The sequence below is a fragment of the Cydia pomonella genome, chromosome 6, assembly GCF_033807575.1.
Source record: "Cydia pomonella isolate Wapato2018A chromosome 6, ilCydPomo1, whole genome shotgun sequence".
NCBI classification, from domain to species: domain Eukaryota; kingdom Metazoa; phylum Arthropoda; class Insecta; order Lepidoptera; family Tortricidae; genus Cydia; species Cydia pomonella.
Genome location: NC_084708.1, coordinates 7267344 through 7368397, shown reverse-complemented (window position 1 = coordinate 7368397; position 101054 = coordinate 7267344). Strand labels below are relative to the sequence as shown.

Here is a 101054-nt window from a genome sequence, read left to right as displayed (position 1 = left end):
AGGGTACGGGTACGGCTGTGCCTGCTTTATTTTGCTTAATAGCTTGACGATATACTGTCTTCGCAATATAGCTTAACTACGTACATATATAATCATATTTTTATGAAGTTATGGAATGGTTGAGAACTAAAGTATTTACGTGAAAGATTTACATAATTTGACTAAGCTCACTTTTTATGGATTATAAAACAATTTTAAATGAGTTCATAAGAGATAAATATATTACCCAATTCAATAAGAGAATCTGAAATGCCTGTATTTAGGAAACATTTATTGGATTTTTTAGTACAAAATGCTTTTTACCCTTTAAATGAATATTTTGACCATGTGCCGCATAGTTATTAAATTTAGTATAATGTTTTAGATTAATTTTATTTATGACTAAGATTTCTATGCCCGTTAGCTGGCTAAATACACTGTTCTTTTACGCCAAGTTTAGAAGAAATAATTGTTGCATATTTTATGTCCCTACGCGCTTACATCGCTAAAAATATAAAATAATACGTAAACATGGTTTTTCTAAATATAATTCAGTATATACAAAAAAATAACTTAGTTGTCAAGCGGACCCCAGGCTCCCATGAGCCGTGGCAAAATGCCGGGACAACGCGAGGTAGAAGATATACTTACAATAAATAACTTACATACTCAAAACTTTCGGGGATAGTGAATAACACGAACACTAAGAACTGAACACTGAAATTAACTGAACTGAATGAACTGTGTAAGGTGTAAGTAAGATTTAATTTGCCCTTAGATTTTGACTTTACCGCCATATTTATGTGGTGACAGCATATCGAACAATATCGAAGGCGCCAGTGTAGTGACGAAGTCCAAACCAAACTGTACCAACTCAATATCTATGTATAAAAGTTAACACAATAATCAAATGAAGAGGTTTGTTGAGCAGTTATAAATCTATTATGTGTAACTGTGATAAAAGGATATATGGACTGTCGGGCACACAAAATAAAATAAATTATAATTCTTAAGCATCGATTGGACCATACTTTTTTCTTTACAGTTATGGCCTGGATGAGAGTTCTTTAAGCCAATTGGACCATACATTTAGAGGCGTTTTTCCATTATACTCAACTCTTCACCATCGAGTGAAGTCCTTGGCTCATGCGACGGAATTCCGTACTGAATTTTACTTTTATAATAATTTACATGTAATTGAAATAAAATTTGCACACTGTCAGGCATTCAGGCCATAATTGTTAAAAAAAATGGCACTGTCAGTGTCACAAGCAAGTTAAGCAACCTCGCAATACTCGCAACAAAATAGCCAGCACTTTTTTATTTGGCTCGTATTGTTTTGTTTATTAAAAAAAGTCATTTTTTAAAATTTTACTGTATATATTTAAGTGTAAAATCACGGTTTCGTGTATCTAGCTGAAATGGCTGGTCAGGGGCATCAGTTTCCCGGTAACTTCCAGGGAAACGCCGGCGCAATGCGGTCTGGTTTTGGCGGCGCTCCGATGGGGGGCCAAATGCAACCTATGCCCAACCAGTTAGCAGGTAACTATTAAAGTGTATGCATTAAGAAAACAAGGCCCCGAACAAAGTAGCCACGTTACAGCTGCCAAATGATTGATGCCTGTACTTGTGTTGTTGACTACTATGTCATCCATTGTTATTTTGTTTTTTTAGGGGTGATGGGCGGTGGTATGGCCAACCCTGGCGGCATGGTGGGCATGGGCAACCAGATGGTGCCTCCATATGGGGCAGCCATGCAGAACCAAATGGGAGCTATGGGTATGGGACCTCAGGTAACCAAATCTATATCACACAATATTTACAGCATTATACACATCTACCACTTAAGCCATTCAACAATTCTTGAGGTTACTTTGGTTGCAACTACATATTTATCCCTTTATTAATCTACTGGTCTTCAACACTTTGTGATAATGTAAGAAAATGTCTGGATGCTTTCAGAAACTGCAGTTAAATTTTTAAGGCAGTTAGAAAATTTACAGAAAACATTATATATGTATATTAAATTAATTTGGTATGCATCTATGTTTCCAGGGCATGGGTGTAGGTGTTGGAGGCAATCCAAACCCAGGATTAGCCCAAGCTGTCCAACAACAAGGTAACAAAATGCTTTAGCATTGTTCTTTTCTTCTTTTGGATCTCTGTCACCTGTAGTTTTATCCCTCCCTTTATCTCATATCAGCTCTCTTCCTTTTTTTCTCTTACAATCTTCCAGTTTTTACAAGCTTTTATTTAACTTGCAATGTTTGTATGGGGGGTGGAACATTAGGGTTGCCATCTGTACTATAATATTATAGTACCTGGGCGACCGAGCAAAGCTCGGTTATAACTATTTATTGTAATATGGTGGTGTATAGGTGATAATCTTAACTACATTTTTTTACTAAATTAAACTTGTCTAAAACAATAAAAATTAAAAAATTATATATAAACTTGAACATATAAAAAAAAAAACAAAAGTTAGTCACCGGGCGTGATTCGAACCCGTAACACTCGTTTAGCAGTCCGCGTCTTAACCCGCTGGACCAGACGGACAGTGGCCCGGCAACACGAAATGAGCGACCATATTCTGCGTCGAAAGAAAAACGCATGAAAACTCGAAAACACGCGTTTTCCCAAACATAAGACTAATCTAGATAGATTGTATACCCCCAAAAACCCCCATATACCAAATTTCAGCGAAATCGTTAGAGCCGTTTCCGAGATCACAGAAATATATATATATATATATATATATATATATATATATACAAGAATTGCTCGTTTAAAGGTATAAGATAGTATTGTACTGTATTGTATAGTATTGTATTGAATGCAGAGAGGAAGAGCAGACCATCGAACATATTTTCCAACGCTGCCCACTCCACTCATATCCTGGGCCTGCTGAGGACCTGATCACTGTGACACCTGATTTGGTTACCTGGCTTAGCAACCTCAAAGCTACACTCTGATTGCCCTCAATGTCTATATAATGCCATACGATTAAATAAATAAGTATTGTACTATATATTAGTTGATTGTACTCTATACACGGTGCCCATGAGTATTGCGAGAGATTTCAACAGTATATTCCTGATCATATTTAAAGACTAAAATGTCCTATAAACTTTTATGGAATTTGCCTAATTTCAGAGTTAAAAAATATTTTTATTGTTACTTAGTTCAAAACGCCTTTTTGATGGTGATGTTGCCACTATGGGATCTAGTCCAAATATCCTTATTGATAGATGTCAAAAAGTGACAAGTAACACTTTGCAAAAAAAGTTCAAATTCTTTTTGAGTTACAGTTTTACAAATAGCGTTCACATTTTATGTACAAATACAAACAACAATCGATATATATTTATTTGTTCCTCTCTCTGCGGCCCTGACCACCGGCAGCTTGGGCCCTGCCCCGCTGCTGGCGGCACCCTAGGTTAGGTTTTTTATAATGTGTTTATATCTTTTGTATAGTTTTGTAAGTGTTTTTATATTTTACTCTTATATACATATTGTAAAAAGCCTAGCCTAAGAAAAGAGATAAATAAAGATGATATAAATACTTAATAAATAAATATTATAGGACATTATTACACAAATTGACTAAGTCCCACAGTAAGCTCAATAAGGCTTGTGTTGAGGGTACTTAAACGACGATATATATAATATATAAATATTTATAAATACTTAAATATATAGAAAACACTCATGACTAATAATATATATGAAATATCCATGCTCATCGCACGAATAAATGCCTTTACCAGGATTTGAACCTGGGACCATCGGCTTCATAGACAGGGCACTACCCACGAGGCCAGACTGGTCATCTTTATACTATATTTTCATCACTAAATACAGGGGTATACAAATGTCACAGATACCTATTGTATTGTAATTATGCGATTTTATTATTAAACACCATAATTCGCCTCAATTTTATTCAATATTTTGTCAAAAATACTATTTTTCTGTAGAGAAAAGGTGCAAAACCTAAGGAACATCCACAAAGTAGACCCCAGATGTATTGGGACGATGACATCAAAAGGACTGTGGGGAATGGGGAAGAAGGTTGCACAGAACCATGATGAGTGGCATAAAATGAAGGAGGTCTACACCAGAAGGGTAGAGACGGGCTATAGAGAGAGAGAGAGAGACAGAGAGAGTTTGTATGTATGAATGAATGGGTCAAAACTTGGAAGTATATTAGACCCACTTCCCATTATTTCTTGAGCTTAACCTTCACATACATATGTAAAGTTGGGTGATAATGCTATATTATGGTAACTCTGTGATAAAACAATGTAGCCCAATTGTGTTTGGGGTTAGAATTATCTCGACGAGTATAAGTTGCCTGTTGCCAAGTAAAGATAGCCAGCAATAAAAGTCTGTATCAAAAATCAATTTTTTGTCAAAAAACTTATTTCTTTTACAATCTTCCAATCTTTAGGAATTAATGATTGCTAAAACTGACTATAAATGCTATGCATTTGAATAAAAGTCCTTGTTTGAATTTGTTTTGTTTATTTTAAAAGGTAAGTAAATATAATACATACAACACTTTTTGATAATGTAAGAAAAATTAAAAGGAAAGAGAAACTTAATTTCGTCGCTATACTTACTCGTATCTTTAGATACATATATCAGATAGGCGTTTGAGTATGTATAGCGACAATTTAAATATATATTACATACATGGTAAATCTTTTCATTTCTTGAACTAATTTTACAGTTTAATTCACATGTTGAGTCCAGGGCAGGCTTAGAGTTTAATTCTTCATCCAGTACTATAATAGATTTTTTCTTGTGTTTTCAGCAAGCATGCAGCAAGCAGTGGCGGTACCTACATCTGCTCCAGCGACTGCCTCAGCACCCGCACAGCCTCAGCAGAACAAGGACTTCAACACTGCTTCACTTTGCAAGTATGCCATAACCTTTAATAAGCGGGTCCATCCACACAGAGTAAGAATACGTGCTAGGCAATTCTTCTATTGATAAAATACTGTTAACTTTATGCATTTGGATTAATGTAAGGATACATTGTTTATTGCATGTTCATACATTTGCCACTTAAAGTATGTTACACTTACCCATATGCCACACATATCTTTATGTTGGCCATGTTTAAAAATGGTAATTTGACTTTTGGTAATGTGTGCAGTTCTTAAACTGCAAGTTGGCACTTAAGTACGTAAATATCACTTACTAAATAGTAAGTAGTAAGTAAATACTTGAAAACATTCCAATAATTCCTAGTTTCAAACCAGCGTCTAGACTAATTCTTGAAATCTGGTTATTGCCACATAGACTCTGAGTTTCTTTAGAATGCAACCAGGAAGATACTAAGATGAACAAAATCTTGATACAATTGTTACAATCTTGTTACAAATTCAAATTTCATATGATTTAGATTATGAGCTAATTTAGAAAAAAGTAGATTGGATATTTCATAACTGCTGTAATTTAAAATGGGGTCGCTCACGTGACATATTAAGCTGAAGAATTGTACATGTTGAGATTGTTGAGCAATTTTCGGCTGTGACCCATTTTAATACATTTAATATGTCTGTGTCTCAAAAGTTTTTTTATTAAAATATAATAGTGTAATTCCGTTGTAATATTTTTCCAGATTTGGCCAAGAAACAGTACAAGATATAGTCAGCAGGACACAGGATGTTTTTCAAACACTGAAAGCAATTCAAGTAAGTTTAGATATGTTTGCTACGTTCTTGTATGTCAGATATGTAAATTCGGGGATTTAATTTTAAAATGAATTAATTTATAGGCAGCAACAACAAGGCTAATGTCAAACTTTTAAAGTAAAAATAAATAAAGATATTTTGGTAAAGTCCGTGGATCGTAAGCTCGCGGCGTGTTTAAACGTGAACAATTTTTTGTTACATTGGGAAAGTGAGTTTACTTCTCTTTTCTTTAAACCAGATTTGTAGTTACTGGTCACTCAATTGATTATTTATTTTCTGATTTTATTATAAATATTTATTCTATTGAATATTTATGTGTGTTGTTTTTCGTTTAGCCTCCAAACGGTACTCAGATCGGCGAGAACGCGAGTAATGATAAGAAGACGAAGATGCAAGAGCAGTTACGAACGATACGGCTTTTGTTTAAACGCCTGCGCCTGGTGTATGACAAATGCAACGAGACGTGTCAGGTAAAAAATAATTATTATTAAATTTAGCATCAGGCAACAAGGACCCTAACCTAATGCATATACCAAAGAGAATTGAGTATTGAGGAGTATTGTCAAAGTAAATGTTGTAGGCAACTAAATGTACTGTCATCTTTCGACACAGGACTAAAACTCTTAGAATGACACATGGCTATTTGACCCATGTTCTTTTACTGATGATGGGGCGTACATAGGCTATGGAGACTGCTTACCATCAGGCAAGCCGTATTCTTGTTTACGTACGTGGTGGCACGTAGTATAAAAAAAACACCATTTATTCTAGCCTACATTTTTCTTGATTTTTCGAGGCACGTTTTTTTCTTTGTCTTACTTGTTTATCTTATACGGAGTTATATAATATATCTTTGCATATACCTTACAGACATAGTGTTCCCAAAACCGATTGGCGAGTCGGGCAATAAAAGTTGGCCGGAAACCCTTTTATTATAATGCCACTTGCCCTTTAAGCCTATAAGGCCACCCAAGTACAAAACAGATCCATGAATCTAATGGTTTTCTGACTGGACCCTCTCGGATAACACATGTAACAAACATAAAAATCAAAATTACCATTTTCTCGGAGCTGTCAAAACACTTCATTCGTCGGCCAGGAATCCACGCTCGTTATAGTGTCCCGCACGTTAATAAGTAGTTACGTTACCGCAGCTGGCACGCTTTCTGCGTGTGAAGGTAATAGATACCATTCACATAATTTGATATCTATCTAAAAAAATAAGTCATTGTTTCCTCTAAAGTTACTTATAGGTACATATTTATGGTTTTTTTTTTACACATTTAAAACCATCATTTGTTTCAGGGTATGGAGTACACGCACATGGAGAGCCTCATCCCGTTGAAGGACGAGGCCGACAATAAAACTCTGGACGAGCGGCGAAACACTGAGTCTTACCGACGAGACTTGGAAGAGAACAGGGAGCTAACAGAACAGGTGAGAATTTAACTGTTTTACTCGTTACATACATGAGGAAGGAAAACATCCCTGCAGAGTAAATAAGATTAAATCTACTGTTGTTCTCATGTAGGTGGATATAAAGTCCACGATAAACTTATTTTGAAAGCATATTGAGCACATAATAAATATAATAATGCATCCCGAATTTAGTTAGGAAGTAATATTTTGACAATCTCATTCATCCGTTGATTGTTGTAATCGACCGATTAATTATGAAATATTAGGGTTAACGAGAAATTCACTTTCCATGTTTGTAACTTCAATGATTGTTAGACATTATAGTTCTTGAGTACTTATTCTTGGCAGGAACGTTGTTTACGTAAGTACATGTTTTTAAGTTCATATAAAGGAGGATCGGCCGGGAAGTTCGCGATGTGATGGGTCTCGAGGTGTCTGTTCAAGGCGAACGACTAGTTTATAACAACCATAAAATCGGAACGTTCGTGACGTATTCCATTAATTGAGATACATTATTAGATGGGTGAGATAATTTTCGCTATTATCATTAATTAACGTTAATATTGTTACAGGTGGTCCTCAAGAACAAACAGCTCAAAGAAGTCATAACGAATTTAAGGACTATCATATGGGAAATTAATGTTATGCTTACTATGAGACGATCTTAAACTATTTTAAACCATTGAATTTTTTGATATTCTAGAGGTATGACGGACGATATTATTATATATATAGAAAGTAAGGATCATAAGCTAAGTAGGTTTTTTATTCTGTGATAGTATATATAGTATAGGTAAGTAAATATACAAGTATACATCTTGTTTGAAGATGTCCTTCCCTCTTATCCTTTAAGATAGGCTACTTCGATCAATTATTTGATTTCTCAGTATCAAGTTAGTTTCCATGGCCACTTTGGCTATAATAATTTATGTGCCTAATTTTGTTTTCGATTTTGTAATGTAAATTAAAATGTTTTTGTAAATACGGGAAATGTACAAATTTGTTTTTTTTCAAAAACTGAGGTCATCTATTGGCGTACCTATATTAAACAACTATATAATTGTCACTTCAGATATAGGTTCCTGTCTCAAGCAATGTTAATGACTAAGAAAATTTCCTTGTAAATATATTTTTGGACCTATTTTAATGTTTTTATTTCAACAAATAATAAACAATTGAAATAAATAACTTTATTTCCTCAAAATTAAAAATAACATAAAATAACTTACATAAAATATCGGCAAGCCGTCGGTTATTTTTGATCGAAAAATTCCTCGCTTAAGTACGTCTTAGGAAATAAATAAAGGAAAAACTTACGTATCTAACTTCACTCTGGGGTTTAACAGATCTCCTGTTTTAAGCCAAAAAGTCGTATCTCTACAAAGTAAATATTAATGATATACGGCTTTTTCTATTAACACTGCAAAGATCTCGAGTATTTATGTTTTGCGGTCCCAGCACCGCTGTATCGAACCGGGGTCCAAGTGTGTGCGCTCACGAGTCATATGTATTTGTTTTATAAAAGAGTCATTTCAATCTGGCCAAAATTAGGTAAGTAAATTGATAATCCAATCAACAATATTTTTGTCGTTTCCTTCGTAGCTCAATTAGGTACATTTCGCTCGAACTTGGGCTTTCATAAAAAAACTCAATGCTACACCTAAATGCACGTATTATTAAATTTCTTACTTTTATAAAACAAATACTCATATCAGTCACGGTTATTACAAACTACTTAACTCTAAAACAGCTTATCTACGCTCAATCGGTTTCGCGATCTCAGAGCTGGCTTTTTTCGACTTCTTCTTCTCGTAAGGGCGATGGTCGATGGGGGAGTCGTTTTCAATTTTACTAGGTTTCTCGGGCTGCTCCGGAATTTCTGGCTGGTCGGCAAGTTCCGGCATTTCCGGGGAAGCCTCGAGTTCCTTGCCGGCGCTCCGGCCGGCGGGCAGCGCGTGGAAGGCCTCGGCGAGCTCGGGGTTGATTTCTTCGAGAGGAGTGTCGCCGGTGCGGATGTACACGGGCACGTAGCCGGGCACTGGAGGGAGGAACTGCCATTTTGGACGGGCCTCTGGAAAGAAGAGAAATTTTATGAAAGCTTATTTTTGACGGAAATTAGAGGATTAGAGGGTTTAGGTACTTAAATATGAAATTGTTGTTATGTCCAGTAACGCCGGACACCGAAAGTAACAGTGACACGGCTGTCTGAAGAAATAATTATACCTAGTTAGAATATTTAAGGTGGCCGAACGTTAGAGCACTCCCAACATTAATATCGAACATAACATTCGGATGCCTATCTTAAAAAACCTGATGATAGGTATATTGTAGATACCATACCATGCATATGGTGCTACTTTACCACACTAGTGCGATTACGTAACGATGTCCAAAATTTCAAGGGCCATACGTCAGGTGACAAGCAAAACTAATAATTGAAAAATAATTAAACAAAATTCAACGTTATTTTAGTAGTAATATGGTTGATTATGGCTATGAACTTGTGGTGGTAATTAGTGAGTTTTGCTTGTCACCTGACGAATTATGTACTGAAAAACGTACGATACATGTGCGAATAGGTAATTCGCAATTCGTGTATTGAAATTTTATTTATTATTCTATAGGGACCGTGCGCGTTGGAGGGTCTGCCATCTTGCGGTCGGAATCGGAATTATATACATATACATTTACACGTTACGTGTTTTCTTGTGTATAGTAGGTTCTGCCATCTTGTGGGCTACATCGGAACAATAAGCATCACATTTACGCCTCGCGCCAAAAATCGGATGGCTCCTGTGCTGCCTCCTACCTACAGTTCATGGACGCTTCCATTATTACAATTTTTGTAATTCTATTACAATTACAAGTCTAGTAATACATTTACTGTACGAAATCTCTAGTCAGCTTATAAATCGACGTTACGTTAGGCTTAAGTACAAGTTAAAATAAATCATTTTTTTCTACTCGTCAACTGTAATGGTTGAATTAAGATTTCGTATACCAAACTATAATTGCGTGCTTTTCATATATACCTATAGGCTACCACTCTACTATAAGATTCATTTCGATACGCTGTAGGTGGCTGTAGTCAAATATAAAAAAAATACCAATCACGTGCCGCCGCGCTTCCATAGAAAAGACTAAACGGGCGCGAGGCAGGAGTCGCGCGTTTATGTCTACATTTTTTTCTACTGAGATACTTACCAATTTTCACTAATTATTTAGGTTTTACAGTTAAAAAAGTATTATTTTAGATGACTCGTAGAAAAAGTATTATTATAGCACGATTGTTTCAATCACAAATTAAAATTCTAAAAGCTCCTATCACGTACCTAAATCAAGGTTTCAGAATTATATTGTGCGATGTTATTGTAATGTGCAATGTACGCAATATAGTATTACTGAAGTATTTGCGAGACTTTAGACTCACTTTGAACTTAACACACTCGTATCATAATTCATGCGCCTACGTCACCCGTCTCCGAGGAAGTAAAGTCCAGTGGTTATCGCAGTAATAGCAGCTTTGCCGCCCAAGGCAGACACAACATGCATTTCGCTCATAGATAATAGCCTGCTCGAACCGCTCGCCTCGTTACTGCGGTCGTTCAACTCTGACTTATTGGATGGACTATCGGCAAAGACTTCCGTGCGTAGATTCCGCGTGAAGCTAATACTCGTAAGTATAGGTGTGCTCGCTAAATGAGAGCTTTCACAAAACCTCGCAAATATACCTACTCCAAAATCTTTTAAGACTCAAGAGGATAGGGGCGCTGAGCCCCTTCTCAGATTTTAGGTGGATAGGTATATCCTTCGCGCTAACAGAGGCGACTCCTAAAATTTGTGCGATAAAGACAACTGCAGGTTAGGCGAAAATCCTGGCATAAATCTCAAAAATTGAGGTTTCGTACACGACACACGACTGTTTCCTCTTCCAAAACTTAACCAATCGTAACGAAATTTTTAAATCTAAATAGTAAATGAAATTATCTGTGTCGGACTGTTTTGCTTTTTGGGCTAACTAGAATAGCTAATTATAGTTATAACTAGTTTTGAATAGCATGCTTTTCTTTGCAGCCTAGTCAATTAGGCCGTTTTTGCGATGTTTGACATGCTCTAAAAAATTCTATAAAGGAAAACAGTCTCAGAGCTGTGTGGTCGCGCTTTGATACCTTATTAGTATGGGAGTTGGGAGCGCTTATGCATAGTGAGCACGAGTTGTATTATTATGCTGCATCTATTAGTGAGTGATCTGCGACTATCGGTCTATGGGGAGCTACTCGTTAAATAAGCAACAAGCTAAGTAAGAGTGATGCTAACATTTCGCAGGCGGACGCGTCCGGGTGCGTCGAAGACTGGAAGTGATGCTCCGAACTTAATTGTCCGTATTTAAATGTTTTTGTACTTTACGTAGTTGTTTGAATAGGCAAATTGTCTACTGCCTACATTTTACTCGAGGTTTATGCAGTTACAAATGCTGTGCATTTTACATTGTATGTAAAGTGTACGGCCTTTAAACTTGTCAGAGATTGCTTTCTGTTGCGATTTTCGTCTTTTCCGGCGACAATGCTTCTGACGAGCATGCGCGTCACTCAAGTTCTAGTGAGCGTGACACACTGATATTAATATAGGGTGTTTATTTAGTCACCTGCAATAATTTACGGAGTGACTATATAGGTCATACTGAGCAACTTTTATTATGTGACCACCCTCGAAATCGAGAAAAAATAATTGTCTGTTTCATACATTTTGGCTGTCTGACCTTGACATTTTCTATGGGAAAGTATTAGAGAGTATTGATATTAATGAAATTGGTATAATATTTTACAAATTTTAAATATTTACGCATAACTGTACTTCAATTACTTTAAATGTAGGTACATAATGCCGAAAGATGAGTGGGATCCTTTGGATTTTCCTATCTTATCCTGACAGTACCAATGTAGGTAAAGTTTAAATTGTGCATCTTAAGATTATGAACTCAAGGTAGAAAATTAAACGTGCAAAAACCATCTGCCCCATGGACAATTTCAAACTACAAGCGCACGGTGCAAGTAGCGAAATACGACACTACAGCAGTTCCACGACTGCACTTTCATATTATATGGACGTCGTAATGATTAAGAGTTTACGAACCGAAGTTAACAGATAACTTAGAGATAATATATCTACTCGTATGTTAGCAACTTAGAAAGCCTCTTAATTACAGTTAGATAAACTTGCAAGTCGAAAGTTAAGGTGAGGAAAGCCGTGGTTGTTATATCACAATATTTGTTAAAGTTTCATTTCTACGCCTGTACGATTACATGAAGTTAAGTGGACGACCGCCCCGAAACCGCCTTTCCATACAAACATTGTCCCCATTTTCCTATCTGGATATTAACATTTTTGAAAATATTTTGATACGATTTGATGTATATCAACTATATATTTGCCGGCTAGTTTCATTTTTTAATTTTATTTTCTAATTATTATAAAAGTTAGGGGCTTTTAAATTTTGTATGGAATTCGTTTTTCCTCCTACTCGTAACTCTTATAATAATTTTTAAAAAAATCTTTCAAGCGGGCATAGATGTTTAAAAAATACATTAAATTGTGCAAATGTACGTTCCATACTGTCAATATCCAGGGAGGAAAATGAGGACTCCGTTTGGATGAAGAAGTGATACTGTATAGGTACTAGGTAGTTATAATATAATTATGTTTTGGGCAATCTGTAAGAAATTACTGGTACTTACTGTATTCTGTCTTGACATTTTCCAATACTAATTTTGACTGATGTCAGTGACTTACTTAAAATCGTTACCTAATGGAATCATAAAAGGATTTTGCAAATAAATGAAAACGCCCCTTTGCACTATTAAAATTATGTGTAACTGTCGCGCAATTTTTTACATTTACTTCAACTTCAAGCGTTGACAGATTTATAGCCTGAGATATTAAATTCACATCAAAAATTGTGCACCGGAATAATACCGCAAGTACTCATCTGATACAGTTACTTTTCTCTGATGGATACAGAGCAGTGGGTCAAATTCTCGTGAGCTCGTTTGGACTTCGTCATTATTAATTTTTTTTTGAAAACCGAACAAGTACGATGCAGACTCGCACACCGAGGGTACCAGTATTTGTTGTTAAGTATAGCGGCAATATAAATACATCATCTGTGAAAATTTTAACTGTCTAACTATCACGGTTCATGATGAGATACAGCCTGGTGACAGACGGACGGATAGCGGAGTCTTAGTAACAGGGTCCCGTTTTACCCTTTGGGTACGGAACCCTATCAAGCGAGTGCAATTTATGTTTAGTTAATAATAGGTACTATCAGCTGCAAAAGCATATGGCCACTTCATAAATTAATTCAATTAATAAGTGTCCATGCAATTTCTAGCTCGCTGCGCTGTCTAGGTATTCGTTGAACTTAGAACCTTGGCATTATACAAAGGAAAAAACATTTAACGTGAAATGTTATTAATATTACGCTTCCTATTCCTTTGTTCTTTGGCATAATTTAATGAGTGGTCAAAATTATATGTGGCTATTTGGCTAATCGACCAAAAACTAGTCAATATTAAACCTTTTAACCGCTTAGATTTTTTTAACGAGCGTGCTCGTGTCGCCGCTGGTACGAAGATACACGATGTTGTCTTATTTATCTATAGGGACCGTGCGCGTTGGAGGGTCTGCCATCTTCTGGCCTGAATCGGAAGGGTCCATATTGGCTCATATACAATTTATTATTCGAATATTTTTAATGATACCGCTTTGATTATGACTACATAATCATCGTTTCTCCGAAAATTGTTTCTCATATATTTTTTTAATGGTTTTTTATACTACTACCTACATTATTCATAACGATACATATTCCGTTTTTTTTACTCATAATGTTATTACTGAGAATGTATCGGTGCCCATAATGTTATTACTGAGAATGTATCGGTGCTCATAATGTTATATGTATGAATTTCTTTATTTATAAACTTATTTCATACAATTGTTTGATCAGAAGTTATATTACTTATTTTAAGTGAACGTATATCGGAACGTACACGGAGATTATGATTTATATTGGAGGGTATGCACTACATAATTCCAACATAGTCTAGTTTGACAGCGAGTCAGGTGTGTTGTGAACGCAAGATACCTAACACTCCTCGCTTCGCTCGTCGTCGTACCTAACGGTGACTCTGGCACTGTATTTCGTTTTTGTCAGCGAGTCAGGTGTGTTGTGAACGCAAGATACCTAACACTCCTCCTCGCTTCGCTCGTCGTCGTACCTAATGGTGACTCTGGCACTGTATGTCATTTTTAAATAGCAATATCCTATATCTGTTAGCATAAACTTGATAATGTTTAATGAATATACTATTGTGAAATGTAAAAAAAAACCTTATTGTTATTTACCCAAATATTCATAAATGCATCAAATTAGGATCCAAAATGTTTTTGCTTGAAATCGATAGTTCGAGTAATAATATATGCATAAATTTTTATGTATGCATAAATTAGGATCCAAAATGTTCTTGCTTGAAATCGATATTTCGAGTAATAATATATGCATAAATTTTAGTATTAGAGATATTTATGTAGAATGACATTATGGATATAATAAATTCGAAGTTCCAATGAGTATTGTCTAAAATTAAAAAGTATAATGATCATTAGGATGTAAAATTGTATGAGATACATTTTCGGAGTTTCAATAATCGAGTTTGCAATTTTATATGAACTTTGGCGCACCCGAATCGGAACCATAAACATGTACATTTACACGTCACCTGTTTTCTTGTGCATAGTAGGTTCTGCCATCTTGTGGGCTACATCGGAACAATAAACATCACATGTACGCCTCGCGCCAAAAATCTGACAGCTCCTGTGCTGCCTCCTACAGTTCATGCACGCTCCCTAATATTAGACTGCGGCGAAATGAGCTGGATATTGTATGTCTTACCAGACTACAGCGGTTAAAAGGTTAACTATCCGGGGAGATATTATATATTTTATTTATTAAATAGGTACCTACTAACAAGAATTGGTGCAAATGATTATAAAAATATCGATAAAAAATCGTGTCAATTTTTATAATTTCATTGTACCGAGTTATATTTTCTACGAGTACCCGTAACCCGATACCTGTATATGGTTGGTATTTATCTATTTTATTTCATAATTTCTTTTGTCTATCTCGGATGGGTGCATCCGAGTTAGCCATATAAACAGAAAGGTGTTAAATTGCAGGCATAACAGTAAAGTTAGTTAGCGCCGAGTGCAAGGCAATGACCGCGGCTTTCTGATTTTTCGATTGTCCATCGTGTGTGGTTGACAGTTGTACAATATAAACATTACATGTAAACGGCTTCGTGAAAGCAAAATTATGACGGATTGATATATCTCTGAATCATCATTCATTAAAATCTAAGTGCTAATATGGATAGTTCACAGATTTAGGTGCGAACAAACTACTCGTATTGAAGCGTGACAAAAGTGACAGAACGCAATGCATCCTCATCACATAATACAGGGCAAAGACTGCTGCTTTATAAATCGCAAGTCAGACCCCATATGGAGTATTGCTGTCACCTTTGGGCAGGAGCACCTGGATGCCATCTTGGGCCTTCGACTCAGTCCAAAGGGTGCTGTACGAATCGTCGACGATCCCAAAGTCACAAGCGGTATTTGAACCTTTGAGTCTAAGGAGAGACTTCCCTCACTATGTGTGTTCTACGGCTTGAACAATGGGTTGTGCTCTGAAGAATTGTTTGACATGATGGCTACGGCTACTTTCTATCACCGCACCGCTGGCCGTCGGCAGGTGCTGCGCGGTTTAAGAGAAACTTCCTTCCGCGGATGCTCCGGCTGTGGAATGAGCTACCTGCCGAGGTTTTTCCGAGGGTCTACAGTATGAGGTTCTTCAAAAAAGGATTGTACAGATTTTTAAAGGGTCGGCAACACGTAACACCTCTGGAGTTGCAAGCGTCCATAGGCTACAGTGACTGTCTGCCATCAGGCAGGCTGTATGCTTATTTGCCATCGTCGTGGTATAAAAAAATACACCGTGTCCAGTGTACACTGTTCCCTGTCCACCAACATGCAAAGTAAATAAACGTGTGTGCCAATAAAAGACAACTGGGGCGTATTTCTCGAACGGTATTAGTCTAATATTATTAGTGTGTTGCCATGGTAACCCATACGACTTAACAGGTCGTGGACTAATAATATTAGTCTAATACCGTACCATATTAGGCTAATATTATTAGTGTGTTCATGTGTTGGCATGGAAACCCATACGATTTGACAGTTCGTGGACCAATAATATTAATCCAATACCGTTCGGGAAATGGGCACCTGATAGGTACAGCTCCTGAGTGTAAATACACAAATATATGTATTGACAAGTAATCGCTACATCAATAAGTAAAAAAAACTTATTAGGTCACCATTTATTAGTTATACAAGGTGCCCGCGAGGAAACCAAAAAAATTAACCACGTATTCCTGAGGTCATAAGAAGGAAAAAATTGTATACTTTTTGTATGTTTTTATACATAATAAGTGTATGTTCTTGGAAAATTTATGGATTAATATGAATAGGTACATTTTTTTTCGTGAAAACAAATCTATTCAAAGTGTTTGTTGTCACTTTGATATCTGACATTGTAGACAAACTAAACTAGACGTCCCATAGTGGCGACATCGCCATCAAAAAGGCGTTATGCACTGAAACACAATAAAATAACGTTTTATTTTTTAAATTGGTATTAACTCTGAAACTAGGCGAATTAAAAAAAAGTTTATGTGACATTTTGGTCTCTAAATACGATCCGGAATATACCTACTGTCAAAATGTTTCCGTTTTTTCCCGGGCACAAATAGAGAACTGCTATCCACCAGTCAACCATCTCACTTATTATAAGCTTAAGTATTAATGCTTTGGGACTCCAGTCAGTGTAGTGGTAGTGCTAGTTATATTGTGGTCTCTCTAATAGTGCGGTGAGTACGAGTGTATGTGTGCTTAAAGTTCAAGTGCGTCGTCTTTTCATGTTTTCTATGTATTATAACGGTCAAACGTCAAACTGAAGGTGCTAAGATCAAAGCCTCAATGATCTTGGGAAGATAACTTAATTGGTCATTTATTTCGAATCTACCTAAGCGGATTAAATATCAAAGCACAATAAGTATTATGAACATACACATTCGATGAAAAATAAAAATAAATTGATTATAGCTGAATCTTCAAAACCTCTACATTCCACCGGGCATGAAATTAATAGCAGTGAAAACAAAGTGACTAAGCTTGAACTAAAGTTTTCTGTCATAGTAATAATGCAACTTTAATGAATATTTTGTTTGTGCTTTACGCTTTTAGGGATTCCGGATATCACGGTTAATCAAACTTTATTCGAGATAAGTCGTATGTTTCAACCAAGGTATTTCTACGTGGGTAATACTGAAAGTTTCTGGAATGATCCATTTAGAGGTCATGCAATGAAAATGTTTATTTGTTGAAAATATAACTTATTGTCTATTTTTAGATACAATTTGTTCGGTGATGATTTGTATTTTCGGAATGCCGTTTGAAAACTATATGTCAGGGATTTTTTAAGATTCTGTTTTTAAGATTCCTGGATCTTTCAGTATGACCTAAGTAATATGAATAATGCGCAGTAAATTGCAGATCAGTTAATTTCAGTCGAGATAAATATGTATAGGTATTGATGTGACCAATTTGCCACAAATATGTATGACACAACCTTAATATTATGGCATTTACCTATGGCAATTAAGGCAATATGGAGCATTCCACGTAATTGTCCGTTGTCCCATATTTCTGAAGATTTATATAGGTTTTTTTTTTCTGTCGCACTGGATGTGAAAATGCTCAGGAAAATAAGTCCTATATATGCTAAATTGGACGCGATTTGTAACCAGGGTGAGCCAGGGTGCCTAGCCAAGATAGCAATTGTTCTCAGAGAAACGAAATGGCATCTGTCTAATATATGTAGAAGAGTAATACAGAGACAATAGCGTTTTGTTTCGTTTTCTGCAAACGATAATCGTGGCTAGGCCCCCAGGTATCCCTGCAGACTGTACTTTTGCTTAGAGTCGTAACGGCCTTATATAAGGTTTATTATGTTCATGTAATTGCATTATATCTAGTACATGGCCTCGGAATGATTCCTCGTTATCAGTGTTATCAGATGACTATTGTGTGTGAATACATTGCCGGCTCGCGTGTAGGTACTATAAATAAATATCAACTCTAACCTTTACAATGCGGTCAATTAATTATCACTTTTTGCGTACTATTTTAATATATCACGCGTAAGATAAAGTTTTTTAGGAAAAACGCTTAGCGCGGTAGGTATTTGTAAAGAAATGTATTTATTAAACATGAATGCGGACCTCGGATTTTGCAAAAAAACTAAAAAGTGGACTACTTATATGTACTCTTATATGGGTAATAAAATATTGCCATCAGAGTCTAATCGTAAATAGCAAACTCGTAATATCATTAATAAAAAATGTCGAATTTTATTTATTTTCAGTTGTATATCGTTACCCTACATACTATAGCAGTATTATAATACATTTAGCCGCGAGATATCTGACGAGCTTCACTTTATTATCAAAATAATTGAGATTAAAGGTAAAAACCCGCGCGACGGCCATATCTTCCGTCGCAATTTGAATCACGCGCATTGCGCCATTTATATGCTTTTGCTGCTTTCTAATTTCCTGGCTTTATGCCCCTTAAATCATAAGAAGATCTTTATCTTGTTGTACAAATGTATTCTAACCAAACGGATTTTGAGTTGGCGGGCGAAATTGCAGTTACTTGTAAATGTATACATAAATTGGAGAAACGCAGCTGACTAGTAGAGCAGTACTTGACTGAGAAACTGGGTAAGTGAGCTTGGCCAAATAAGTCTCTCTGTCGGGCTCATGTCTTGTTCACTTTTCACTTTAAGTGCGAGTTAAGTACAAAAGTACATCGTTATTTACGGCTAGACGCTGACAGCTGTCATCATATAGTTGGAAAATCGTTAAACTTCGCTTACTTCATTTAAATATACGATAACTATAAAAATTTATAAGCGTTTACATGCATATGATTGTATATTGGTAAGTTATATGTTTATATGTATTCAATTAATGTAAATTTGAGTGTAATTTGATTTAACATGGACTAATGGAGCTGATCCAATGTAATTGTATTTTTTCGGTTTGGAATAGGGCCGACATGGATATATGACCGGTAGAGAATGCCATGAGGCATTAAGCCCGCCATTTGTACCTTTTTTGATGTGCAATAAAGTTTTAAATAATTAAATAATAAAGTTTTAAATAATTAAATAATTTGTAACGAAAAATGGCAACTGCACCGAGTTTAAAAGTCTCTATACATGGAAAGGTTTAGTGCACAATCGGCAATATACATTTTCGTGTCAAATATTAAATAAATAATACTTGTGACTGCCACAACATGTTTGCATTACCTAAATACACATATTTTTATTTGAAGTTCTTTTTGCAACGGTAATTATATTTTCCCTGTCTTTCCCAAGCAAAACATGTTAGTTATTCATTTATTAATTAAAACGGTTAAACAAAGGTAAAGCTAATTTCATAACCAACAGTTTAAAAGTAAGTCGGCGAAGGAAGTCATCGTCCGCTGTCCAGCGGCGTGCATCCCACCGGGAACGGGTTGATCGCGGTTTTTATATTATTATAAAATTCCATTCCCCACAAATAACTTCGCTTCACTCAACACCGACTTGCTACCTTCAGGTTACGGCACGTCAAAGCTTTAAAGCAATGAATATGGTAGAGATGGATACGATTGGTTGAAAAAAAAACGTAACAGGTTGAAGTCATGCCAATTAACTTTTTTGGTTTTAATTCAATGACGTCATACTTTTTGGTATCGATGAGTTCATAGCGCCCTCTTACTCGGAAACAATGAGTCTGTTTTAGATTTCGCAGGGCGATATGATATACATTTCAAGGGCTTTTAATTTTTTTGATAATTCTAAAATTATTTTGATAGGTCTAATTTTGTATAAACTTAGGCCAAAACCATATTCTTGGTAACAAAAATAAATACGTCTTACTGGCTTGATAGCGTCTCAAGGCATTTATTTTTAAGTGCTTTTTGATGGCCGCGGTTTTTATTTATTTTTGGTTGTTTAAAGATAACGGACTTCAGAATTGGTTGTGATGTTCCGGCATCGCGATATAACTTAAGAGCACATTGACCTACGAGTAAGTGAGACTAGGTTACTGCCAATTACTTTCATGCATGTCGATTAGGTCCGGTTCCTCGATCTGACATTTAGAGGTTAATCATAACTTGCTCAGCTATGACTCAAGTCCATCCAAGTCAGAATCATCGCTTGAAAGGGAACGGTTTTTTCAATATATTTTAAATATAATTAATCACAATGTTCAGATTGATGATGTTATTGTATCAGCTATCGTTGGTTACTTACTCATATTTTTTGTGAAAAAAATCATGTTTATTCAATAAAATGAAACAAATAATTAGGTAGGTAGCTAACCGGTATATTCAATAAACAATTATTTTTTTGCTCAAACTCCAATGGGCTTGGATTGAATTGTTGGGCAGTGTTTTAAGTTTTTTTTAAGCAGGTTGATCTAGGGGCACGATCGCGGAAAAGATGCGCGAGAGATCCACGCTCGTGATTCATTGCCGAATAAATTATAGGTATTGGCCATTAATAACCATGTCAACTAGTTTTTGTTTCAGCACTTTGCTTAATTGTGCTGGTTCGGGAAGGTACAAAGCATTTTAATCGATCTTTTAATTTTAGGAGTATCCTTACAATGTAACTAATGGCATTGATCTATTGATCATGTTCGTTGAAAACAAAAAAGATAAGGTTAAGCCATGTTTTAACAGTCACTCGATGTTATTTTTAAACCGTCTTACAATTACTTAAGTATACCTACTATAATTAATGATAGAATAATGAAGCTTGTAAATTCGATTAAGTAGTTCTTTATACTTGGGATTAAATAAGACTTTCTTAATTTCTTTTATACTGACCAAATAATTATAAACCTGAATAAAAATAATTACAAACATAAAACATTTAACAAATTAGATCAAGGACTCACCTATGACAACACAGTAAACAACACACAGTAGAATGAAGGACTTGTACATCGTGATCTATTTACTCTGTTAATTATAATTAGTAGCAAGTGGCCGGCGCGGGCGGCAGCGAGCGGCGGAATGGAGCGCCCGCGCCGCCGGCCGGGTTAAAAGCGGTAAAACCTGCGCGCCGCCCTCGCCGGAGCCCCCTGCCCGCTCAGGCAAACCTCCACTGGGAACATTACTTTTAAAGGGATACACTTTAATTTTTATTGAAAGTTTAACTTGTATGGAACGTATATCCAGTTTCAATCTCAAATAAATTTCAACTGATCAGTATCATCTAGATACTTGTTTTTAATTAATACCTAGCCTAACTTAACCGATGCAGTACTGCTACTTAAAGTGTTGGTAGCGGTAAGATGTGCAACTTCCAAAATAGAAGCTTCGATTTCGAACGCCGGCACGTATTAGGTACATAAATACATATAGAATATCTGGGAGACCGAGCTGTATTCAGAAAACTTATAAAATCAAAATTGCGCGTTTTCCCAAAGAAAATACCTAGCTAGGTCGATTTTCGCCCCCGAATAGCAAACTTCATCGAAATCGTTAGAGCCGTTTCTGAGATCCCCGAAATATATAAATATACAAGAATTGCTCGTTTAAAGGTATAAAATAAAATAATAAGATAAGCTCTCGGAACTTAGTATGAAAATGTCACTTGATAGTTTATACTCTTCAAGAGACTCAAATCTGCGTAAACTGCCAAATCCGCATTGGGCTAGAGTGGTGATTACAGCTCATTATTTGAAGACGTAGAAAGAAATGATGATTTTATTTTATAGTTTTCCTTATACGATTCGCCGTTTACCAGCTCACTCGACCAATTGGTAAGCCAGATGGATCCTTGCAGTGACAGCTTCCTGGACACAATTGCAAAGTAACGTGATCATGTGAGCTGCGAGGCGTAGGAGATCGTCTAGATTATGTCATATGACTAACGTAACAGGCTTTAAAGACCAGAATATACTATATACTAGCCTGGGATCGTTCTAGTTCAACAGCTCTCAATAGATCTGAGATCTGAGACCCAACATTGTCATCGATTTAGCGACACAAAAGTTCAGGGTTGGCTAAGACTTTGCAAACTATGCAATATTAAAAAACATTTGACTTTTAAAAATCAGTTAAAATTCATATTATGTTATTGCATATTTAAATTTTAGCATGCCAGTTTAGTTTAGTATTAGACTTGTTTTACCTTGAAATGCGGATTACAATTTGCACGGCTGCTTTAAAGTTTCCATTCGCGATTTTTTTATTTATTTGCCCGTAATGGTGTCCAACTGCGGGGCAAAAGCCTCTCCTTGAGCTCCATAGCTCCCGTTGTCGCGCTATTTCTGGCCAGTTACTGATGAAGGTGTCTAAGTCGATGCGCCGTCTCCGTCTGGGTCTGGGTTGTTATTTTAGACTAGAAAAATCTAACACAGTCGTTTTGTTGTTGGTAATATTGCGCTACAATAGAATAAGTGTTCGGGTGATCCTTGTGAACATTGAACCCAAATTATGATTGTGAAGTCTATCTGTAGTTTGAACTTATTGACGTCGTTAGCTCCAGACACTGCAATAACGATGCGACTTGATACTGGTTTCATCAGGATCACGTATCAAATATGTAGCCTACGTCATTTTTTGCAAAAGACGCAGTTCAATTAGGTTCTCGACGCAGCCTGTTTATTAGCAACTAGGTAATTCAATTGATAAGGGATGTCAACATCAACAACTTTATTAGTTCCTTCCTCTATTATTACACTGTTTGTAATTAATTACCTACCTATTTTAATCATAACAGTGTTACTGACCCTAATCCTATAAACATTCTACTCTTTAGAGGATTATATCCAACTGTGTTAAACCGCTTCAAGTATAAACCACCTATAGGCCTAAATGTAAATTACATACATTTTTTAGTGTCTGATATTCTGTATTACGCAAGCTATATTTTAAAAGTACCGAACGCTATTGGTTATAATAGGTATATCTGCCCGACCGAGCATAATTGCCGTAACAGCCATTGTAAAACGCACTCAATTGTTTATTTTATTCTTGTGCAGTTAATTCGAGCGCGAGCCAGGCACAAATAACTCGTATGGTAGTTAACGGCTATGTATGACGAATCCTCGTGGACGTCAGCTGCCGCTCCTTTGGTGGGTTGAGTAATGGCAGCTACCGAAACACGTAACAAAAAATTTGTCATCGCCTCCCGTTTTATTGTTTACATGTTCATGTGACCAGCTGACGGTCTTTCCACCGCGATACAACCGGCTGACGTTTTTTATTTATTTAAAATAGCATCTAAACTATCATCGGACACAGTATCAATCGGGAGGCGATAACTTGTTTTTTTTTTTTTATTACGTTTTACGGTCTTTCCATCGCTGTACAACCGACTGCATTTAACCTATCATCTGACAAAGTATCAGCCGGGAGGCGGTGACTGACGATACATGCTCCTGGCCCGCCGCCGCCGTCTAATCGGGCGTTACGGTTTTTGTGTACTGTAGTAGTGGACAATATTGAAAAGGGTTCTAAAAACACGGATAACTCTCATGTCAAATTATGTTCAGTTCATTTTTTGTGGAATAGCTTTCAAGCAAAATAATTAGAGTTTTTTTTTGGAATTTAGTAGCACATTATTTTTTTAGAAACAGATTTTTTCAAATATTTTTTTAATAAAGCCCAAAAGAGACTGAGAAAAACTATCATTCGACGCGACACGTATAGTAACACTTTTAAGTGACCATCACTGGACCTTATATCTTTGCAATAAGGTTTATAATTTGAATGTAGACGATGGTACCTACTAAAATATTGTTGTGCCCGCAGTAATCACATACAAAACATGCAATTCCTGTTAGTGCTATATCTTAAACTTACCAAGAATTCGATATCTCCAGCACGCATGATTTATTAGTTTTATTACAGAGAAGGATCTAGCCGAGCAAAACACTAAAGTAAATAATATATAACAACCAAAGATAAATCAAATACGATTGTTGTTTATTGATTGTTGTTGTTTGATTGTTGATTGTTGTTTGTTTGATAAACAATCATAATCATAGGAAAGATGGCAGAAAGATGGCGGGACGACTTGGATGCATTCTATTCTACCCGAAATGGTGGAAAAATGCCAACGACAGGGTCGAGTGAAGAAAACGAGGCGAAGCCTTTGTCCACCAGTGGGATACTAAGTAAGTATGAAATGTGGAATAAAAGGAGGAAAATCTCTATGAATGAAAAGTGTCCATCAAAAAGCATTAAATAGGCGGCGCCACAATACACCGCAATAAAATGTCATAGACCTAGTATTTATATAGATGTGCTATACGCCTGCCCCGTGACGGGCAGGACATACTCAATGCGACAAAATTAAAAAGAAGTTTTAATATTCCTGACAACATACCACAAACAACCTACGCAATTTGGTCGGGTAATTTGTTGCCCCTCCCCCATTTCATCTCTATGTTATTATACCCCTATGGTTCATGTAATCTATGAGCCTACCTAACGCCACCGGAGAGATTAGGAACTATTATTTAAATCTGAAAGCTGGTCACTTTTGCAATAGTTCTGCCATAAGAGATTTTCCTCCTTTTAATTCCACACTCAATATACTTAAGTAAGGCTAATAAAAAAACAGGCATATAAGTGTTGCCGGACTGCTTACTGACGAAGAAGGTACACGTATTGTTGTCAGAATATTCCGAAAAATTTAAACAAGATTAAATTATCGTAATTTCGATATTAACAATAAATTTGCTAAGCAAGCCCCGTTTCATTAAGCACCTACGTGAATTATGAACCAACTACATATTTAGGCTTAGAATCGAATTAGGTAAGTCAAGTTATTGCCTAGCAAAGATTACTCGAGATAGCCTCCATTGACAATCGCTGATTCTAATAAGGACCAGTCTAGTAAAGCTGATCCTAGTAAGGTTGGCATTAAATTGTTGGCCATTCTCCCAAGAAAGTGCACTTACAAGTTCTTGGAATCAGATTATCAGATAGAATTAGCAATGAAATGTTTATGTATACACTACGACTTATGAATACCGCTTGTTGTTTACCTAGTGGTGTTGCTGTATTAAATTTCTAAATCATTTTCTTCTATTATTATAAAGTACTTACCTATACAATAAAGATTTGTATTATATTGTTGTATTGTAAAGGTACCATTCGGATTTAGACTGTACCAGTGCACCTGCAGCATTGCGGCGCGACATTGCTGCTACAAATGTCAAAAATCTGGGTATCTACATGATTTTGACGTGAACGTCGCGCCACTGTTGCATTAGATGCGCATTAAAAAGTATATTTTACAAGCTTTAATCCATCAATGTTCGACGCAAATCAAGACGTGACGAGAGTCTCAAGCAGGGATCGCAAGTACGGAATCATGAGTTGGAAATTCGCACGATATTATCTTTGCATGCTGAGCGTGATTACAATTCAATTATAATGTACATTATTAATGGTGAATAATGTTCTTACATAAATAATATGAATATATCATTCTTCCTGATAGTTAAGCCCCCACGCGACTCTGCGCTTAAAAAACTTCCGAGTCGATAGTCCACTGTTGAGTTTTTTAAATGTAACTTAAAAGGACTCGAGTCTTCGAATAAAGACTTCGTTTAAGAAAATAGGTTTTATCTACGAATAACAAAGGAAAATTGACATTTTTAATGATTTGTGCATAATCCATGAATTAAATGTGGAGACAATGCCTTTTAGAAAACTTTTGTACATAATTTGAGAGTTGTCTTTAAATGGCTCAAGTCTTTACAAAAGACTTAGGTCTTGATAAGGACTCGAGTTTCGACTAAATGTCTAGAGTCTGCAAAACTGAGCCGAGTCTTAAGGAAGAGGACTCAAAGTACCTCAGTCTTAACCAAAACTAAGGCTAACGCAAAATTGTATTTGCAAGGGCAGACTAATCAACGCCATAAAATGTTAAAGTTGGCTTGATATAGAAAATAATCACGGGAATATGTCCTATTTTTTTTTCAGTTGTATGTATTGTTACCGTGTATATCATAGCAGTATAATTTTAGTATAAAATAGCTAGTGATATAGTCGAGGGAACTGACGAGCAAAATTTAAACCTGGAGTATATTTTCAGAGTAGGAATTGAGATAATAGGTAAAATCTAAGTTTATTTTTCGTTCTAATTTTCTGTGTTCGCCCGCTCTTGAAGTATAATATGCCTAATAGTTAGACCCAGTAATCGAGCCAGCAAAATCGAGGCAAATGACAATATTATTCTTAAGAAAATATTATAAAATCTAATACATAGTTTACTAACTTCAATTCTAGGTACAGATGGATCGCTGTCCATTTATAAAACACAAATATGTCTCTACTTTATTATATTTATGTATAAGGATGCAATATTACAGGGAAATAAGTAGTATATTTCAAAACTGCTGCGATATAAATAACACTGATTTAAAAAACAAACAAACATAAATTTGCAATTTGGGTTTTTCGTATTTGTGTCAACATTTACGTACAAGTCGTACAACTGCCAATGGTTTGTTTGATAGCGGGGTTTATAATTTTATTGACTAATATAAACTGGACTTAATCGTGTATTAAGTTTTAAATTTACCTCCGACGATTCGTGGACGGCGTTGTCCTCGTGGTCTCGGAGAAGACTGGCTACAGTTCACATTAACATCTTCTAGCCGCGCGAGTTTTTCGAACTACCCGCACTTGGTCTTGTTTATTGACTTGAACATTTTGCGCACTAGGCATGTTACTCTGTCGACACACAATACTAACGATATTCGAATTTTCGACTGTCGATATTCGTTCTCGCTTATAAATACTTAATGACTGGATTCCATGTGCGTCCCGATTGAAATTGCAATGTTTTTTGATTTCAATGGCTTAATGCACTTTTCTGCTGTAAAAATGGCGATCCGTAGAAAGGATTTTAGGGTTCTGCAGCTCGATCCAGTGGTTTGGTCCTGACTACAGTAAATGCTCAGCCACAGCAGAGTTGTTCATCTGACGATTTTTGACAGCTGTGATATGTTCCTTAAAAAACTAAGCTGCCAAAAATCGTCAGGTGAAAAAGTCTGCTGTGGCTGAGCATTTACTCCTTCCTCGAAACATCGGAGGTAAATTTAAAACTTAATACACGATTAAGTCCCGTTTATATTAGTTAATAATGTGTAAAAATCGTGAAAGTTTAAATCGGGGTTTATAATAATCCACAACATATCTGAGACATAATATCGTAAAAAGAATGCTTAAATTACGAGTACCTATGAATAAGTACATAAACCCTAGAAAAAACAGTAGGTAAGTTAAAAAAATTAAAAATGATAAAGCTTAAATCAAAATTAAGTGGCAGCTAACGTCGTCCCATCTATCTATAAAGTATATTATGTCCCATAAATGTTTAATGGAATTGCATTGAAAGCGCGAGAAAGTAGTACTTGACCATTGAATGGTTGTCCCTGTAACAATATTATGAGCGGAAATCCAGGCTTTCTACGGCTCTTAGGCCTTATTGAAATAGCTGCTTGAGTCAGAGACCTTTCCGCAGATTTTATAAGCAACACAAAAGTACAGTCGGCATTGAAATAACTGTCCCGTCGAAAGCGTTTAAAATATCTAAGCATGCATTTGACGCCTTGGCAACTTGTGAAGGATATATTTGGTAAAGACTTTTCTATTTACGAGGATATTATAAGTATTATAACTAAAACATACTTGACATAAGAGCCTATATAGCCTAGATGAAGCAAAGGGCGTCCGTTCTGTTTTTCTTCGCTAATCGGTTTGCAAGTTGCCGGCTCATTACACCCCAAGACATTATATGATCTGTGACAAGACATTCCGTTCTTTTTACTTCGTGTGCACCGCCAGGGTTTTGAGATGGTCACGTTTTACCACGCTTGCGTCACTGTGCTGAGCTTCATCTACACGCATGTCATCTAAGAGGCTAGTGTCAAGTTGATAGAAATAGGTGATCATGGCCATCGCAAGGCCGGAACAGTGTATCGACCCGAACGTTGACGGCGTTAACTTCTGCCACCGTCGGCACCGTCCAGGGCTTGCGTCACTGTGTCAAGCTTCATGCACACGCTCGTCATCCACGAGTGGTTTGTGTCAAGTTGGTCGTAACAAGTGATCAAGGCCGCCGCAAGGCCGGAACAGTGCATCGACCCGAACGTTGACCGCATCATCGATTTGCCACTGTCCTATGTGCAGCAGTCGTGTTTTGATTTTGTGACTATTGCTGCGGATTAAGGTGACATTCGGATGGCAACTGCCTGCATTGTTGTTGGGGCTACATATACTTACTGCCAACGGCACGTAGGCTCGGTCGCTGTCATTCGGCCCGATTCGAACTTTAAGATACGTCAAAAGATATGAATTGAAAGTTGATGGAAAAGTTGTTAGAGAAAACGTCACTTTTGACACTGATATATCTATCTTTACCAAATGTTTGACGTATGTTAAAGCTTGAATCGGGCTGATTGTCAATTTCCTTGATAATATGAGTGAAGCATTGAACGTGACTTAAATTTTCTTGAATGAGCCACGTTCAATCCGTCACTCATTTTATCAAGAAAATGAACAGTGACAGCGCCCGCGTCAATACCACGATAGTAATGCAGCTGCAGTTGGTATCCGAAAGGCATCTTAAAACATGATGATCCTTGCATCGGTTTCCTCATCACTGAGGGTCGTGGCCACTTCTAGGGAACATTTTCTCTTTGACAATATGCCGACACTTCTTTTTGTCTGTCGCCGAATCTAGGGCATCATGGAACGTTACATCCAGGGCTGTGCGAATTTGGTCTGTCCACCTCATTGGGCTCCTTGCGTCTCGGCTTATCGCAGTCGATTTTACCAGCGATAACGTTTTTTCCAGGTTACACAGGAGGTGCAGGTTCGACATGAGTTATGTGTTGCACATTAGTGTAACTTGTGACAAGTGATGGTCGTATCCACAGCAATAAGCGGATGAAGACATTAACAGTGTATTTAATTAATTTAATTATAAAACTGTTATCTCGTATTTCATTAAAATGCGGGTTCTAAAAGTAAGAGCAATATAATTTAAATACTAGCGCTTCCTTATTATAGCGGTTACCAATTATTAGGTTTAGCTTTCATTTCGTAGAAATTGTGTGCAAATTAAAGTTACAAGTTCCAGTTATATTACGCACTTGTGTTATTATAATTCACGTTTGTCAAGTATACATACATTGGTTTGTTCAGTATATTACGAGTATATTCCGCACAGACTATATATTTGAAGTTGCGTTGAAGTTGGATATATTTACGTGCTCTCTGAATGATCTCACAAAGGCTGCAATGATAACATTTTTATTTTTTATTTTTTATTTTATTTTAACAACAAAATTACACAGCATTACAGTATATACTAATGCACTGCGAAATTTAGGACAGAAAGTATATAAATGCATACACATCAGGTACAGAATACAATCTGGGACTAAGTAGGTCAATATTATTTTAAGTTATATATCCGTGCAAAAATGTACTCATTAAATTGTGTTATACATGAAAAATAGAATTACAAAACACAGGAGAACCTTAATAACTACCTAACTGAGGACGGACGGTCATCCATTGCCTCACAATGGTTTTTGCATTGCTCACAAATTTGCCTCAAATTACTGGCAAAAAGATCGCAGTCTGGAGCCGACTGGAGAAGTGCGTTGATGTAGTGCAAAGCACGAACCAGTGGTGATTGCCTGTACGCCTTCGTGCGCGCTTTAGGAGCCGCAAGTAAGTCGCGATTACGAGGCCTAAAATTGAACTTTGCGACGGACAGAGAAGGGATGAGGAGGCGTTCCAGCTGTGAGACCAGCTGAGGGCAGTCTGAATCTTAACATTAGGTTAAGTTTATAATTATATAGTCAATAACTCTGATTATTGGTTTGTCGCTTATCTATCGCATTAGGCTAAACCTGTAATAATAGATTTAAGTTTTATTAATAAATAAAAATAAAATATTTTATTTTATTTATTAGGAAAACAAATAGAGTAAAATGTACATAAGGTTCTATTAAAACTAACTTACACATAAAACATGCATTTTCCTCCACGACAGTCCTTACCGAGATACACAGTCCAATTCAGTTTACTTATTCTAATTATGATATATGATATATAGGCGACGATTACAGTATACTTATATATGTATTTTATATACTTAGGTAAATAGATAACAACCATAACTCAGGCACAAATATCATGATAAATACAAAAATAAACGTCTCTACCGGGATTCTAATCCGGGACCTCCTGCTAGGCAGGGTCACTACCGACTAAGCTAAGATGACGTTTAATCCCGACCGTTAAACCCGGAGACGGAAAGATTTTTTTTTTCTTTTAAATAGGGAATATTACGCGAAACTTTCCGTAGGGGGCGCCACTACCAATCCATTACAATCTGAGGGTCTACCGCGAAACAAGAAAATTGAAATTTCGTTATCCAACCTCTCTCTCTTGAACAGTCGGGCGACGAAGAGGCAGATAACTAAATTTTGATTTTCGCCTATCTGTGAAAAGTTGTCAAAACACTTTAAGGTAGGTACCTATATGTATAAGTTACTCTGTGGCTTACGATAGGTGCTAGTGCTGCACTCTAGCGGCAGAACATTGCAGTAATGTAATACTCCCTATTAAATACTTTTTTTTTCTTTCAAATTAAATATCGTGACGCACTTATATCGGATAATTGCGTCAGGTTAACAATAGCTACGACCTAGGGAGTTAGGGTCAGTTAAGTGCGCACGCAGACTTTACCTACTGACGTTCCAGATAACTACGAGTATAGGGTGAAGGATCAATCGTTTACACCGGTTTCTTGATACGAGACCACACAAGTACCTTTATATTGCTATATTTAATTTAATTTCAGTGTTAAGACCACCTGGTAGATGAACAAGGGATTGTAAAAAAAAATGGGTGTAAATCGGCTGAAACCTAGGTACACACAAAAGACCGTCTTTAACTGTTCGGTTCATTTTGTTGGCTACCTAGTCGGCTAGTACTAGTGGCTGAGCATATTGCTTGTATAATGTCTTTGAGAATTAACTACGTTTATATTTTACATATATAAAGCGCTGGTGGCCTAGCGGTAAGAGCGTGCGACTTACAATCCGGAGGTAGCAGGATCAAACCCCGGCTCGTACCAATGAGTTTTTCGGAACTTATTATGTACGAAATTATCATTTGATATTTACCAGTCGCATTTCGGTGAAGGAAAACATCGCGAGAAAACCGGATTAATCCCATTATGGCCTAGTTTACCCTCTGGGTTGAAAGGTCAGATGGCAGTAGCTTTCGTAAAAACTAGTGCCTACGATAATTCTGGGGATTAGTTGGCAAGCAGAACTCAGGCTCCCATGAGCCGTGGCAAAATACCGGGATCACGCGAGGAAGATGATGATGTTTCACATAGTTTGATCATAGATGCTCCTACCTACATTATAAAATGATATTCAACCTCACCCGCACCCGGCTTGAAGATCTTGACGCCAAACGTCAGCTCCGAAAAAATTGGCCCATACATACAACTCACCTGCAGCTGAACTTCCAAAACCAAATTTGGATTTGCAAGTCACGCTCACGCCCATGCACGTAATAGTTAATAAAGAATCTTTACAAACTATATTAATAATAAAAAAATCTTGTCAGGATGTCGCCGCCGACGGATGCACCTGGGAGGACATCATCATCAATATGATAGTATTTTGCAAAACTGAACAAAATTCTAGTACAGGTAGCTGAGCGGTAAAGAGTTCAAGAAGCGTATTCTGATTATAATATGAATTTGAACCAGATTTGTTAAAAACACAAATAATTAAAAATAAAAGAATGAAAATTAAAAAAGGATACCTACTCGTTTTGTTCTATTTGTGTTATACCTTTATAATGATTCTGAAATGTTCTGATGAGGTAGGTTCCGAACCTACCTGTTTATCTGGGCAGTAATACAAAAGCGGCCAAGTGCGAGTCGGACTCGCACATGAAGGGTTCCGTACCATTTATGACGTATTAAAAAAAACTACTTACTAGATCTCGTTCAAACCAATTTTCGGTGGAAGTTTGCATGGTAATGTACATCATATAATTTTTGTAGTTTTATCATTCTCTTATTTTAGAAATTACAGGGGGGGCGGGGGACACACACACATTTTACCACTTTGGAAGTATCTCTCGCGCAAACTATTCACTTTAGATAAAAAAAATATTAGAAACTTCAATATCATTTTTGAAGACCTATCCATAGATACCCCACCCGTATGTGTTTGATTATAAAAAAATTGAGTTTCAGTTCTAAGTACGGGGAACCCCCAAAATTTATTGTTTTTTTTTTTCTATTTTTGTGTGTTCTAATCTTAATGCGGTTCACAGAATACATCTACTTACCAAGTTTCAACAGTATAGTTAATATACTTTCGGAAAAAAGTGACTGTGACATACGGACGGACAGACAGACAGACAGACAGACAGACATGACGAATCCATAAGGGTTCCGTTTTTTGCCATTTGGCTACGGAACCCTAAAAAGTAGCATTGTGACATTGACCTCTCATGCTATTCATTACTCTAATAGTTATATATGAGCAGCAGCATCAGTATTTTTCCAAAACCTAACAAAATAGTTAATAGGGCACGTAAAAATATTATTTTCGGATAAATTAAAGATGAACTCCCTTATCCGGTCCGATTATTAGCGGCTTGTTAAATTTAGTAGACGTTTATGAATAAGGGGGGAATAGTGTACGCAGCACGTACATTATATAGACGTAGAATATTAAGTGCGCTGTCTATGATTAGATTTTCTAAAGTATTCTAGGTATTGTAGCGCCACCTATTTATGGTTTTTGTCGGACACTTTTTGGTATATGGAGATTCTGTTTCTTGCCTCTACCTTCCATAAGTAAAATTTAAATTTAAGTTTGTAATTTGTAGTTAGGCATAGGTACTTCTTATGAAGATTATGTTGTCGCGTTTATGTGGCGCTATGCCGTCTTTAATGTAAAATACAAGCACAAATGTTGTATCTGTTTGATTTTTTTTTAAAGTACCCCTGTGGCCTATTTTCTGAATAAATGTTTATTAGAAACCATAAGTTTAATTTGAAAAGCAGAAGTATGCAATAAAATGCAAAATCCTGTTTTTGCGTTAGATCTCTTAAAATTTTTGATTACTAGTTTCATAACTGTTAACAAGGCAGTCGCTCCGGCTCTCAGTAGGTACCCGGTCTTCTGTTGATTTCGCCCATGAACCCTAGGGTCGCTACCATCTGAACATATCAATAATTCAATATGTATAACTACCTAACACTGACGCAACGTTTATGAGAGATTTAACCTATCATTGTAGCTGGTATGTTCATTTTTCCCAAAGCTATCCCTAGCTTCATCTTCCTCGTGTTGTACCGGCACTTTGCCACGGCTCATGGGAGCCCGGGCTCCGCTTGGAAACTAATCCCAAGATTTGGCGTAGGGACTAGTTTGTACGAAAGCGACTGCCATCTGACCTTCCAACCCAGAGAGTAAACTAGGCCTTATTAGGATTAGTCCGGTTTCCTCTGGATGTTTTCCTTCCCCGAAAAGCGACTAGTAAATATCCAATGATATTTCGTACAAAAGTTCCAAAAACTCATTGGTACGAGCCGAGGTTTGAGTACTTTGAACCCGCGACTTTCGCATTGCAAGTCGCGCGCTCTTACCGCTAGGCCACCAGCGCTTCACATGACCAATTCTACTAGTACACTAGTATGTATTACTTAGGCCTATATTATTATTAAAAATATTTCGCCCTAGTTTTTGTCATTATCTTTACAAATTAAATTGTAGTAATCCAGATACTGGAACTTTGGTATTGGTACGAGCCGGGGTTTGAACCTGCGACCTCCGGACTGCAAAGCGCTCGTTCTTGCTGCTAGGCCACCAGCGCTTTAAAGTTATCCCTAGCTTATGCAAAAATTGTAGCTTTAGCTAAGAGGGGCAGGCGTCGCAAATTTTATCGGAGATCACTTTTTTCCTAATTCACCTATACCTTCGACGCTTAATTAATAGGTGACAAAAAACTAGATGCAACTGTAAAAAAACTATAAATGTACTTTTATATAAGCTGTTTCTTAAATAAATAGTTAAGTATTTTAAACGTTATCAGCAAAAAAAAAACTCACGGTATGTTGTCTTCACAACATGAGTCATCTTGTTGTCCGATCTGACCAATACATGCCAATACCTACCATTTTTACACGAATCCCCATCGTTATTTTAGAGTTCTGTTCTTAACCTTTACGCTAACCTTTTGTTTTTTAATAGATAATTCAATTGGGGTTTTTCAAACATTGCGTAATGTTAATTTGGTTGGGCATTGTTACCCGGCCATCCCATGTAAAGATTTTTTTGAAATCCCTCTCATCCTTTGTAATTTAAAAATGGAGACTAGGTAGTCTAATGACAACTCATAAACTATAATCCGTATAATCCGTAAAATATTAGGTTTGCGCTAGAACTTGAAGGGCAGATCATATTCATAACCGTTCCTTATTAAGAAATATAGACCTTTAGGCCCTGCCCTACAATTAGACATAGGTACCATATACTCGGAAAACGGGAATTAGTTCAAAAATAGTTTTTTAATACAGTTGCTCAAAAAGTGCTACGTTACGTAGCTGTTTAACGTGCGGAAAGTTGGTTTTCGCGAAGTAGTGCTTTTCACTTTTCAAATTTTTTTGAAATTATATTTGTTCCAATTCATTACTACTTATTGATGAGTGTTAATGTTAGTTTCCTTTAAAAGCCGCAATGAACATAAAAACCTACAGTTAATGTAAGAATAATAAAAATATACATTTTTCATATTTTATTGCTTACCCCTTCATCATTACAACACGTTTATTTTTTAATATTGAATATTGAAAAACCGTTCTTAATAAGTTGTCTGAATGGAACTGAATAGCTGCCGTCAAAGTAGAGGCGTTTTTAGGGTTACGTAGCCAACTGGCAAAAAACGGAACCCTTATGGATTCGTCATGTCTGTCTGTCTGTTTGTCCGTCCGTATGTCACAGCTACTTTTTTCCGAAACTATAAGAACTATACTGTTGAAACTTGGTAAGTAGATGTATTCTGTGAACCGCATTAAGATTTTCACACAAAAACAGACAAAAATACGAAACAATAAATTTTGGGGGTTCCCCATACGTGTGGGGTATCTATGGATAGGTCTTCAAAAATGATATTGAGGTTTATAATATCATTTTTTTCTAAACTGAATAGTTTGCGCGAGAGACACTTCCAAAGTGGTAAAATGTGTGCCCCCCCCCCCCCCCTATAACTTCTAAAATAAGAGAATGATAAAACTAAAAAAACATATAATATACATTATCAATTTATCATGCAAACTTCCACCGAAAATTGGTTTGAACGAGATCTAGGAAGTAGTTTTTTTTAATACTTACGTCATAAATTACGATTTATAACCTGTTACGCTGCTACGGAACCTTTCATGGGCGAGTCCGACTTGCACTAGGCCGCTTTTTTCTTACTGCAAGCATGTTTTAAGTTTCCAAAGGCAACATTCGATATTATTAGGGTTCCGTAGCCAAATGGCAAAAAACGGAACCCTTATGGATTCGTCATGTCTGTCTGTCTGTCCGTCCGTATGTCACAGCCACTTTTTTTATACAATTTAAATATACGATACACAAATAATCGTAAATAACGATACTTAGGTAATAGCACAATGTTTAATATTTACAATTGTTTCTGTCTTATAGAACATGCATAAAAAATACTTGTTGTTTTTCTTATTTTTTCGCAACTGTAAAAAACGTCGTTCGATACACGTGCGGAAATATCATTCTTCAGTCATCCCGAGTCTACCACCGTACTCGTGAAGTAATGACATACTTTCCGCACTAGCATCGAAATGTACAATTAATATATGAGTTACCTAGTAATAAGGTAAAATAACATTTAATATTGCCAATAAAAAAGGTTGCATTGCTCCAAATAATCTTTTTATGTATATATTGCTGATCGTAAAATTAGGCAGATGATGAAATTCCCAAGCATGTCGTGAAACGTGAAAATCATTGTCTCGTTCCCTGAGTCGATGTATTTCTCGAGTTTGCCTGGGCAGTTCGGGCATTTCGAGCAAACTAAACGAACCTATCCTACCTGTCTATTGGTGTAATGTGACTCTGACTATCATCAAAACATTGCACCAGGAACTTTACGTAGGCCGCCTCCATCTATGGACACAGGTAGGCAAACATCGAAATACCCATGCTTCTTTTTATAAATACATACGTAAAAATTTAACTACAAAATTTAAAATATTAATATTACATTTATTCCGCCATGCTTAATGCAGATTCACACTTGTCCTATTTTTTTGCATCCCTAGCGAGTACATCACGACTACCAATTAAATTAATTGTGTTCGATCAAAGCATGACGGCTGTTTGAATAGGTGTCAGACTCGTCAAGTACGGGTAATGCGCGTATTTATCTTCAAATATCTCAAGTAAATAAAACACCAATCATTTTTTTTAGTTAATTGGCGTATTAGAGAATTATCGAAGACTATATTTTACTAATTTGTTTGAATTTTAATCCCTTCCGAGGCACAAGGCTGTGTTAAAAGTGCTTTGTATTCAGAATCCCACTTGTGTAGACTTTAATACCCAAAAATATAATTAGGGACCAAATTCGGCCGGTTAATATATTTCTAAAGAAATAAAAAAGAAGTTAATTTTGACACGTTCAGTCTTCAGGTCCAATGTACCATTAAAATATTTTTAATTGGGTGGCATAAATGACTAATCACAAATGATAATCCTATTTGGCTTTTTACATTATTTCATATCTGGGGGCACGGTAGTACCCCCGCCAAGACGAGCTAAGCGAAGCGCAAGGACACTACCTTTTCGCAAAGGACTTCGTCGTTTTTTTGAACCCTCACAACTTGGGTTTGGATTATTGCATAGCTCTTATTATACTTTAAATTTTATTGATATCTAAAAAACTCCGATTTCGTCACTGACTCACTAACTGATGATCATGAAAATTCTTAGGGTACTTTCTGAAGTCCTAGAAAGTTGAAATTTGGTATATAATTACACAAGTAGGTACACAGACTTCTTATTAGATCTTATTTTATTTATTACAAATTAAAAAATACGCATAGTAGAAGGCAATGGGGGATTTTTAATAATCATGTGAAGTATTACTCACAAGCTATCTCTAAGCGTGATCTTAGCGTTCTGCATAATTGTCTTGGTTACTTAATTATGAGGCTTAGGTCATATTAAGAAACAAAGACCATGAGACATACATAGTTACATAGGTAGTTGCACAAAAATTCACTAACGGTAATGTTTCATTAGACTAGTAAAATCTTGTTGACTCATGTTATGGCGCAAATCAAGCCATATTTTGTCCTCTTATCGCTCACAAACAAAAACCTATATATACACAACAGCAAATATTGCCTGGTCAGACACACTATTCAAAATACAATGAAATGAAACTAATCATTTAAGGCCTTTTCTAGGCTTCAGACATACGACACATTTTTTAAGGCCAATATGCATAAGCTAAAATAGAAAAGGCAATGTGATATCGCGCCTAGAACGTTTTATAAATATTTTTTTCTTTCGGAGCGATTATCTCCGAATATATTCACTTTATCAAAAAATATTTGTTGATGACCTTTAGTAGTTTTGAAAGACTTTTCCAACGATATCCCACACTGTAGGGTTGAAGTAAAAAAGATAATTCACCCACCACCCACTTTTACTTGTAGGGGAGGTACCCTAAAAAAAATTTTTTTAGATTTTATTATACGACTTTGTCGGCTTTATTGATTTATATATCCATGTTAAATTTCAGCTTTCTAGCACTAACGACCACGGAGCAAAGCCTCGGACAGACAGAAAGACAGACGGACATGGCGAAACTATAAGGGTTCCTAGTTGACTACGGAACCCTAAAAAAACATGGAAATAAAGTAAAGAAGTAAGTACACAATGTAATTCCAACGCCTGACGTGAGTACGAAGTCATGTCCGCGAGGTAATGTATATTTATGATTAACAGGCGCTTATATGGAAATTTGGTATCCATTGAAAACTCGGTGAATTCTGTTTTATCGTGTTTTTTTTTTAACCCACAATAAATTACATTTTTAGCCCGGCTTCAATCTCAGCGCGCTTTGTCACTATGCTTTATTCCTGAGCATATTCAGAATAAATAATGCACTCTCACTCTTTAACTTATAAATAAAGGAGTGGCTCACAGAGATGAGCTGCAAATCTCGCGAGTATCGCTTACAACTCAATAAACGATTATAATATATAATTTCGATGATTAAATTGTTTGTTGTCGATTCACTTTATGAAAATTATTCAAAATAGAGGCATTTTGAATAATTTTCATAAAGTGAATCGACAACAAACAATTTAATCATCGAAACTGCTCACAAAATTTCACGGGAATCGGTTAAGAATTACGATCCGGGCAAATGAAAGTATGTCCGCTTACGCTCGATCCATAATCAATTTGAGGGTTAGATACAGTGTTTTTTTGGAGTGCAAAGTTCGATGGCATGAGGTCAACAATTATACCTAGATATAGATAGATATTACCTACTAGTAATTTTTATTGCGATTGGTAATCAAGTATGTGCACGCACGCACATGAATGTGCGTTGAAGAATGTTTCCAAAAAGTAAGTTTTTTTTGAGAATTATGGCGTTGACAAATGAAAGGCATGCATATAGTGATTTTTGTATTTTCTTTAACAAATCAAGCATTTACATTTAAAAAAGTGACATTTGATGAAGTGGAACTGCTGATGATGATCAGAATAGTACTCTTCAACGACAATTAGATTTTCAAGACAAATTTTTGTCAAGTTTGAGTTTTGACGATGGGGTCCATGAGGACTCGAGGGAACTCCTCAAATATTAAAGGCATATGTATATAGTGATCTTAGTATTTTCATTAACAAATCAAGTAGGTATTTACATTTGTAGAAGTGACATTTCATGAAGTGGAACTGCTGATGATGAACAAAACGGAACTCTTCAATGATGCATAGTTCACGTTTGGCAATTTGTTCTCTTTGCCAAGCAGTTAGGTTTTCAAGGCACATTTTAAATTTCTATCCTATTTAGTTTTTTAATAATTATCTGGTGCTTTATTTCATGTATGGTGTGAAATAATTTATCTTAAATACAGTCGAAAACCCTATTGCGGGTATTGGTATTGGTAAACCAGTCAACCATAGGGCAAATCTGAAATATATCAAGACAAAAAAAACATGTTACTTCCTTTTCTACATAATTAGGAGTAGGACGCTGTCTTTTTAATTTCATTTGCATGAAATCTAAAATCAACAATAATCATTCTTTCACCGGTCTCCCTCATTGAAGTCGGTTTTTTTTCTTAAAAATTATGTTATTTGTGTTTGTTTTAATCTCCTGACGACCAGCGGTTCTATTTTTATCACTTGTCACTATGCCCGTCATTTTTGCGCTTACATGCATTTTAGAACGTGACAGGCATGGTGAGAAATGTTAAAGAGCCGACCATCTTAGCCCTACAGGTTTAAAAATTTTCCAGCTTAAATTTAACTCTGTCAAGTTGACAAAACGTCAAAAGTTGATTAGGGTAGGGCCTATGTACTACGTGTAGGACGGGGGTCGTCAGGAGAACAAATGGATAAAATTTAATAAAGGTTTGCTAAGGCGCTTGGCACACTATAATTTCTCTATCGTATATTCTATTATAGAGAAATAATAAACTTATTCGTATATCTATAAAAAAATTGGGAATTTTTACAGAAGTGATAAGTTTCGCAATTTTGGAGACTTTCTGTATCGTCGCCGGCGTATAAAATTCAATCATCATGTCATGTATACAAGTCTCATCTTATTGCGTACCTACCTATCGTAGTAGGTATATACTTACAATGTAATGATAGTAAGATTTATGGGACCGACTAATCGGCCCTAGGAAAATCCTGTTCGTGGTTTTGTTTGAATTAATCATGTTTAATTTGCCCCACTTTATATTATGCGTTCTGGGAATCAATCTCATTATTTTTTTATTGGTTTGAGTAAGAAATACGATGTGAACTCTGGTCATGTACAATGTTGTTTCATTGTTTCAGGCAGGTCATTGTCATTTAATTAACCCTACTAAGTAATAGGGATGATGACACATGTTGAATTTTATATCAAAATGTAGTAAATGCGCAATTTATCGCAATAATGTGGATATTATTAAAATAATATATTAAAAAGAAAAACGGAATATTTCACCGACAGAACCGCAATTTTCTTGATTTCCATACTTCAAGATGGGCTCTCAGTGACCGTGACATCACGTTCACTTATCATTTCGTTAGGAGCGTTTCATGAGTGAAGTACGACTGTCGGATTTTGACTATCATTTGTGACTTTTGTATTGCTGTAATGTAATGGGTCCCATATAGACATTTGATCCAAAAACAAACCATACCATTAACAAAAAAAAATCATCTAGCCTATATACTAATAGTATATATACTATGACATTTTTTTGTGTGTGTTATACATGCGAAAGTAGGTAACTCTGTCTGTCTGTCTGTAACCTCTTAAACCGCTGAACCGATTTACATTGTAGACCGAACCGATTGTATATGAAATTCGCCCACAATCCACTAAGATCACCTGGCCGCGTATCCAACATGCCAATCGTTAGCGCTTCGTAGCGTATCGTAGTCATCTCTCTTTATCACTTCCAAATTAGTGCGACAGTGACAGTTGCGTTTCGTTCGCTGCGGAGCGTTAACGATTCGCACGTTGGCTACGCGGACTGACCAGACCGCGTAGCCAACCTTACAATCGTTCACGCTCCGTAGCGTATCGTAGCTATCTCTCTCTATCACTCTTCCACATTAGTGCGACTGTGACAGTTGTGTTTCGTTCGCCACGGAGCGTGAAAGATATGCACGTTGGCTACGCGGCCAGGGCGCGTAGACACGATGCCAATCGTTAACGCTAATATGGAAGAGTGATAATTAGCTACGATACGCTACGGAGCGTGACCGATTGGCGTCTTGTCTACGCACCCAGATAACCCACGTGATTTTTTGCATGGATTGTTAAAGGCCTTATGAAGGACATAGCATAGTTTTATCGATCATCTTCATCATCATTGCGGACAGAAGCTAATAGGAAATAAGGGCACTTTACCGTGCGTTAATGACGCAAAGGTATCAGTGCTTTTTTTTCACTTTATGGTCTCATCGGAAGATCAGCGCTGGAAGTCGCAAGGATATGAGGCCATTTCTCGCATAGGTATTCGCTTTTCTATGTTTCGCTTATATTTTTACTTTCTCTTTCGTGCTTGTGTTTACGACGAATATAGGTACTTGTAGGTAGGTAATGATTGTAAAGGTGACAAAATAAAATTGTATTTATTTGTTCTTAGTTTTTTATAATTAGTAAGTAGGTATATACTCGTAGTATAGAACCGAAGTTATAAATAATGAAGCATTAGATAAATAGTTTAATACTGAAAATTGCATGTATCAACTTAGGTATAAACCTGAATGTCATATTTAATATATAAAAATATATTTTAGTTTTTCGTTGACTTGCATGACATTTATATGTACTTCTGGTCTCCCGCGATACAGGCCTAGCCTAGTGCGGGGACTCCTTGAAACTCTGTTGTCAATATAGTTATGCACCAACTTTTAAAAACAACCGCTGTATACTTTTTCTGTGTCCTTTCTTGTGCAATAAACATATTTTTTATATTATATTTTACGGCTGGATATTGAACTTGTATCAAGGCATATGAAAATTGCGTTTCATCAACACTTGGCACGTTGAAGTACATGTAATGCATCGCACAAAGACAAAAGTTTAATTCTTCACTACATCTTATAGCTCTAGAAAGGGAAAAAATGGAAAAATAAAAGATAAGACAAATAAAAATCATAGTCTTTAATCATTGCACAAATTCTTAACTGTTAACATAGTTGGTTACTTACTTCTCCAAAAACTAGGTACTTGATATCGATCATAACTAAAATGTTCTTTCGCTTCTCCTACCGCTATTGCTTTTCACATTTTAAATGTTCCTATATTCTCTCACGATCACTCTCACAAGTCTCACATCATTATTTCACAAATTACAATTGACTAAGTAATGTCGACTGTAGTCCAGACAGACTTAGCGTTTTTTACCGTACCTGAAAATAAAGAAAATATTTTAATGTTAACCTTATTAATATCATACGAGTAAGGTGGGGTAAAATGGTCATAGTTTATTTTGCTCAGGGAAATAACAATAAACACCAAAGTATTATCTTTTAATTAAGCTTTTAATATCTTTAAGTATCTCAAACTGTTTATATTATACTACAAGTGTTTTTGTTGCCCCATCGTTTCTCTTACCCCACTAAACCTGATTTTCATTTTTGTGCGCTATGATAAACGGAGCTTGTTCAACTATCTTATTAAAAACAAAAACTACCGTACGTAGTAGGGAGTATTACCGTACTATGTACAACAAGTAGGCACTAGCTTTTACGAAAAAAGTGCACGGCGCAGAAAAAAGTGCATCATAAAACCGTGTCAGTCGGCGAACAGGGAGGCTAATAACTAGTATGTACCTACTAGAAACTCTTAGGTAATACCGGTCCATCCAAAATAGTCTGCATTACAGAGAAGCACATATAAAATTGTAAAATCTCTCTGGTAGTAAGAGCAATGAACTTTAAAGTTCGGTAGACACCGCAGGTCAAACTAATATGTATTAACAAGTAAGACCTTATGTTATGACACACAACTAAATTGGATAATATGAGTGCATATAATATGGGTAACATATACTGGGAATTGACTTACTACGATTAGCGTCAGAATCAGAAACTAAACGAAACGTCACGGGTTTACACATTTGAATAAAACCTGATTAAGAACAGAAAAAAAATTCAAATCAACGAAAAAAAAACAACGTCATAAGAACAAATTGATTGTGGTGGTTCGTGTTATTGTACTGTGATTTCATTTTGAATTTGACATTTATAGAGCAGTTATATACATATAATTGAAATAGAGGACATCGGCAATCGAAAAACGGTCAATATAGTTAGTATATGATTAAAGAATGTTTTCTTTTAAATATCACCCAATTGCATTTTTTTCCATTTAAAACTTATCGCATAAATATTTAACCGCGTTTATACATATATTTGTTTTTGAATCGACTTCGTAATAGTAAATAACTGTTACCGTAAAAACCCGTTATTAGTGAAAATGCGTTTTCACTATTAAACCAGTTTCCCGTAATGCCACGGTGAAAACTAGTTTTTATTGGGATTTGTCAGTTTTTATATTATCAGTCACTATTGTTCATTAAGGCACTTTGCGAAAAGTAAATTTAACTAGGGAAAACGCGTTTTCACTTGGAACGTGTTTTAACGGTAACATAGCTATCGTATCACTGTACAATTATACATACCCTCCGCCGTAAGAGTTAGAGCTAGAGTGAGCAGTCGCTGTAGCAGTAGCAGTAGCGGTGGCAGAGGCAAGGCCGGTGCTATGGAAGCCACCTCCATTTCCCCCACAACCACCTCCGCAGCCGCCTCCTTGATTCCCGAAACCAGCGTGGTTGTCACCACCGTAGCCGCCGCCGCCACCACCACCGTTGCCGCCGCCACCACCGCCGCCGCCGCCGCCGCCGTATCCACCGCCGTAACCACCGCCGCCACCGCCGCCGTAGCCACTTCCATAGCCGCCACCGCCGCCGTAACCGCCGCCGCCACTTTGGAAACCGCCACCACCGTGGTGACCGTAATTACCGCCGCCATGATCTTTAAATAAAAAGGAAAATATGCAAGAATATACATAAGAACAGGATGTCTGTAGATACGTAAATTTGTTAATAGACATGTGTCAAAATATTAGTGTTTTTTCTACGGTGAGTAGGTCTAATATTTATTGCGGTTTATTATTCTGGGCAGTTTTGTCAAACAGTAGTTTGACTTGAGATTATTAGCAAGTGACGAGGCTAACTACCATAGGTACTTTTGTGATTTAGTGGCAATGTCATACACGAATTGTCAAATTTTGCTGTCAAATTCGAGAAGTCGGCCTCACATGGTATGTCGTCTTGCAAAATTTGATACTACAGTAGTATCAAATTTCTGTGTTAATACCTTCCATCTTTTATTACTTTCTCATGACTAATAAAGACCTTGAAGGCTCCAGTGATTACAAACTGACAAAATATGAGTAAACCTAAGCAGTACTACGAATACATACCATGATTCTCATGAACGACTTTCACAACTATCGTCTTGGATGGCTCCTGGTAACCACCGCCGCCGCCGTAGCCGCCACCGCCTCCGTAACCGCCACCACCGCCGTAGCCGCCACCGCCCCCATAGCCGCCTCCGTAGCCACCTCCAATGCTGAAACCACCTCCTCCATACTCGTAACCACCGCCACCGTGGCCCAAGAGGATTTTCTTTAGCAAGTGTCGCTTCTGACGATTACTTTGAGTCTTTGTGGTTTCTTGTTGTACTTTTTGGTCTTCTAGTTTCTGTAGCAGAAAAATATAAATACGGGTCATGGTTGGAATTCAAGTTTGCAGAAATTGTATTCTTTTAGTTTCAAATAGTTGCAATGCAAGGTACTTTCTTCTTTATTTATAGTTACTTCGTACTAGTAGGTACTTTAAGAATTATTCTTTAGTTTTAAGAATCATATTTACTTACTTTCATTATTTGTAACAACATATGTACCATGGTTTGTGAATTATCACTACGGACGTAGGTTCTTCATAATAGTATAGGTGCTTTCTTTACGAAACATATAGGTACATAGTACAGTATAAATTATATAAATTCTAAACATAGTCATTTTCATTGCTTTAAGCTATTTACAATTTTAATTTGCCTCTGGCTTACATTAGGACTAAGTTCTTGAGAAAAAATATTTAGCTTACTAATCTGATGCAATGTGTGTGTACAAAGTTATATTTATAATACCTATGTTATACTTATTTGCACATGTTCACATTTAAGTATAGGCGGTATAATGAAGAAGCCACTTGACTGACCGGTCGAGATGTTGTTAAACAGGTAGCGCTTCACAATTACGTCTAGACTTACAAAACAAAAGAGTTTAATAAGTTTCAAGGTTAAGTTAGTAGTTCTATAGGAATCCCTCAAAGCTTTTCATGTACCACTTCTAACACTATAAATTGTAAAAGTAGAACCTAAAAGATTTTTTGTAATTAACTTCTTTTGGATCACAAAATTATTCTTGGGACCAGAAGTTAAACCTACTTATAAAGAAAAAACAATACAAAAAACACCAATTTATGAGGTTGGATTATAACGAACTACAAGCAAATGACTCCATAACCTAACCAATATATAATAATAAATTAATAGCTTAAAAAACACGCTTATGATACGATATTCCATCATGGAATGCTAGTGCCTATCTTTCGGCTTCATCATCAGACCTTGAAACCTAATCGTGGTCAAAGTTCATTACAAGACTTTTCTAACAAATCCAAACACAGCTATGATACAATGTTCCAGTTCATATCTTCCGGCTCCTTCATCAGATCAGTTTGACAGTACCATATTATTGTATTGTCATCAGAACTGCATACAGCTGCCAATTTTCATGACGCTACGATCCTTGGAAGATGGTTAAATTAGTTACCTTAGATTCCATTACATAGTTACATACAGGTCGACCTAATAAAAGCGTGTTAAAAATCATTTGAATTGTCCTTAATTTTAACCTTATCCTTGTCCTGAACATTCTCTTTAATATACACTTTTTACGAGAACCACATACACTAACCATGCTGTCATAGCTATGTATAGGCTAAGCTAAGAATAACAATGTATGTAGGTATAATCATTATTCACCTGAACATAAATCGGCTTGGGTGGTCCGCCCAAAGATTTGGCTGAAGGCTCAGAGCGGCCTTGTGGCACATTCTGCTGCGCAAGAAGCACTAGCACGGGAAACTGCCGCGCGCGGTCGTTGCTGTGAGTCCTGGAGTCCCTCGGGGGGGCTAGCACAGGGGCCACTAGGACCACCCGCTCCCCGCCATCGAGGGTGTTGTCTGTCACACTAGCCGCGGTCAAGGCGACCAGCGCCAGCAAGCTCGCTACCTCACCAACGCGTCCCATTGTGATCACTGGCGCTGGACCCACAACGCCAACCTATTTATATGACCAGTTTTTTCTGCAGACTCTGTGCGACGTCACATCTCAACCGTTTCGTATGAAGCGGTGCGTCTGATTCCCACAATGACGTTATCGTTGATGAGATACATTAATCTATGTTATATCCTTCGATAACTGTGTTTTTCCTGATTTAAATTAAAGTATTTACGTTTTATGGTAGTTCGGTGTTTGTGGTTGCTGTAAACAAAACAAAAGATGATACTTACCCGTACTGTGCGGCAGAGCGAAACGTGATATAACACGCCCGGTAATTTGCAAAGTCCACGCACGTATACATCTGGTTATTCCCTTAAACCGGATGCCGGCTTGGAATGTATCTATATAATACGCACGCCTCATATGTGGTGAGAGCCTTTTTATCTTTTTTTGCGAGATTAAGATAGTTTATTTACATATAGTTATAAAGCTGTGTAGAATTAACTTACGCCTGGTTTGTTCCTTTTGTAAACACGTTTGCGTGCGGGGCGCAGTGATTGTTATTCTTTATTTGTGGCGAATCTTGACTCACATCACATAATGTTACAGGTTTAAGCCAGGAGCAATATACATAGAAATTCAAAATTATTTACGTTACAGAGCACTTTCCTTATACATACAATACACCCACATTATCTTATAATCTACCTACTTGGATTTGGCAGAGGAAATAGATGTAAGAGTAAGCACCTGACCTGTCAGGCATCAAATCAAGTCTCAGGATTGACAATTTAAGGCTATAACCGTTGAAGTCGACATTAAATGTAAACAAATAAGTACTGATGATAACGTTTACAAAAACTATATTCCACTCTGTTTTTTTTTTCGTTAAGAGCCTTCCTATTTTTAGAAGTCGGTTAAAATTGTCGCCCATGTCACTATAGGCTCATCGGAGCCATAAAGACTCTCACATAGGTACCTAGTTTCGACGCTATTGGGGAAAATACGACACCAACATTCCTACATACATACAAAGACTGCTAGAATAAAGTCGGGCTAAGCTAAATCTGCACAGATTACAGTAAATGTTTTGAATTTCCACTATGCTAACACTTTCTAAACATAATTTGCTATTATATTAACGTATAAAAATAACTTGTTAAAGTGTCAAATTTGTGCATCAAGGGGTAAATGCATGCATGATCCATACTTGTTTGCGTAAAAGATTTCATTAAATAGCATCGCTGTATGATCAGTGCATGGTTCACCGCAATTAAAGTCGGACGGGAGCAATTAATTGATGCTAATGAATGGTTCCGAGTAATGTGGAAAAGACGTGCAGCGATTGTCCTTTGATTAAAACCCATAAGTTGAAATAATCAATGCAGATACTTGCTCACGTTATATTTTATTTATTTATTTTAAGCTTTATTTATCCCTTACAAATTATAGAGGTGTAAGTATATAGATATTATTTTTATTCTGATGGACTTCTGTCTTAAATTATGTTATTATTTTAATAGTTTAGGTGTATGGATCGCCTTGTGTGGTGAAAGTCTCCTCCAAATTTTGCCAGTTTTCTCTGTCTTGAGCCACTCTTGGTCAAAGTGCTCCTGCTACTCCTGTGATGTCGTCACTTTATCTCTTCATAGGTCTGCCACGTCTTCTCTTCTTGTATATAGGGCACCAATTTGTTACAGTTTGTTCACGTTACTGTAGGAATTAGATGGGGCATACGTACTACATTTTAGTTCAGGCCTCGGCAAACCGCGGCTCGCGAGGCGCCTGCGGCTCTTTGGACGTGCAATCGCGGCTCATTAAGACTCCCAAATACTCAAATCAACTTTTGTAGATTGTTGAGATTCTTAAAACTGATGATTCCTACTGTGGTTGTCGTCTATCGGTGTCCGCGTACATGTAATAAGCTGTAATAAAAAGTAAAGGGGAAGGAATAAGCACGCTAGGCACCTATTGAAATAAACGAGTGCCACGTCTCGAACTGTGAACTTGCAATTTGCAAAAAACCAAATATTAGTAAAACCACTAGTTATGTTTTGTGAGTAAAACAGTCTATAATGATAAAAAAAAACACTGTCAAATTGCTACGTATTCCTGAAAACTGTTTACTGTAATAACTTAGTAAGGTATATATTTTATCTTTGTATCATTTCCACGCCCACAGATATTCGCATCTAAGAAATTTTGTTATTTATCTGCCTCTCAAAACTCAAAACTTTGCGCAACTCAAAAGGGAGTAAAAATCTGTGTCATGTTAATAACATAGGTATTGTTTATTTGTATGAACGTACTTTATTAGAACGTTATTATATCACCAGCATTTAGTTCTCCAACGAGTCTGTACTTCAGATAATAACCTTCAAACTTAGGGTATTTTTCAGTGACATGCAAATTTTTGACTGCCATCCAACGAGTAGGTTTGGTAAAACACGTACATTTGCAATTTTGGCAATACCAATACATATAAATTATATATTTAAAGAAAGATAAAAGATCCAGCTTTTGTTTTATGTAATATTTAACCGTATAAAAAAGAAAAATAAATAAATAGGGATGAAAATCACCAAGGTCACGTATTTTTGCATGTTTTTTTGTAATTTTTCTGGAGATTGTATAAAATTATGCAAAATTGAGACAGTAAATTGCATTAAATTATTCAATAATATAATTAAAAAAAATTGAATCTGTGAAACTTTTTTATCAGGCAAAGCCTTGTTGACAGAACTTATTACCTGACTAAGTTTAGCGTAATGTTTTAGATATATTGATATATTTACATCCTTGCCATATGGATAATTCCATTCCGTTAGGGTTATCCCAAACCAAACGGTAGATTAACGCTGCACTGCACTAAAGCATTCCTCGTTTTACCAAGAGGTACAATAGGTAAACCTCATCAGGGTATTGACAGGTTGTAATACTTGTAATGCTTACACTCACACAGTATTGGGTAACATAAAACAGGCAAGTATGTGATACCACATGCAGATGAATATATTTAACATTTTGACGGCGAAAGGTGACGTCATTTCTAGTTTACCTCCAGAATAAAACTTATAGGAAGTTTTAACATTCCCAAAATATATTCTTTGTTTAATCTTGTTCGAGGATAATAATGTGAGTACTTTAGTCTTTGATAATAATAAAACGTAAATGTCGGTAAGTAATCTATTTAATTTTAAATGATAAATGTACAAAAGTAAATAAAAAATGGTTAATGACAAAAGAAAATGAGCAATTTCTTTTAAAAATTCACGCCAGTGTAACGACAGTGACTAAGTACAAATATTGTTTTATATCCTTATAGGGTAGGCACGCCGTAGGTTCGGCCAATACCGTTGTAATTATATTCTGCAACAAGAAAAGAAACATTATTTTTTTTACAACAATTTTTCTGTAATAATGTATCTTTGAGTCATGTATTTTAACTGCTTCTGGGATCCTCTCTTGATGTTGTTTGTGTATCAGTTTGTACCTCACGAGCTATCTTTTTAGGTTTTCAGGTAATTTTATTACTAACAAGTCCAACTTTAAAAAAAGCCTTTATACTTAAAGGGATAAGTTCGCCTTTGTACTAATGATGAGTGTTTTATTTCCTGTTTTGTTTTCATTTCTGTACAATAAAGAGTTTTACTACTACTACTACTTTAACTCTATGGAATTCGATGTAGTGTAATTTGTACCGTAACACCATCCTACAGGCTAACGGCCTCCACTAACGTCACCGATAATCGTATGCGATTTATAGCTCCTACTAAGCCGGCAGTGATCTAAAATCACATGCCATTTCTCGCACCGTCCTTAGAATTTAATGATATGGTTCAATACTGCAACTATGGTCCAAAGGTTAATACGTAATTTAGTACCAATATTTTTGTCTGTTTTTCTTCCGTTTATGAAAATATTTTGCTTTAGAACTGCTTCGTTTTAATAGTTATACCTAAATTAAGATATTTGAATTAGTTTCACACCATAGTTGGGAGATTTTGGAATATAGATACGTAGGTGGTTTTAAGATATATAGTCGAAAATTTGTTCCTGAGTTGTGGATGTTATCTATGTATATACGTATGTATTTATCAATATCGTCGCCTAGCACTCATAATACAAAGGCTTTGCTTATTGTGGGGCTAGGTTACCCAAATTATTTAATCATTTCTAGTGTTACCCTCTGGTCCATCATCAAACCAGCTCAATTAAATAAGTACTTACTTATTACTATTACTTAAGTATATTGTATGTGTCTTTTTAGTTGACCACACGTAATTGACAAATTGCAGCTTAGACGCACACCGCGAAGTTAAATGTCAATTTATAAAATAAAAAACATGGCAAACATACGTTTAAAGTGTAAAACATTGTTATGTTTTGAATAAAATGTGTTCGTTTACAGATAATTATCTGGTGTTTTCCCTTTACAAAGGTGAGTAAAGTACATATAGGTGCAAGTTTTCTGAAGTCAGATATCCGCGTTCCGCGTGTTTAGATACAAGACAGCTTCATCACATCAATAAACTTTTATTGCTATGACGAACATAGGTACATAAATATGCAATATTAAAGTTACATAGTAGGTACCTATTTTAATGATTTGATATTTATTTAGTGTAAGTTCCAGTATCTGGATTATTACAATTTAATTTGTAAAGATAATGACAAAAACTAGGGCGAAATATTTTTAATAATAATATAGGCCTAAGTAATACATAATAGTGTACTAGTAGAATTGGTCATGTGAAGCGCTGGTGGCCTAGCGGTAAGAGCGCGCGACTTGCAATCCGAAAGTCGCGGGTTCAAAGTACTCAAACCTCGGCTCGTACCAATGAGTTTTTCGGAGCTTATGTACGAAATATCATTTGATATTTCTTTACCAGTCGCTTTTTAGTGAAGGAAAACATCGTGAGGAAACCAGACTAATCCCAATAAGGCTTAGTTTACCTTCTGGGTTGGAAGGTCAGATGGCAGTCGCTTTCGTAAAAGTGCCTAAGCCATTTCTAGGGATTAGCTGCCAAGCGGACCCCAGGCTCCCATGAGCCGTGGCGAAAATGCCGGGACAACGCGAGGAAGATGATGATAGGCATAAGTAATACATATAGCGTGGAATTTTAATATAATCTAATATTTAAACGTAAATTAAAATAAAATTTAAATAAATTAAAATTCAACAACGAATAAATTACTTACTTATAAGTACAGGTAATTACGATATAATTACAAACAAATAATGAGTGTGAGAGTGTAACTTCGATTGTCTGAAACCTTTGCGTTGTAGACCCCCGAACGATTAGGTATTTTTTAGTGACAACTTACTGTAAAAAGACTTACTGACGTCCAAGCCACATATTTTGACTAAGGTGTAGAGTTTGTGAAGTAGGGCTTGTAGAGTCCTTAGATATATATGTCAATACATGGCAACATTTTACATGAAAATGTTTTTGATGTGATTTCATTTCTTTTTGAAAGTTGCTTATGACAATTTCCCATACCTTAATTTAAAGGGTTGGGGGTGATTTACTATTAGAGATCCTGAAATACGTATCCAACAAAAATATAAATGTGAAATGAGAGCCAAGTTCAATATTAAGAATATGTGTCGTTGTTGACTCGCCGACAAAAGAATTGAGATCTATATGGGTGCCAAGTTCTGTGCTGTGTACAAAATCCTGTAATTATAAAGTATTTGACTTGGCTAAGTTTTACCACAGGTTTTTAGAAAAGTAACATAGACAAATATACGTAAAAACTAACCAAGACAAATCCTTTATAATTACAGGATTGTCTACACAGCAGTGGCGGATCGTTCAAAGAACTCGATTCCCACGGGCTTTTCTAATTTCAGCCAGTAGAGTACTTTCACGATCGGTTCATGGAGAAAAGGAAAGCAAAATTAGCTCCGGGTTCCCCACGAATATTTGTGACGCGCCGCCGCTGCTACACAGCAACAACGACACATATTCTTAATATTGAACTTGGCTCTCATTTCACATTTATGTTTTTGGGATATCATTACTTTTTGTACAGAAATTACTATACTATTAATTATGAAAGTAGTTTTGCCCAAGCTGAAAACGGGACCCACGCGCGGCCAATTGTCAAAAATTTTCAGTTTTCAGATTTTTTCCTTTGTATACGCCTAGTAGTCTACCTTCATGCCAAATACCAAGTCTCTAGGTCATCTAGAAATGGGTTAGGTTTTTAATCTATACGTCTTAATTTCTTATCAATATATGATTTTTTTTCAATCGAATTTTCATTAATTTTCAGTTTTCAGATTTTTTCTTCTATGTACATCTAATAAACTACCTTGGTGTCAAATATCAAGTTTCTAGGTTATCTGGAAGTGGGTTAGGTTTATGATCCATAAGACTTAATAAATCTAATGATTATATATGACTTTTGCCATCGAAATATCAAATCATTTTCAGTTTTCAAATTTTTTCTCCTATGTACACCTAATAGTCTACCTTAATGCCAAATTTCAAGTTTCTAGGTAATCTGGAAGTGGGTTAGGTTTTTGATCTATGAGTCAGTCAGTCACAAAACTGACGGTTTTTAAACCTTAATTTATCAATAACTGTTTGATCTACGTTTATGAAATTTTGTATTTAAGACAAGTTAAGCAGCTTAAATAAATGTGCCAAGTTTCATGTATGTAGGTTAAATAGGTTTCAAGTTATGAAGGGGTCAAAAGTAGCTCGAAATGGTTCGTGTAATATTACACACAGTTGCGTCACCAGTTCTTTTTTTTGAACTTGGCTGGACACGCTGCCGCGTGTCTAGATCTGGGGGCATTTTTATACAATATGCTTTTTATACTAAGTAATTCCCCATATAAAGCCACGTCCGCGCCCATGCACGTAATATAGTTAAGACCCTTTTTATTAGGGTTCCGTAGCCAAATGGCAAAAAACGGAACCCTTATAGATTCGTTTTTTTTTTCAGGATGTCGCCGTCGACGGATACGTCTGGGAGGACATCATATCTAAATCTAAAAATAGATTCAGCGGTTTTGATTCTTCATATAAAATTCCACCCTCTTTTCACCCCCTTAGGTACTAGTACTATCCTACATACCAAATTTCAGTTTCCTAGGACATCAGAAAGTGCCCTTAGGGTTTTGATGATCATCAGTGAGTGAGTGAGTCAGTGACGTAATCGTTTTTTAGATATGAATAAAATCTAAAGTATGAGAGCTATGCAGTTGAAATTGTTTATGCTTAATAAGTCCATTATTGACATTATATCCCGAGAATTTTGTTGATCTGGTATAATCCAAACCCAAGTTATGAGGGTTAAAAAAAACGACGAAGCGCTTCGAGAAAAGGTAGGTAGTGCCCTTGCGCTTCGCTTTGCTCGTCTTGCAGTTGCTTGTAACTTATTGAATACGCAGGCTTCATCCTGCTTTCTCCTGAACATCATGTATGTCTATATTCGTAATTGTGCAAAAATATATTCGATAAAAGTAAGAGTTGTTACCTACATATTAATACAATGGAACCCCTGACGTAGTTCGCTCAATTATTTTAAAATAGGTTTTAATGATTCAACAGGGAGGCCAATTCAAACGTATAATACCTACATAGTGACATGAAAAAAATGCCTAAGCGATGTCATTCGCGCGTGCATTTCGCTCGTACTACAAACATTGACTCAGAAATAACCTATTTATAATGGTTTGTTTACATTTTTTAAAAAGGTACCTAAAAGTACATACAGAATAGAGGTCGAATCAAATTACTTTGTTTTGTCAGACTTGTTCGAAATATGAATGCGTCAGGTAACAACCGAAATGCAGTACTTAAGTATTACAAGAAATTCAGAACCATAGTGAACCATACTTGGTAATTTTTGAGAGGTACAGGTAGATTTTTGCTTAATTATATCATAGGGGGTTTAATGAGAACTTAGATAAAAATATACCTAAGCCGTTTTGATAAAAAATATAAAAATACCAATTTTTGTAAAGTAATGCTTGCGCTTCAACGTTATTTTATAGTTGTCTATAATTTACCCGGTATTTGACTGACGACCACCGTCGTCCCTCTGTTGGGATTGTTGACGCTATACGGCGACATGGGAACATTGCCATATACTGGATAATTCGCGGTACCTGCAAATAGATTTTGTCAAAAAAATATTTGTTAACTTTACTTTGACTGGACCTACATAAAGATTACCTATTCTAACAAGGTTGCATTGGGCATTGTTGTTATTTCTTAGATTTAAAATTTTACCTCTATTAGCTACTGATTGGACATTTGGTCAAAGGTGCAAAAATTTACTCTTTTTAAAGCGTAAATTTTTGCACCTTTGAAACCTTTTTCGCAATGAAATGTTCTAGTCATTATTAATAATTTATTTCATAACTTGATATCATAAAAAATATGTTAAACAACATATTCATATTTTTGTTTTATTTTAAATGAATATATATTAGTTTGTTTTATTTTTAACAAATATAATATATTGGAGAATAAATGATAAGGACGATTTTAGAAGTACGTAAGTAAACACATTATCATAAATTATCACATTTGAAGTTACCTCTTTCAGGAACGACAATCACTGTAGGCGCTCGAGCCCGTGCTATCACTGGTGCAAAACCTAAACACATTGTTTTGTGTCAGAACATACAAACATAATATTGTTAAATAAAATAAAAAATTATATATATGTATAGAGGTATAAAATTACCTGGTCTAAAAAGCTGTCTTTTTATTCGCTGCAGAATCAAGCTGTCCTCTTTGTTCATATTCTGAAATATATTTAATAAATTCAGTCGTCTCTGACATAGAAAAACATTTTTTAATGAAACGTAACTAACAAATGTGGTTCTTTTTTGCTCATTTGAATTGATCATGACGACGCTAAGATAGGCCCTGCATAATTAATTGAAAACAGTCATAGTTATCTATCATATATATCTAACCTCAGCCATTCTGATTGGCTTCGTGGCGTCATCTTCTTGGAAACACAGCGCCACGGTAAACAACGATACCAACAAAAATAATAGAACACATAATCCCGTTTTCTTGAACATTTCGACTTGAAGATGTTTCTGGCTATATCTGGGTTCTGTTCGAGTGCACAAGCAAGTGTAATCTAGTCGCATGTTTTGTGTTGTCTCTTTTTATATTCTTCAGTAGAAATTATATTTTTCTTATCTTATACAATTAAGGTCTGTATTTTTCTAATTACATCTGCGCATCGAGATTCATCATTATTACGTCAGTACACTTTGTAAGAGTCATGGTCATGGCTATATATTAGTTATACAGTTGGAGTAGAAAATCTATCCTAGTTTTATTTTATACTACGTCGGTGGCAAACAAGCATACGGTCCGCCTGATGGTAACCAGTCTCCGTAGCCTATGTACGTATACACTCCAGCAATACTGTTACTAATTTAACCATATAATATTAACATAGAATAGTCATTTTTGTTAATATAAAAAAAAAGTGTTAGAGTAAAAGAGGTGCCAAATTTATCTCAATTATTTGGCTTCCCATAGATACAATCAGATTAAGCAAACTCGAAGAAATAACGGAAAATCACAACTTACCTACGCAATATATTCTTGTATCTTATGGTTGATCCTTATCTTATTTTTAATTATATTTAAATTACACACTTCGAGTCATTTCCATTATATTATTTTATATTTTTGACGGCGAACTGGATAAGGAGATTGGTCTTCTAGTTTCTGAAACAAAATAGAAAAGATAAGCCGTACGTATAGTTACTTAATAGTTACCGAGGAACGATATTCGTGACTTACTTTAACATAAATAGGCTTTATATTTTCTTCGTTTTTAGGTTCCTCATTTGAAGTAGTATTAGTCTCACCAGCCAATACCATCAAGAGTGGAAAATCCTTTGCTGTTCTCGATACTTTATCATTAACGTGGAATGTTGGTGACAGCACTGGCGCTACAAGTAATATCTTTTCATTTTCTCCGTCAATGACTGCTACACTTATCAGAAACACTAATGCTGTGATGATTTTAGATGTATTTTTCATCGTGTCTTATATGGAATGTTTTAGGATACATCGGTTCCGTATTTATAAGGTTTGTTCAATGACACCAGGGTTCATATCGTGATATCGTGAGGCATGAGTGATCTAATGTGTGCATTAAGCAGGTAATGTTGTCAGGAGCGATTTAAAACATAATTTAATAATATTTTGTGTTTAGGTCAATTAGTATTATGATTATTGTTAAAATGAATTAATATTCGACACAATGTATATTGTTAAGAATAAAATAAAATAAATAAACAAATAACCAAGTGTATAATTAAAGTGGAATTTTATTTTAATTTAATATTACCAACGAAACTGTATTATTATATTATCAATTGAAAATATCTATTAAACTATTATATTATAAGATTTAGGAGCTTTCAAACATGTTTTCGCAATTTTGTTTTCGCTTCTAATATATATAATTATAAAAGAATTTAAAAACAAGCAAACTAAAGGGCATAGGACTAAGCAACTATGGTTACATCAAATTATATTATAATAATATTTTCCTTAGCGTTTATATCCAGAGTGAAAAATGGGAGCCTTTGTCTGGAGGAGCAGTCGTCTACCTTCCTCTTAAAAATCACAAATCAAAGTATTAAATGAAATCATTTCTTTGTTGTAGTTGAAGCTGAAATATTGTCTAAAATACATTTTTAGGTAGTTTCGTTTAGTATAAGTTCCCTTTAGGCGGGCCAGGGCAGATTCGTATTGAGACAGTTTCGTTTTTGGGCCCGAATCTGAGTAAGCCCGACTCTGTAGAGGCCAGATTCGCCATAGGTATCTTTCTGAACAAAACAATATCGACATACGACTTATGATATAGAAGTCACTTTCTTTTTAAAAACAATTTCTGAGTAGGTCAGATTCGTATATGGTCCCGTGACATGACAGTAATACGTCTGATTGGTAATAAGTTGGGATCGGATTTATGCAGTTTCTTATCTCATCCGATTAGCAACGATTCGATTAAAATATTAAGCAGATTCTTTTAATGATGAATTCTGTTTCCAGAATTCATCACGCTTTAATATTAGCATAACGCTTTCTTATTAGGACAGATTTTATGTATATTTAATTTCGAAAAGGCCAGGTACAATCAGCAGATTTCTGAGATACTGGCCACTTTAAGATTAAATATGATAAAGTAATTATGATAAGAAACTGCATAAATCCGATCCCAACTTATTACCAATCAGACGTATTACTGTCATGTCACGGGACCATATACGAATCTGACCTACTCAGAAATTGTTTTAAAAAGAAAGTGACTTCTATATCATAAGTCGTATGTCGATATTGTTTTGTTCAGAAAGATACCTATGGCGAATCTGGCCTCTACAGAGTCGGGCTTACTCAGATTCGGGCCCAAAAACGAAACTGTCTCAAAACGAATCTGCCCTGGCCCGCCTAAAGGATAAGTTCATGTCATGCACGATGACGCGCAGATATGTCAAATATAACCTTTAATAACATGATATACGAGTTAAGGCAGGCGTCGTCGTGAATGACACGATCTATCATCCACACAAATAGGTGGATAATAAAAACCACGTCATTTCACATTACCATTTCCTCGTTCGAAACAGGATTTCTTAATGATAGTTATCTACTCGTATTTGTCGATATGGGAATCCTTTCTTCGTTTAAGTTTTGTGACTGGTTTTCTTCATGGGCAGGTTATTTAGATGGTGTATTTAATCGTTAACCGGCAAATTAACTGTCATCTCATTTGTATATAAATTGCTTAATATTAAATTTCTTTAGCAATAGGACTGTTATTTTCATCTAGGTAAGTAAGTAGGTATGTATTTATATTTTATTCGTAAGGTGTTACTGAACCATAATAGCTAAATACTTACTTTATTTTTACCCCGTCTCGTTATTACAGCAGTTAAAATCCATTTATTGTTGACATTTATTTAATACGCTTTTTTTCTTATTTTATATATTATTATAAAATAATCTGTAGCTAATGGTATAAATTACGACCATATTAGGTGTAAATGAAAATAACGACCATAATTGATTATGATCGTTATAAATAGTGTTCATTCGTCACGTTCATAATTAACATAACTTTTAAAGATGGCGTCTTGAAACTCCTAACGGCTCAATTTGAACAATGCTTATAAGATGTCACACCAATACGATACCGATTTTGTCACTGACAGATCAGTATCGTATCTCAGGCGATTGTAGCCTTATTGGCACCCTGCCGGCCTAGCCAAAGTGACAATCACTATCGCTTCGACAGCGAAACGCTTTCCGTCTTTCTATCACTCTTCTATATTAGTGCGACAGTGACAGTTGCGTTTCGATCGCTACGGAGCGTAAGCGATTGGCATGTTGGCTACGCGGCCATGACCGTCATGGATTGGGTCCAATGATCCTACTTATTTTAAAATGGATTAATACAAGGAGAAACTTGAAATCTTTTTCGTTAGTTGACTAAGTGTACTTTTTACTGTTTACGAGTACGTTTACTTTTTATAACACAACTAATAGCAGCGCTCCACATAATTTGTATCGCAGCCAACCAGAGGTACCTATTATTTGAACCATTTAGTATTGTTCAAAATCTTGCAAATTACTCTCTCTCAACCGTATTGGCAAGAACCCCTTGTAAACCAGTACTTATTGGAAGAATATCGAAGCTTTTATATAAGTCCTCGAGATCCTGACCTCCACGGCGGCTACAGTAGCGAAGGTTGTTGTATCGTCCAAAGTTATTATTCCTGCTTTCGATCGAGAGTGTGTTGAAGCAGTTATACAAATTTGTGGTTCTGTGAACTGTAGACCTCGCGAAACCCCATGATGCCACCATTAAAAAAATCTAAAAACTAAATCGACGAAAAAAATATGCAATTATCTAATATTCGAACCTGTTCTCCAAATATCACTAGTATTGGTCGAGAAACCGGTAGAGGAGAATAGCCTAACAGACATAAGTATACTAGCATTTGGCCCAAGCTGAAATGGAGGACCTTCGTTCTCGCTCGGGCAACAAAGGACAGTTGGGTCAATATTCTTTTCATTGCCTCGTTTTTTTGTCTCCAATAAATATGACGGAGTGGAGGTTGATGATTGTATGAGATGAAGTTTAGCTTTTAATTTCTTTGTCACACGTAAAATATAATTTACAGCTAGAACAATATCCAATAACACTCGACTTTTATTGTATATTTGATAGCAAACACAAATAAAAGCGTGACAGAGTGTTCAGAATCAAGATAACTAAAAGAGTTTTGATTTTGACTCAGTTGTATTTTTAGCCTGGCATTTAAACTCACTGAATCTCACCTGCCACTGGAAGCATTTTATTTCAGCGCCATGCGATGGTCTTCGTGTGGTTTACGTAATACCTAACAAAGGACAGAACAATGATTTTTAAAAACAAGTTTAACAGGTCTGCCTAGGGACAGTATCAAAGTAGGAGTTTGTTGTTCTAACGTAATTACATTGTGCGGTAGGTACCTACTTGATGATAAACATCATCATCTTTAATACAAAAAACTCATGAAATTGTATGTGACAATTCTCAACTAAAGTAGAAGTTCGCTCTTAGGTCGCTTATGTTTTCCATCATCGTATTTGTACTTAAAATAGATTGATAAAGCCACAAACATTCTGTTTTGTAATGAATCACTAATATCACTATAGTTTGTAAGGCGCAATAACGGAGCGGTGCTTATTACCCAGTATTGTCTCGGTAGGAGTGGTTGGATGGTTGAGGGGATTCCACTGAATAGATGTGTCATCTTCATCTACGATCACTACGATACAAAGTACCTATAAGTAGACGCTTATTATTTACTTAAGTGTTAATAAAATTTCCAGTAGGGAGCTAAAAATAAGTAGGTACTAACACATCTTGCCGGACTCGCGCGATTAGGCCCGATGGGCGCCACTTAGTTTGGTATAATGAAGGTGCAAGAGTCGCGGTAAGAAGTCAGCTGTAGTTTAACAGAAGTATGCAAGAGGATTTTATCAGGTACTTTATATGGTAGGTATTTATAGGAATGAAATAAACTCAACTAGCAAGCACTATACACATTGGATACGTAAAATCGGATTAGACGATTGATTACGCTAAGTTTGCACCGATTTGACTCACTTGGCTGTGACTTCACGTAAGACTTGGCGGGAGTCTGTGGTTCGCTTGGCAACTAATTCCGAGAATTGGCGAAGGGCACTAGTTTTTACGCTTTTGTAAAAAGTCTATTATCAAAAAAAAAGAATCGTGTAAAGAAAAAATAATTTCAAAGTAGATACGATTTGTGTCGAAAAAAGTTTCATGCCAATGCCATCTGACCTTCCAACCCAGAGGGTAAAGTAGGCCTTATTGGGATTAGTCCGGTTTCGTTACTATGTTTTCCTTCACCGAAAAGCGACTGGTAAATAACAAATGATATTTCGTGCATAAGTTCCGAATAACTCATTGGTACGAGCCGGGGCGTTAACACTTTGAACCCGCGACCTATGGATTGCAAGTCGCACGCTCTTACCGCTAGGCCACCACTTTTGCCTTCTTTTTTAAATAATAGGCTACGAATAAAATAAAAAACACTAGAAAAACTAAGAAATAAAAATTTAGAAAAGTAACTAAGATCAAGATTGTTTAGCTCTAGTATACTTTAAGCAAAACATGGAGTTAATTGTTTTATTAGGTATTGTAAAAGGGCCATTAGCGATAACACTCATCGGTGCTAATAATATTTCCTCGACCATACTTTTTTCATTTGAACTTGTCTTCGAGTTTAATTGCCTTGGAACATCGTTTGTTTAAAATAAGTTTATAAGCGCTGATTAAAATGAGATAATATTTTTTATTATTATTAAAGCAACCGGATGAACAACACTGCGATAAAAACTTGTTTATACATATAAATACTTTATGAGATGAGTCGTGGGACTCGTGGGATTTTACTTGCCAAATATAAGTTAATAATTTACATAAAGTCGTTTTTTATGGGGTTCCCTGATAATATGGACGCTTCCAGAAGAGATATACCTTTTTGCGATCACTGATGTGTCTGCGGACAGATCTCCGTTAGTCACATAAGTACTCCTAGATATTCTTACACAAATAACCGAAAGATAGTTGTGCTGGACGGGCATCTAAGACAAAATTTGGACTATTTTTATATTTTCTTGGCACCTGTAAAATTTCAACCTCTTTATGCGCTAAAAGTTGAATGTCCTATTCGTTCTTTATGTTTTCAATGTATTTAATGAAAGATACTGCAAATTGTTTAAATCTAATTACCAAATAAAAACTATGTTTTTTTGCTCTAGTCGTGGGATGTATGGCGCCATTCATTTTAAAATAAAGAAAAATCAATGAACAATGAAAATAAAGAAACATCAAACGTAAGCAGCTCTATGGCTCTTGTTTATGGTTAAATGTTCGCTGTGTTTAAAAACAGATGAAAAATACTTATTTTACAGGTTTTGTCTATACCATCCCATTACTGGTGCCTGTTCCATTATAGGGGTGTCTAGTCTACTATAGGACCTACTTAAATACTTGTACATTGAAAACCTTCCTAACTCAGGAACTCGAATACCTACTCGCGGCGGCCTAACTCAAAACACTCAAATTTGAACCCTAGACCACCATCTTTGCAGGCAGGGTCATATCTATGTTAAATCAGCCATTGTCGTTACCCGTGGTGTAAAATGCGGGGGCCCATTTCTCGAACGGTATTTGTCTAATATTATTAGTGTATTGCCATGGTAACCCACACGACAATTCGTGGAATAATAATATTACTCTAATACCGTTCGAGAAATGAGCCCCCTATTATTAGTCCACAAACTGTTAAGCCGTTCGAGAAATGGGCTCCACGTATTAGGAAGTTAGTAGGGTGTATACAAAAAACTGAAATGTATCTGTAATTCTTTATAGTAATAATTTGTTTTTATTTTTTTTATATTTTTTTAAGAAATTGAACAGCGATCACCAATCTTCTAATCTGAAACCTGAAACGACACATAAAGGTTAATAATTAATTATATTATCCTTGTAATTACAATAATATACTTGTTTAGCTAAGCATTTGGTGGTGTGAAATTACTATTTTAGTTGTATTTTGAATTTCTGCTAATAACTAACTATAACTAACTATTGTGGCGCAGTGATCAAATAGGGTCTTGGCCTCCAAAACGAGAGAACGCCATCTGTCCCGATCCTGTGCCACTTCCTGCCAGTTATCGGCTTTTAGTTGGCACAGATCCGCCTGTACACTGTCGCTCCAGCGGTATCGGGGCCGACCCACTGGACGGCGACCAGTCGGTTGATCCTCACCCATCCTGAGTATATGGCCGAACCAGCGAAGTCTGTGGCATTTTGTTTCGCCGATGATATTGGGTTCGGCCACTAACTCCTCGAATTTCTGCCAATGTATTATTATATTTACCCCTTTTCAGTGACACTAATCTTGAATCTTTATATTTATGGAACTTTATTCTTAGGGGAAAAATATGCTATTTTCTACAATGACAAACTGCTTTAAACTCTCAGTGTCTGTAATTAGTTAGCCATAAAGATTCAAAATAAACTGAAAATAATCACACATAACCTACCTATTTACTTCGGTGGAAGTAGATCCCGAGCCGGATGTTCTATTAAAGTCCTCGCGGGTGCAACAATTTCGGGCTTTTGAAATAAACCCTTTGCTAAACTCGATTTCGCTTGATTTCCATTCGTTATACGCGCTGCCGGTGAAGCCGTTACTGACTGGGCTGTGTTCAACGGTCGTACAATATATCCAAATGTAGTTTTTACTTCCGGACTCTTTAATCCCTGAGTCTGTGTAGTTGCTTGTCTGGTAAATAATGGACGTGACGAAGTGCTTGCAAATCTTAAATTTACTTCTGGTGCTTTAGTTATCTGAGGCGCCGTATTAATTTTACCAAATTTAGGATTATCTGGTACACTTTGCCCCGGCAAAGGGAATATTTGAATAGCTTTAACACAACACACTACACAAAACAATGTTAAAGTCTTCATTTTTAACGTCGACTCACAGTATTAATTCGATGCGAATGAATATTCTGTAAACTGATGAAGTAGAATGGCGGGTTCCCATCTTATATAAACTCAGTCATGTGATTTCCATATACGAGTGCCCAGTTTACCCTGAACCGATAATTTGCCAATAACTTCGGGGCGACACCGACTCGAAGGACACAGTTGATTCAAAATACAATGTAGGAACTACTTAAATCACTTAAGAATTGCAGAGAATAAATATTTCACTTACCCTATAATAATGTTCTGGATATACAGGCTGTTCGGTACATCGTTTGCTCACGTGGGCAATTTTTTTTGTCGGCATGAGACCCTAGTAATACTCTAGATATCAGTTTTGATTAAGTAATTTTAGTAATATTCGCTTGCTCGATACTAAATAGGAACTATGTCCCCTCGTATAATGAATAACCAGGTATTTCATTGTATTGTTGGTTCCTACTCATCAACCCCCTTTATGTACCAGGACTAAGGTAAGAATTAAGTAAGCTTGATAGTCCATTGAAGTTCATTGAATTAAATAAATTTAACATTGGGTACTTTAAGTCATTTGTAATTTTGTAATCATAAAGAGTTTTCGAAGGGGCTTATCGTGAATAATTGGGAATTCCTCCTTGACAACTTGCATTGTATTTTTTATTGCATTGCGTAATGTCCGCGCATGCGCAATCGTCGCGTCTTAAACAAGGATGTGTATGACAGGAAGATAAATCATCAACTTAGTATTCCCACATACCTGATAATAACGATTATAAAAGGTCAGGGTATACGTAACGGTCGTAACATCATTCTTATCCAGCCAGGACAGTACCCGGACATGTTCTTTTGTATTCTTTTATACACAGCCATTTTATTTTAACTTATAAGCTTGTACAAAATTTGTATAATAAGTACAAGATTATGTGGGGCAAATGGAGCATAATATATTGAGTGCGGACCGGGAACAACATTAAGCATGATTATGCCATACAAGGGGTTTCTTCTCTTGTCTCAAAAGTAACCTAACCGCATACTTGTATTTTTTTCTGAATACACTGAAAGAAATGTTTGCATAACTGTAACAAAATTTTGGTTACTGTTTACACAAAAATTGGGACTTGCGAACTATGTGTTATATGTTACAAAACCGTGTTTGGCTATCAGTGTTCAGGTACTGGGTATACACTACAAAATAAGTTTGTAAATTTATGCAAAGTTTATTTTCTTATAACCGTAGTTTAGTTATTTAGTAAAGTTACAAAACCAGCAGGGCTATTATGGTCGATTTTATAAATGATATGGCTGTATAAATGATAATATAACTAACATTTTATCCAGTTTTTATTGATTTGACGTCTTTTCCACTTTTGACAGCGATAGATGTTAAATGATTTACTGCATAACATGGTCGGTGGATAATTTGTCATTTGTCTAAATTTCTGACTTAAACTTAGTTGATAAGTGGATAAGTTAAATGATATAAATGACACTTGTCTAGATTTATATCGTTTTATAGCATTTATACCGTTTTGTCTACTTTTGACAGCGATAGACGGTAAATGGCAACGTTTGTTGAATAATTAAATATATAGTCGAGTTTTGACGGCTAGACTTTGATTATTTTATCCTAGTGCTCACTGGGTCACGATAAGTGCTCTTGTGCTATATAAATGGTGCAAAATACAAATTTTTGGAGTTAAATATCAGTAAGTATCTGTGTTTTTCATTATATATACAATCAAACTCATTTATTTACATATAACATTATCAATACATTTTTCAGGGATGGCAAGATATGATTTCTTCTTGGCAGCTGCTGCTATCGAAGAAAAACAAGACAGAAAACTTCAACGCCGGGCCATAAGGGATGCATGCAACCCGTTTGATAAGCCCGACGAGGAGTTATGGCGCATATAAGGGTGCGGAAAGAATTAGCACTCTATGTGTGCTGAACTTGACGCTGACCTCAAGCCTCAACATGGCGATGGATTGCCGGCACATCTTAAAGTAAAGATATAATGTTGCACTATTCCTCAAATCATTCCCGTTACCTTTACCACCTTGATCATAATCATTATTTCATAATGATATACCTACTTACAAGTCTTTGTTTTAGGTTTTAACATCACTGCACCTATTGGCTGACGGTAGTTACTAACGGGGAACTGGACAAGACCATGGCTTGTCCATTGCTCAGTCTACCGTCAGCCGGTACTTGGATCAATTTGTAATTGTGGTGAATAGAAGGTATGTCCATTTTGGTACAGAATACCACTGACACCGGAGATAAGAAGGTAAAAAAACACGAGTATGGATGTGCAGTGAGACATATGAAGGCAAAAAGACACAGTCAGTAACAAAATATTTATATTTATTTTCTTACGTAGTTTTTAGGGACCATGAAGTACGAATGAGGCTTGAATGTGGATTTTTGTGGTATTTGTATTTGAAGTGTTTCTACCTAAATATTTCAATGCAGAATCATACCTTATTTTTGTTATTATATGCAACTTCTTTACCACTCTTACATATGTATTTATGTAAGTATTATTCAATGCTACGTGTAGCTAAAGTACCAAATCATGAAAGTGTTGGATTGTTTACAGACTCAAGGACACTTGGATAGTCTTCCCAGAAAATGAGAGGTGTTCAGGAGGCATATGGGGTTGCTAACATTTTAGGCACAGTAGACTGCACCCAAGTAAAAATATTTCCATAACCTTTACCGCATGGCGTACAGTTTCTAAACAGAAAAGGAATTCATTCGCTAAACGTTCAGTTGGTATGTAATAACTGCAAAATCATAATTAGAAATTTTAGAATAAATCGAATGGATGGACAGAATCGATATTTTCTTGTAAACCGTAAGATCGCCAAAGTAATCCCTGACAACACCAATGGGGATTACTTGGAATCGGGATTAGTACGTTTTGTTACAACTCATCTATCATTCATTCTGCTAAATCGGATACAAATAGGTAGTCAAATACTATTTTGTAATTTCTAAAATATTAAGAGATTACATATACATATAACCGTTGTTATAATATTTTAAGTATAAATATTTGTGAAATGTTTGACGTTTTCCGCGATTAGGTACATAGATACCCAGAGTCGTTCCATGCAAGTCACCTGTTAGTTTTACGTGATGTATCTGCAAAATTGCATGGACATTGGACACTTTATGAATAAATTAAATTTAGGTTTACCTACCATGTTTAGGGCTCCACTCCTCAAATTTTCTCTGCGGTGACCGAAGTAAGTAAGTAAGTAAGTAAATATTCTTTATTGCACCAACAAATTATACATTTTACATACATGTAAAACTACAAATGAATTTTAAAGGAAAATAGAACCAGGTAACAACAGGCGGTCTTATCGCTAAAAAGCGATCTCTTCCAGACAACCTTTAGGTAGCAGGAAATTTCGAACTCATACAAAAGTCAACAGGTAGTGCAAGGAGCTAAATATGGAGACTATTAAATACAAACACACATACTACTTATATAAGTATTAAAACAATACCTAATATACTAATAAATATACAATATAATATAATACAATATATATATATTTATACTTACACATATAAAATATATAAATGGCAACTTAAGGTAGAGATAGAAAGTATAGTTTCAGCTGATTTTTGAAAATGGGGAGAGATTTAGCTAATCTTAATTCTACTGGCAGAGCATTCCATAACCGAACAGCCCGGAAGGTAAAAGAGCTATTATAAAATTTTGAAGTAGATAAGGGAGGAGCAAGAATATGAGTCTGAGAACATCTGATAGAAGAGAGATACTTGAAACGCTCTTTGAGATAAGGTGGTGTAGCGGGGTTAAAGAGAATGCCATATAGGAGGGCAAGAACATGAGAGTCACGGCGAAGACGAATAGGAAGCCACTTGAGCTGAGAACGAAACTGAGACACATGGTCATATTTGCGCAAGCCAAATATAAACCTTATACAGAGATTCTGGAGGCGCTCAAGCTTATTCAGCTGATCCTGCGTAAGGTCAAGATAGCAAATGTCAGCATAATCTAATATGGGCAGTAAGAGAGATTGAGCTAGCGCAATTTTAGTGGCGTAAGGCAAGAAATTTCGAAGTCTGCGGAGCGATGCAATTGCAGCAAACATCCTCCTACTAACCTCACTCACCTGAGGTGCCCAAGAGAGACTCTGGTCCATCATGACACCCAGATTCCTTACCTGGACAGAGAAGGGAATCTGAATACCGTCAAACACAATGGCAGGTAGAGAGCCAAAATCAATCCGGGCAGTAAGCTTTGAGCTACCTACTACCATAACCTGAGTTTTAGTAGGGTTTACCTTGAGACCGTAACGCTTACTCCAATCTAAGATGCTCTCCAAGTCAGTGTTCATGGCGCAGATAGTCTGTGGTAGATCGGCAACAGAGCCCTGAGAGTATATTTGAAGGTCATCAGCGTAAAGGTGGTAGGAGGACAAAATATTGGAAGTGATAGAGTTTATAAAGATAGAGAAAACCGAACACATACCCATGTACATGGATTTCTTTAAATGGGAGACTGGGGGCAGCTGCCTACCACATCCATTGAAAAAGTATTGTACCTACGTTGGTTGCTCTTAAAGACTAAGAATTGTTATTAGAGAAAAGTGGTTTACAAATACCTTAACTAGGATTCCTTGTGTTTCAGGCAGAAATGGACAATATGAATATTTTTTTAACTATTCACTTAATTATAAAATCTTAACGTCATAATGTGTTGAGAAAATAACTTGTGAGACTTCTAATTGTTTTTGCTGCAATTACCTTATATCTTGCGATTAGCTTAATCAAAGTAGTTTTAATGCAACAATATGATATTGTGATCAGAAATTTTAATATAAACTGACGATAAGGCACCGACTTCAAACATATTAGTTGGTAATGTATATACTTAAAAACAACTAACTAACTGCTTTGGCTCAGCGATCCAAAAAGAATCTTGGCCTCCGAAACGAGAGAACGCCACCTGTCCCGATCCAGCGCGGTTTCCTGCCATGAATTGGCATTCAGCCGACGCAGGTCCGCCTCCACGATATCACACCTGCGGTACCTGGGGCGCCCGATCGGTCGACGGCCGGTTGGTCGCCCCAAGTACGTAGTCAAGGATATACTTAAAAAAGTATAATATTTTATTTTATCCTTTTTGAAGTCGGTTTGTAAAAAGTTTTTTTGATTATTTTACTTTATAGGTATAATAGGTTTTTCTTTTTTCCAGAAATCTTCCAATAAAAGGCGAACCTGAAGCGGAAATGGAAGGGGGCGCTGCTCGAGGGATGCATTACATGCAGAGAAGCGTGCCCTATTAATAAATAAATATTTCGCCTAGTATTATTTTATTTTGTTATGTTCATTAACACTACCTTCCTGAAAACATTCTGAGGAAACCGGACTAGCCCCAAGAGGTCATCCATTAATTAGATCACACGTTAAGGGGGAGAGAGGGGGTCAAGAAAATGTGACATGTTGTAACTAGAGGGAGGGGAAGTCATAAACTTTGTGACGTCATAAGTCATTCATTTACGAAATATAAGGTATACATAGGATGTTGCAGTTCATAATTAACTGAGCCAAGCTAACAATAAGCACGGCATGGGATCGAATTTAAACGGTTGTGAGTCTAACTTTAGCAAAAAAGAAATATGACTAGCGTGAATGCTCACATGAACTAGACATGATTGAAAATGAAGACCTAATAGGTTCTCCGAAACATGTCGCACAAGTGTCAAAAATAACGTGAGTTAGTTAAACCGTAGTGTTTAACTTACGGTGTGGGCTGTCATTAGATAGGTCATTTAAAACAAATATGGGTCTTTCATGACCATTTTTAGATAAAGATAATATTATAATAGATATAAGAAAGAAAAAAGAAGAGTCCCTCCCTCTAACTTTCGAACCACGTTGGGACCAAATAATATGACAAAAAATCATACATTCAACTTGGAACACACGACTGGCTATTGGCAGGTCTCGACATTTTTTTTTTAAGAGCTCTCAGAGGATAGCTTGTTATGCAATAACTTTAATTTTGTACTAATTTATATTAAATTATGAGCAGGCTCAATCAAGGGGTTCTGGAGCTATATAAGAGCCTAGAAACCCAAAAGCTATTTGTGAGGGGTCTTATTGCTATTCTAGTCAACTTGTTTGCAAGAAAGTATGGTCGGCAGTATCAAATGAAAAAGCCCGGCTTACACGTTTTTGATATTGTTTTTAAATGTACCATTTTACATAATTAGCAAGATAAACGAATTCAAAATTACATAATATAGTCATTTGACAAGAAACGTAACCGTTTACCACAGATACGGTCTTTTTAAATCTCTATGGTGACTTGGAACTATACTCAAACACACCCAGTTTGGCAGTAGAAAAAGGCGCAAAGTTTAAATTTTATATGGGAGACACTTTGCGCCTATATTTTTAAAAATTTACCGCCTTTTTTCTACTGACCAAGTTGCTGTACCAGAGTTTATCATTTTCCGAGTAAGTAGGTGCAACAAATGCAATCGCTATACATAATTTTTGGCAAACCGCGAGTTCTCAGTTCCGGGCGAAAAACTATTGAAGGAAAACTATAGCGAACTCTGCCGTATACTAAATCATCCACATCGCAATGGAATGCGGTGCAACGCCAGTGTGAAGACCGCCTTACGTAAATTTCACTCAATAGGCACAGTCCGTACCAAAAGTAACTCATCGTGTGAAAAGTTGGAAATGATCTACACGCTTAATTTTGAACACCTTACACGCTTTCCTACATTTGCCTGTCTTTCAAACCTTAAAACGTGCCTTCAAATCTAAGCGAGCAATGATTCCCCATTTGCTATGTATGAATTGTAGACACAACTTATCATTAAGCCAACTATTTATTAAAAGAAGTCTTAATTAAACACAATAAGAATCTATTTTGCAAACTCTTAAATCATGGATAACTTTTAACTATCAATGTCAAATGTGGATAAGTGGTAATATGTCATTTAACCAACTATTCATTAAAATACGCTTTAAGTATACTTGTTTACAATTTATTTTTCAAAAGCACAAACCATGGATAATTTTTAACTGTTAATGTCATATGAAGATAAGTGGTAGAATGTGATTTAATCATCTATTCTTTAAAATACGCCTTAAGGCATAGAGTTTAAAATTCATTTTTCAAAACCTCAAAATATGTCGCGCTATCATTAGTCAATTATAGGTTACCCTCGCGACTTTATACCGAATTAAGTCACTTATCAGATAATCGCCAATCCAAGCATTAAATGATTAATGATATAATGACAAAACCATCATAGGCCGGCAGTTCGGCTATCTATTTTTTTCAGTGTAATATCTATCGTTTTACAAAACTTATCAAAACCATCATTCAACCCTACAGTAAAAATTCACTCATTTACTGACTTGCCCTCTAATGCCTGCAACTATAATGCCATTGATAATAACTTGTATGTGTATCTACCTGAAGGCCTACCGCGAACCACGTTCGACGTGTTGCCTCCCTGTCACACTTATGTACGAATTTACAAGTGCGATAGAGAGGCAACACGTCGAACGTGGTTCGCGGTAGGCCCTCTGCTACCTGGTTCCCCGCAACTCAGGCGAAGCCTACTGCGAAGACGCCTCACATATTCTATAACCTGATTTATTGGAAATGAACACGTTTTATCTTTAAATAAATACGTGTAAGTCTTAAGGGCTTGCAGAGTGTGTAACGCCAGTTAAAATGGATAGTCTAATGGATTGATACTGCAAAACACACCGTCTAAACTCAGGCGTTTTTGTTATTAAAGATATTATATGATCTGTGTTAAAGATGTTACTTGTGGTAGTGGAAGTTGTACTGAATAGGTTTTTAGTGACATTTGAGTCGCATAGTCCTGTTTAAACTTGTATAAATACGACCACCACGTTTCGAGATATAAGATAAAGGCTATAACCGCGAAAATCGAAGTTCGTTAATTGCGGGCATTTTTCTGTCTTTCTAATTACGTGTTAGTGAGAGTAAAAGAGAAAGATCCCCGCAATTTGCGAATTTTGGTTTTCGCGGTAGACCCCCAGTACCTACTCTTTAACGTCCCCGGTGATATAGATCGTGTCCTTCACGATGACGCGAGCCTTGACTCGTATTGTCATGTCATTAAAGGTTAGATTTGACACATCTGCGCGTCATCGTGGATGACATGAACTATATTGCCACATTTGCCACTTCCCAAATGTTGATCCTTGTTAGGTCAGAAGATGCCTCCAAAAGTAGTAATGTCCCTGGTGTTTTAAAATGATGTTCACTTGGACATTACTTATAGATAAAGGGGGCCACCCCATTGAGGAACTTGGATGTTAAGGGGAGTAAATATTCCTGCAGCCTACTGTCAGGCCAATTCGAACATGACATACCTGACTATACCTGTAGAAGGGTGGTAGTTTTCCGAGTATCCCGTTCCAAAACCTGTCAAAAATAAAAACTACTACGCTAGGTACTATAAACAATTTTATTAAATATTATATAAATATTTTTGTAACTTTCAATTTATTATAAATTCGCAAAAATAGTTTTTTTGCCAAAATACAAAAATTACGATATTTTTTTAAAATTTCGAGCTTGATTGTTTTGATTTTAAATATAACTTAAATTAAATAAATAATAACAATTTCTTACAACATTTTTGTACTTACAGTTACAAACTTTCCTATTTATATACAATATGTTCACCTTAACCTATACAAGTAAGAGAGCTAAATAAAAAGTATGCTTTGGGAAATGAATAATTTTGGAACGATATAAGTTTAACCACTACCTGCTTAAATATTTTACAGATGTTTTTCATTGTAGTGTTGAGCTACACAAAAAATGCAAATTCAGTTAAATTAGTAATTGTGACTGTTATTTTACCTAATTACTAAGCATTTATGCGGTTTATACTCAATGCAAAACCGCTAGCTTTTGGTGTGGCAATTGGTCTTATCTATAAACATTCATCTAGCACGCTGCATTTCATAATTGACGATGTTTCTATTTCAAAACATTTATGTATTCTCTTGAAACTATTTGCTAAGCATATTTGTTCACTGGAAGATGAAAATTATGTTTAGCTGTTAGAATGTTGCCACACTACTGACTGACTGAGATACATTGCAGTTTTTGCGTGAACTTTGACATGGACTAGTGAAGTTTGTAACAGAATACTGATTTGCCCATAAAAAATGCCGACAATCTTTCACAGACCGACCTAGCACAAAACTAAGCAAATCCTGCACTGTGGGCACTAAACGATATTGTCAGGTGTCAAGCAAGACTCTTAATTTTTTTTTATTAGCCTACATTGTGTCCCATTGCTGGGCAAAGGCCTCCCCTGTCTTCCGCCACTAATTATATATATATATATATATATATATATATATATATATATAATTAAACACAAATCATTATATTAGTAGTGATATGGTTCACTTTGCCTTGTTGTGGTAATTAGTGAGTTTTGCTTGACACCTGACGATATATGTACTTACATAGGTACATAGTAATCACTTAATAAACATGTTATGTGGTCCGCTATACGCCCGTGGACGAATTGTAATTTTTATTTTCATGACATCTCATCCTCAGCGTCACGCTATGTCCTAAATTCCTATTACGAGTATGTATAAGAATTATCAGAACCCAACAACGATACAGGAGAACGTAACAACATATTCACGTTTGTAGATCTTTATAATATTTATAATGATGGATGGATGATAAACCTTCTTGGCAAGTTTATGCGAGCGTTCCTAGAATTATGTAGACCACACGGCGGGAAGAAGTTAATAACTAGAGAAATAAAATTGAAGACATTTTAACTTAAACTTCAATTTAATATCTCGGGTTATCAATGTCTTCCCGCCGTGTACGGATTATGTTATTTAAATATCTCAGCTTGCATGCATAAACTTGAGAACATCTTCATCTTTAAACGCCAACTATGTACCTAAGGAGTAGGTACTTATATTTGTGTTTAACTGTTAGAGACCAGAACCGCCAGAAAATCGTCGCTATCGGTACTCAGAGGCCTCGATTTTCTAAAGCTAGCAGCGCTTATGCCTTTGCTTCTCCCATTTCTGCCAATAAGTTCTGGAAAGGGAAAATCGGGGATCCCTCGGTGCCTCACGTCCAATAGACCCTCGCCAAAGGTTGCCTGGAAGAAAAAAAAAACAAGATTATTTTATGCTGTACTGTTATTAACTAAAATACATACGCAATCAGGAAAATTCGAAAAATTCATCAAATATCTACTACACATAAATTAATGTTTAAAAAATATTGGTACAGCTTGGAGGTAATTCCTTTGCTAAGAAATTATGTGAGATAATTATGTTGATACATAACGCTCAAGGTTTCATCACATTAACATTACATTTCATATATAGGAAGGTATATAACACGTGTGTAACCAAAGACAGCCGTGAAAAATAATTTAAATTATAGTTCTTTGATATCGCCAGCCTAGCAATTGTAATGAACAATTGTGTAGATTACATATACTTATGATACACGATTATTAAGGTGTTTAAAACGTTATCCAGACAGGTTATTGTTCACTAAAAAGAAATAAGCGGTGGTGACAGTGCACATAAAAATAATTTGTAATATATTTTTTTCATTTTCTTTGTCTGACCAACATATTTCTATCCACTCACATGCTTCATATTTTTCAGTGACCTCTATTATTATAATAAAATAAGGATGACAGCTGGTAACTACAGTTACCAAAGCAATTGAGTGGATATGTAGGTGCGGTGCGTAGATATTTGAGAGATATTTTCCTGCACATAGTGAAATAGTATAGGTTAGGTTAGGTTAGTATCTATAGAAACGATATACGTAATACGATATTTCATAAAACAGTATAGTGTCAAAACAGAGGTTTGGCTAGGTACGACTAGACTATGCGAACATATTTAGTTAAACTAACCAGTCTTATAAAAAATGATTTGGCTGCCACATTGCTTGACCTCTAGGTATAGACAGACGTAATATTTAATACTGGTCTAGGAAATCAGTAGATATTTTTCTAAACTGGTGTTCCCCCCCTGAATTTTGTCAGGTGTACTCCCTCCCCCTGACTATAAGCGCTGGATACGCCTTTGCCTACCCCTTAAAAAAGCCTAAGCCTTCCTCACCTATCTCAGTAGAACAAGAGATCCTATACTATTAAAATAGTAATAGTGAAGTTTAAATACAATTTAAATGCAGTGTGAAATGTCATTACGAGGTTCATAAATATCCACTCAAATTGCCATTTAGATATCGTATCATGACATTTATGGACTAAACGTATGTAAATAAATACAATAACACAACACCAAACAATGTTTTGACCCTCGTATAATGTATGATTTCGAAACTTAGTTGGTTCTATATAAAGTGCACGAAAGACTATTTAATATTCAGTGTCGTTGGAGTATTAATGTAGGTTCCAAAAACCATAAAATAAAGAATCGTGTCCGGCACCACGTGACCGCCGACGTGCGTCATATGATATAAAATGTTGTAACTAGGGCATGCTCCCGGGAACTCCCGGGAATTTCAGAACCGGGATTACCGGGAAATGTATAGTGTGAATAACTGGTACTGAAGACCCGACACCGGTATTTCCCGGTTTTCTCAGGTCTGTGTTTAAGTTACCAGTAGTAAAGCTACTAAGTCGATTTTGATGAACTAGGTGTCAATCTATTTGTTACATGTGTTTGTCGGAAAATCAACTTTTAAAACTTAAGTAGGGTGATATATTTGGACATTCTTCTTGTAGGATTTTGGATTTATATAAAAAATATGCCGGGTTGAGATTTTAACTTGTGCAGACCATGCCGTCGCCTTAAAAATTAGGCGGACCAGATTGACAAGTCAATATGCACAAATATTGCCACAGTTTGACCGGTGTTATTCATATCGATGTTATCAAAAAAGTTTGAAATAGGGAATACCGGGAGAATTCACCGCTAGGGCCGCTACTGTCGCGCGGTCAAACTCAAATGTCACTTTATGTACATGGTATTTTACGAAATTTTGTAGTTATTTCGAAAACTGTACATTTTTATATTTATATGACAACGATATAGGTGGGATAAATATATTGTGATTAAAGAAATGTTTTGGCTTGGATAAATGTGTACGGATTAGTTTCTTAAAATAGGTTGGAATTATATAGAAAAAATAATTTCATAAAGATTATACACTTACACAAACAATTTTTTTTAAAAGTCATAAGATGCCCTAAGAAGCGTGAAGAACCGGGAATCCCAGTCCCGGTACCACACATACCCAGAACCGGGGAATGAAATTTTTGGTACCGGAACCGGTCCCGTGTGCCTTAGTTCAAACTAGTACGTCAGTGGATAACACTTGTGTAAGTAGGCGTTGAACGTCGGCAATAAATATACATATATCGTACAAAAGATCCATCTAAATAAATAATTACTACACGAAGTCATAACGTGGTAGTTTAATGTATAGGTAAACTGTTTTATGCAGCACTGGGTCAAATTTAACACAAATGTTGTTCCAATCCTCAATGAAAAGTCAGTGTTGAAAGACTGAATTTTAGACCAGGTATACATATAGAAATATGTAAGTATAATATGTTCATAGTTTTCTTCAATTCTTGGGTACATTTTATGATCCTATTGTTATTTTCCCAGCATTTCCGATTGCTAAGTATTTTCCCAGTTTTTCCTATTAGACAGTAAGTTCGTATTTAAAAATTGGTCATGATTGACGAACGGCCAACAATAAGTAGGTATCAGATTTGCTACCCAACCCTTTGATACCCAACATAGGAAAATGGTGTACGTGGCGTCCTCGTGTAGTTGCCTTTTTAGAGAAGAGGAAAACCTTAGTACGATTCTTCGATTAAACAACTCGTAATTGCTATTACTGCTACCATTAGATATTGGCGTCTTTCAGAACTCCACTACCTATATGTTAACGCTAACGAAATACGCTACGAATCACGGAATACATTCATTGTATTCTGCGCAAATATTATATTTCCAATGGCTGATAAATTGTAATAGCAATATTTTAATTTTTGCCTTCAAAACTGCCTGCTAATGAGGATTTGGAGCCTGTCTTGGAAAATTCCTAACAAACAATAGTATTTGTGTATACACACTATACACATAAAGCGTGACATATCTGATTTACACATTTTAAATTATTATATATAAACTTGAATGGCTTTTGGTCCTTCAAGTTCCGTTATTTTTAACGTTCATGGTGACAAGAACCTACCTACAATCAGAACTTTAAGCAATATTTGGCAATAGGTCCATAAATGTAAAATACGGTAAGTATAGGTACTTAGGCTCATACTTATTTTACAAAAAAATATTTGAGTCCATTATGTATACAGGTGAATGCTGGAATCATAGCTATTGTTAGCGTTTCTTCGGAAGAGGTTTACGGTAAGAAATTATCCATACAGGGTTAAAGCTATCTTTTCCTTCATTATCTGTTGATATGATATATTTTGATAGGATGTATTTTGGCACGCATATGTTTAGTTTAGCTATTCGTTTGTCGTACGTAAGTACTACATTAAAATTCAGATGGGATTCTCGTGATTAAAGGCGATATTACAATAATCAGATCGTTAGCGGCGATGGCCAGTGGCGACTGGCGACTGGTTCCATCATCGTGGGAATGCTAATGAACTCATCATCAATTTACGGTAATGTAATTAAAAATATACGTCTGCGCTATAATTATGATCTGAATAATTCATTCAAGATTTTCATTGATAATCAATTCAAGATTGTCAAGATTGTCGCGGTGAAGACGTCTCTATTTTGGTTTTGGTATTTTTACAAGACCTAGCATAATCCTTTTGAAAGCCATAACTCTATAAACCTGTCTTCACTCTAAGGCTGAATGATAAATAATAATTTTATTTTCACTCTCAACGTCTAACTCATGGTCACGATACGTTACCCTCATCTGTTATTTATTTGTGATAAGACATAAATGATAGGTAGATAATATTCACATTGACACGTTGCAAATAGGTTGCCTAGTTAAATTGCGTACGAACAGTATTTTTTTCTTTTTTTTGTTATTTAATCGTATATTATATCAAATGAAAGCTTATTTTATATATAATCTAACTGTAATAGATTGCCTTATTGTTGGTCCAGGCCATGGTTGCCTAGATTTAAGATATAAAAAAATCGGGTAATCTAATAATGTAAAACTCATGCATTATCTACTGCGGTAATTATTAGGCAGGTTCTTATCTTTTTTCAAATTCTGTTTCTATAGGATTCAATAAAAATAAAATGTGTGAAAATGTATTATGAAAACATTATCATAATCAAATATACCTATTTGACAGCTAAGTACTTACCTACCCGATGCATAATTGCATAGTAAAATAGTCATGAAATAATAACCGGTATTGTGTTTATTGCAAGAGCTAAGTGCTAATTTGGTTGAGCAAGCAGTCAATGAAGCCTATGCTATAATTTTTTGTTTCATATGTGATTTCTTTCGCAAGTTCTTCGGTTCTTTGAATAGCTAGATGTAATGTCATATTACCTAGAACCTAGAGCAATGAAATGTAGATGACCCTGCGTAATATGTTGCGCAAAACTTGAGAAATACGTATACGTCCGGTGTATGTATTTCGAATCATTATGGTAAGTGAAGTTGTTTAGCTGTAGTTTATATATTGTAGCAAATCTGATACCTACTTATCGTTGTTATTGTGTTCGTTCTACTGCTACTGGATTTGCAGTATGCTTTCACAAGCTCGCGCTACGCCTCCATGTCCTTAGCATTGTCTTTGGCCTCTCCAACTGCTAGTAGCTCACTTTTGATAGATCGTCGGTCGTCATGAGTACACAGTCACAAGTCCAGAGTTAATTCATTAGAGTAATATCTTTAATGTATGATCAATAGCTCGGGGGCTATAGGCAACAGTAGGGCTGCCATCCGTCCGGGTTTTCCCGGATTTGTCCTAGTTTGGAGGCCGTCCGGGGGCCGTCCGGGGGGGGTCAAGAAGTGTCCGGGGAAAACCCGGACACTTTTCATGTAAGGAAGCACATTAAAACTACGTGTAAAATTAAAGGTCTTGTTTTTTTTAATAATTATTTTCGGACTCGTCCGGGGAAAAAATGCGATTTACGCCAAATCTCCGGGTTTTTTTGAATCTTTGTCCGGGTTTGGCGAAATTCGAGATGGCAGCCCTATGCCCTGGCAACTATAGTTTGAGTCGCTAAATAAAACTACTGAAAAATGTACGTTACATACCTCATTATGAGGCTTGAATAGGTAGGTACGTTTAGGGAGTTTAGGTTGTTAATGCCACAGGCCCGTGAGACCATTTCGACCCACCAAATGAAGTTTTAATAAACCTTTGAAAAGTAACGCTACCGCATGGCGCCGAGCCCTTTCTTACAGGCCGTTGACGGCATAGGCCTGAGAGGCGCTCTGGCTACTTCCAGTCGACCACCGAATGAATCTATACTAAACCACAGAAAAGTAACATTACCTATGAGGCTAGAATCCACTCAACGAGTTTAGGACGTTAATGCCATAGGCATGAAACGCGGTCTGGCTAAATGCTCCAGCTCGATCCATTAAATTAAGCTTTGATAAATTACTGAAAAAGTGACGTTGCCTCATGTGGCTGGAATCCGCCCAGGGAATTTAGGCCGTTAAGGCCAAACGCCTGCGAGGCGCTCTGACTACCGGAGCCGCCGTGGCCGCCAAACGCCGAAGCAGATGACGCCGCACCGGACAAGGAACTGCCGGAACCGCCGAAAGAGGCCGCTTGGCTACTGGCCTGACTGCCGCCGAAGCCGCTGGAAAGTAATGAAAAATGTGTTGTTACTGGTTTGTGCTGAATGCATATTATATCAAAGTTTACCAATGACGTTATTGGAACTTATTCACGCACGGGCATTTGATACATAGATATTTACTAATTTGTGAAGGAAAAAGTCGTGAGGAAACTGGATTAGTCCCAATAAGGCCTAGTTTTCCCTTTGTGTTGGAAGGTCAGACAGTCGCTATTCGTCAACCTACAACTATATATTAAGAGCCATTGAGCGACGGGATATACCTACTTATTAAATTTGTTAGGATATTGGTGGTTACTTGCGACGTTCGTTCTAAGAAGTTTTGTAATATTACCATACATAGGTATACTTAATTGCTTCTCTAAAAATAGGGCAAGAAACATGAAATAAGCTTATAATAAATTACCTAATCCTATAAAAGAACATAGTATGCTAGAATTTCACATAATGTAGCACACCAGTGAGTATGAAAGTTCAAACGCCTAAAGCGTTAAGTTCCGGTGTCGGTTAACCATAATATTTTTGACCGTTATTAAGGTTCGTTAGGCGAGCAACATGGAATCATCTCTGACCACAGTAATCATAATAAGAACAAAAATAAATGTTACAATTCACGTGATAGATACATATACCTAACAGAAGCGACAGACCTCGGTGAACATTTATAAATTACATGATCATTGATCGCCATAATAGGTAGAGATTTAGAATGGAAGTTTTAGTAGCAGTGACATTAGCGAAACGAAGTTTTGGCATTAAGTTTAATCATGAATCCCGTAGTTGTAACACACACAATCCAAACATGTGTATGTGTAATTATTAAAATGATTATATATTTTTATTGTCTGAACTCGGTCCCTGTTTCTTTTATTTATATTAGATATAACGATACAACGTTTAAAAATATTGTTTTACAATTTGATATAAGCGGATGTTAAGAGGATACGAGAGCTGAGACTTAAATATTTTAGGTGAATATATCCGTCTCGCTAACGCTAAGCGGCTCCTAAAACTATTGGTGCGATAAGGACAACGCCAGGTTAGGCGAAAAATCCTGCGTAAAAATCTCAAAACACGATGTTTCGTACTCGACTGTTCCTCCTCCAAAATTTAACCAAATATAAAGAAATTTTGAGATCTAAATTTTAATGAAATTATCTGTGTCGGACTGTTTTTCTTTTTAGGCTAATTCTGCTTCTCTTTGCGGCCTCCACGGAGGAAACACTCGAGTTCGTTTGTATGAAGATATAACCACTCCTGTTGCCTCTTACGTTGATTTACAAATGAATAAGTTGTGAATCATAAGTTACTGAATATCACTGGGGCTTATGAATATTAATTTAATGAATGTCGATAACTTTTTAACGGTGCTACAAAGTCCAACACCTAATAATAAAATTAAGCTGTAACTTGTTTGTCAGGCTCTAAAAATCCGCGGGCAGTGAGCCAAAATTTCTCAACTCGAGACATATTCGCGCAACGAGATGTATGTAACAGTTACATAGTTAGCTTAACGGTGTCACACTACTTGACCGAACCAGCGTGCCTTGTCGGGTACAGGTTTACAGAGACAGTTACAAAACATTGCCAAGGTCTGGAGTTTCTTTCCACTCTTTAGGCAATAGATAAAAAGAAATGAGGCGTGGTTTTAGACAATTTAGTAAGACTTTTTAAAATAAAAATCGTAGATACATCGACGAACGCCAAACCAAAAGAAAAAATGTATTGGGATAACAGATCCTCAAAAAAAGTCCATACATTGTTTTCTATCAACTATTGTCATTCTATTCTGGCTAGGCTGCCAGTTGTCCAGATTGTTCCTGTTCATTACAGGATGTCTTCAATAAGCTCTCAAACTCTTGGTAGGTCTCAAAACTCTCAAACAATATTAATTCAAATGATACTATGTATATTTCATGTCACTATATGATATTATTATAAATGTATTAACTTGTAAAAGAGCCCTTAGGGCCTATATGCAAAATAAATTTTTGAATTTTTTGAATTTTCAATTTGTTTTGGTATCGACTTTTTGCTTATAAACCGGAATTAAAGTGTGAACACAAAACAAAATGTGAATACTTGATTAACCAGAGATTCTCCATCATCATCATTCATTATTATTATAAATTATTTTGAAAATGTATTAGAAAGTAATTAGAAACTCACCTGCCAAATCCATTAAATGAGGAGGCTTGGCTAGCTGAATGTGATGCACTAAACCCTTCGTTAAACCCGAACGAGAATGACTGGGACGCCGAGTGGCTGGAACCGAGGCCGTTGGCGCTGCTGCTTATGCTAGCCGTCAGACCACCATGTCCGGTGGGTGCGACGTTAAAACCACCACCGAATCCAAAGCGAGGCTTGACTGACTCAGATGGCACGTTTCTTCCCTTCGTCTCGTTGGGTAGCAGCGTGCTAGGGTCACGCTCCAAATGTTCTATGTAAGGTAGAACAGGAGGTGTGATCACTGGCTCCAGTTTTTTCTCCCGCCGCCGCTCGTCTGGGAACACGAAGCCGCTGGCAGGTGCAGCCGCGGCGCTGCCCAGCGCGATCGCCAGACACAAACACGAACAGATGAACTTCATGGTTGGGGATATTGGAGACAATATGTCCGATCAGCGATGTTTTCTTGTTTTAATAGGGTCGCGCGAGGTCAACGGCGGAGTTGGCATGCGGCACGCGCCGTAGCCTTCAGAAAATCCACTGCGAGTCGCCCGCGACGACGTCCTGTCGATACAGCATCCCCTCTACAAACCGGTGACTTCCATAAACCTCTTAGACCTTCTCCTTTTAGATTTAACGACGTTTTGTTTAGCAAATGTAATAACATCCACAGACTGATAGAACGACGCGTAAGCAATAGACATAATGTTATTGATGGGGAAATCCAGCCGTCCTACTTATGGCAGGCTGTTTGGAATCTAGGCACGTAGGGACAGTTCACACATTTACATATGTGACTAAGATTATGTCAGTTATTTATAGAAGGATCTTCCTTCTACCGATTGGCCAGAATATGCATAATAATCTTGTTATGTATATGATTAATTGCCGTATTAACACATTCGCTGCAGCATCGGAGAAGTATGATTAATTACGATGTTAACCAATAATTACAGCAGCAAACGTGTTGGCATCTGATAGCATTAAAATAATCAGAGGCTGGAATTCTCGTGGCAATTTGAATCGGCATTAGAGACTTCTCATTTATCGATACAAAGTAGAAACAAACACATTAAAAATATTATAAGGTAAATGACTGCCTACAATCTCTCTTCTTTGCCTTAAAGTTGACTGGTAGAGAATGCCTCATGGCATTAAATCCGCCTTTTGTACTTTAAGGTTTCCTTCTGTGCAGTAAAGGTTAAACAATGAAATAAAGGTCTCTTCCCAAGATAACTCGAGTAGTTGAAATGCAAAATAGAGACGTGCAATGAAAATAATGAAAGGTTAATAGTTTCACATTTAATTACTCCACTTCCGCGTTTTTTTTCCATTTCACGTCAAAAATCTATTTCAGTCCTAACAAATATTCCTTTAGCCTTTCCTACTGTAGTAGGTAATTTAGCTCTAAGGGATAGGTAAAGTAGCGTACTAATCTATGAAACTGGTACCTATTACACTCTTTATACATATAATTATAAGTGTTGTACATATTAAAGTGCATACCTAACTTGATGGATGAACTTCTTCAACACAAAATTGCATATTTGGTAAATTCAGGGATGTGTTTTCTTGACCTGTGATTGAACTGAATGTTATATGCCAACAGTTAATTTTTCCGCTTGTATTTGACGGTATTGGCAGCCCTAAGTTGGCCTGTGTAATTTGAGGCGGGGCCGTGCGCCGTGTGTCACGGTCGTAATGGGTAAATTACGCAGACTAAGAGCGTTTTCACATTGTTCGATCCGATATCGGATGTAGGATCCTACCGCGTAGTCAGGCCGCGGGGGCGCTGTCTCTAATAGCAGTCACGCACACTACAACAAACATTATACTTATACATACGCACACAAAACAAAAATTATTGGTTCAGCAGCTGACAGCTCCGACATGGATGAAGTTATCGGCCGCGCCTTTCCGATATCGGATGTCGGTAGTCGTTTATGAGAATAACAGTTGCAGGAGAGTGCCATATGAGATCAAGTCCGCCTTTTTTGTAAGCTATCGTGTTTTAGTAAAAATAATTTATTAAATGATCAAATAAATACATAAAACCCCATATGTCTTACATTTTACTTCCATCCGATATCGGATGGGCAGTGTGAAAACGCTCCTTCACGCAATTATAATCTGCTACGATGCACCCTAGGTCGTATGTTTCGTATATTATAGGGCTCCAATTACTGCATATCGGTTTTTTTTTTGGAAATATGAACTGCCAGTATTGTACCTAAGTTAAAGGAAAGAAAGGAACTACGATAAGACAAAATAACAGTTAACGATCGACTTGCGATAACCACACAGACATATTGACTCACAAATGTTCACAACTATTATAAACAAATATTGTCTGTTCGGTACCACAAAGTTGGATACTGGAGCCTAATTTCTGGTAAGATGTAGATCGCCTTAAACCGACCCCGACATATTATTAAGGTTGACCCAAATTATGGGTATTATAGTTTATCCCATTTTATAACTTTCGCGAAAAGTAAAATGAAAATACCAAAAAAAAAAAATTCGGGACAATGTTACACATATCGACCTAAGCAAAGCTTGTACTATGGGTATTAGGCGACGATACGTATATAGATAAATACATGCTTAAATACACCCATGACTCAGAAATAAATAACTGTGTTCATCACACAAATAAATTCCCTTACCGGATTTCGAACCCAGGACCATTGGCTTCATAGGCAGGGTCACTACCCACTAGGCCATACCGGACGTCAATCTATAATTATAGCCTAAATTAAGTACGGCAATGATAAAACACTCAATCTCAACGGGTAACAAATTAGACAGTCAACTTGTATGGTTTACTTAACCAAGTCAAGTGGTCAAATATAAATGATACGTAAAACAGTAGCTGACCTAAGTGTCGATTTTCGAAAGTTGTTAATATATTTAGTCCGATTACAGCGAGTTTATCACGCCTTTCTTTATATTAGACGTGCATTGAGTGAGAGTCATTGAGTAATGTGCGGCGGTTACGGTAGTATAATTTATAATACACTAAAAAGTCTAGTAACTTCAAGGTATCTTAAAGACTTCAATCATAACCAAAAGCTTTGAACAGTTTTCCCAACGATGTAATTGAAAGCCTAAATAATAAACCTAGTTGTACTAAAGCTATTGTTAAACAACCCCTCATAGATATAAATGTAAGCAACTCAGTAGCATATAAAAATATTTAATTGAATCTCAATAACTTAAACAGGGATTGCATAAAAATATATAATTAATTGTGGTTTTATAACAATAAACAGTTTTTTTTTTGTACATAGGAGGAACCAATCTCGTAATCAAAACAAAATGATCTTTTAAATTTGGGCACAAATCTTTTTGACCACCTATTACATAACTGATGTACTAATCACATGTTGCAAAGCATATAAACACTTTGGATATGGACGTTATTATTACGTGTTCTGTCCTAGATTAGTCCTAGACGTGGGCGATGGAGGAATGGTGTTATGTCCTGATGTAGCAATGGTTCAACCTATTTCACTGTTGTTGTCCTACGCTTAGAAGACAATTTTGAGACGATATACTAGTTGGAATTTACATAGTGTAAAATGCTGATACAGTGTACCTATTGGAATGACAGGTTTCAAGATTGAATTATACCTAAGTAGCGCGCTACAATATAAAATACCTATAAATTAAAGCCAGAGTGGAACAGACGAACTATACGAAGAGCGAGTCTAATTGTCACCGTTTGCCAAAAGGATACATGTGAACTTAACATACAAACAGACTGGGCATACATATTACTATTAATACATTGAAAAGGTAACAGACTCATAATAACTACTACAATTGATACAATCGAAAAAGTTCACTGACCACTCTTAAACCTTATTGTAACGAGATAAGCACTAACGATGATCAAATGTAACTGTTTGTATATCAACAAGGAATCTTCATCGCGGTTACACAATCGCAGTGCGTAGCAATGACATTGGATGGATTGCCCAATTCGTAACGTGGACTGCATCACGATGTACCTATCGGTAGTGTTGATGGCTATTCATGCTACGATTTTCAAGTTCAAGTTTTATTAGGTGCGTTTATAGGTCATAGTATAGCACAGAAAATATATGGTAGCGGGGGTGTCATAGTAACAGTTGCTCTATTATGGTATGAGTGGTATTACCCACATGTTTACCTTGCAAAATATGGCTACGTATTTAAAAACATCCTGCATAAGTAGTTCCTGTGCTCGTTGGGCGCCAATGTAGCCCTCTAATTAGAGCGGTAAATGAAAACTAGGTTCTTAAGGTAAAAACAATGTACTAATAAAAGTATATACAATAAATAAAACTGAGACCCGTCAGTATGTGAGCCGTATGTAAGTAAAAGACTGGCCTTAACGTCCGTAGATCTTGAGGTAACTCGGATGTTGTATGTCCAACCAAGACACCCACAGAGAAAAAACTTCAGCAGCAATAAAATCAGGTAAATAAGCAGCGGCAGTCGTGTTCCTCAAGATTAACCCATTATCGCCCACCCAACACCCACTTTTGGAAACCAATAATTTTTCTAATGCTGTTAGGTAGAGAAACAGTAGAAAATCGAATCAAACGCCGTAATCCAGGTGTACCCAAGTGGGTACAATGGACGCTAATGGGTTAAGAGAAGAAGTAAGGGCTGCAACAATCGCGCGTGCTTTAATTTCCGTTCGGAACCTAATCCAAGCCTCGTTTAGATTCAAGAACCAGTGACGTACAAGTAAAACTTAGGTCAGGTTTAAACATTAGCAGAAACTTAATACTATATACACATCATACAAACAATACCTGCGTTAGAAGCAGTCTACACATATAAACTTTAAACACAAATCATAAGCATCAAGTCACATTAAATAAAAATAAAAAAACAAAGTTGTGCCATTTTCAAAAATGCAAGAGCAAAATTCGCCAGAGAAAACAAAAACGAGCGAAAAGGGCATGTTTTGTTTTTATCACCGGCCAGTGCGTCGGTGGCTGCATCATGCAGGTTTGCCAGAATGTTACACTGCGCTTGCCTAACGAGCTGTAATTAAGTGATTCCTTGAGACCCCTATACAGTGTGTATTTTTTGATATAACCGCAAACTTAAACTAGACGTAGTTCTAAGTGTTATAAAACGATTCTGAAAGATATTTTTAATTTAGTCTTAACTATCAGACCATAATTATTTTTTGAGATTTTCTCGAGCGCCAATGTAGCATTATAGTCACTTGTGACAGGTGTGACGTCGCGTCATTAAATGCGGCGTTTTAAGTTATAACAATGTAGGTACATTGCTTGCTGAATTATTTTATATGGAAAAGTAAAAATCGTCTGTTTTTTTTTAAACTTAGAAAGTGTGTTAAATAAAGCCTAAACTAACTACCCTTTGGTTTGCGGTCGTATCAAAAATACACGCTGTGTACAGCGTGATATACATTTATAAATGTATGTTATCTATGAATGGCTGATGAAATCTGGTAAAATATGATTAGTTAAAGTTAAATTGTAGTTTGCTCTAAGATAGGGTAGCTAAGATTTACATTAACGTTGTAATGATAAGTCAATAATAACTTATTCTACTCGTCGACTGTAATGGTTGAATCACGATTTCGTGTGCCAAACTATAATTGCGTAATTTTCACGTATGGGCTTTTAACTCAACTATAATATTTATTTCGATATGCTGTAGTCAACTATAAAAACAAAATAACAATCACGTGCCACCGCGCTCCCATAGAATATACTAAGCGGGCGCGGGCGCGACTAAATAGTCGCGCGTTTAAGTCTTTTGTACTACATTTTTGTCTACTGAGATACTTACCAATTTTCATTAATTATTTAGGTTTTATAGTAAAATAAGTATTATTTTAGATGACTCGTAGAAGTATTGTATAGAATAGTGATATAATCAAGCTTTTCAATCTCGTACCTTAATGGTTCAATAAAGGTAGACAGGTACAAATTTACAGCCGGTATAACTCATATTTAACACAAAGGAAATCGTCACGAGTAGCGAGGTGATGTCATCTGGTAAAGCCAAACGCTAAAATGGTTTTGAAATGCTTTTGTAGCAATTTTACGAAATACGGATCCGGTATCAAAAAGGATATATGTATGGCGAATTGATGAGCTGCGTAACGACTTTAAATGAACATAGTTTATTTTGCCCCGGGCAAGAAAATATTGTATAAGGTTTGAACTTTGATTCCTGCCATTTGGAGCCCTCATCGTCATAAGTCATCAACTTTCATGTCACTGTTTGGGTGAATTGCAAAAAAATCACATTACACGTAATTAAGGACCTGTAATTAGTCAAAAGTTCATTGATTCCATTGTGTTATGATTATGACACTTATGACAACTAAGTAATTTCTATTTATGTACAGGAAAGTATATGTGTACCAGGGATCGGAAACCGGTATTTTTTGTATGGGGACGAAAACGGTATTTTTTCGTTCTTTGTTAATTACTTCATTTCTAATTAGGCAATCTAATAATACGAAGTCGTTATCTGAAAACACAACCGAGTCCTACATAGAGAGTATAAAAAAAAACGAAATTTATGGTTATTTCGATGTTTTTGCAAAAAACCGGTTCCGATCCCTGATGTGTACAATAAATACAATACAATTTACAAGATTAATTTTCGTAATACAAATGAATCAATTAACTTAAGACTAATCACAGCTTTTAAACTACGTTTTATTATATATATATATATTTGCAATTCACCCGTTTATTTTCATTCAACTCCAAAACTATGTACTTTAGCATTTAAAATACATCAACACACATGATATAAAAAACATTAGCTACAGACTATTATGGACCGTGACCAAAGCACATAGGGAAATTCCAAGCATGTTATTTCGAGTCAGAAATATAATCTGGGTAATATTTTTAATTGCTAAAGTAAAATAAATGACCGAGCCAGCTCCAAGCGCGTTTTTTTTTTGAATACTACGTCGGTGGCAAACAAGCATAAGGCCCGCCTGATGGTAAGCAGTCTCCGTAGCCTATGTACGCCTGCAACTCCAGAGGAGTTACATGCGCGTTGCCGACCCTAAACCCGCCCCCCCTCGTTGAGCTCTGGCAACCTTACTCACCGGCAGGAACACAACACTATGAGTAGGGTCTAGTGTTATTTGGCTGCTGTTTTCTGTAAGGTGGAGGTACTTCTCCAGTTGGGCTCTGCTCTAGATCTGGAATGACATCCACTGGCTGTGCCCTACCACACAAAGCGAGATGTCATTCACAATGCCCATACCTCTCTTATGGACGTAGTTTAAGGACGTACCCAGGTCCACTTAAGCTATCGATTTGAAATAGTTTGTATTAGAACATTGAAAGTATTATTTTGTTGTTTTATTTGTAATAACTATGAGATATGCCTAATATGAAGAGGGGGCAAAATTTCAAAGTCTAGTGACTAGGTCAAGAGGGCTATCATTTGAAAGAGCTCAAATTGACCATTCTAAAACAATTTATTATAATTCTTTACTAGTGGAAACAATTGATTTATGGAGGATAATATGAAAAAAAATACTATTCCCCCTCCCCCCTCTTATCTCCGAAGTTTACCGAAGAAAGATTATGATTTTTTTACATAATATTAACATTACTATAAACTTTACAGGAAAAATATAATCAGACCTCTATCTTGCTAACTTTTTTTGATTAACAAAAAACAATTTAACCAACTATATGTGTGCTTACACTGGAAATTGCTATGGGATTACATTAAATACACCTTTTTTTTTTAAATCAGTTCACATGATAGAGAATTATCCTCGAAAAACCAACATACGTGCATTATAGCGCGCATATTAGACAATTTGCCGATAGATGGCGCTGTACACAATTATACTTAGCATAGGTACTTCTGATCAAAAGTCTTTCTCTCTCTCGCTCTGATTGGAGAGCTAAGCGGTGCCCATGTCGGTTGCTCTATTGATGGCGTGTTCATAAACAATATAAGCTACGCAGACGATATGGTGCTGCTTGCGCCTTCGGTCAGTGCGTTAAGGAAATTAATTGACATATGTGAGAGGTATGCTAAAGCTCATGGGCTGAAGTATAACCCCTCCAAGAGCGAGCTAATGATTTTTAAAGCGGGTAGAAAAATTCCTGAGGATGTTCCTTCTGTCAAGCTAGATGATAAAGAAATCAAAAGAGTGTACCATTTTAAGTATCTCGGTCATATTGTCACCGATGACCTAAGAAATGACATGGACATGGAGAGAGAACGGAGAGCGTTGGCGGTTCGTGGGAATATGCTTGCACGCAGGTTCGCTCGCTGTACAGACAAGGTTAAAATAACGCTTTTTAAAGCCTACAGTCAGACATTCTACACGAGCAGCCTGTGGATTAGGTACACCCAGCGTTCCGCAAACGCTCTCAGAGTTCAGTATAATAATGCTTTCAGAATGCTGATGGGGCTGTCACGGTTCTGTAGCGCCTCGACGATGTTTGCAGAGGCGCGCACAGACGGGTTCCATGCCATCTTGCGTAAGCGCTCAGCATCTTTAATGCAACGAGCGAGAAGCAGTCCCAACAGATTTCTGAAAGTATTATCCGATAGATGCGACTGTCGAATATGGAGGCACCTGGTAGTTGTGACTGGGCGACCTGTACGTTGTTTTGTTACTTTTTAGTTTAGTTTAATTGTAATTAGTAAATACTAACACTAGTTATTAGGTACGTAGCTTAGATAAACTAACAAAATCTATGGATTGTAAAGATCTGAAATAAATGATAATTTAATTTAATTTTATACTTACACGAGATAATTCAAAGTTTGTACGGAACCTTCGGTGCGCGAGTAAAACGAACTCGCACTTGAACGGTTTTTTTAGTTTGTCCGGCTATACTACTTTTTATCGGCTCTTGTGAAATTATGTGAGCAGGTTCTATAATTATATACCTATTTAAGTATGAAATTTTTATGTCAATTGTTCGCGAGGTCTTCACAGAGCCCTTAGTTCTAATGTGACGTAAGTATCTGGACTGAGATACAATATTAAATTTATATATGTATGTACTAACTGATTGGAGAACCAGCACAAATAGAATTCCTTTTTAATGAAATAGCTTGCCTTTGCTTTTTAAGGCACTTGGATTTTATGAGCTATGTCAGAAATGAATTGTGTTTGCTTATCGAGTGTGTATTACCAATCCTACATTCCGCATTAGGCGTTCTTCGTAAACATTATTAGTTCCAAAGGAGAGGCAGCATGCCCTCAACAAGACATACTTAAACACGGAACGCGAGTTATAAATAGTTAAAATTGTTTTATTGATAAACAAAGAATATTTTTGTGATACAATGTTTAAAACAAAGGTGAAACGAAACAACAGCAGTTATAATACATGTATTGTGTTTATTCTTGGTTTATTCCGTCGAATAGCTTTGTGTTCTGACATTGTTGTCAATAAGTATAGTAATATCGGATCCGACATCCACCGTCTGACAAAAGAGTTTAGTTAAAATCATTTTTGTAATAAAACTATGCCATGTTACGAGATCCCGAAGAGAGCTGTTAATATTTGTTGTTATATGTAATTGAAGCCCCCAATACCACTATGTATTTAACGTTGACATAAATATTGTCTAGTGAAAGAATGGAATATTTATGATCTTTATTATATTATAAGATATCTTGAATTCGCAATCACATACCACAAACGAATGGCTCCGTTAAGATTATATTTTCAGTTTACTAACACACAGGTACGTCCATATTATTGTTATAAATACATACTATTTTATTTATTTCATTGTGCAATTTCAAAGTAAATATATATCTGTGTTATTATAGGTATTTCTTCCTAAACAACTTTTGTAAAAAGCATGCAAACAAAGTAAACAGCATGTGCCATATAAATGAAGAAAATGTAGGAGATAACCAATGCGGTTGTAAAAACGTAATAAAACATGAAAATAAAAATATTTCTCAGTATTTTTCTACGTTCTATCACGTTGCTAAGAATGCTTAAATTATTCAGTCGCTTATTCATGTTATTCAGTTACCTCAGTTGTGTCAATATAAAACCATCGCGTGTAATTTTCACGTTTAAACTACATGCGTCATTGAGAAAGAAAGAAAATACCTAAATTCTAAGAATTACATGGTGAGCTGTGAGCAGTGTATGTAAAATCTCATTAGCATCTCTGAGTCATTCGGAATAAAGCTTCCCTGATTCGTTTGCATTTGTTTTGAGATTGGATTTGGGCCACGTGGAACAAAGATATCTTTATTATATTATTGTGTTTCCAGGAGCCATTGAGGTGCGTGAAACCTTCATTCGACACACTGTTTAATCAGCAGGTGTCTCTCTTTGATAATACTTAAAAGCAAAGTTGGTGCATCGGTATCCAGTCTGTATTCGTCTGTCCCGGTAACCCGAGTACGTTGAAATAAGTTTGTAAAAGAAATAGTTATTGCGCCGAATATGGCGTCCGTGAGAATCCTCATTGTTGCTGCAGTGCTCGTCGGCTGTGCCAACGGTGAGTTGGGCTGATAGTCCTGCACATATTGCTTCATCCTCTGTGTTGCTTCTTCATTAGTTTGGGCAGCTAATGAATATAGTCAAGATTTTATAGCTAATAAAAATTGTGAAAGAAACCTTCGTGCTGATTTTTCAATTAAATAAAATGTTCCATCAGAAATAGACAAAAGACGTAACTAGTCAGTCAATAAATCTAATTAATAAATAAGTAAATCTATTTGAAGACTTTCAAAGTACTTCCATTCATTGCCGTGTACCCTTATTGTAAGACATGCAATACTTTATTTTACAAAATTTTATTTAATAATATAAAATCGCTGAAATATTTTACTACACAAAAATAACCCAATTTTGAAAGTGAATTTTAAGCAATTTCTTCTTCAAGAAATAGTTTTCATTGAAATTAGCTGAATTTGTGTTCAACCACAATCCTTCTATTTTCAAGGTCATTTCTCTCACGCTCGAAGCAAAACCGAATTCCGCTCATTGTTTCCGCGCTGCTAAGTACTCTTGTAAATAAATTCAAAGCATTATGAAAAAAAAAACCAAATAATTATATTAATGTTATTCAACAGCTTCTCTCTTCTGTTTATAAGGTGTATGTAGTATGTATACGTTAACTAACGATGATGTATTGTCTATAGCTAAATTTGTCTGGGAACCCGACACCAACGACGACTTCCCTGCGTAAGTATTTTATTTTAAACCATTATAGCTAGTTCCTGGGTCAATTCATTTACCGTGTAGTCTTGAGGCGCTAAACGAGAAATTCCCTATTAATTGTGTACGACTACGAACGATTTTTGTTTGTGTCCTGAGGGCGTAGTGACTTGAAGGCGACAATCGACAAATTCAAACGCGAATCGAAAGTCAACAAATATATTATGGAATCGTTATATTTTTAGTTCGCATATTTATTTCGATAAACGATTTTCAACTTGGCTACACTCTCCTAGATATAAGATTCCATAAAGTCTCTCCTAATTGTATCTAAATTGGTGGTTATCGAAAAATCAATAATTGTAATAAGTACTTACTCATTACTTTTGTACGTTATATTGTAAAGTTGTATTGTAACCGGTAAAAAAAAAACCGGACAAGTGCGAGTCGGACTCGCCCACCGAGGGTTCCGTACTTTTTAGTATTTATGTTGTTATAGCGGCAACAGAAATACATCATCTGTGAAAATTTCAACTGTCTAGCTATCATGGTTCATGAGATACAGCCTGGTGACAGACGGATGGACGGACGGACAGACGGACGGACGGACGGACCGACAGTGGAGTCTTAGTAATAGGGTCCCGTTTTACCCTTTGGGTACGGAACCCTAAAATTAACAATTTATATTTATTAAGATATTTTTCTTATTTCAGATTTAAACCATTCAAAGTAAGTATAGTTCCTTAACCGGATCTTTCTTTAAATATGTAGGTACCACAAAACAGCGTAACTATAAAGTTCGTCTTTGTTTCTCACACTCTGAACTAAACTCACTTTACAGATGCAAATGCCTGTGCCGCCCACCCCTCCCCAACTACCGTTCCCCCCATTCCCTTCTTTCCAAAACTTCGCTCCTTTCCAACCGATCCGACCAATCCAACCGTTCGCTCCTAATGCTTTTAATTTCCCGATGCCCCATATAATATCCGCTGACGAGATTAAGAATGCGAAACCAGGACCAAACGGCGTGTACAACGGTGTGATGGTGTCGTCAAGCAGCAACTCTTACGTGGATAAGGATGGGAAAGTCGTGAAAAAGGGAGGCACTTCTGTCCTCACCAACCAGGATGGAAAGGTGCAGGAGTGGAAACGTAAGTACCATTTGTAACATTTTTGGTAGCGAGTTGTGTTGTTTTTCTACTAGTACCAGATGAAAGAAACCCTCATTGTACATTCCAAAAACACATTTAATAAAATAGGTGCACGATTCAGTCAATTTCGCGATTACGATCACCACAGTAAATAATTATTTACTCAAAGAGAATTATTTACTCGAACCTGGTAAAGGGAAAATAGATAAAGAGACGGGTTAATCTCTTTGAAGTTTTCATTTAGAAATTATAACAATTTGTAAAAAAGCACATTAAAAGATTATGAGGTATGACTGAGACGACCGGATTTATTTTTCTAGCGACCTTCAAGCTAACAATTAAATTGTTTATTTATTCCAGAGGGCAATGCACCACCTGATCTCAACAAGCCTATCCAGTAAGTAATATTTGATCTAGTGTGTAGATATATAATTACTAATACAAAAAGGGCAATGGGGCAACTCCGCCTCTTTGATGAATATAAAATATGGCGGGTGAGACTTTCCATCATTAAGGCTTTTCCAAGTAACGAAAAAAAAATCATGGTCACTTTGGAAGGGACTCTAATACTTAATCCTTACCCGTATTCATCAAATAGACGCTGTTGACCCATGGGGGTACTTGTGTCAGATTAAATTAAATAAACTAAACTGTGCTAAACTTCCAAAAAATCTCTACAAACACTAAAAATCATTACGTGACAGTTATTCCATATAAAAATAAATCGTCATAGACGCTATGCTGAGGTATAGTCGTACTTGCGCAAACCATAAAAAGGTCAAATACGGCGTTTTCTGAACAAAAGATTTCCTTCGGCAGAGTTAATATTAGTGTTCCTAAGATGTATTTAAGAAATGGAGCCACCCAGATTTTTGATGCAGGGTTTTAGAGTCGGTAACGTCTAAGGTTAATAAATGTTAAAGTTTATTAGGTTCTAAGTCAAGTTTGGTGTCATTTTCAAGTAAATCAAAGATGTAGGCGTAAAGTTCATCTAAATCGGTTCAGCGGTTATTGATTACCCGTACAAACCTACACCTCCTGTTTCATTATGTTCGTCCCCGGAACTCAAACTATCTCTATACTAAATTTCATCTTCCCCACAAAAATATCCACTTCTCTCTTAAGATATGAGTTTTGAAATAAAATCCGTGTTCTTCTCCGGGACTCAGAATATCTCTATACAGTCTATACCAAATTTTATCTACATTGGTTCACCGACTTAAGCGTTAAGAGGTTTTTTTTTTAATTTTTTATATGTATTTACTTCGGAATGGTTTCAATATGATACCTTAAATGAATTCGGCATCTTTGATTTATACGAAAACGGTACCAAGTTTGGCTTAAGTAGCTTAAATCATATAGATATCGAGCAACCCTCTTCTAAATTCTTGAGTCCTAAAGACCAATCCTGCCAAAGGAAATCTTTTGCTCACGCCGTATTTCACGAGCTACAAGTAGGACTATAAGATATACCTATGTAATTTTTAAGTAGGTACATGCCTATATTTCTTTCTATAAACGTGTTCTTTTATTCTAGATAATCACAAAAACAAGTGACGCATAATTTTATGAGTAAAACGTTATGTACTCAACTGTTTATTCAGATATATTGTCGTACATAGTCATCTTTACTTCACCTTCGTATCCTATTTACAAGCAAAATGTAATTATCGCACGACACTGCCGGCCTAGCCCAGTTGACAGTCGCTATCGCTTCGACAACCAAACGCTTTGTGTCTCTCTATCACTCTTCCATATTAGTGCGATAGTGACAGTTGCGTTTCGATCTCTTCGGAGCGTAAGCTATTTGCATGTTAGCTACGCGGCTAGGATTAAAATTAATACTAATTAAACTAAAATAGATTGTAAAATTAATGTTTTTTTTTTAATCAGGCCTCTCTAAGTCTGAAACATATTCAAGTATGTGCTTTACTACCTCGGAATCGTTGAACTCCTTTATATGTACTAATATAGACTAAAATGTTTTCTGATAATTGATACAATAATTTTATAATTTTCGCCATACCAGCTGTTTTTTCTTCAAAAACTGATGAGAATTTTATTCAGAAATTTGATGCAAACTTTGAGTTGTTTCCTTATGTTGGCTTGTGAAATTGACTTTGAGATTATTTCATTTATAATATTGCACTCGGCAGCAAAGTTTATTTGACTCTCTTGCCTTGAAACCCTCGTAACGCTCAAGATTCCACTATTAAAATCTTTCAATTTTGGAATATTTCGCATACTCGGGTATCAATTAGTAGCAAGAGGCGCCAAACAACAACTTTGCCCCTTGTAAAACAAATAACTATTTATTATTCTCATATTTCTACAGCCCCATCGCGGCGTTATCTCCTTTTGCCATTTTATTAAAAAATATTTTTTTTTTCAGGGTCGGGCCGCTGTGGTGAAGTACCCTCCATTTCCCCCACACTACCCAATACCATCATACAACACCGCTACTATACTATTCAACATTAACACATACATTTATATTTTGAATACAAAGACGAACTATTTTTTTAGTTTTATACTGTTTTACTAGACTAACATAGCGGGCGTTCTTTAATAAAAAAATGTAATTCCAAATTTGAATTTTAATTGTTGCAGATACCTAAAGTGGGCAAACATATAATAGGGGTATCACTGCAATGTTCCGCCGCCAGAATGCAGCAATAGCACCTATCCTAAACCATATACTAACTTATACATACTGTGCCTTAAGCCGTTTTTTGACAATTTTTCTCAGATGATGAAATATGACATTGATGCATCAAGGCGGTTTGTTTACCTGGAAACGCGAACATCTAAATTTCGTTATCTATCTCTTTACCGCTCGAATATGCAAGAGTGATAGAGAGGTTAAATAACAAAATCTCGATTTTCTTTTTTCTTCGTAGACCCTCAGAATGTGGTAGTGGCGCCCCCTACGCAGAGTTTCGCGTAATATTCCCTATTACATAAATTATTCTAATTCGATACTGCCTCACCCACCCATAAGAGCCGTAACCGCAATTGGAAAACGCATTCAATTGTTTTCGGAGTCTAGTGCAATAAATTCTAAATTCAAACTGGTTTTTCAAATGCTACGGTTTTTATGTGTACGCATATCAACCGTTCAGTTAAGAATGGGTTCACTGTTTTCTTTGAAGGCCTAATTATTAGAATAATACCTAATAAGTGTGAGGCGAATGTTGGTGGAGTTAGGCTTCAAATTTTAACTGGACGGCCTGATGAAACTAAAATTCTAGGGTTCATTATTCTAAGACCTACATTATTTCTCTAAAAACATTAATACATGAAATTATTATTAAATTCAGATTTATATATTAAGGTTTAGGTATAGGTACATTAAGAGTAATAATTGACAGCAATGTTATATCTACTTACATAACTCACTTAGTAATCACTCAGCAAACTTATTATTATTATTTATTCAATTTCCAGTTTCCTGAATTCCCAAAAATTAAGGTAATCATGCATTTACGTATTTCACAATGATTTGGGCTTAAGATTTGTTATTAATATTTTCAATGCCGAGCTTAAATTTCCTCAAAGCAATCCTAAAGAAGAGACGCTTTCCACATATATTTGCGTACAGTGACCCGCCTGTTACTATATCTATTACTTACTACTTACTTATTGCTGTGGCGCAGCGACACGAAGTGGATCTTGGCCTCCGACACCAAAGACCGCCATGCTTCTCTGTCCAAGCCGCATAGCCAACGTTACAATCGTTAACGCTCCGTAGCGTATCGTAGTCATCACTCTTCTTTATTAGCGCGACTGTGACAGTTGCGTTTCGTTCGCCACGGAGCGTAAACGACAGGTACGTTGGCTACGCGGGGAAAGCGGTTTCTGTCCAGTCGATGGCGCCGAGTTCGCTAGTCAAGTTCGCACAGTGACATTGACAACCGGCATCATGGGCGGGACAGCAATTTAATTAATACACGTGTAATAAAGATAGCAACCTATGTGGAAAGCGTCTCTCCTTTATGCAAAGTGGCAATTTAATTGAAATGCTAAATTACTAATTGAGTTATGCATTGCAAATAGACGCCAGTTTCAAGTAACGGAGGCGTCCTCGCTGGAGGTTGATAAATCATACAAATTTTATAAAATATTTTTGTGCGACATATATTACTGGCCAGAATTGCTTAATTTTATATTTCTGTACTCGGTTGATAAAGACACGGGAATACTGAAACGTTTATTCAACGAAAAATGATATCTTGTTATATTTAGATCTACCAATACGGACATTAAAAAAAATGAAATATGAAAAATGTCCAAAGGGTTTTACTATTTTGTTTCTCCATTTAAAAGGCGTGCATGCGGGGATACAGATCCAACACGTAAAGGCCTTTTGGAGAGCTTTGATGTCATGTAGAATGCCTGTTGGAACTTATTTACGGGTACATGAACCGGTCTTACCAGCTCACTATCGGACTCACTATCGCAGAAAAATGGAAGGCCTACCGCGAAAATCTAAAATCGTAATTTTGTTATCTGCATCTCTATAACTCTTGCATATTCGAGCGATAGAGACGCAGATAATAAAATTTTGCGATTATCATTTTCGCGGTACACACTCAAATTTATGGTTGAAATTTGGGCAGACAATGAGACTGGGCTATCTGGACACCTGCCATAGAATAGCGATAATCTGTTGTACTCGTTACTGGCTTGTTTTTTTTTCATATTACAAGTAGTTTGGAAATAAGAATCGATAGAGGAATGATTAGAGTGTCGACCGCAAATTAGAAATTATGAGGGCTGTTTAATTTCTAACAGAATACGAGTAAGAAGACGTTAGTTCTACGCCTCCATGCATAATAATAGTAAGAGCCGTAACTAATCGTTTAACAAGTATGTATAATAGAAAAAGACTTCGCAAAAATGTTAGGTTAGAAGTCTAATTGAATTATTCTCGGCCTGATTATATTTTTTATTTATGTTTAGGGGTCTCAGCCCGCAGACTTTTTTAAAAAACGTAGCGATTGCCAAAAAATATAAAAAGCAATCTTGAGGCCTTGTTCTAGTAAATTCATTGATCCGAAACCTAATTAAACAATTTGCACTTGAAAAAATCACGAAATTATTCTTGCTGAAAAAAGCTATTTACATGAATATAGCTTCTATGTCATTTTATTGTTGATAGAATGAATCGATTACTTTTTTGTTAATACTAACTAAACTGGATAAAAACAATGATATCTGCGAACCCGGGCAGGCACGCACGGCTGTCGTCTTAGTGCTCAGCGAGCTGCGTTTGAAGAAGGATACGTACCCATGCGTAACCAAGATGCCAATCATTCGCTCCGTGGCGAACGATACGGTTAGTCTCTCTCTATCACTCTCCCATATTAGTGTGACAGAGACGGAGGCGTTTCGTTCGCTACGGAGCGTAAGCGATTGTCACTTTGGTTAGGCCCTCTAAACTCACGTCACCATAATGAAAAAAAAAACGCATCCAACCTATATAGGTACCTGTTCTGGACACAGATCGCAGCCAGTACAGAGTTACTGGCTGAGATCTGTGTCCAGAACAGGTTCAATCTGAAAAGCGCATTGCTTCCATGTATTTCCTGAAATAGAATAGAATAGAAAATATTTTTACAGTACATACGGCTCTAATTTACCGCCCTAGTGCAATTTATCGCCACTCGTTACGAATCTCCTTCTTATCACACCTGTATCGTAATGTACTCATTTACTTGAATTCGTAAAAATCAGATTTAATTAATTTCTTGCACTTACAGATGCCGAAATTTGAACCAATCACTTTTGACCCGATCGAACCCATCGAATTCGAACCGATCAAATTCGATCCTATAGAACCCATCAAAATTGACGACATTAAAAATCACAAACCTGGTAAAGGAGAAAAGTATAGCGCTTATTCAGTCTCAGCATCAAAAAGCACAAAAACAGTCAACGGCAAAGTTGTTGAAGATAAAGCGGCATCCAGTGTCCTCACTAACGACAATGGAAAAGTGGACCAGCAACACGCCGGGTACAACAAAGGTGAAAAAGAACCCCGCCGTAACAAATAAAGGATCGATAAAATAAGACACGAGTGGATGAAATATGAAGTACACTCGTGTCGTTACGTTGAGATGTTAAATTATGTACCTACCTAATTTTATAAATAAAATTTTAATTTTCAAACTTCATCATCCACTTCACACTCTATTCGGTTTGTTAGATCGATTGACTAACAGAAATAATAAAAATATCCGATTATAAATTTGCTCTCGTAAAAAACGTCTCGTAAAAAATAATAAAGGTTTTAGCCAATCGTTTTAACAAATGGTTTTCCTTCATGTAAATATACAATATTTTCACTTTATTGCATTATGATTACTAATTTAAAACTAAAATGAATTCAATTTTCTTATATAGATTATTGTGCAATTTAATTAGTACCTATTTAAACTATAAGGAGTGTTATTATAATTCATAACAAATAGCAACTGTGTTAAATAAATATATCGAAAGAAAGAAGCAAAAAAAAAAAATTATACTTAACTAAAATTGGCATTCTATCAAAAGAAATGGCACTTTAGTGCAAAATTAGCGACGATAATTTTATTTTGAGAATTTTGAAAACACTCTTAAATATATTTACAACTTCAATAAACTGTAAGTACTGACGAAAATGATACAAGTGTTTTATTTATATCTTTCTTTTCTAGTCTCCTCTTGGTTCTACTGCTACAAAACTTATTGCAATAAAATAAGAATTTTACCATTACACCAATGATTAAAAACTTGAAAATGGTCTGTTTAAATTTAAAGATTAGAGCCGATTAAACAAATATTATTGCTGGTTCATCAATCAATCATTTATTTATTTGCAAAAATACAGTTACATAAGGTGTTAGGACTATTTAGGTACAATGTGTATTTTGCTTGCAAGCAAGCGTGCAAATATAATGTGTCAAATCTAAGCATTGAAAAATAACAAAATTGAAATTAAGAAATTAGCATAAATAATTAGAGAATTAGAAAAATGAGGAAAAAGTCAGTCAGTCGCCATAGAATAATAAAAATAATTAGTAATAATCAAGAGAAAAAATATATACATCAATATATGTATATCAATTAGAAAAATTTGCATAGTTGAAAACAATTAATATGTCAAT

At 36.1% G+C, this 101054-nt stretch overlaps 6 protein-coding genes across 8 annotated transcripts; 2 read left to right on the top strand and 4 right to left on the bottom strand.

The window, feature by feature from the left end:
- The first annotated feature begins 1237 nt into the window (after nt 1-1237).
- Nucleotides 1238-8241, top strand: LOC133518820 (mediator of RNA polymerase II transcription subunit 30). The gene is made up of 8 exons (XM_061852551.1): nt 1238-1521; nt 1654-1772; nt 2035-2098; nt 4796-4901; nt 5609-5681; nt 6017-6151; nt 6987-7118; nt 7673-8241. Exons 1-8 carry the CDS (start codon nt 1401-1403, stop codon nt 7766-7768), a joined length of 846 nt encoding a protein of 281 aa, XP_061708535.1. The 5' UTR covers nt 1238-1400; the 3' UTR covers nt 7769-8241.
- Nucleotides 8242-8275: 34 nt separating this feature from the next.
- On the bottom strand, nt 8276-21402 carry LOC133518826 (uncharacterized). The gene is made up of 2 exons (XM_061852558.1): nt 21242-21402; nt 8276-9171 (listed from the first exon to the last, which is right to left on the bottom strand). The coding sequence occupies exons 1-2, from the start codon at nt 21288-21290 to the stop codon at nt 8852-8854; spliced, it is 369 nt and encodes a 122-aa protein (XP_061708542.1). The 5' UTR covers nt 21291-21402; the 3' UTR covers nt 8276-8851.
- A 20888-nt stretch (nt 21403-42290) lies between these two features.
- On the bottom strand, nt 42291-46560 carry LOC133518804 (uncharacterized). The gene is made up of 4 exons (XM_061852510.1): nt 46259-46560; nt 44631-44910; nt 43828-44179; nt 42291-42553 (listed from the first exon to the last, which is right to left on the bottom strand). The coding sequence occupies exons 1-4, from the start codon at nt 46523-46525 to the stop codon at nt 42535-42537; spliced, it is 918 nt and encodes a 305-aa protein (XP_061708494.1). The 5' UTR covers nt 46526-46560; the 3' UTR covers nt 42291-42534.
- Nucleotides 46561-49672: 3112 nt separating this feature from the next.
- Nucleotides 49673-55626, bottom strand: LOC133518805 (uncharacterized). Its single transcript, XM_061852511.1, has 5 exons — nt 55446-55626; nt 55211-55271; nt 55061-55120; nt 54528-54626; nt 49673-49867 (listed from the first exon to the last, which is right to left on the bottom strand). Exons 1-5 carry the CDS (start codon nt 55554-55556, stop codon nt 49818-49820), a joined length of 381 nt encoding a protein of 126 aa, XP_061708495.1. The 5' UTR covers nt 55557-55626; the 3' UTR covers nt 49673-49817.
- Nucleotides 55627-72247: 16621 nt separating this feature from the next.
- On the bottom strand, nt 72248-83176 carry LOC133518803 (peroxisomal membrane protein PEX13-like). Its single transcript, XM_061852509.1, has 4 exons — nt 83094-83176; nt 81591-82171; nt 79241-79424; nt 72248-73759 (listed from the first exon to the last, which is right to left on the bottom strand). Exons 2-4 carry the CDS (start codon nt 82007-82009, stop codon nt 73580-73582), a joined length of 783 nt encoding a protein of 260 aa, XP_061708493.1. The 5' UTR covers nt 82010-82171; nt 83094-83176; the 3' UTR covers nt 72248-73579.
- Nucleotides 83177-91500: 8324 nt separating this feature from the next.
- Nucleotides 91501-100576, top strand: LOC133518822 (seroin-like). Of its 3 annotated transcripts, none has more exons than XM_061852553.1 (7): nt 91501-91717; nt 91864-92093; nt 92740-92782; nt 93469-93484; nt 93597-93906; nt 94267-94304; nt 99669-100576. In XM_061852553.1, exons 2-7 carry the CDS (start codon nt 92039-92041, stop codon nt 99960-99962), a joined length of 756 nt encoding a protein of 251 aa, XP_061708537.1. In that variant the 5' UTR covers nt 91501-91717; nt 91864-92038; the 3' UTR covers nt 99963-100576. The 3 variants fall into 3 exon arrangements, with proteins under 3 accessions (XP_061708537.1, XP_061708539.1, XP_061708538.1); XM_061852555.1 differs by lacking the exon at nt 99669-100576 and adding an exon at nt 96299-96495 and having other exon boundaries at nt 91502-91717; nt 94267-94303; XM_061852554.1 differs by lacking the exon at nt 91501-91717 and having other exon boundaries at nt 91794-91874.
- The last annotated feature ends 478 nt before the right edge of the window (nt 100577-101054 follow it).

What these genes read in the sequence shown, in the direction of transcription:
- LOC133518820 (XM_061852551.1), top strand. Translation starts at nt 1,401, where the DNA reads ATGGCTGGTCAGGGGCATCAGTTTCCCGGTAACTTCCAGGGAAACGCC. An exon ending in AACACTGCTTCACTTTGCAA is followed by an intron (nt 4,902 to 5,608) that starts GTATGCCATAAC and finishes ATATTTTTCCAG; the next exon opens with ATTTGGCCAAGAAACAGTAC. An exon ending in AATGCAACGAGACGTGTCAG is followed by an intron (nt 6,152 to 6,986) that starts GTAAAAAATAAT and finishes CATTTGTTTCAG; the next exon opens with GGTATGGAGTACACGCACAT.
- LOC133518826 (XM_061852558.1), bottom strand. Translation starts at nt 21,290, where the DNA reads ATGTACAAGTCCTTCATTCTACTGTGTGTTGTTTACTGTGTTGTCATA. An exon ending in TGTTTACTGTGTTGTCATAG is followed by an intron (nt 9,172 to 21,241) that starts GTGAGTCCTTGA and finishes TCTTCTTTCCAG; the next exon opens with AGGCCCGTCCAAAATGGCAG.
- LOC133518804 (XM_061852510.1), bottom strand. Translation starts at nt 46,525, where the DNA reads ATGGGACGCGTTGGTGAGGTAGCGAGCTTGCTGGCGCTGGTCGCCTTG. An exon ending in CCAAGCCGATTTATGTTCAG is followed by an intron (nt 44,911 to 46,258) that starts GTGAATAATGAT and finishes TTTCTGCTACAG; the next exon opens with AAACTAGAAGACCAAAAAGT. An exon ending in AGTCGTTCATGAGAATCATG is followed by an intron (nt 44,180 to 44,630) that starts GTATGTATTCGT and finishes TTTTATTTAAAG; the next exon opens with ATCATGGCGGCGGTAATTAC.
- LOC133518805 (XM_061852511.1), bottom strand. Translation starts at nt 55,556, where the DNA reads ATGTTCAAGAAAACGGGATTATGTGTTCTATTATTTTTGTTGGTATCG. An exon ending in AAGACAGCTTTTTAGACCAG is followed by an intron (nt 55,121 to 55,210) that starts GTAATTTTATAC and finishes CAATGTGTTTAG; the next exon opens with GTTTTGCACCAGTGATAGCA. An exon ending in GGTCGTCAGTCAAATACCGG is followed by an intron (nt 49,868 to 54,527) that starts GTAAATTATAGA and finishes TTCTTGTTGCAG; the next exon opens with AATATAATTACAACGGTATT.
- LOC133518803 (XM_061852509.1), bottom strand. Translation starts at nt 82,009, where the DNA reads ATGAAGTTCATCTGTTCGTGTTTGTGTCTGGCGATCGCGCTGGGCAGC. An exon ending in TCATTTAATGGATTTGGCAG is followed by an intron (nt 79,425 to 81,590) that starts GTGAGTTTCTAA and finishes ATTACTTTCCAG; the next exon opens with CGGCTTCGGCGGCAGTCAGG. An exon ending in GCGGATTCCAGCCACATGAG is followed by an intron (nt 73,760 to 79,240) that starts GCAACGTCACTT and finishes TTTTTCTTCCAG; the next exon opens with GCAACCTTTGGCGAGGGTCT.
- LOC133518822 (XM_061852553.1), top strand. Translation starts at nt 92,039, where the DNA reads ATGGCGTCCGTGAGAATCCTCATTGTTGCTGCAGTGCTCGTCGGCTGT. An exon ending in AAAGGTGCAGGAGTGGAAAC is followed by an intron (nt 93,907 to 94,266) that starts GTAAGTACCATT and finishes TATTTATTCCAG; the next exon opens with AGGGCAATGCACCACCTGAT. An exon ending in ATCTCAACAAGCCTATCCAG is followed by an intron (nt 94,305 to 99,668) that starts TAAGTAATATTT and finishes TTGCACTTACAG; the next exon opens with ATGCCGAAATTTGAACCAAT.